The following is a 142,016-nucleotide window of genomic DNA, read 5'->3' on the forward strand; positions in this document are numbered from 1 at the left end:
TGTATAAAACTGTATAATTTTTGTATATAACATAAAGAATGTATATATATGTTTTCCTTTACATATAATTTTCCTTTCCTCACGAATGTGTGTGTATATATATATATATATATATATATATATATATATATATATATATATATATATATATATATATATATATATATATACAGTTTTTATATATTTTTTTGGCTATTATTTTTACAGTGACTATCTAATGTCTTTTTTCGCCTAAGCAAGACTTGCTTCGTGAGGAAAGTTGATGAGCACTACAGACACGAACTGGTACTAGTTGCAAGACAACTAAGTTCTATTTTAAAGGAAATTTGCCTTGCCTTAGGGAAAAGGGTTAGCGGTACCATGGACATCCGGATATGAAACAGTCGGGGGCAACATCGGAGAGCCAAGGTCTCCAGGAAGCTATACAGAGAATCCAAGCATCTCAGTACCATACTGGAAGAATCAGTTCTTCTACAGCAGTGGCCGTGACTTCAAGCTACTTAGGGCATCAAGGCCGCAAACCAACCACCACTTTGAAAACTCACAGTTTTTCTTTGTTTGAATCAGGAACAAAGCAATGCAGAATGGTGATTCTCAAAGGACGAATATCACCAAAGGTAAGTCCCTCAAAATCTCCATTTTATTTTATTTTTCAGCATGCATCACTACTGTCTATACCTCTCATTTTCATAGCTTAACCCAGATAGAACCGTTTCGCCTAGGGAGATCGAGCTCATAGTTCCGGGTAGAAGTACTCTTCGCTCAGGGTATTTTATGTAGCTTAACCCAGGTAGAACCTTTTCGCCTAGGGGGATCCAGCTCATAGTTCTGGGTAGAAGTACTCTTCGCTCAGGTTATTTTACATAGCTTAACCCAGGTAGAACCTTTTCGCCTAGGAGGATCTAGCTTATAGTTCTGGGTAGAAGTACTCTTCGCTCAGGTTGTTTTACGTAGCTTAACCCAGGTAGAACCTTTTCGCCTAGGGGGATCCAGCTCATAGTTCCGGATAGAAATACTCTTCGCTCAGGTTGTTTTACGTAGCTTAACCCAGGTAGAACCTTTTCCCCTAGGGGGATCCAGCTCATAGTTTCCGGGTAGAAGTACTCTTCGCCCAGGATATTTTACGTATCTTAACCCAGGTAGAACCTTTTCGCTTAGGGGGATCCAGCTCATAGTTTCCGGGTAGAAGTACTCTTCGCTCAGGATGTTTTACGTAGCTTAACCCAGGTAGAACTTTTTTGCCTAGGGGGATCCAGCTCATAGTTCCGGGTAGAAGTACTCTTCGCCCAGGATGTTTTTCGTAGCTTAACCCAGGTAGAACCTTTTCGCCCAAGGGGATCCAGCTCATAGTTCCAGGTAGAAGTACTCTTCGCTCAGGTTATTTTTCGTAGCTTAACCCTGGTAGAACCTTTTCGCCTAGGGGGATCCAGCTCATAGTTCCGGGTAGAAGTACTCTTTGCTCAGGTTATTTTACGTATCTTAACCCAGGTAGAACCTTTTCGCCTAGGGGGATCCAGCTCATAGTTCCGGGTAGAAGTACTCTTCGCCCAGGCTCGCTTTTCGGAGCTTAACCTAGGTAGAAACTTTTCGTCCAGGGGATTCATTTTCATTTCAGTAATACAGGGCACCATCCCCTGGTTACATTTCTTTTCCGCAATACAGGGTGTCATCCCCTGGTTACATTTCCATTCCGTAATACAGGGTGCCATCCCCTGGTTACATTTTCTTTCAGTAATACAGGACGCCATCCCATGGCTACATTTTTTTTTAGTAATACAGGGTACCAACCCCTGATTACATTTTCTTTCAGTAATACAGGACGCCATCCCATGGCTATATTCTTTTCAGTAATACAGAGTAATAATCCCTGATTACATTCTTTTTTCGTAATACAGGGTATCAACCCCTGGTTACATTTCCTTACCAGTATCAGGGTACACCAATCCCTGGTCGCTTTTCCAATATAGGATCTCCACTCCTTAGTTTCTTTCATTTTAGACATAGGGTTTCCATTCCCTAGTCTCTATTTTTTTTTTTGGGTACACCATTCCGGACCTTTTATTGCTTTCACTAAAGAAGTAGTTTATAATTTTGTTATAGTAACTCACAAAATTTTCCTAGTGCAAATTGAGGCAGAAAAATTTCGTTTGTTTGTTTGTTTTGGTGTCTGAGTAGGTTTTACCTCGAGGCACAGGGTTCGAGATGGCCAAAAGAAGAAGTCTCGATTTATAATAAAAGAAAAGAAAAATTAGGTGAATCCAAAATACAAAAGTAGTTGAAAAGATGTGGAATGCTCAAGACATGACTGAAGCCACGAGCATTGGAGTCCCGCTTTGATTAGAAGAAGCTATAGAACAATGAACTAGCCCCTACAGCTAGCTAGCATCAAGGTTTAGATCAGAGTCTGCATGAAGAACCAGTCCAGACTCAAGATCAAGTTTCAGAAGACTCATAGATAGGAATCTTGTAACTCATAGCTGATAGGCTTGTTTAGTTTCTTTTTTATAATAGCAGGACCGCGGACCGGAGCCTCGGCGGAACCTCACTCGACTCCTCAACTCATCATTCCACCATTCTCCTGGAACTACACGTGACCTGATTCCCTATAACCCGGGATATGTAGGCTGTCCAAAATCAGGACTCGGTTGCACCCTATCTTTTATTTTTTTTCCTTTTGAATAACGGTTTGGTCAAAAATTAGTCACAGGGTTCACCTAGTCTTTTCCTAAAAACTCTTCATGTTTCCAAGCAAAGAGGGGCAGCTGTGAGCGCCTAATGTTTTACTATATTTGAATTTTTACCACCTTCTACTATGTAAATAATTTTAGAAATTTAGTATATATTTTTCTAGCTTTGTTACATTTTTTTTTACATAGGATAAGAATTAAAAATAATTTAAAAGTTCAAATTATTACTATTAGTATTATTTTTATTTTTTATATTTATTTTAAAATAAAATAAATTAAAATAAAACCAAAAAAATTAAATACTTTTTAAATTTTTGGATGGGAATAAATAATAGAAAAATTAAAAGTATGGAATAAAAAAGTAAAAGTAAAAATAGGTGAAAATTATTATTTTTTTAAAAAGTAAAAGAAAGTAAAAAATTAAATAAATAAAAGTAAAAGAATGTGAAAATTTAAAAAATAAAAAGTAAAAGAAAGTTGAAATTTAAAAATAAAAGTAAAGGTAGCTGAATTTTTCTTTTAAAAAAGTAAAAGAAAGTAGAAATTTATAAAAAGAAAAGTAAGATTAGTGGAAATTAAAAAAAGATAAGATAAGTGGAAATTAAAAAAATAAAAGTAAAATAAGTGGAAAAAAATAAAGGTAAAGGAAAGTGGGGAATTATTTTTTTTTAAAAAGAAGAAAAATGGGAAGTGAGAATTCTTTTTAATTAAAAAATAATAAAATAATAGAATTTTAAAACAAATCTGAAAATATTCAGAATTTTTTTTCTATAAATAGAAGAGAAATGTGAGGAGAAAGAGAAGAAAAAAATAGAGGAGGGAATTGAGAGAATTTTGTGTTCTTCTTCTATGCTAAGAGAATTTCTACTCGTGTCATTCTTTCTTCGTCTCTTCTTTTCGAACTATCTAGCTATTCATCAACCAAAACCCAACAAAAATACTTCATAACATCCCTTTTTATACGCCAAAAAGTGAAGTCAATAGTCGAGGTCGAGGATTCCGTTGGAACTCCGTTCACTAGCTTTGATGTTCTTCTTCGCTTATGCTTGTTCGACGTTCGTTTGAGTTACTGTACTTGTTCTTGGAAACTCATTTAATTGGAAATTTTGCATTAAAGGTTTATTCTTTCCTCTATTCTTTTAATATTATTTCATGTGATTTTATTTATTTGCCTTTAAACTTTATAAATAATAATATAAATTAGTCCTTAAATGCTATATACTTAATCATGTTTCTGGAAATATGGTATTCAAACTTGCTTTAAAGTTGGGAAGATTAGGACCCTAATAAGTTTGGGCTTCAATTATTGGATTGTAGGGTATTGGTATATGACGGTTTATTTATTCAAATATCTAAAATCATACACTTCTTCTACAAGCAATTTCATAATTTATGACCTTACAATAATCTTAAATATATAGGAAGAATAATGAACATTGATAGAGTGCTTTAGGCACGCCTTTAATTAGTTTATCGCGATTATGTATACGTTCGCGTGGCATAATTGTGATTTCCAAAAATCAAACTGATGTGTTAACTATGGCCAAAACAATCTTAATAATAAAATTCTATTAATTGTGTACACGTACGCGTGACAAGAGTTTGGCATAACAAACAAAATGGATTCACACACGTGATTCGTTTCAAAGATAATTTTATATTTTAATAATTAAAAGCGGATAGATTAAACATGAAAATCAATAAATCACTATTTATCCAAAATTAATTCAAGCAAAGTTGTAGTTAATAAAGCGACCGTGCTTGAACCACGGGACTTGGGAAATTCCTTACACCTTCTCCCCGGTCAACAAAATTCCTTACCCAGATTTTATTTTTGCAGACCAATAATAAAAGAGTCAAATCTTCCTTTGAATAAGGATTCAAATAAAATGTGACTTGGAACACCCAAAAAATTAATTCCAAGTGGCGGCTCTGTAAATAAAATAATCCCTACTCAAATTTGTCACTTTAATTGGAAAAACTCTTTAACCCACAACAATTCATACACATATCTTTTGTGGGGTAAAAGGGGGTGTGACACTCTTAGACGAACTTATCTGGCCATAGCTATGCCGGAGAAGATTTGAGGGCCGGATTTTTATTCGTCTCTATTTTTAGTTTTAATACAATGTGTACAGTATTTTGCTTGGCCGTAAAAAGCCATCTCCGACGAACTTTCTTTTCTTCTTTGCTTTTTTAGTCACACACAATGATACAAATACATTATATTCTGTACAAATACACTCAAATATTTTTTTTTCGCATAAATACATTATCTTTTTACTTGTATTTATGTATTTTGAAGGTCTATATTTTCTGAATACAGTCGAATATCACTGTGTTTTGTGATTTTTTATTGTTTGAATACAGTCGGATTAAATACAGTGAATTGAATACAATGTATAATAGTGAATAATGAATATTTGTGAATTGAGTACAATGTATACAGTCGAATTGAATAGAACAGTATACATCCTATTTCTTGATTACCTCATTGTATTTATAAATACAATCGTGCGAATACATGGAATACAACACAATAGCAACAAAATTTATATAGCATTGATTTTGTTGAGTTAAATTAGGAGTGATACACGCTAATTGATCCTCTTTCCGTTATTAAACAACTGGACTCGCCTATTTTTTAGGCAAATTCTGCTACTGTATTCATGAATACAGTAGCGCGAATACAGCGAATACAATCGCATAAATGGACTCCTTTATTATTGTATTCATGAATACAATAGCGCAAATACAATGAATACAATCGCGTAGCAGCGAATTTATATAGAAATAATTTTATTGAGTTTAATTAGGAGTGATACACGCTAATTGATTCTCTTTCCGTTATTAAACAGCTAGACTCCCCCATTTTTTATGCGAATTTCGCTACTGTATTCATGAATACAATAGCGCGAATACAGTCGCACAGTTGGACTCCTCTATTTTTTTAGGCGTAGCGCGATTTCAACAAATAGAGTCGCGTAATAACTAAATAATAGCTATAGTAAATAATTATGTATATAATAGCTATAGGAAGTTAATATCTACTAAACAAAAGTACTTTCTGAAAATTTCTCATAAATATAACAGGGAGATAAGTGTAAAAGAATATTAGGAAATAATTGAGACATGTATTAAAGACAGGAATATATGTATTTTTTAATCAAAAATTGTATAAGGTTCTCGATTTGTTGATCGTTTCTAAAAGGCGAAATACATAAATCATCCATTTAAGTTGTCCTCAACGATAAGCCAAACGCCCTAGCTAAGCCAATGACCAACTAAACACCGCATGTGTCTATTAAGAGTATCAACTAAACACCCACGCATGACTTGGCATATCGCGTGTTGCACACTCATGTAACAGCAAGTTGTCTCAAATTTTAACCCATTTTTAGCGGTAATAAATGGGTGTAATTCCTAATTTTTCCTTAGTCTAATTTTATTCCCAAATTGAGATACCTAATTACCACTTTCTCTTCAACAATCGTAGTCTTTCTTCTTTGTTTCTTCACCGTCTCTCTTTTCACCATTAAAACCAAACCTACAAACACAAAGCATTCATCTTTCTTCTTCCTATCTTCTTCTTCTTCGATTTTTTTCTTCCTGGTGTTTCTTTTCATGAATGCACCATAGCCCCCTATAAACAAAAATTCATATATATCCATTAAATACAAAATCTCCACCTTCAAAATCATTCTATTGCTGTATTGCACCGCTCTTCAATGCCATAAATACTAAAAAGGCAAGAAATTCTAATAACAAGTCAAATTGATGCAACTTCGAAGGTGGAGCAAATTAAATTTTGAAGGAGCCTTTCTGGGCGAGTTCTTGAGGGTAGGTTGGTTTCCTTTCCGAATCGTTGAGCTTTCTTGATTTATTTGCAATCTGATGAATCTATGGTTGTGGGATGGAGATCAGGTGGGTCTATGACAGTGGGGAGTGATAAAATGGTTGTATATGGATAATCAAAACTAGGGAAGCTAATGATTTTAGAGAGAATGAGGGGAGTGTTCGTTTTAGGGGTGGCAAGTGGGTCGGGCCCGGTCCTAAGTAGGCTTCGCGGGCCCGGTCCTAAGTGGGCCGGTCCTATGCGGTCCGGTCCTGGGCTTCGCGGGCTTATTGCTGGAACCGGCTCGGGACCGGAACCACGAACTAACGGGCCCGGGTGAAGTGGGCCGGTCCCGGGCCTAAACGGACCCAACAGATACTTTCTACTTTTTAATTTTTTTTTTTTATAGAAGTTAGAGAAAAAAAATAGTAAGAAAGATATATAAGCTATATTCGATTTATATACTATATATACATCTTAAAATATATATATATACTATATTATATATACATAGTATACATCTTAAAATATACTATATATACATCTTAAGATATATAAGCTATATATATATAGTATATCTTAAGATGTATACTATCGAATATGACTTATAAACTATGTATATATATTATAGTATATATATATAGTATATTATAGTGTATATATATATTTTAAGATATATATTTAAGATATATATATATATATATATATAGTTATATACACACTATACTATATATACATAGTATATTCGATATACTATAGTATATATACATATATATATATATATATATATATATATATAAGCTTATATATATATATACTATACTATACTATATATACATCTTAAGATATATAAGCTATATTCGATTTATATACTATATATACATCTTAAGATATATATATATATATATATATATATATATATATATCTTATATATACACACACTATACTATATATACATAGTATATAAGTCATATTCGATAGTATACATCTTAAGATATATATAATATATATAGTAAGATGTATATATATTATAGTATAGTATAGTATATACTATATATACAACTTAAGATATATAAGCTATATTCGATATATTCGATATACATATATATATAAGCTTATATATATATACTATACTATATATACATCTTAAGATATATATATATATATATATATATATATACACACACACACACACACACACACACTATACTATATATACATAGTATATAAATCATATTCGATAGTATACATCTTAAGATATATATATAATATATATATAGTAAGATGTATAAATATTATAGTATAGTATAGTATATACTATATATACAGCTTAAAATATATAAGCTATATTCGATATATTCGATATACATATATATATAAGCTTATATATATATATACTATACTATACTATATATACATCTTAAGATATATATATATATATATATATATATATATATATATATATATATATACGCACTATACTATATATACATAGTATATAAATCATATTCGATAGTATATATCTTAAGATATATATAATATATATAGTAAGATGTATATATATTATAGTATAGTATAGTATATACTATATATACAGCTTAAAATATATAAGCTATATTCGATATATATATATATATTCGATATATTCGATATACATATATATATAAAAGCTTATATGTATACTATACTATACTATAATATATATACATCTTACTATATATAAGCTATATTCGATTTATATACTATATATACATCTTAAGATATACTATATATACATGTATATCTACTATATATATCTAGTATATCTAGTATACTATGTATATATAGTATATCTTAAGATGTATATATAGTATAGTATATATAGTATATCTTAAGATGTATATATAGTATATCGAATATAGTTTATATATCTTATGAGATATATATATAGTATAGACTATAGTATAGTATAAATATAAGCTTATATATATATGTATACTATACTATATTATACTATATGTATAGCTTAAGATATAAAAGAACAGAAATATTGTAAAGAGATATTCAAATCAATGCGTTATATTTTTATTATAGCATTAAAAATCATGGTAATATCTTTCTTAGTCTTCCTCCCCCGTATGGAATGAGCACAACAAGGTGCTAATACCACCATTGAGAAGAAAAAGAAACTAATCAAGATGTGCCAATATCTACAAATATTCGCAATCATGCTAGAAATAAACTGCCCTGTGTGACGTGAATTAATTATTCTATAAGCAATAATGCGCTTTTGCATTATCCAATGCTCATCAATCCAATGACTGATAACAGTAAGGTAATCATAGTCATTACCACTTCTACCAATATCAGTTGTAATAACAAGACGACAATTTATATGAGTAAATAAATAGCGCAAATATTGTTCATATTCATGTTTATATTTATAAATATCACTCTTTACGGTTGTGCGAGGAAAACCTTTATAAGTAGGATTATAAATTTTTCTAATATAATGCACAAAGTGGGGGTTAGAAGAAAAACTATAGGGTAAGCACATAACAGTGACCATTTTTGCCAATTCTTCCCGATCTTTTTTGGATCATAATATAAAATACCACCGGTAACAGTGTTAATTCCCGGTTGAAATTGATTTGACCCGGTACTAAGGTCAGCCTGACTAGGTACACTTGTCCCCTCAGCCAAAGCTTTCATACGAAAATATCTAGCTTTATCTTGAGGGTGTAGCAATATGTGTCTAGTCAAACTTCCTGTCCCCCCCTCCCCCCGACTTCCAACATATTGAAAAACTAACTCTTTGCCACAAGTTTTACACTTAGCCCTATTTTTTTTCTTAGTTGAGTAAAAAATTGCCAAACAAGAGATGTTTCTGCCCGTTTAGGAGGTTGTCTAGAAAAAGTAGGGGCACTAATAGGAGGGTCAGATGGGGGATCATCTAAATTATTATTAGTTGGGTTAACTTCAGGAGCAGGACTAGTGGGTGTATCATCATCCGGTTGCGTTTCATCAAAATCTATTTCTTCATCATCATTTTCATCAATAGTTGGATTACCATAAAGAGCATTCATATATTCATGGTTTAATTGTTCACCGGGTGCAATATTATGAAAAAATTGACTCTCGGTAAATTGTAATAAACTATTATCGCTATCAAGAATAGGAGGTGTAGGACGGGTAACATGTTTGGGTCGGGGAGCTGGGGGAAGTGGAGGAGGAACATATTGGCCACTAGATTCACCACTCTTCAATTTTTTCTTATTTTTACTAAACATATTTTTTAAGGAATAAGCCATCTTAATTAATCAAGCAAAGTAAATAAAATAAAACAAACAAAATTATAATATTAAAAGTTAAGAGTTGGAACGAGTTTACCGAATTGACGAACAACTTGTTGGAAATTGATTATCGTTGAAGACTTCAATTCACCAACTTCACAATTGTTTCACAAATTGTAACAATAAAGTAAGCAATAGTAGAAGTAAATTAGAGAGAGATTGTGATAGATTGATGATTTTGTAAGAAAAAATGAAATAATGGTGGGGTATTTATAGTTGAAAATAGGAAAAAAGTGTAATTATAAAAAGTTTGGGATTAAAATAAAGTTGAGGGGTTAAATGGCTATTTCATAAATAGCCAACGGCTATTTTTGACAGTCCAACGGTAAAAAAAATAGCCGTTGGGCCCGCTAGGCCCGCTAAGGGACCGGGCCGGTCCCGGACCTGACGGGTCCAATCATAGGACCGGCCCACGAGACCGGACCAGGCCCGCTAAAACCGGACCAAACGGTCCTGGCTCGTTTAGCCGTTTGGCCCGTCTGGCCCGCGGTCCTGGGCCGGTCCCGGGCCTGGATCGACCCACTTGCCAGCCTTAGTTCGTTTTGATAGGAAAATGGTGGCCGAATTGGATGGTTCTGTGTGGTGTATGGGTGATATAGGAAAAAAGTTTTTTTTTTTTTCTTTTCTTTAAGTGTATTTCTTTGTTAATTACAAATTCAGATTTTTTAATTATAAATTACACGTGTCATTGTTTAATTGGTTCATTTGACACGTCATCGGCAAGTGTAACTCACGCATCTAGTCTGCTGCAGTGTCTATTTGATTTACTTAACAGTCACTTGAAGTGTTTAAATAATAAAGGGGTCAATTGAGGTGTCTGGCTCATCGTTGAAGACAACTTAAAGGGGCGTATTATGTATTTCGCCTTTCTAAAATGTACCTTACATTCTCAAGACTAGACTTCGTCAGGTTATCTGAAAAATACATTCTTCATTAGTTGGGATTTATTCTGTGACAACTATTTTGTTATTTACTAACAGTGTAATTCAGCATATTGTCATCAGCACGCAGACATACAATTAAGATATGATCTCTAATACAATCCCCTTATTAACCTATGCAACCCTTTTAGAATATGCTATGATGCTAGCAAGCCTAATTTCCCTTGGCAAATGCTACGAGCCGCCATTCGCATAACCATCTGCTTCTTAAATTAAAGGAACTGACAATTTTCCATAGTATAACAGCTATCAACTTTAATGGAAACTATGGCAAAAGTGCTAGCAAATTGAGCAAATGTGGTTTTCATTCTAAGAAGTTCCAAAATGAGGAGCAGAAGAAAGAAGCTTCACCCGTGTGCTCAATGTATAGTCACCTTAGTAGGCAACAAATTACTGAAAAATCTCAATTTCATGTGATAAACTTCGACGAAGTTGAACCTCAAACAATATTGTATTTTGTCCTAACTGTCAGCTAAAGCCAGCCTCTGTTTATGAGTGTCAGTTGGCAACTTGACATCAGAGGCCAATCCAATAGCTTGAAGAAACCTTACTACATACCAAGTCATGTCAAGTTGCCACCATTCTAAGCCATGCCTAGCCGAATACTCAAATGCGTGGTGGTTGTTGTGCCAACCCTCTCCAAATGCAAGCAACGCCACCCACCTACATTGTATCAAATCAATTATCTCGAGGGAGTCCAAAAAAGGGGGCGAAAATGGATTGAGTTTAACTTTTATACACGAACAATAAAAAATTAACGATGCATACCAGTTGTTCCTTGAAAGGTCACCAGTATTCCACGCCTGCTTTCCCCAAACATGGCATGCTGAATTTACCAGCCAAGTTATGTGGTATACCCACACAATTCTCACCCCCTACATGCCCCAGCAAATTTAGCAAATGAAATTTCAAAATCTCCTAGCACTAGATGCATAATAGCAACGAATTCACACTTGAATAAGCTTGTCCTGTTGTTCGTTTTATCAAAAAAATTAAGGACCCTAACAAGAGATACAACAGCAATTGTCTAACACACAAAATTGGCTCACAACTTGAGTTAGGCGGGTAGAAATATCCAAAACCGTTGGGAGATTTGACACATGATGAAAATACAGTACTCTAACGGGCAGAGGCGGAACTATGTATTATATTGAGGGGTCACCGGACCCCGTAAACTACGACAGAAGTCTTGTATATGTTATGTATATATCTTAAAAATGATTAAATTAAATCGCTTGGCATCCTGAACGCTAAAAGCCTTTAGGGGCAATGATTGAACAAAATATTGTGCCCCGTCGTATTAAAATTCTGGGTCCGCCTCTATTAACGGTCAGTTTTCTTACACAAGATTGGCTCACAACTTGAGTTAGGCTGGCAGACACATAAACATATTGGGATATTTGAAAAGATAATACTTGCTAAACATTGTTATAAATACCAACAAAAAAAAAAATCAAAAATACCTAAATAGAAACAAATTAAACAGCAAACTTCATAAGCCACACCACCTTATGTAAATTTCCTTTTACTCATTTGCACATATGGTATTTCAAGCTTCAGGGTTGTCTATGTGGAAATTAAATCATACTAGTATAAGTTCTATCAACAAAATCATCCTTTTCCCCATTCCAATTGTTTTCCCAAAATGTTGAAAGGGGAAAATGAAAGGTTTCTCCACAAAAGCAGTTGTGCAGAGGAAGAAAAGCTGCACTTACCATGCCCCAAACAATATAAGGAAATCCTCCCATTGCATATAACAGAGCTGCAAGTACGACGGGATGGAAAACGTAAGTGTCACGAACAAACTGATAGAAAGGCTGCTTCTCCAAATCCCCCACATTGTTGGGCTTTCCTGTCTACACATTAAAAAAGACATAATAAACAAACACAATTAATACACAAAAATTTTCTATATTTTGTAGTACTATATATAAAGATACAGTAGAATGAAGCAATTACCCTCTCAACAATAGTGTCAGTATCGAACATCCAACTCATATGACTGAACCAAAATCCTTCAATAGGACTGTGAGGATCTTTATCAGAATCACAAAATTGATGATGATACCTATGAGTACTCACCCAATCAATTGGATTTCCCTACAATCACACATATCAACAAATATAAACCACAGTAAAATTATAAAAGCCAAATACTGTACTAGATAAAATTAACGCACTGATTTTATTTACCTGAAGTGCTTGGACACCACAATAGGCAAAAAAGTATTCTAACCACTTGGGAAGTTTGAAACTTCTGTGAGAGAGGTTTCTGTGAAAAGAAAGAGTAATCCCCAAAAGTCCAGTTACTATATATAAGCCAAATGCAATTCCAACAGCAGCCCAATTGAAGTTAAAGGGTGCAAGTAGACAGAGCAAATGCATAGCCACAACCACAGCAGCTGAGCCCAAATCCACTGAATTCCACTGCCTACCAAAAAGTACATTCCTAGGCCGCTTCACCACTACATCAGAAAACAGAATTCTGTTAAAGCTTGATTCTTTTCCATTTTCTGATACTGTCGTCGATGCTGCATTCACAATTGACATTACTCTTCTGCTAATCCTAACTTTTCCTTCCAAACTATAGCCATTCCACTTGTTAAGTACGCTTGTTTTTGTTGACTTATATGATAGGGTATTTACATTCTTTGTTGGTTGAGCAGGGGAGAAGCTTCTCGCCGGCCTATGAATTGGTTGAGGAAGCGGCGAAAATGGGTAAGGCTTAGACTTGGACGGCGGTGGTGCAAAGAGGGCCATATTTGGGCTTGGCAATTGTTTGGTTGGGGTTTCTTTGGCTTATATAATGGAAATGAGAAACATAGAGTAGAAGGGGGTTTATGGTGGAGATTTAACGTTGTGAAAACACCTCAGTTGCAACATAGAGGCGGAGAGCCAACTTGACAAAGAAGGTGATATTACTGATAAGGCGGTGGGGCTTTTAAGATTTTGGGATAATTGGAAATTTAGTTAGTTAGAGGCCGCAGATACAATAGTAGATTTTTGTGGGGCCACAACTTGACGCCTACGTGGGAAAACGATTGTCTTTCCTTTATTTTTCTTTTTAAGATAACTCGAACAGCTTATGTATACCTCGATCACGGGTATTTGAAAATTTACTTATCAGAAGATTATAATTTTTGTCTAAGCCGAAATTTAATATCTGCTCTCCCATGATTTTTTTGACAGAAAATTTATGGTTGGGGCAGTTGGTGTTAGAGATATTTCTGCTAACTCCATGTTATTTTTTGGTTTATGTGGTTGCGTTTCTATATTTCTCACGCTACGTTATCCAAGTGTCTCTCTACTCCATTTGCACAATAGCAGCAACGGCTGCAACAAGTGCGTCCATGTAGCAAACTAGCAATGCCAGTCCCTTCGCTATATATACATATGTTGGTGTCTTGCTCCAAATTATTTCAACTTATTAAAGAACATTCTTGATCTGTATATGACTCAATGTACTTAAATATATATGACAATTCACAGATAACTGCTTATTGTTATTTCAACCCTGAAGATCTTGAAATTTATCCAATTTGTTTAATACTTCGAGATGAGTCTGATGGTTTATGGGCACAAAATGTTGAAATATTAAGATCAAACTAGATTGTTGACCAGCAACTGACCAACAAAAATATGCAGGGGAAGAAAGAACTGAACAAGATTCATAGGATATTTTCTGCGTGCCTTTCGAAATCTTGTAATTTACTTAAGAGGAAGTATCAATGTATGGTAATTGAATTAGGGAGTTGCAATTTTACTTGCTAAACAGACAACTGTTTCATCTTCTTTAACCTATACTTCTGTATACCATGAAAATAGTTACTATAGCGTCTGCAGTATGTTTTACATTTCTGAAAAGATGACTTGCTTTCATTGAATTAGTTCTCAATACCTTTTTACCTAGACCTACCTGCTTCTGACAAGGGAGAGACCGAAACTTTTCCATAATCTGGAAACAATCTGGTGCCTGATGAAGATTTTGGAACTGCTTTTAATGGTAAATTTCTTGCTTCTTTTGAAGAACTGAGTGTAGGAATTTCCAGATCACATAATAGTACTAAATTAATCAGTAAGTGTGCCTCTTGACAAAATCATCAGATTTCTTCCATTCTTTTTTCTCCCTTTAATTTTCTTGGCAATTTGGGATAAGTTCTCCCTTGGCTCACAGCACTATCTTGCAAGTTTTTTTCTTTTTTTCTCTATTTGTTTGCGTCAGGGGATAGCTGTGTGGAATGCCAATTGACTTACAAAAGTTAAGTACATAAAAAAATTTGTTCTCAGTCCTCTGCATATGCACAAAATGTTTCATGTTCCTTAAACAATCAGAATTAGAACCTACCGTAAAACTGTATTTATAGTACCTCTATTTCACAGGTCCAATGCTGTAACTTTGAAACTTATGTTGGCAGGAGGTTTTATCAGTCAAAGTTTCATCTCAATGCTAGTGTTGATCAGTGAGGATTATCGTTGCAATCTGGACCTTGTACCTGGATGTACTGATCTAAACTTGCCCTTGTTCAATCCACCAGACACTTATGAGGATGGATCTTGTCCACCATATTCAGATTCTGAGGACTAACTTAAAGTATACATGCATCTCAAGCCTTTTGCATTGGATTCACATTTCTTTTAGTTTCCGGTGACACAAGCTGTACCAAGACTGGGCATATAGCAACCAAAGCTCTTGTCTCGTGGTCCTTTTTTTGGGCATATACACCGCTAAAAAAAAGGGGAAAAACCGACTGCCAAAATCGACCGATGTTGGTAGGTAATTGGCAAAAATCGACCGATTCGTGGCGGTTAGAGCCAATCGACCGACTTCGGTCGATATTGTCCGACCGATTTACGTTGGGCAATTAAATTCCACAAATGACCGAAAACTGACTGATTCGTGTTGGACGGTAATCATGTGGTCGGTAGAGCCAACCGACCGATTCGGTCGGTCAATTAAATTCCACAAATGACCAAAAAAGAAAAATATATGTCGCAAAAGCAGACCGACTTGGGAATCAAACCGGGGTCTATAATGTGTAAGGATACTATTCTACCACTAGACTATTGGTGCATTTTGGCATAAGACTTTATTTTATTTTATTTATATTCTTTAATTGCATTTTCGAGCGAAAATAACCAACCGATTTCGGTCGGTTCTATTAAAAAAATAAAATTACCAACCGAAATCGGTTGTTTTTTTAGAATGATCGGTCGTTTTCTTTAATATTAATTATAATTTATTTTAAATGAAAAACCGACCAAAGTTGATCGGTTTCTTGAAAAATAAATTTTGCGGGAAGGAAAAATAGTTTCCCGCATTTTTGCCTAGAAAAAAACTGACAGAAGTTGGTCGGTTTCATAAAATATAAATTTTGACAAATAAAATATTTTGAAAAACCGACCGGCTTCGGTTGGTTATGCGGCCAGTTTTTTGACCAAGCGAAGTTGGTCGGTTGGCCGTGGTTGGTAATGGCCAAATTTCTAGTAGTGATATAGAATTTTAAATATAATGAAACGAATGGGAAAGTTAATAATTTCAATAAGCTTTAAATTTATTTATTTATATATTTTTGAGAATTAGTTGAGGCAATCAGGCAAAGCAAACTAGTTATTCAGGCTGAAGCTTGCAAGTGAGATTTTTCTAGCAGTATTACATTTAAACTATATTCACTAATCGTGCTCGTGCAAAAGACAAAACTGACATGCTTAGCATATTTTTAGATAATCTATCTGTACTCTTTTCAAAGTTACTCATCTACGCTGAACATAGACAATTATATATGACTTTATAAGTAATCTGACTCTGTGTAAATATTTTGACAAGTCAGTGAACATATCACAACAATGGTTAGCCCCTCCAAACCATTACCGGCTCCCGCCCTCCCCAGGGCCCACCCGGCTACGTGGCCAGGTTTTTAGTGGACACATCACAACAATAGTAGGTTATCAAGTTTTTCTTAGGAAAGTAGAAGTAGTTGGGAACTTCTTATGTTGAAATATGGTGAGGTCCAAGTCGGTGATTTTATGTAAAGAAGGAAAGAGAAAAAGCAGATAGAATTGCAAATGTCAAGTGAAAAATGAACGAACTGGAGAGACATTATCAAAATACTCGATTAGGAGGCACTTCTTTGCTTTCCCGTTCAATTCTTACACGTTTTCTCTATATTTTTAGCACCATGCTTTTGCACTTATCTTTCTATATTTTGAGGTTGTTAGGAAATTGGGGCCTAACGGTAGGCCGGTTCAAAACTGATCTGTAATCGTTAATCGAATCGTAAAATTGATTTATTGGCTTATTGTATCGGGTTATCGGGGTAATGGTTGGTAAATGGATCAAGAACAACAACAACAACAACCCAGTGGAATCCCACAAGTGGAGTTTGGGAAGGGTAGTGTATACGCTGACCTTACTCTTACCCTGGAGAGGTAGAGAGGTTGTTTCCGAAAGACCCTCCGCTCCAGAGGGTGGTGAACGGATAAAGATTTTATAATTAACGGCTTAACGGTTTGGGGACGGATTACTCAATTTCCTTATCGAGATAAACTATTAACATGTTAAGAATTTTTATATTTATACGTTTACCTATAGGTATATAAAGTACTATTTGAAACCCTATATCCTTATCCATAGAAATTTATGAGGAGACCAATAAGGGTGGCACACATTAAAAGATATATGAGAGAAGAAACAAAAAAGAATTTTCAGTCCCAAAAATTATCATCTAAATTGATCTCTGTGGCAGAATGAGCTAAAGCTGCTGGAATTTGAATGTTATTCCTGTGAGGAAGTGAGTTTCTAGGCCCTTTGTTTGTACAGTAGGATCCAGGCGGATAACTTGAAAAATTTTGTGTCAGAAATTTTAATATGGCTTCGTATACGTACCCTGTTTCTTTTGTTGCCTATATTATCCGGATTATGTTCTGTTTTCTGTCTCTTCTGTTTGTTTAGTGGCGAGGACAAAATGTTTAATTAGGTATAAGCTTCAAGACAAATGTTCACTATGGTAATTGAATGCAATTCGAAGGTGACACATCCAAAAAATTTCCTTATCTCTAATTCTCTATTATTTTTTTTATTGTCTATTTGATTAGCCGATAAACCGGTCGATAATCGATAATTTGTTATCAATCAGCCCGATGTCTTATTGGTTGGCTAGCGAATTATTACATTTATAAACAAATAACCGATAAGTCAAACCGTTAAACGTAAATATCCGTTCAATCTGCCCGATAAGCACCCCTACCTCACGGCGTTGCACTAATTTTCTTTTCTCTACCTTTTTTTTGGGTAGTGCAACTCTTATTTTCAATGCTCATGCAATGTTTGCTTTATATAAGTTTTTTCTTAGTTTGGTTTATTTTAAACAATAAGTATCTAGTAGTAACAGTTTGTCATTCATTCATACAAGTCTTGCAAATGAAAGATAAACTTGGAAGGTATATTAGCAAAGATTGTGTTGAAAGTACGCAATGGTACGGTCAAACTAAGAATAACTTTGATATTACTACCAATGTTTTCCATTAGATATTGGTATTTAAGAATTGGTTCTGTTCATGGACGGAGAAGACCTGAACCCCATGCTAATAATGTGATCTTCGTGCTTTGTGGACCTCCGCCTTAAGAGTTTTTTTTGGGAACTTATAAGACCTTAAATATCTTACGGGTATATTGTCCCGTCAAGATTTAAATCATTAACAAATGTGTCTATTTCCTTGAAAAGCCCTGATTAGTATACATCCGGAGGCGGATCCACGGTGTAAATCGTGGTTTACGTGAACCCGTGGTCCTCCGACGATATCAAATATATTGTGTACATAATTTGCGAAAAATGACTTATTATCACTTGATGGAATCCATGATCAAAAGAGGCAAAGGGGTTCATTGGTTTTGGCCCCTTATTTCTTGCTAACGTAAGTTCATGGGATCGAATCCCTTCAAAATTACTGCTTTAATTTCTTATTCTTAAGCCTTTCTTTTTCTTTTTTCAACGGTGCATCCATGTTGTCGAAATCCTGGATTCGCCTTTGTATACATCTAGTCTAGTACTAATGCAGCAACAATTTTAATAGTCAAAGGTTTTTCTTTATTTTATACAACATGGGGAGTTAAGATGAAAATTCCTATACACAACAACAACATGGGGAGTTGCTTTTCTTTTTTTGGGGTGGACGGTGGTGGGAAGCTGCATTAATAAAAAGCCTAATTGGAATAAAAGTGCATTAAGACCCTACAAATTGACTAAGACAAAGTTTTCTTTACATTTCAAGATAAAATCCACTCCACGTTTGAGTGGATACGTTTTAATTTAAAGATACGCTTTGATATTTGACACCATTCTCGTGCTTAGGGGAAGAGGTGTGAAATAACTATTAGTGCCATTACTACCATTCACATCAAGCTGCTAACGTTATCAAAACAAAATCAAGAAAAGCATGGAGAGTTGTTGTTGATTTTCTTTTTTGGGTGGGCGGGAAATGTAATCTGCAGTCAAAGAACCTAATTGGAATAGAAGTGCATTACAAATTGACTAAGCCAAAGTTATCTCTACATCTCAAAATAAAATCCACCCCACATTTTAATTTGAAGATACACTTTGATATTTGACACCACCATTCTCGTGCTTAGGGGAGGTGGCGTGAAAAGCACCATAAGTAGTCCCATTAGTACCATTTGCAGCAATATCTTTTGTCCTAGTCTCCACATACTTTCCGGCCATAGAATCAAACAAAATCCCAGCTCCAATTCCAACTGCCAAATCAATAGTGTAATGACCTCTAGTGCTTAGCAACCTCACCACTTGCAATACATTCAAGGTGTCAAATGCTCGAGCCAATTCCCATCTCTGCATCCGTTTCATATCCAGCGAAGCAATCACGGAGGCCGCAACATGTCCTGAATAAAACAAGAAAAACGACACATTCCCTACTGGGAAATCGACCCCCGACCCCAAGAAATCCTACAATTGGAAAATCAGAAAGCGATTTATCAGTGCATTTTATATACTAGTACTAGTATTAAATTGAATCGTAGAATAAAATTATCGCAGCATCTGTAATGTAATTAAATAAATGGTAAGAGAGTGACCACTTGCCAGTTTCAAAGCTGAGTGAAACATATTTAATGTTTTAAAAAATGCCGAACTACCACCAAGCAAATAGTATACTTGTACCGTATTTATTAGACAGCTACATAAGCCCATTAAGGCTAAAACTATATATGAATGACAGTTGGATACGTGACATAATGTGCAGTTGGGCCATATGGTCCCCTTATTATTTACGGAAAATAAGGTAGTATATAAGCAGAGCAACACTTTCAGCATTACTACTTTTGTTTTAAAAAAAAAATTGTTTGAAACATAACGTAATTGCTTCTTTGAGCACAAGACTACACGAAAGTTCAAGACAATCCGTCAAGAAATGCTATTTTAGTCAAGAGTTTAAGTTATAAGTAACATAGCGTAAAACTTTTTTAGACACCCAACTGATACACTAAACCTCCTTAAAACATGAAATTTGTAGTCTTAAAAATAAAATATTCTAAGGTATCTGCTACAACATGTAAATTTGACCAAACACTGTCAGTTAGCATAGTTTACATAGCTTAAATTGATGTTGTATATAACTTAAACATCCTAAGTCAAATGTAGACGGTTTAACTTTTTATCTAAGCGAATAAAGTGGAAAGGATACTTTTCTAAAAAAGCTTAAAAGCAAAAGACATATAAAGCCTGTAAAAAAGGAAAAGCAAAGAAAAAGTACCTCAGGCAATGGCAGCTGTGTAGCATATCCAAGAATGCCTCTGAATGTAAACATGAACAGCGCCGATATTGTCGCTCGCGGCCGCCCTTCTATTAAAAAAGTCCCCAAAATGTACGCCGTTTGCATAGCCACGAACACCTAAACAAACCCAAAGTAGATTTGTCAACCAAAAAAAAAGGTCCACCAAAAATAATCCTACACTATATTAAATCACAAAAGAAAAAATGAATGAATTTTGATTTTATGGTAGAATTCTATCGATAAAAATGCAGACATTGTAGAACCAGTACATAGCAAGAAAAAATAGACATGCACAGATTTAAACAAGTGTTTACCGTGTTTAATCCAGCAAAAAGAGTGTTGAGAGCGGGTTTGGCTGCAAGCAAACGATTAAGAGGAATCGTAACAATGAATCCCAGATCAAACGGTGGAGAAGTAGATGGGACCATACGAAGAGTGTATTCCACTCCCATGAAAAACAACAACGAAGCAGCAAAGACACACGGTATCGGGTGGTACTTCACCACACCGAATACATCCTCCGCCTTCCACTTCATGAAATACGCATTACCTAGCCACCCATTATAACCACCCAAATCCGACGACGATTTCTTCTTCATTTCTGTAATCTTACCGTTCTGTTCAGTTTTCTCCTTGCCGTTATGTTTTCCGTTAATGCTACGTCTATTGCTGAGGGTAGGGGAAGAACCATTACAAGCGTCTCCGTTCATTGCAGCCGTTAGAGATGGCGGAAACGGAGACGGAGAAAAACATAGTGAATGTAGGTGTAGTATTTATATAAATATGGGAATGAAAAGTGACGGATTATCCAAAGATGGGTGTCGTGGAGATTTTGTAGATCTTAGTCTATGTCTATGGCAGAAACCAGAGGAAAGGGGATAGATAGAGTTTTCACAACAAGTGTTGGAAATGCAGGACAATAGGGATACCTACTTGTCGACTAATTATAACGCCAAATAAAGGAAGATGTTAAAGATTCCACACGCGACTCTAAACGCGTAGAATAAGGAACTTTCGCAAAGTGGTGCGCTGTTTCAATAGAATATGGGGGTTGACACCCACGTTAGTACATTATAGAGGAAAGAAAAAACTTTACACGGCATGGCCATCACCCTCACTTGCCTAACTTCCTATTTGGGATCTAAAACTTTTTTAGTATAACCAATTTCTTAGATTCACTCCTACGCCTTTACTTTACTTATTATTATAGATATAGATTATAGATTATTATAACCCTTTAAACACTTTCTGGAAAAGTTGATGAACATTCAAATACATATCTATCTATCTAAACATTAGGAATAATATGATGCTACTCTGTTTTGTTCGCATTATCTGGCTTGTTTTCTATACTATTTAAAACAGACGTTTAATAATTTTAATCGTAAAGTACTTATCAGAAGTCAGAACTACCAATTTGTATTTCTTTACATGTCTCGCTTAATATCAGAAGTCAGAACTACCAATTTGTATTCTTTTAGTGTCTCACTTAATAACTAATGCCTAATTGAAAAAACTGTAGATTTGAAAAATGAAGTAATAAATGACTAGTACAATTAAAAGCAACAAATACGTACTCCTTCCATTTTAATTTGTTTATCTTAATTTGACTTGGTACAAATTAATAAAAAGATAAAGATTTTTGAAATTTTTGGTGTTAATTACGCTATAATATTTGTGTAGCTAAAAAACTTATGAAATTTGTAATTTTAAATAAGTCATAATATTTATGTGACTATAAAATATTCCCGTTAAGAAAATATTGCAACGTGCCAATCATTTTGAAATAGAATATGCCAATTATTTTGAAATATACTAATAAAAAAATAGTGTCAATCTTCTTAAAACACAAACAGTATTTATTCTCAGTACAACAACAAAGGGAGTATTTATTCTCTGTATATAATGTTTTATGGGATATTGGTCCAGCGGGATCCAGCCGCTATTAATACAATATAGAGTACATATTAAATACAGACTAGTACGTTAGTAATTTGCTTCTTCAATTTTTGTCTCCGGTCTATATATAACACACGCTTTTCAGTCCATTTTAAGTGATCGTATTAATTAACAATGAAATTCATCATATTAACCTTAATTTGTTTATTGTAAATATAGCACATTACTTATAGGCTCTTTACTTTAAGGATAACTTTGAAAAGAAGAAATTAATTTTTTCTTGATATCGGAAGAAAAAAAAAATTATGAACCACAAAAAAATAAAAAAATCACTTAAAATAGAGCGAAGAAGTACTATAATACGATGGATGGATGTTATCACAATGTCACTACATTTTGTCGTTGTCCCCATGCATTTGCACTCTTTCTACCTCTCCCATGTGTTGTTTTTCTTCTTTTCATGCACTCTCTTAAAGTGAAAGAGAAATTTTCTCAAATTAGTCGTTTGAGGAATTGATAATTACTAAAAAGAACAAAAAGAAAAATTAAAAGAAAAGGACAAAAAGAATAACAAAAAGTAAGTTGATCTATTATGTAAATGAAGAACTTGCCTCGGTTAAGAAGCCATTTCCTTTTAAATAGTTTAGTTGGTAAATTTTATAAAGAACATGTAAATAAGTGAAATATAGTACTACTTGTATAACTAAAGCAGTTAAAATGATAAGGTTTTTCTGTTTCCTTTTCCAAATTTGAACCTTTTAATTATTTTGAAAAATAAGATTCGCTATACCATTTATATATCGCTACTGTTATGTTTTTCCCTTAATTTAACACTACTATAACTTTTATACAGTACTACCGCTTTTGTACTTAATTTATTACTTCCTTTTACAAAGTTTATTACCTTTAATATCATTCGGAAAAAAGTGCGCCTTTTAACCTGATTTAGTTCCTTGTTGAAATGTCACGCTTGATAATGCCGATAGGTGACTGACTTTCTGGAGCTGTTAATAATTACACTGCCATAGTTTAGTTCTAGAACAGAAAAAACTTACAGGCAAAATTTCTCAGAGGTTGAACTGATTACCTATTCCTTTACCTATGAATATCAACATTTTGGCTTTCCTTGAACCCTTGTATAAATGAATACTGATTTCCGTAGTGTCTCAGCTTCCAACTGGAGACGGCACCAATCTTCTCATCACTGGTGTCAGGTGTATCCTAGATCTGAAAATCTACAGCTCCCTCGAAAATATAGTACAAGAGCACTTGATGGGCATATTAAAAAGTTGCATCAGAGAGGCCCTGTGAACAACTACCTTGATGCTTGATCAAGACCAGTGGCAGCAGAGCTTATGCCAGCGGCAACACCATTTTCATTTGGAGGCGGCGTACCCCATTTACCTTCCGATTCCAGAGGCTCAAGCACATACACTCCGCCATCAGTAAGTCCTACTGCGCACTGGTTTGCTTCAGATGGATGAGCAGCAATGACAAGTGGATACACTCGGGAGCTGTCAAGAAAATCATCAGACAACAAGAGGACAAACATGAGAGAATGTGAAACTAAACCAAGTTTTAGTCTGTTGTCCCTGATATGATTCATACCTTGGGTTAGAAGGCAAATAGGCAGCAGGATTCACTCGACACCTCAGTTTGAGTGCTGCAGCAGTAAAGATACTCACACTTCCATCATCAAAACTTGCATAAATTGACTGGCTATCACACGAGTACGTCGCATCAGTAATTGCAACATTTGGTGAAACCCACTGCAACGAAAGACTGAGAATGAGTTCAACCTCCTTTCTTGAGTTGATCAGATCAGACAAACATACAATGACTAACAGCAATAATTTTGATGATAATTCCAAGTTTGCGTGATTACAGTCTATTTATCTGAAAAAACATAGAACTATCTCCCACCATGCAACAATATAATGTTTGCCCAATAAAATAGGACATAACATTATCGTAACCCACCAAGAGCAAAGCAAAACGTAAACCAGATGTATGCCTTACAAACCTGCTTCACGCATTCAAGCTTTGATGCCTCATATATAGCTATTTGCGTTTCATGAACAACCAACAAGTGCGTCTGATCTTGATGGAACTGAACGCGTGTCTGAGCAAGAGGATTTATTGCTCTACCAGAGGGAATCTGCAAAAACTTGCTGGCTTTCTTCTCCCAGCCATCCATGCTCCAAACACAAAGCTGAAGAGTGTAAAGGTAAGAAACACAGTTAAAAAGAGACATTCATGCCACACTACAGATGTCGCACTCGAATACATTACAGGATGGAAATATTCTGAAGAAACCAAGAGAAACAATTTTGGAAGGAAGCTGCTGTGTTTTAACTTTTCCACCATAGACAGATAATAAGAATGACAAGGTAGAAAGCTTCTTTATTTTTATGAGAAATTCTACACTCTTATCACCTACTGAACTTTCTTAAGCGCCAATCACAAAAGCATCACTCAAGTCCCTAAAGTCCCAACAGTAAAATCTGGGTCCTGCAGAATTTCTAAGTAGAACTCGGGATTTACCTGAGCATCAGCTCCGGATGATACCAGAACATTCAAAACATTAGAGAAGGCCAAGCCAGTTACTCTCTTCTGATGACCTTTAAGTTTGCTTTTCACCTGTAGATTTTATTCACACAGTGAACTAAATTGTCGCATAAAAGCAAAAAGTAATTCATCACATTATGCACACATCACATATCTGTATGATATTTAGTCTTAATTTATTTCAGGACCTCATCAACGCGAACATTGTAGATTTGTATCGAAGAGTCCTCCATTCCGATAGCAATAATGTTATTATCCTGTGGATGAAAGGCAAGAAAAGTTGCTGCAGGTGGAGGGGGCATGAAAGTTGTCATTGTCTGCAAGGCATTAAGTGCACGTTAACCCTAATATTAATCACCGCCAATCACATCGATACACAAGCTATACAACCAAGCCAGGAACATTGGTTTATGAATACCTTAAAGGTCATCATGTTAAACAAGGAAATTTTTCCACCAGATGCTGACATAACATACGAGTCATTCTTGGAAAGTGCAAAGCATGGAACAGCTTCTTCGGGGTTTGTCTCGCTTATATCATTTGTCATCAGAATTCCGCTGGAAGGTTGCCATAATTGAGGCGGGACAGCAGTAGATGCCTGGAGAGATGTATTGCGAAAGGTCTTCAGAAAGAAACATTAACGATCAAGGTAAAGGGGAAAAAAAGATAATTGAATATGGAATATGGGAAGAGAAAAAGAACCTCAAACAAAAAGTCCTAAGTACCTTTCCCGTAACATTCCTCTCATTCCGTGGCCATTTCCAAAGTTTGTGTACAGCATTGTATGCCAAAGCCAGAATTGCACCTCCAGAATTTGTATACATTAATCTAATAATCTGAATAGAGCAAATAAAAAAGTATATCCAGAATACGTCAAGTTAGTTTAGATATCTGAAATATAAACTTGATAGTAGATCAAAGGCGAAAAGCGCAAAAAAGCTCTAATGCTTGTTGGGGTTTTAAGCGCAAAGCGCAAATACAACATGGGTTTTAATGAAAAAAGGCGCAACTGAAGAAAAAGTAAAAATATGTATATGTAGTCCAAGACCAATAATTATAAACATGAATAACAAATATATGGACAAAAAAATTTGAAAAGAAATTACGATAAAGTGAAATATCAATTGTTCAGTGTCGCCTTTTCAGGATTACACTCATTGGCTAGGAAAAGTATGCCTTGGAGTCTTGATGCGACAGTGAAGCGCCCGCAAACCAAGGCGAATCGCTCAACATGTTTTGAGCCTCGCTTTAGGGCTTAAGCGCGCTTTAAGCATGCCTTTGACAACACTGGAGTAGTTATGAAACCTAATTTACAAAACCAGTGTAGTTACCAATTGTTTCTTTCCAGTAAAATAAATTGACCGGACAAAAACTTGTTCGGGAACAACTAGCTAACAGTGAACTCCTAGACACCTCACCCACAAGCAGAAGAAATAAAACAATTAAGCAACAGAAAGGAACCATATGCTTACTCTCACGGAAAGTAGACTATCTGGAAGCCTCGAGGAACGAACTTGAGCAGGTTCACTAATTTCAGTCAGTTTCCAAATTTTGGATTTCTCCAGCTCATCAGAAACCCTGGGCTTGGCATCTTGCAGGCTGCGATTATCTCCATTCTGAAAGGTAGTCTTAGACATAGTCAAGAAAATATTCAAAGAGTTCAAATTGATGAACATACAATATCTTGCACATGGAAACATAAACATAACAAGAGCTGACACCATTTAATTAGAATGAACATAAAATATCTTGCACATGCAAACATTAACAAAATAAGAGCTGATACCATTTAATTTAAAATAAGTAAAGAATGTTATTCAGTGAAAACCCAGCAGCTTTGAAACCGACTCTTTCAACCGCATAAGCTAAGTAGAAAAACCTACCAGCTGAACAACGGCGTTCACTGGCGCAGTTCTATCTGCAATACTCATACTAGTTCCAGCAGTGGAACTAGAAGCACCATATGTGCTGATCATGGGTGCCTGCCAAGAGTTAAAATATAAAATGAAATAATAGTCTTAAACTAATACTGATGCCACCAAACAAATATACCTTCGCAACAGCGCCAGGAGGAACTCTGGAGGGATCAAGAGCACGGCTTTCAATAGCACGGATCAGGCGAACACCATCAGCATTTGCCAGTATTTTAACACCATTCTCACTGGTTGATACAGCCAAAAGTGTCCCTTCTTTACTAAACCGGATGCATGGAGATGCCTAAAGGTGAATTTGCATATTTTTAAAAGTGCTTGACATTTTACACAATAACCTTCAAAGTAGTAATAAGATTTTAACTACATACTGGTAATCCGCCCTCAGCATCTATGCTTGTTAAGAGGTTTGTATTATCCATGTCCCAGAATTTGATTACAAACTCATCACCAGCAGCCAAGAATCTGTTTTTTGTTGTATCAAACTGCACCACCCCGACAGATCTCTTCCCAAGACCAATATAGGTACGTTTAACAGCACCTTCACTTTCATTCCACTCCACAAGGTATGATTCACCATCTTTACTGGTGCCACAAGAAAAGAGCCTACAGTTTTTGGAAAAAGAAAATATACTTAGGCACTTTAACCTATCACCATTACCAAGAGCAAAGGCCACTAACTAGATTCCTACCTTGCTCCATCAGCACTATAAGCCATTGTAGTACATGAGTGGCCTGGAGCATCATAATCAACCCTGGATCCCATGTTGTCATACAACCAAGCCTTGATCTTCCCATCAACCGCAGTTGCAAAAATGAACTAACACAAAAAAGAAGACTTTGATGAGAAAGAAAAAAGATTTGATGAGTAGGATAGATAAAATCGAAGGAACTCTCTCAAAACAAAACTCATTAGGAAAATACACAAAAGTTCCTTGTCCTTCTGTGGACATGCCTAGCAACATAGCGTATCAGATAGTTGAAGCTACACAAAGTTTTATGTCTAAAAAATGTTTTCAAGATATAATTACAAAGATGCCTAAACAGTAAGCAGAAAAACAAGATTAGAATAAAAAACACATCCTAATTCAGCGTTGATTAATGCAAGTTTAAAAATATGCAGTGGCCACAAAGGTAAACAGCGATGCCCAAAAGCGTATCTTAGCAAAAATAGAAACATTTGTTGACATTACATTTTCTCTTGTAATGGTTGTCCACATTTTTTGGGGGGAGGGAGATAAACATGCATAGGATGTTCCCCTATCAATTTCACACTCTTCCGTCGTCCACAAAAAATCTTAAAAATCTTCCATTAAAATGAACTGCAACCAACAATCCATATATATCTCATCATTCTGATTCTATGGATGTACAAATTAGATGGTACCTGAATGTTTTCCTTATAGTGAGGACACACAGAATAGACAGGCGCCTCATGGCCCTCAAAAGTATATTGCTTAGATCCAGTGGCAGCATCCCACACCTGTGTGAACACCAAAGACTCCAAAATGAGACCCTTTGATAATTTAAATTCAGCTTTAGAAGACTGACAACTAACAACAATGTATACCCTGATAGCCTTGTCATCTCCACAAGTTATGATGCATAATTGTTTGTTTGGATGAGAGAAAGCAAGATCATTAACATTGCCAACATGGGCATCAATCTAGAAAGAAAAAAAAGATCAGGTAATAGTTGCTTATAAGATGGTGACAAGATCTCAGACAAATAAAGCTTAATAGAACTGAAACCTTAAGATCAACACAAACCTCAAGGTGGTTTCTCAAATCATCACCACCATGGTAGGAGTATAGATGAACTATGTGCTTAGAATACGCAACACCTGGATCAACATTGAAAATCAAGAAAATAGCATGATTAAATAACAGAAACCACTGACCTTATAAATTTCATTTGTAATATCACATACTAAAACAGAAAATAGTGGTTCAATTCACTTTCACAAAATCTTATGGAGTGGGAAAAACTTGTCATACTCGAATCCTACTTATGCACTTTTTCGACATGTATGTGGCTAGAAATTTCTATTCTAGTCCATGCTATTCTCGTCCATGCTACTAATGTAAACCAAGATGGTTTTGGGTATATAAAAGCATTTCATACAACTATACTTAATTTTACCAAATATGAATCCATCCATAATCTCCTCTTAGCACCTGAAAACCAAATGATATAGTAGAGAGTTTTTTAAAATTTAACAATGAGCTCTCAGTCCATCAAAAATTCTGCAGACTACAATTACTCTCTCCATAGCAGCAGCCCTATCATAATGCCTCCACCCAAGAAAAAATCCTCACTCAAAATGACAGGAAGGATGATTATTACATACCAAGAAGGTTCCCATCAGGACTCCACATCACACGGTTGACTGTAGCAGTATATTCATTCGCTAAAGAAGCCTATAAGTAAGAAAGAGGAAATTAAAATCTACCAAAATTGGAAGGAGGCCCTTAAAAGTTCAATCAAATACTCTGTAAAGATACACTAACCTGAAGATTCATTGAACAATTACTTATCTCCCAAACTTTGAAATTTTTAAATGCAAGCCTCTCCCTGCCACCAACCTCCCATATAGCAATGTCCCCAAGGTTTGTTCCAACTGAAAAGGTAGACAAGCGCAATCTTCAGAAAGATAAAACATCACATGCTTAGAGTGAAAAGCAACATGTATCTAGATAATTCAGTAACATGGAAAGCTGACCAAGAAGAAGGGTTTGTTGCACAGGATGGAAATCCATGCTCTTAACAGCAGACCCTTGGTTCAAGTTCACCACGACAGTCTTGGGTAAGTCATCAGAAGAATACAAATTATGAGCATGGCTCTGACCAGGATATGTGACAGGGAAGATGTTGACGGGGAGATTATTGACCTGCAGACGTCCATTTAGACCAAGAAATGAATACCGGATATCCCATTCTCAAGCACAGTTTGACATTTTAAGATGAGATGATATAAAAAGGAGAAGTAAAGTCTATATCAGGAGTTAATAATTCCCTTACTCCAACAAAAGTATCTCAAGAGCTGCAGAACTACAAACTAACCCAAGAAATAAAATGACACCCCACCCCCCACCCCCCACACCCACAAAGGAGAGAGAAAGAGTGTAAATGGCATATTACATACCTCTTCTGACATCCCAAAGGGTCTTGGCCTCTTCAGCACATGCTCAGAATCTGCAGTTTGGTAGTCCAATGCTGGATTATTAGCAGGAGGAGTCCTAGGATGCTTTAGCATGGATGCTATCGTATTGCACACAGACAAAACAAGTCAACAGATTAGCCAGAGGGAAAAACAGTAGGAAAAGAAGAACCATAAAATTAGATGTTTTTTTCAATCGTTAGAACTGTAAAATTAGATGTTAACACTGATATTGCAATAGGAAACAGATATAAACACTCAAATGACACTCATTAGTAGGAAAACCAAAATTACCGGCATTAACAGGAGGGCTTAAGCCTATTGGTCCTCCTGAAATAGCTTGGTGTGGCATAGAGGGTGGATTAGCCATCCATCCTCCAAGTGAAGCAATAGGTGCTGGTGCTGGCTGGAACGGCTTTCGAGACAAAGAAACAAGAATAGTTTCAAAAAGAAGTTTAAAAATGTTCTAAGTGAGCTTATATTATTTATAAAAAGGGGAAAGAAAGAGAGGAGGTAGTTGTTTTAAGGAACACATACTCCATGGGCGCCAATAGGTGGAAAACCACCTACTTTAGGCATAGCACCAATAATGGGATTAGCAACTGGAGAAGGAGCCCGAGCACCATTTGCTTGCCCACAGGCATGGTCCACAAAGAGAGTTTTTATGTCAGGATTGGGCTTCGGATTCTTGCATAGCTGATGCTGCCAATTTAAACTGCAAAACAATAGAAAGGAATAATAATGATAAACACTTAAACTTGGCCAGAAGAAAAAACAGACTCTTCTGTTGTTGAGAAACACAGTGTAAAAGGATAAGTGTGTTCCTTGCTCACCTCTGGTTTATCAATGTCCGCAGCCTTGAGTTCTTTAAGCTAGGAAACTGAAGCTTGTCTCGGAAAAGAGGATTTGCCTCGATCAACTTTTTTAGCTCAACAAGCATTATAGCCCTAGCAGACTTGGTATCTCCATACTTAGAAAGCTGCTCATTCTCCCTAGCATTAAAAATTTTCCACCATAAATTTTTTATCACGAAATAAGCAATGAAAGATAGACGGGAAGGAAAAGAACATAACCAACTGCTCGCCAACAGATAATTTCCTGTCCCACAGTTAACAATACTAAAGGCAGAGAGATACTAGCATATTAATATAGAAACCTTACAATTATGAGAAAGGTCTTTTTTCTTTTCCCAATTAACCATTTTCTTCTTTATACAACTTTGTCGAGCAAAAGTGCAAGCCCCAAGAAAGTCAGGATATATACAAGTAACAAAATTATTTTGCCAACCCATCCAAATGTTATAAATTCAAACCGCTGAAAGAGCCTCTTGCAAAAATGCAACGCAGAAACAGCCTCTTACAGAAATACAAGGTAAGGCTGCTTACATAAGACCCAATGTGGTCTAGCCCTCTCCCAGACCCGACGCATAGCAAAAGCTTAGTGCACTGGACTGCCCCTTTTTATCCGGACAACACAGAGATCACTTAATAGAATGGACCTAGCAACCTTTCATCTAGAGTAGGACGTAATCAGTACCATATCAAACCTCCCCGCGAAACAAGAAATAAACTAGCTGTGTAATCTTTGATAGTAGTTGCACCGAAGCAATCAGATTATAACTAAATTCTTAAGTATCTCTTTCCAAATTCAAAAAGGCGAAGGGACGACTTTTGGCTTTAATGCAAATAAAAGCGGGGCCGAATAAAGGAAACCAAAGCCAGATCATCAAGATCTCCTAAATCTATGTCGCACAGATTCTTCATATCCCCTTGCAGCAACGTATCAATCCAACACGATTTGGTGCGCGTGTGGGATACGCATTGGATTTGGTCAACTTATCTTGGGTGCTTTGATTGAGACTAGGGCAAAAATGTATCGGATTGATGGCTTTTTGGTTTCTGTTTTTTGGGTTTTTAGATATATGGAAACATGTGTGTGTGCGCATGCGTATATATATATATATATTCACATAGTACTAGAACACTGTGCTATTACATGAGATATCTTACTAGGTATTAATAGGAATTTAATTAAACTAGTTTTAGTTCAATGAATTCAACTATTTATCGAAATATAAACTTATCTATGTTGTACTACACATTTATAGCCGTATCTCGACACCTATACTCCTTTGACCTTTCCACAACCCGAATCTTAAGATAACATTTAGGTGATGATGAATCCGACATCTAGATCTACGCCCGTACCCGTGTAGATCAAAATCCAAGAAGGAAATTGTCCACTTCACAGCAAACCTGCTTACTTATAGCCATTTATATACCAAACATATAAAAAGCAGATTGCCGGGAAAACAGCCATTCTGCATTCATGCTGAATAAACAATTTTGCTCAATTAGTACTTCTCAATTTCTCAACCAAAGAAAACTACACACCAAATCATGAATGCTAGCATCTCTTCACTGTAACAACCACTACCCTCTTAAATTACACCAACATAAAAAAATTATACCTAAAATTCTGCAACGTCAAGAGTAGTGTTATTTCCTTAAACAAATCTTCATTAAATGTGGAAAATACTTTCAGATCTTTCACTAGAATCTCCACAGCCTTTGCTTGATCATTCCTGCAACAACAAAAAGAAATTAAAAAAAATCACCCAAATCAAATCAACAACGAAACGGCTAAAAATCAACATGGAGAATAAGGCGCCATAAGAGCCGGTAGTACCTGTCGAGTGCTTCAAGATACTTCTGTTTTCTGATCTCAAAAAATATTTTCATGGAGTAGCGGTTATCATCTACCTTAGTAAAACCAGATAGATACTTTTCCACATCATCCCACTCTCCATTAGTAACCGAATCCTCAAAGTACCTCATGTTGAAGAAGAAGCCCGACTCCTTCTCCAACCTTTAATCAGAAACAGACAACATAAAACAACCAAAAATCCTTTTAAAAATTAAAATTACTAACAAGGAGAATTATTACCAAAATAAAAACTAGAAACAGAAAGAGCAAAAAGGAGCAGTCTTTACCTGTGAACTGTTTCCTTGAACTTCTCTTCATCTAAGAACTGAAGTATAAGAAACACCAGTTCTCTGCTCAACGAAGTCATCACGTTGACTGATCAAACTAACCTCGTACCTAGATCCACCTTAACAACCGCCATAGGCAAATCAATTTAGGGTTTTCACGACCGATCGAGTCGAATCAAAAAACCAATGAACAAACATGCACCAAACACAATTGGAAAAACACACGCGACAATTAAACAACCACAAAAAATAGAACCAAAATTAATATCAAAGTATACCTTGAATTCAGCAATAAACACGTACAGATCGGGATTTGCAGAAGGAAGCAGACAACGACGAAGAAGAAGAAGGTGAGGTTTTTTTGGGCTTTTGCGGTGGGCCTCCGTCTTTTTCCTTACTTTTTTCCTTACCCTCTTCTTTCTCTTTCTAATCTAATCTAATTTTGTGCTGCTTCTTTCACTCTCGCACTGCTTTTTATTTGAAAATGGAGAAAGTGTAGCGAGAATGTTCCTTACGCGCCTGCATTAGTCGTGAAGTAAACGATAACACAAGAAATTTTGGTCCACCAAACGCGTCGACTTTTGAGTAGTTCTACAGCTCGCCACGTCGCAGTATGAAGGTGTGATAAGACATGAGTTATTATCATTTAAAATAGTTTGAATAAGGTGATAACTAAAGTAACAGATCCATATAGGATTCCATTAATGATAAGTAAGAAAAAGAACAGTTGATGATAAGTGTAGTGACTTATCAGCGGTAAGTTTTGCGTGTTTGAATGGGAAAGGTAGAAGGTATAATAAGGGTACAACGACCAAGGACTATTCTTGAATGTGCTTTAATAATTTGATCTGATTAAATGGTGGTCCCCACTTTCTTCAATTATTAGCTTTACTTGTGCTATAAACACAGAGTATCTAGTTTTTCCGCAAATGAATGTTTTAGCATAAATGTATGATAATTGAATAGTACGATGTTTACGGTTGAAAAGAATCCGTTTATTTTTAACAAAAAGTTTCGAATATAATTTTAAATATGAAAAAATCATAATAAAGAATTTTTTATATATATATTTTTCACGATTTGAAATTCATTTCCTATGAGAGCAAGAAAACTTTCCAATATGAGAGCATGTACAAAATTATTTGCATAAATATAGATATATACATGTGTCTACTCTTTAATTGGCTTACTAACCCCTATAACTTGTTGATTTAATATGAGAAAACAAAATTTAGATTCTCTCGTCAATGATTCTAATTCATTTTCATAAAAACTTTTGTTTATATCTCTAAATGAGTAATTGCACATTTGCACAGTAGTGTATTTTTTTTTTTTTACAAAATCATCAAATTTGGTAATTTTATAAATTTTCAACTTTATCTTTTATTAGAAAGAAAAAGTAAAAATAGAAGGCCTTTAGATTCTTAGATGTTGATAGAATTAGTTCCAACACGCTAAACCAAATACTCCCTCCGATCCACAATAAGTGACCAATTTGCTTTGGGCACACCTATTAAGGAAATATAAATTTCTAGACAAAAATAGGTAGTGTGACTAAATTATCCTTAATTAAATATTGCAGCATAGTTAATGTGAGGAGTAAAAGACTTTTTAGGGATACATACATAAGGGTAATTTTGAAAAAATAAATTGAATTTTTTCTTGATTATATAAATAGACACTTATTTTAGACTAAAATAAAAAACTAAATTGGTCACTTATTGTGGACCGGATGGAGTAATTGGGAATATCAGAAAAGACAATTAATTTTATGATTTGATTTTCCCCAAAAAAAGAAAGTGGAAAACACATGCTCTACTTTTAAATTCGACATACATTCTTTTTGTACAATTTCTCGTTTGCATTTGATTTGAGCGTGGGAAATTAATCGTCTTATATTACAAACTCGCACAAATACAAGATGCGGTCAAAGAAATAATTGATCTTCAAGTCTATCTTCTACTCTAATTAAGAATCATTTTCATAAAGTCTGCATGCTTCGTATTTAAACCTAATAAATTAAGTAAAAAAAAAATTGTCCCACTCAAAATCAATGTACCTATAAGTCAAAGTCAAAAACAAACCCGTGACAAGTTTACTACAATACCATACAGACTGTTGTCACTTAAAATAAAGTAAAATTAGAAAAGGCTAAAGCCGAATCAGTTCGACGTTGAAAATTATTTATTGATGTTATAAATAATATTAAGAGCGAACGTTAATGTATTATGAAATTACAAATTATGGTCAAGTGGCATGGTCCTCAACAAGTGAAAGGGTCTTTCAACAAATGTAAAACTTTCAACGAGTGTCAAAACCTTTTCAACAAATGTCAAGATTTTCAACAAATGGCAAAGCATTTTCAACAAGTGTCAAGACTTTGGACAAGTGGCCAAATACTTTCATGCAAAAGTACCTATAAATAGGCCCAAACACTTGAAGAATAATATGGAGAAAAGTTTATTAATTATCTCCCTTTAAATTCCTCTTGTTTTACTTTATTTTCTATTATTCCATAATATGTTATCAGCACGAGACTCTACCATCTCAGAAAGCTTTTTGAGAAGACTAGGGTATAATTTTTCTCCTATTTTAATTATAACTGATATTATGAAAAAAAAGTTCGTTGCCCTTGAAATTCCGGGCAAGAACTATATGGCATGGGTGTTGGATGTTGAAATCCATTTAGATGCAATGGGTCTTGGAGACGCCATTAAAGATAAAAATAAAGCATCTACCCAAGACTGTGCTAAGGCCTTGATTTTCTTGCGCCATCACCTTGATAAAGGATTGAAAATAGAATATCTCACAGTCAAAGATCAACTTGTTTTGTGGAATGGCTTAAAGAAAAGTTATGACAACTTAAAGTTGGTCACACTTCTACAAGCACGATATGATTGGGCTCATCTAAGGCTCCAAGACTTTAAGTCTGTTTCTGAATACAATTCGGCGATGTTCAGAATTACTTCTAAATTGAAACTTTGTGGAGATAGTGTCATTGACTATGATATACTTGAAAAAATGTTCACAACGTTTCATGCCTCCAATATTGTTACGACCCAATTTCTCCTATAGGTCGTGATGGCGCCCAACGTCGCCGCTAGGTATGCCAACGGTGAACTAACCATGTAATTGTTCTTTTTAATAAATTTTCAAGTAGTTGAATTTCATTTATTAAGAAAATAAGGAGTAGAAAATTTAATAAAATAAAGCGAAAACTAAAAAGTGAGCAAATGCAGTGAAATAAATGCTCCAAAAATCATAAAATCTACTAGCATGTATTTCAAGACCTGGTGTCACAAGTGTATGAGCAACTAGTTGAATATACATAACACTAAACTATTGTCTAAAATAGAGTAGACAGAAAATAAAATACAAAAGAGAGACTTAGGGTGCTGCAGAACGGACTTAGAAAGCAGCTCACCACTAAGCCTCGGGGTATCGAGGGTGCGCGCCGGAATGACTACCAGATTCACCTGCCTCAGATCCTGCACGACTAGTGCAAAAATGTACCGGGGGTACATAAACAACATGTACCCAGTAAGTATCCAGTCTAACCTTGAAGAAGTAGTGACGATGGGTAGGCATCGATACTTACTATAGACTAACAATATAATATATGAATGCTAATTAAGCATAGAAAATGTGAATAATAATATTAACACAATAGCAACAGTGATTAAATAATTCTTTAACTAATATTACATTCCAAAAATTTTCCACTAACACATACTAATTCCAAGTAAATCTCAAGCAATTAAATAATTATAACCTCTCAATTCATGAAAATAATATCAATTGTGTTCAGACTCCAAGCATTAACACGCACGATTTATGTTGAGGTCATACGGCCCAATCCAGAACAATGTGTACACTCCCGAGGGTCGAGCGGCACGAACCACAAATGCATCTATTATACTGCTGAGGTGTTCGGCCCGCTCCACAAGAAGAGGGATTATTTTATAAACATCTGATTTAAAAGCTATTATAAGGCTAACACACAAAGAAGCACAATCTCTATTAACGGGCAAGTGACCCGCCAAAACTCAAGTAAGTGAAATTCGGTCTTTACAAATCCTTTAACAAGTTTCAATATAATTTAGGCACTTTAATTAACAAGTAGGGTACAAACATCACAAGTATTTCATGATTTGGGTCCTAAACTACCCGGACTTAAGCATAATTAGTAGCTACGCACGGACTCTCGTCACATCGTGCGTACGTAGCCCCCACAATTTGAATCAAATATTAATTTAAATTACCTATGGGGTAAATTCCCTCTTACAATGTTAGGCAAGAGACTTACCTCATCTCAAAGCTCACTTTCCGGCCACAAATTTACTCTAAGGACCCAACTTGGTGCCGAACAATCCGAAACTAGTCAAATGCCATATAAAATAATCAATATACGCTCAAAAGTTAATAATTTAGCTATTAGAGTAATTACCCAACCCAATTTGGAAGATTCTTAAAATTTACCCTCGGGCCCACGTGCCTGAATTTCGGAAATTTTCGAAGATAGTTGTTACCCATAAACCTCACGAACTCAAATAAATTTCACCCAATTCCATAATCATTTTCGTGGTTAAATCCCATTTTTATCAAAACCTAGGTTTTTCAACTAAATCCATAATTTTTACAATTTTACATGTTAAAATCTACCCTTAATCTATGTATTTAACTTACATAGGATAGAAATTATTTACCTTCAATAGTTAGGTGAAAACCCCTCTCCAAGAAGCTCCAAAATCGCCCAAGAAATGAAATAAATGAGTAAAAAATGGCCAAATTCCCTACTTAAATGAACCTCACTGCCGAGAGGTTTTCGCACCTGTGATGCCACTGTCGAACCTGCGGCTCCGCTTCTGCGGACAAAATATCGCAGGTAAGGACCAAGCCCAGGTCCGCCTCCTTCACTTCTGCGTACAACAGCTCACTTCTGCGAGCCCACTTCTGCAGCGTCTGCGTCGTACCTACGACCTTCCCCGCTTATGCGATCAATTCCTTCACATTTGCTGTCACGACCCCAAAAACCTAACTTGTCGTGATGGCGACTATCATGGAACTAGGCAAGCCGACTCAATCCAAAACAAACCGATATTCTCATTTCAAAGATAATTTCAAGGCTATTTAGCGTAAAAACCTTCGTAAAGGAGTTCAAATCAAAATAAAAGTACGAAAAAGAAAAGCCCGACATCGGGGTGTCACTAGTCATTAACATCTACTACAATCCGTCTAACAATATCAAGACTAACTCAGCTTGGAAAATAGCTAAATACAACTAAAGGAAGATAATAGGGTGAAGAGCAGGGCTGCGATCGCCAGGCAGCTATCTTGCTATCCCCGAAAAAATCTGCAATCGGAATAATAAATAACCGCTACCGTGTCCAGCTATACATGGATCTGCACACAAAGTGCAGGGAGTAACGTGAGTACGCCAAATCAGTAAGTAACAATCATAAATAAAGACTGAGCAGTAGTGACGAGCAATAAGCATATAGAGTTCATATCATGAAATCTGAGTACCACATGCTTTTAAAATCAGGGTTTGAATCAAAACATCTCGTTTAAACCCAGTTCCAGAAAAATCATTAAAGATATTTTTAACAGTTTTCAAACAAAGGCTCAATGCAAAGTAAGCAAAAAAATGATGAAATCATAAACAGCTCCTCGAGCAAAACATTACTCATATACTGCCCCTCGGGCAAACCTCACAGTCACTCGTATACAGCCCCTCGGGCATACCTCACCATCACTCATGCCTCTCAGTCACTCAGCACTCGGCACTCAGTAGGTACCTGCGCTCACTGGGGGTGTGTACAGACTCCGGAGGGGCTCCTTCAACCCAAGCGCTATAATCTGCACGGATAACTCTGGAGGGGCTCCTTTGAGCACCCTGATGGAAAAATAAACTACTTGATCGGTGATGGATCCGTGGTTAAAGATGATTGAGTAGTTTGGTTTTTATTTTCGTTTATTTATATTAGCTAGTGAATAAACATCATGTAATCATATTTTTTTGCATGAGTAGTAGTTATTAGTATCAATTAGTATCCTAATCAGAGTTGCTCAAAATTGCATTAAAAGGTCATTATTGAATCATTAATTTAACTTTGTTTCTTTTCTCTTTTTCTCTGAAAATACTAATGTTTATTCCTATATTTATTTTGTATGTCAAATCATGGGAAACAAATATGGATACCTCACAAAGCAAAGTTGGATCAAAGTTTAATTGTAAAAATTTTTGTTTAATTGATTCATGTACGACACATACAATATTCAAAGAGAAGAAATATTTCTCTCATTTAAGTATGTGCAAGGCGGATGTTACTACAATTTATGGTTGTAGTAATCTAATTGAAGGCTCTAGAAGAGTTACTATAACTCTGCCTAGGGGAAGAATACTTATCATAGATAATGCAACGTTCTCCTCCAAGTCCAAGAGGAACTTGTTGAGTTTTAAAGATATCCGCCGAAATGGATATCATATTGAGATAATAGATGGGAATAATCTTGAATATCTCATCGTTACCAAGAATATCTCTGGCCAAAAAAGGGTTATTGAGAAGTTCTCATATATATCTTGTAGCCTGTATTGGACAAGAATTAGTGCAATTGAGGCACATTCTATCGTAAACCAGAAGGTTATTGAACCCAATACTTTTGTATTTTGGCATGATCGATTGGGACATCCTGGATCAATTATGATGAGATGAATTATAGAGAACTCAAATGGGCATCCATTAATGAATTTAAAGATTCTATTAAATAATGAATTTTCTTGCACTTCTTGTTATCAAGGTGATTTAATTATTAGACCATCACCAACAAAGGTTGGAATTGAGTCCCCAACATTTTTGGAACGTATATAAGGGGACATTAATGGACTTATTCACCCACCTAGTTTCAATTACAAAAGTTACGGAGCCTATGTAGAAGTTTGGTCGTTTAGATATTTTATCGTCTTAATAGATGCATCTTCTAGATGGTCTCATGTGTACCTATTGTCATCTCGCAACCAGGCATTTGCAAAATTAATGGCATAAATAATTCGACTACAGACACAATTCCTCGATAATCCAATTAAGTCTATTAGACTTAATAATGCTGCTGAGTTTTCATCCCAAGAATTTAATGATTATTATTTATTAACGTCTGCAATTGATAGCAAGACCGTTACTCATGAAAACGAGGTTACCCACTCTGTTTGGGGTCATGCCATTTTGCATGCAACAATGCTAGTTCGTCTCAGACCGATAAGTTATCATAAATATTGCTCAGTACAATTAGTTTTGAGTCATGAACCTAATATATCCCATTTAACAATTTTTGGGTGCACAGTATATGTGCCTATAGCAAAACTATATAGCACCAAGATGGGTCCCCAAAGAAGGTTAGGAATATATGTTGGGTTTGAATCGCCATCTATTATTCCCTACCTCGAAATATTAACGGGAGATTTGTTCACTGCTCGATTTGCAAATTGTCGATTCGATAAGACATTTTCCCCAAAATTAGGGGGAGAAAATGGTGAAACCAAACGAGAAATTTTGTGAAAAAATCCATCATTACCTAATCTTGATCCACATGCCTCTATTTGGTAAAAAGAAGTGCAAAAGATTATCCATTTGCAGAAAATAGCAAATTAAATGCCAGATGCATTTATGGATCTGAAAAGGATAACGAAATCACATATCCTTGTAGAGAATGTTCCAATCCGTATTGATGCCCCTGTTGGACAATCTTCTAGTTTCATAGCTAATGAGTCAAAAATACGCCTAAAGCGTGGCAGACCATTGGGTTCTAAGGATCGAAATCCTAGAAAAGAAAAATAAATGATCAAGGTGACACTATGAATGAGTCTCATAAATAAACTAATGATTTCACCAATCTTGAGATTCATGAGGAAATCAATGAGCCTGAGACTCAAGAAAATAACGAACTATCAATAAATCCAATCGACATTGAGACAAAGTTAAATCGATTGAATATAGTGGTGGATTATATTTTTTCATACAATGTTGCATCTAGTATTATGCAAGATAATGAGGATCTTGAACCTCAATCTGTTGGAGAATGTCGACAAAGATTTGATTGGCCAAAATGGCAAGAAGCAATCCAATCTGAGTTAGATTCACTCGTGAAACGTGAAGCTTTCGGTCATGTAGTCCAAACACCAAATGGTGTAAAGCTTGTTGGCTATAAATGAGTCTTTGTATGTGAGAGAAATGCGGTACAAAGATATAAGGCACGCCTTGTTGCACAAGGATTTTCACAAAGGCCTGATGTCGATTATGAAGAGACATATTCACCTGTTATGGATGCAATAATATTTCGCTATCTCATTAGTTTTGTTGTCCATGAAAAGCTTAGCATGCATTTAATGGATGTGGTTACAACCTACTTTTATGGCACACTTGATAATGAAATATACATGAAAATTCTCGATGGATTTAAAATGCCTGACACACATAACTCAAAATCCCGAAAAATATTTTCAATCAAATTACAAATATTTTTGTATGGTCTAAAGCAATCAGGAAGAATGTGGTATAACCGCCTTAGTGAGTATTTATTAAAGGAATGTTATATAAATGATGTCATTTGTCCACGTATTTTTATAAAGAAAATAACATCGGAGTTTGTTGTACTTGCCGTATATGTTGATGACATAAACCTTATTGGAACTCCTACAGAACTCCAAAAGGCAATTGATTATTTAAAGAATGAATTCGAGATGAAAATCTCAAAAAGACAAAATTATGTCTCAGTTTGCAAATTGAACATTTGGCAAACAGGATTTTTGTTCATCAATCTACTTACATATATAAGGTATTGAAAGGGTTTTACATGGATGGAGCACATCCATTAAGTACTCCGACGGTTGTTCGATCACTTGATATGAATAAACACCCATTTTGACCTCAAGAAAAGAATGAAGAGCTTCTTGGTCCTGAAATACCATATCTTAGTGCAATTGGTGCACTAATGTATCTTGCTAACATTACAAGGTCTGGCATAACTTTTTCAGTTAATGTCTTAGCAAGATATAGCTTTGCTACTACAAGGAGACATTGGAATGGAATCAAACATATATTGCGGTATCTAAAAGGGACTACTGATATAGGCTTATTTTATGGCAATGATTGCAATCCTGACCTTGTTGGTTATGCCGATGCTTGGTATTTATCTGACCCACACAAGGCTCGATCTAAAACAGGCTATGTGTTTACATATGGAGGCACTGCCATACCTTGGCGATCGACTAAGCAATCAATCGTTGCTACTTCATCTAATCATGCAGAGATAATTATTATTCATGAAGCAAGTCAAAAATGTGTGTGGTTGAGGCCTATAATACATCTTATTAGTGAAAATGTGGTTTGAAGTGTGACAAATTACGCACAATTTTGTATGAAGATAATGCAGCATGCATAACCCAATTGAAAGGAGGATTCATAAAAGGAGATAGGACAAAACACATTTCACCAAAGTTATTTTTCACTCATGATCTTCAAAAGAATTGTGATATCAATGTGCAACAGATTCATTCAAGTGATAATATGGTTGATTTGTTCACTAAATCTCTACCGACGTCAATATTCAAGAAGCTAGCGTACAAGATTGGGATGCGAAGGCTCAAATATGTGAATTGATGCTCTCGTCCGGGGGAGTCAATACACGTTGTACTCTTTTTCCCTTATAAGGTTTTGTCTCACTGAATTTTTCTTGCAAGATTTTTAATGAGGCAATCAAAAGGCGTATTATTAAACATGTGAACTCTTTTTCCTTCACTATAATTTTTTTCCACTGGGTTTTTACAGGAATTGTAAATGCGTTCTTGTTAATCTTAATTCCATAGACATATAGGTATTAAGTTAGCTTAAATAGGCGAGCAATGACTTGACAGATTCTTATAAGTAATATCAACCCTGTCAATCAACAATCCAGATAAATTAATTAGCTATTTTAAACTAAGAATGCAACATGATTGTTAGACAACCCGTGACCCTGGAATATTATCTCCTATTAATTGTTATTCGAAACTATTTAAGTATTGTGGTTGATTTCTAGTATTTCATTACTTGATAGTTTTTAAGTAGTAAATAAGAAAATCTTCTATTTTGTAAGAAATCGCTTGAATCGATAAGTTATTTGAGTTTGAATTAGTCAAAAGTTAATCATAAGTCTTCGTGGGAACGATACTTTATTCACTACTCTATTACTTGACGACCACGTATACTTGCGTGAGTGTGTTTGGTTGCAACAAGTTTTTGGCGCAGTTGCCGGGGACCAAAGTTATCGTCTACACAGATCATTCAGCTATCAGATACTTGTTTGAAAAGAAAGATGCCAAGCCGAGGCTGATTCGTTGGGTCCTCCTCTTGCAAGAATTTGAATTAGAGATCCGAGATCGAAAAGGGACAGAAAATCAAATGGTTGATCACTTGTCCAGATTAGAAAGTCGGAACCATGTAGCTGAAGGAGGGTCAATCAAAGAAACATTTCCTGATGAGCAGTTATTAGCAGTCACCTCAGGTGAAACCCCATGGTATGCGAATTATGTGAATTTTATTGCAAGTGAGGTGACACCACTAGAATTAACACCTGATAATAGAAGAAGATTCTTACATGATGTGAGGCTCTACATGTGGGATAAGCCATTCTTATATAGGCAATGCGCAGATCAGTTGGTGCGAAGGTGTGTTCCTGAGGAAGAGATGAATGCAATATTGCATGGCTGTCATGCTTCGCCATATGGAGGTCATCACGGTGGGGATAGAACCGCCCAAAAAGTGCTACAATCAGGTTTCTATTGGCCAAAATTATTTAAGGATGCACATGCCTTTGTTAAAAAGTGTGACAGATACCAAAGAACCGGAACTATCACGAGGAAGCACGAAATGCCTTTGCAAAATATTCTGGCAGTAGAGCTTTTTGATGTTTGGGGGATTGATTTCATGGGACCGTTCCCATATTCTAATGGTCTCAGGTACATCTTGGTGGCGGTCGACTATGTTTCTAAGTGGGTGGAGGCCATTGCTCTTCCTACTAATGACACAAAGGTAGTGGTAAGCTTTGTAAAGAAGCACATCTTCACGCGCTTTGGGACTCCAAGAGTGTTAATAAGCGACGGAGGAACTCACTTTTGTAACAAATTGCTGAATAATGTTCTTACAAAGTATGGAGTTAAGCACAAAGTTTCCACTGCCTATCATCCCCAAACGAGTGGTCAAGTGGAAGTTTCAAATAGAGAGGTAAAGTAGATTCTGGAGAAAATAGTAAGTGGAAATAGAAAAGACTGGGCAGGGAAGCTGGATGATGCATTATGGGCATATCGAACTACATACAAGACTCCCATAGGTACTTCTCCGTACAGGTTCGTTTATGGGAAGGCATGCCACTTGCCCGTCGAGCTTGAACATAAAGCTTATTGGGCGATCAAAAAGCTAAATCTGGATATGGACTCAGATGGTGAGAATAGGTTGTTACAACTCAACGAGCTTGATGAATTTCAATTGCACGCATATGAAAATGCCAAATTATATAAAGAAAAGACGAAGAGGTGGCATGACAAGCACGTTCAACATCGAGAGTTTGAGCCGGGTCAAGAAGTTCTCTTGTTCAATTCAAGGTTGAAGCTATTCCCTGGAAAGCTTAAGTCTCGTTGGGCAGGTCCTTTTGTTGTGGTAAGTGTGAGGCCTCACGGAACGGTGGAACTGCGTGATACGAGCTCAAGTGGTACCTTCTTGGTAAATGGCCAGAGAATAAAACATTATTGGGGTGGTGACATTGCACGTCACAAGACCTCAGTGGACTTGGCAGATGCTTAAACACGTGTTGAGTCGTGCCGCGATGTTAAATTAGGCGCTCGTTGGGAGGCAACCCATATTTTACCGCTTTCGAAGCATAGTTTTTTCTTTTATAGGCCATAATTTTTTCTTTGTAGGTTGAAATGGTGTGTAATGTATATATTGAGTGCTCGGGTAGTCGGGATTGTTTTAAAAAAAAATAGCAAATTGAGCGCCCAGGCCAGCGCCCCACGCTGCCTGGGGCGCACTTTGCAGCAGCTCGGAAGCTTCAACGCCAGCCCCAGCGTGGGGCGCTTGGCTGGCGGTTCAGGTAAGTAAATTTTTTTTTTCGTTTTCTTTGTTTAATTAAAAATACCCTACCCAATTACCCATATACACTCATAACCCAACCCATACCCAATTACCCAAACCCATCTCCCACCTAAATTAAAATAGCTAAAACCCAAAACCCCTCATTTTCTAAAAAAAACCACACGGTTTGCTCTTCTTCTCCCCCTTTCTCTCAAGTTCTCACAATATTCCTTGCTCAATTCCATCTCAATACTCTAAGGTTTGTTCTTCTTCTTATCTTTTTTCTTATATTTTGGAAGTTCTTAGAGTATTTGTAGTCTTCTTTCTCCCCCAATCCTCAAACCCCCTAGGTCTCTTAAACATATTTGGATGTTATTGTGGGTGGAATGATTATACACGAAATTGGTACAAAAATTTGGTTGAGCAGTTGTGTTTGAAGTAGTAAACTATAATTTCCTCTACTTCATGTAAATTTGGGAGGCCCACCTTCTCCCACCATTGTTGAAATAGAAGAGCAAAATTGATGCTCACAAGGTGTTTGCTAAAATGCTTAAGAGAGTAAATTTGAACACCGGTGAAGTCTAAGTAGCCGAGTGTAGTTGTATATGAGTTAGGGCGAAGTGTGGGGTGTTTTGGGGGTATTGTATCTTGTTGTAAACTTTTGTAAGTTGTAGTTAGTATACTAAAATAGTGTAGTAATGTAGACTTTAGCTTTGTTATGCTTGCACCATAGTTAAGTTACGGCCATGTTAGACTAATTGAATTTTATGGCATAGGGAAATCTAAGTACCTATAGACTTGTGATGACACATTGGTGCACATTGAATCAATATTATGATTCGATTATACATAGCCTTAGGTTTTAAGTGTGGGGTCATCTTGCCTCTCACGATAACCTTAGGCAACATCTCTTGATTAATTCTCATCTTTGTGTTTATCATGTGTAGGTTGCTATGGCTCGTGACGATACCGCTAAAGGAAAAGGGGTGGGGAAGTCCTCCACTACTGCTCCCCGTCCAAAGAAACGCAAGCAAGTCGAGAGCTCTTCCCGATAAGCCAAGGGAAAGCAACAGGCTAGCGGGTCTACGAGGCCACCACGGCCTCGAGTAGAACTTGTTCGGGATGACGCCATCAAATGGCATGATACTTTTGTTCCATATGGGAGATATGTGTCTGAAATGTGGATAAATGTGAAGGCTTTAGAATGGAACTTCCCAGATGTACTTGCTACATTGATTGAAAAGAAGATGGATAAGCTCCTCGAATGTCCGGGCCCGACAAATCTCAGCATAGTAAGAGAGTTATATGCCAACTAGAACGAGAAAAATGACGAGTCGTGGGTCAGAGGAAAGGAAAATCCAATGGATAGGGAAGCCTTGTGTCATTTTTTGGGAGTTGATAGTCCTAACCCACGAAGGCTTCGAAATTTCGTCAAAAGTCCAAGCTACCAAGCAATACATCACACACTTTGTGGCATTGATTCTCATGAAAAATGGACGTGAACAAAGGGAAATATTCACCTTGAAATGCTCCGGTTCGACTTCAACAAAACGGCCAAGGTTTGGCAAAACTTTGTGCAAGCTAGATTAATGCCCGTTGAACATAATAGTGAGTGCACTCGAGCTCGAGTGTGCGTGATCTACTTTTTGATGACCGGGCGCCCCATAAATGTGGGTGAGCTCATGCTTGGGGAGATGACCCACACCCGTTTTGGAGAAAGGATCAAAAGGGTTTTTTTGGCAATATCCTGACACAATACATGCTCTCTCGTAGGGTACCAGAGTACCCTGGCTATGATGAGGTAGTAGAGGCACCCACAATATTGTTAGACATCACATCCATGCTAGAGTCCACATCCAAGCTCAACCAAGATGCTAGGAATGAGAGGGACAAAAATTTCAACAGGTATCTTTACAAATCCCTCAATGTTATTATGAGCAAGCTTGGGGTGTCAGATGAGGAGCGCACGCAATTGCGAAATGATCTCTCCAGTTCTTCCAAGGAGATGTTCGGCATAATACCAGGCAGTCCCGTTCATCCGTCTGCGGATGAAAACACTGACAAGGAATCTGATAATGAGGATGCGGATGATGATGAAGTTATGGGACCAATGGCTTTGGTACCCTTAGGAGATGATGATGAGCCCATTGCCGCAGCTGGTTGGCATCCTGATGAGGCAGACTCCGACTAACAGGGAGTTCTTTCTTTCCACCTTATTTTATTTTACAATTTATTAAGCATCGGGGACTATGCATTGTTTAAGTGTGGGGTGGAGGGAATACTCCTTGAATTGTATAAAAAAAAATTAGTGTTATTATTATTTTTTCTTTTATCACCTTTTAGCTTAGTTTAAGACTAACATAGTCTAATTAGCTAGATTACATAAAATAAAATAAAAATATTAACAAAAACTTGGATTTTTCCCGACGATGGATCTGTTGGACAATTTTCTTGAGGGATTAAAGTCCGATTAAAAATACCAAAAAGATTTTCTTTTGTTTTATTTTTGATAGTTAGGTAGTATCCCTTGGTTTTTCTTTGGACGCCGGTTCTTTTCCAAGGGTGTAGCTCGAACCGGGTGTTTTTTTGGGGGGGAGGGGGGTAGGATAAGGGAGAAAACTGAGATTGCTCTGAGGTACCTGTTGACATGTTTGGTATTGGCAAGTTAAGTTAGAGCATGCGCTCTGTCTTCCTGCATATATGATTTGAATTGTAATGCCCAAGTAGATTAAGTAGCCTACTCTTTGACGCCTTTTTCTCAGTTGATTGACTTGTATGCCACTAGTGCATTATTGCTTAAAAATCCTCAACTTGATATGCTTGCTTGACTTGAGAGTCACACAGAACCGTCTGGAGTGAGTCAAGTGCCATGTGTGTGTAAGGATTGCTGATATTCTGTGCTACCCTGTATAGTCTAGAACTTGCCCCATGTGTTAATCAACGCGAAATCATTAAGTTGTGCTAGTCTAGGAGATGACATAGGCGTTTCTTGCTTGACCATAAAGGTGCTTGTTACTGACAAATAAAATTTTTCCATTGCTAGCCCCTTTGAGCCTATAGACCGTTTCCTTGGCAACCACATTACAAGCCGTACTCCTAGTTGTTCTTAATTTGAGCTTGTTGAACCTTTACCTCCTAAGGAACTTAGTCGCTAAAAGAAGTAAGGTGAGAGATTAGGAAGTGGCTTTCGAGTGGAACCATGAAAGGGCCCTTAAGGTGCACTAAAATGGTGAATAAAGGTCACTAGCTTATGAATTTCAATGTATGGAGTGTGTGTTAAATAAAATAAAATAAAAAGAGGAAAATTTTTGCAAGAAAAAGCAAACAAAAGTTCAAATAATGTAGAAATATACACACCTCCTAATCTTTCTCACTTGTGCTAGTGAATCCATAGAGGTGCTTGATGGAAAAGAGGGCTATGTTAGTTATGGTGTATGACAAGTGAATGGGTTGAGAAGATATTGCGCTTGAATTGTGAGTGTAGTATATTAAAGTGCTTAGGAGGGTTAGTCACTATTCCTAAATGTATCCTACCCGTCCTTTAGCCTACATTACAACCTTAAAGTCCTAATTGATCCTAGATTTAGCTAGCTTAGATTAGTAGAGATGTACACTATGGGCAAGCTTATGGTACGACCACGGGATGCACATGAATTCTTTGTGAGAGTGAGTAAATGTTGTTCAATTGTGTGATGTCCTTAATTTATGTTCAATGACATATTTAAATTTGTGGACTACTTTGATATTCACTCTTTTTCTTTTGGTGAGGGCACTTGATCTCATGACGGATTGGTGAAATTGTACACTTTCTTGTGTTGGGTGAGTGCGTGTGTTGAGGATGCTTAGTGGTAACGAGTCGTCTCTTGAGGTAAGGTGGTTGTGGAGAGGTTGCTTGAGTTGGTTGAAAAATATTGAGTATACTTGGGCTATTTAAAAATGGGAAGAATGTGAAATTTGTGTGTTCATGCTTAATTGCCGACATCGATCACGGTCAAAAGGTAGGGTGTTTGATTGAATTAATTGTGAAGTCCTCTTTCATAGTGCTAAGTATGTTTTTGGGGTGCTAATATAGTTCCATTGCTCGAGGACGAACAAGAGTCTAAGTGTGGGGTGTTGATAATTGGTTTAATGTATGCATATTTTTATATATATCGCCTCACATTTTACTCATGTCTCGACGATTTGAGATGTTTAATATGATTGTTTGTGCTAAATTTTAGTATTTCTATGTGTAGGGATCATTCGGATGCAATTTGGGACGAAAGGGCGCGAATTGGAGCAAAATCGGGACAAAATCGCAAAAAGTGAGATTTGAGGGCCACAGCCAGCGTGGGGCGCTGGCTGTGGCGCAATTTACAGTAGCCAAAATATTTGAGCGCCAGGGCCAGCGCCCCACGCTGCCCTGGACGCTCAAGATGGAAAAGTGTCCTTTTTCGACTAGGACTCGATTATTTCGACCCCTAGATGCCCCCAACTCATATAAAAGCCAACCTAAACCTATTTTTGAAGGAAGGACGTGATTTAGAGAGAAGAGGGAGGCGCCAAACACTCGGAAGCAAGGATTTGATCAATTCTTCCATCCCTTTCCTAGTACTCATTAGTTTTATGTTTAAAACATTATTTTTGATGATTGTATGAACATGAGTGGCTAAGAACCCTATTGTTCTAGGGTCATGGGTATACATGAATGTTGATGTTTGAAGTTTAATTTGACGAAGTTGATTTTATCATATTGGGTTGTTTATTTAATTCTATTTTTAATTATTTTGCTGAGCAGCTAACAGTGAAATACTATCTACGAATCTAGAGTTGAACTCGAAAGTGGAAACTCTAGATTGCATATAGAATTAAATAGAGCAAGTTCTTAAACCCGGGCATCGGGGAACAGATTCGCAATTAGGATAGACATATACCTAATTGCCTTGCTCGGTCGCAATACAGAAATTGTAAATGCCTTCTTGTTAATCTTAATTCCATAGACATATAGGTATTAAGTTAGCTTAAATAGGCGAGTAAGGACTCGACAGATTCTTATAAGTAATATCAACCTTGTCAATTAACAATCTAGATAAATTAATTAGTTATTTTAAGCTAAGAATGCAACATGATTGTTAGATAACCCGTGACCCTGGAATATTATCTCCTATTGATTGTTATTCGAAACTATTTAAGTGTTATGGTTGATTTCTAGTATTTCATTACTTGATAGTTTTTAAGTAGTAAATAAGAAAATCATCTATTTTGTAAGAAATCGCTTGAATCGATAAGTTATTTGAGTTTGAATTAGTCAAAAGTTAATCATAAATCTTCGTGGGAACGATACTTTATTCACTACTCTATTACTTGACGATCACGTATACTTGCGTGAGTGTGTTTGGTCGCAATAAGTTTTTAATATTATTTTGTATTTTCATATGTATGTTTGACACTAATTACTTAGCTGAATTGAGTAAACGATAGTCTATTATTGAGAATTATATCCAAATGACATTATGAAGAGTTTAACTCAATAGGTAAGCATTTCCTTCGTATTTGAAATTATTTTTGTCCTTTGGTATTAATGATATCAACTTCAATGAATTCAAGTCGCAATGCACCATGAGGGTAAGACATCGGGATCAAGTCATGATGCTCCATGATGATAAGCGTTGGGTTTGAATCCCAATTCATTATGGCCTAACATGCCTTTATATTGGTAAGATATTGGGTTTGGGTCCCACTATACCATATTGATGATATAATGATGAATAAAGAAAAATAATATATTTTTCATGAAAAGACATGAATATTGCCCCACTTGATTTGCTCCAATTTTGAAGTGAATGTGGTAGCGACGCACAATAAGTCTAAATGAAGACAAGTTGTTGAATAATGAACGTGAGCGTTCCAAAGATTAAAATAATAATAATTATCACTATGATTATAAAAGGAGAATAATAAGGGTTCTCAAAATAATCCTTCAAAATGTGAAGGCAATGTTTACCATCAAATTAATATGAAAAATAATAAAGCACGCCGCTGATTATGATCCATTCCTTGAAGAAAATGTAACTTGTGATAAGCATTAAGAATGCAGACCCATTCCTAAAGGTGAATGTGGCAATATGTGATAAAAGTAATGAATAAAAACATGCAATGCATGATTAGATGAATACCACATAACTCACCTCTAAGGGAGGTTTGAGTGAAATAAAGAGAATAAATATTATTGTGTGGTTACATGAATATGTCATTGGTCGCATACATGTGATACGCCAAAAAAAATATTTTGGTGTGCCTTATAAAAGATTATTAAAGGCAAAACTAAAGCAAGAAATGATTTTGCTTATGATAATTTTGACCATGACAAATTTATTATGATATAATTTTCTCCGTGAAGGAGACATTTATCATATATGGTGTGACAAAAGATCTTGTAGTACAAAGTTGCTAAGAGCTCCGAAAATATTAATTTGTTACTACCCGGATGAATAAAATTATTCACGATATTGATATTGTAAAGTCTCAAAAGAAACTTTTTGAGTTTCAAATGTATAAGTCAAAGTGGTTGGCATATTGAGACGATAAATGAAAGGAATATTGAATATCTTCATATTTCTATAATCATAACGGGTAAATATGAAAGGTTACCCGATTTTCTTTCTATTTGTACTACATAAATATAAGAATGATGATGGAATCATATGTCACAAGTAAACTATAGGTTTACTGAAACAAATATTAGTTGGCATGACCGGTTGACCATCTCGGTTCAATTATGATGCGAAAAATTAATTGAAAATTACATTGGCATATATTAAAGAAATATAGGATTCTTTAAGAATTCTCTTGTGATGCTTATTCTTATGATATACCAGTTAAGGTTGGGATTGAATCCCTTGATTTCTGGAACGAATAAAATGTGATAAATATATGGGCCCAGTCACCTTCCATGTGGACAGTTTACTATTATATGATTTTAATAGATGCATCTATTCTATGGTCACATGTGCATTTATTATCAACTTGCAGTTTGACTTTTGCAAGATTGATTGCTCAAATTATTAGAGCACAGTTCCAGAATATAAATTATAATGATTTATCTTGATAATACTGATTTAAATATAAGTTAGTTTAGCAGAAATTGTATGCCTCCAATTATATCTAAACCATTGGTTATGAGAACAAAACAGCCAAAATAAAATTTGGTATGTGATGTATTATTTAATATACAACAGCACTTTTACACATCTAGCCAAGTTATGATAAGTTCTCCTTATCACAATCGGTTTAGGGTCAGCAACCAAATAATTTCCATCTAGAATCATGAATGTGCTATATGATTTAATTGTTCCACCACAATGCACAAATATGGATCCCCAAATAAGGCTAGGGATATGTGTTGGTGATCCCAACAATAGGGGGAGAAAATGGGCAGCTGAAAAAGTAATGCATGTAATGAATTATTATGAGTACATCTAGATCCTCGTATGAGAAAATATGAACTTGAAGTTCTAGTGATGATTCATTTGCAAAATATTGCCAGGCGTATTTGCTGACCCAAAGCTAAATGTCATATTCAACTGCTAATGCTCCAAATAAAATAAAGTTTATAATGAATAGAGTCTATGGCATGCATAAAGCATAATAGACTAATCGGTTCCAAAGATAAAACTCCTTGAAGAAGGAGATGAGCAAATGTTCAAGATGGTCATAATAAGGAGTCAAGTGCTCTAGAAGAGAACCACGACATAACACTTCATAAGACCTCATGGGAGAGACTCATGTACCTGAAAATAATAAGATAAAGAGATCTCAATAAGTTATGTCTTTATTGGGTAATAATAGAACCGATATAAAATGATCGTCGACGATATTTTTAATATAATGTAGCGCTCAATATTATTAATATTGACTAGGATCTTGAGCTCAAATCTGTCATGAAATTTGGAAAGATAAATGATTGGCCAAATGAAAAATATGCAATAAAAATTAATTTCACCTAAAAATATGAAGTTGGACGGATAGTCTCAACACCTAAAAGTATAAAGCCAATGGAGGTATAAATGTATTCTTGTGCGAAAAAAAAAGCTCATGTCAAGTCGATAGACATAAAGACGACTTGTGTCACAAGAAGATTTGTAAATATCCTGGCATTGATTATATAGAGACATATTCTCATGTGGTGGATGTAGTCATTTCAGGTTTTAATCTGGCAATACATGAAAAACTTGATATGCGTATAATGGAAATCATTGAAGGATTTAAATTGTTCTGAAGCATATTAAGGTTTCCAAGAAATTTATTAAATAAAGCTTCAAAAATTCTTATACGGATTGAAACAATTAGGGAGCATGTGGTATAATCGCCTGAGTGAGTACCTGTTGAAAGAATGGTAAAAAATGATTCCATTTGTCCTTGTGTCTTTATAAAAAGAACTGAATCTAAATTTGTTATAATCGCCGTATATGTTGATGATTTAAATATCATTGGAACTCATGGGGAGGTTCCTAAAGCAGTAGACTGTTTAAACAAAGAATTTGAAATGAAAGATATTGGAAAGACAAAATTTTGTCTTGGTCTACAAATTGAGTATATGAAAGATGGAATTTTTATTCATCAATCAGCATACACTAAAAAGATTTTAAAGCGATTCTATATGGATAAAGCACATCCATTGAGTACTGAGTACTCCGATGATTGTGAGATCACTCGATATAAATAAAGATCCATTCCGACCTTATGAAAATAATGAAGAGCTTCTTGGTCCCGAAGTACCATATCTTAGTGCAATTGGTGCACTAATGTATCTTGCTAACATTACAAAGCCTGGCATAACTTTTTCAGTTAATGTCTTAACAAGATATAACTCTACTTTTACAAGGAGACATTGGAATGAAATCAAATACATAGTGCGGTATCTAAAAGGGACTACTGATATGGGCTTATTTTATGGCAATGATTGCAATTCCGATCTTGTTGGTAATGCCGATGCTGGGTATTTATCTGTCCCACATAAGGCTCGATCTCAAACAGGTTACGTGTTTACATATGGAGGCACTGCCATATCTTGGCGATCGACTAAGCAATCAATCGTGGCTACTTCATCTAATCATGCTGAGATAATTACTATTCATGAAGCAAGTCGAGAATGTGTATGGTTGAGGTCTATAATACACCTTATTCGAGAAAAATGTGGTTTGAAGTGTGACAGACTACCCATAATTTTGTATGAAGACAATGCAGCATGTATAGCCCAATTAAAGGGATGATTCATAAAAGGGGATAGGACAAAGCACATTTCACCAAAGTTATTTTTCACACATGATCTTCAAAAAATGTGAATTTACCAAATCTCTACCGACGTCAACCTTCAAGAAACTAGTGTACAAGATTGGGATGCGAAGGCTCAGGGATGTGAATTAATACTCTCATAAGGGGGAGTTAATACGCGTTGTACTCTTTTTCCCTTACAAGGTTTTGTCCCACTGGATTTTTCTTGCAAGGTTTTTAACGAGGCAACCAAAAAGCGTATTTCTAAACATGTGTACTCTTTTTCCTTCACTAGGATTTTTTTCCCATAGGACTTTTTCCTAATAAGGTTTTAACGAGACACATTATCTATGTGCATCCAAGGGGGAGTGTTATAAGAAAAATCAAATTATTGTGGATGTCTACTCTTCCTCCGTGATCTTCTCAAATGCTTAATGACATTCAATGACATATTTCTATGCTTAATTTCATATTCAATGACATATTTTTCTTCACTTTTCATGCCTATATAAAGGCCTTGTAATAGATAGAAAAATACACACAATTGAAGAAGAAATAAGAATCTCTCCTCTCTTTCTCTCTATATCTCTTAGCTTGTTTTTCCTTGTTCTATATTGTTACTTTGAGCTATATTTTATAACATATTTGACTTTTTCTAAAATTAAGGTACAGTTTATTTTTCCCATTTTACTCGTAACTTGTTTAACAAAAATAGTTTAACTAAATAGTTTTATCCAAGAACATGATATTTCCTCTCATATTATCTCTGCGTGTGCGTATGTGTTTTTAATTGAATTTCTTTATTTAGTAACCTCAATTTTATATATAAACAAATTGAGGGGGCCTATTCCTTTCAAGAGAGAATTTGGAGAATAGAAATGAAGATGAAGCTTTCCAACTATGCATGCTTTTCTATGACATGAATAATGTGCCCGGAGATGAACTGGAAACGTTAGATTCTGGAATCAGCCACTGCTTTTAGTCCAAATTGCGCCAACGTTAACAGTTTACAACATATTTCAACTCTCAGTAGAGTATGTTAAGATCAAATATCGACTCAATTGGTACAGTGAACAATTTCACTTCTTGGTAGGTTGCTAACTTTACTTTAGTTTGCAGTCCACGTCAATTCAATATACTTCTTTGATTTCAATCTGATCTGAAGACCTACAAACACCAATCAGCATATAAACAGTTTTCGCTTCTTGTGTTCAACATATTACACGAGAAATCACAAAGACAAACACAACAAAAACATCCACACCTGCACAACCCAATGAAGATACTTTGAGTTCAAATAAAGTACCTTCCATTCCATATCAACACGCCACAATCAAATAATGCGGGTTCCAGATTCTCTTGGCCTATACCTCTACCTTTTCAATTTCTGGTTTTGGTTCTTTTTCCTCTGACGCAGCAGCATCTGCATTACCTTCTGCTCCTGTCAACATATCATCATCCGTAGCTGGAGGAATCTTGAACATTTCGTCATTTTCCAATGCCTCAAACTTCTCTTTTGATTCTCCTTTCAGTAGCTCAACAACCTCAAGCATTGTCGGTCTCTTCTCAGGTCGATTATGAGCACAAATGAGTGCAATAAGAACCAGTCTTTTAAATTCTTCCTCCACATAGTTTCTGTTCAACCTTGGGTCTGCAAGTTCGCTGAACTTCCCTTCACACGCAAGGGGTAGAGCCCAATCAGTGATTGTGCGTTTCACAGTTGGATTAAGCTTCTCAATTGGTTTCTTGCCACTAGCAAGCTCTAGCAAAAGAATACCAAAGCTGTAGACGTCACAGCTCTCTGATGCCTTCCCTAACATTGCATATTCTGGTGCAAGATAGCCTAGAGTGCCTTTTACTCTTGTGGTTACATGTGTTGCACCATCTGGGATGAACTTAGCAAATCCAAAATCAGCAACTTGGGCTTGGAAATCAGAATCGAGCAGTACATTGCTTGCTTTGATGTCTCTGTGGATGATATGTGGGGTCGCATGGTGGTGTAGATAGCTGTCATACACATTACAGTCAAATAATAAATGAAGAGAAAACATAAGACCCTGTAATATCTGGGGGGGGGGGGGGGGGTTTCAGAAAGAAAGATCAAGGATGTTACAAATACTTACACAATTCCCTCAGCAGATCCAATTGCAATGTTCATTCGTCGCTTCCAATCAAGAAGGCTTTCGGCAGAATGCTGCCCGTGAAGATGAGAAAGTAAGCTCAAATTAGGCATGTAATCATATACAATCAGACGTTCCTGGCCTTCAGCACAGTAACCACGTAAACTTAGCAGATTTTTGTGTCGTACTCGAGCCAGAATTTCAACTTCAACAGCAAATTCCATCTCGGCTTTGTTGCTCCACACTTTTAGCCTTTTGACCGCTATCTGAAAATATGCATCCATCAAGATAAACTCTACGCTCATGCGCAGTAGGTGAAGTTCTACAACTTATTGTAGATACACATCATATGGAAGGACTTAAAACTTCAATGGCACGTGATGTCTTTTCAATTTAAAGATATTTCGCCAGTCTTTCATTCTCCTTTTTATATGTGCATTCATCAGGAAATACGTTAGTTCAAGAAATGAATCTTTTTAAGACACGCAGACACGTGAATGCACACGCACACAAACGGACATATAATTTGCATATTTTCTTAGTCACGGGCTCACGGCCACTGTCAGCTCTCTTCTAAACGTGCCTACACCACTCTGTCCACCTCCCTCCTTTTATATGTGCATTCGCCAGGAAATATGTTAGTCCAAGAAATGAATCTTTTTAAGACACGCAACGCACACAAACAGAAATATAATATGTCCACCTCCATTTTTCAGCAGAAACATTCCATTCCATGGTTTCAGACTTTCAGCAGAAGCATTCCAATCTACGGTTTCAGACTTTTAGCAGAATCATTCTTCTTCTTATTCCTCCTTTTTTTCATTTCTATACCTTGTTTCTTTTTGTTTGGGGGGGGGGGGGGGGGGGTTGTCCACAAGAGGCAGGCGTAGATGCATCCATTGTCCCCAGAGCGATATTAGCATATATGCAGTATTTGTCTCTATACACAGATGACACGAATCCAGCAGAAAATACACATTTTTTCTTCAAGCTTTAGAATGATTGTTTCATTTTAAACTATATTTGTTACAGAAAGAGGAACTTGACTCAGTTTTGAGAATAATTACTGGTTGCTGGAAGATAGACATGAGCTTTAGATGATCTGAATAAATGCAGACAAACAAGAAAACCATGAAATCATATTAGAGAAGTAGTGAGATAGGAAAGAGGAGAAGCAGTGATAGACTTTTGCAGAGAAATCTAAAGAATCAAGAACATTACAATGAGGAATATATGGCAAAGTAGTACACTAACATCCATTCGGAATTGCAAGTTATTATCAAATTGCAGCATGAAAGTCCTGATCTCGAATTATATAAAATTAAAAAAGTCCTGATCCTAAGACAAATGGGTCGAGTATAAGGATTACAGAAAGGAAGAATCAGCAGCAACGACAGTTATCCTGTAAAGCTAAGTTTTAAGAATGATTAGTACCAAATAACGGATTTAATACCATAAAGTAATACAAGCAAGAGAAAATTGGGATTTTTAAATCCGCCTTTCCCCCCCAATAAAGGTAGTGTCCACGCCTTGGCTAATCCATGGGTACCTACTACCTACTACCTCCCACCCAGCTTAGGTATGTGGTAACTCTACCCACCATGGATTATACAAATGGGGAGAATTCACGTAATGTGGCCACTATTAGGATGAGAACCATGGTATTTCACATTTCACACAAACAAACATAACTTCGGCTGAATTCAACATCTAGTTCCAAACTTTCAATTCAGACCAAACTATCAATCAATTAACCACCGCGCAAACCCAGATTAGTTGGATCAGAGAAAAAGGACCTACATTTCAAAGACACAGTTGTATTTTATTATCTCTTTAAGCAACCTTGATACTGGTTTTCCATATCTGATGAGAGATGGCCAGTGAATCAAACAAAGAAGAGATCCTTTTCTTTTCTTGGGTTGAAATATCAATTAAGTGAAAAAGGACATAAAGAAGAGATTCTTCATATAACTTTTCACAATGTAACAAAAAGTCAGCATAATAGCTTACCTGCAGCCTCCAACGAAGACGTGATTTGAATAATCCGATGGAGGCCATGCTCATGTACTCTTAAGCACCAATTATTGAAAATACAAAACTCTGAGTTGGTTTCAAGTGGAAAGATGCTCCTATGCACATAATTCTTTAGTTTAAGTTTCTAAGTGACAAATACTGAACACAGTAAAATCACCATAATGTGTACGAATATTAGATCAAAAATAGTCTAGGAATGTCTCTAAACCCATTTAACCATATCTGAATTTCATTTTCATCATTCGAATACCAGGCCTAATGCATACATGCCGTTTTTTAGCATTGCATTACATGATGGACAAGAAATCCTAATTTCCTTTGCTCCATGTATCGTTTATGATTTGGAAATTGTAAAAGTGGGTCAAATAAACATAAAAGGGGAGAGCGGGACGGGGAGAAGAATAGAGCAAAAGAAATGACCAATTTTTTTTCTTCAAAAGATGAACTTTTGACTACTAATGCCATCTCATTTGAGAATAAACTGTGAAGCAGTGAAGTAACTCGTGTTTTCCTCTTTGCTATTGTTGTGACCTTAATTGTGACTCAAGTAGCAAACATATATTTGAGATAAGAATGGTAACATCATATGGTGTTTGCTGGTGATATCAAATAGATGTTCCTCCATAGTCATAGGTCCTTTACCTTATATTTGGTTTTATGAAGGGGAGAGGGGAATTTATTTAGTAGATTTGCCCAAGTGAAGAATGTAAATTCCTATCTAGTAACTTCCTCCTGTCCATCTGGGATGGGCTAAATAAACTTAAGTTTTTTTTTCTCAAAAAGCTGAGTCCCTTTCCTAAGAGAATACAAGACTCATGGTTATCTCTTCTCTTTAATTTATCCTCTACCCAACAAAACATAGTGCAAGCGTTGACAAAATCAAAATTATTAGTAACTTTGATGATGCTCGTCCATTAAGGCTGAGCTGTACCACATTTCAAAAGTGCTTATTGCTGGATTGGACCTAACTATTCCAAAATTATAGCTTTCTACTGAAACACCATTAAATGTTTTTCTAGACTTAAGCACCCAAGCAACCTCATAAAGAAAATCCGAATTATCTTCAAGATTCATCGCTTTACCAGCTAGGACTTGGAACCTGTTATATCAATAACATCATAATTACAATCACAAACTCACGACAAACTACCTTAGAAAGATTCCTCTGAGATCCCAAAATCCTAGTGAATAACCAGGATCCAACTCTTTGTATGGCAATTAATTGTGGCCTTTAAGTCAATGCTATTATAGGAAAAAACTCAAGTGTACCAATAGTGTTCCAGCAACTCTAAAAAATCTTTCATATAATTGCTCCAATGAGTTAACAAAGAGAAGACATAGACTGTTTTTTTTTCTTTTTAATCAATCAATCAGCAGGTATTCACAATTATAGCAGAGGAAAATTTGATGAGCTAAATTTTTAAAGGGAAAGGAAAACCACATGAATTACCTGAGATCCATCCCAGAGCTGGCCCCAATAAACACTTCCAAATCCACCTTCTCCAAGCTTGTTATCATAGTTAAAATTATTCGTAGCAGAGTGCAACTCCTTTAGAGAAAAAACCCTCCACTTTGGCTGCTTCTTCGCTTGCCCCTTTCTGTATTATTTCAAACATAAAATCAATTCACCAAAAAAGGGGGGAAATAAAAGAGGAAGAAGATTTCAAATAGAAAAGCAATTCACAAATAAAAAGGGAAAAATAATAGAGGTTCCTGCACTTCCATTGGCAGCATCCACTAAATTAACATAATGAGAAGGCTACTGCAAGAATAATTCAAATACAAGTAGTGGCTTTCAGTTCAATTTATTCTTCTCAATAAATGCAACTTTGTGTCTACTTAGAGCATTCTAGTAGAAAAAAATTGTAAAAATAGCTTAAAATAAAACTTAATTAGAACAATACCCGGCGGAATTTAAGAAATTTAGGACAGTAATAAAGGTAATAGCTTTTAACGAATTTAAGCACATACCGATCTGAACCCTTGACGCAGCAAAATATGGATGGAAAAGCCATAGTCTTCGAAAAACCCAAACTCAACTTTCCCTTTCTTAACAGAAACTATCAAATATTAAGCGCGTCGATCAAAATCAATCTTTAAACCCCATAAGCGGTGAAGTACGCTCAGCTATCGCTTTATCTGACTATTTTCTGTGTTTCACTCACAGCTCAAGAAAAATAAAGCCTCTCCATTTTCGTTACAACCAGAAAACTAAACTTCCTTCCAATCGAAGCAATTTCAGAACCGAAAGTTTGAGCTTTAGTTGAGTGCAGATAAGAAGAAGATTCCAAATGGGAATGCTTTTTGCAAATATTAGTACTTCATTTTCCTTTTAGTTGAAATGAAACTGAAAGGAGAGAGAAAGAGAAAGTAAAAAAAGGGAGAATGGGCGAATGTCGTGCAAAATGAGATTATGATGGCAGGGTTAAGTCACTGTTTTACCTTTGGACTATGTTTTTGTTTTGTTTTTCTCATTAGTAGTCACTGTTTTATGCAGCAGTGCGCTCTCTATTTTCAAACTTACCTCGTCGCGGCCCGGGCCCACATAGGGGCTCTCTTGTCCTGGGCCCCTCTTGTCATCGAATTATACACTCCTTTAGGCAGCGTACGACCATATCATCGTACTTTGCCGCAGTGGTTTCTTACACTTTGAAATTCTGTACGTATTTGGACAAACGTATATGAACTTCAAATTTTCGGGCTAGCAAGAATAAGAAAAATAGATTCAAAAAAAATACTTGTAATTTCCAAATAAGTAATTGAACGAACAGCTAAAATGAAGTCCAAGACGATTAAACACCAGATTTATTTTTTCTTTCTCTTTTGTCTACTAGCACTAGGACAAGGAGTTAGATTATATATGGGGTAATTTTATGTCCGATTACTGAAGTTTACTCATTATACTAGTAAAATTATAAAATTATTTTATTATCAGAATAAATTAAATATGCTTTACTCGCTATAATAGTAAAGTCATAAATTATTTTTGCCATATTAAGAAAAATTAAAATACATGTGAATTGCTCAAAGAATAAATGATCGGAAGGCTAAACTACCAACTTTGTTAGATTATGACACGTTACTCACTACATCAATGTTTTTATCACTATGTAAATTATACATCAAATACTAGAAATAAACTTATTGTTAAATTATTATTATTCATGTTTTAAACAAAGGATATTTAAATAACATTTAAATGAAACAAAAAGAAGGAGAGAACGAATTAAACAATTACAGTATACAAGTAGTTCAATTCTATGAAATTCCCAAATCTAACACTTTGGTCTACTGTAATCATTTTTCTAATTTATTCGTTTTACTTAAAATAATTTTATTGTCTTTTCTTTTAAATATTAGAAGGTTAAAAAAATTTACGATGAAACATTATATTTCTGACGGGAAATTCGTAGAGTGACAAATCATGATGTGGCGAGTGTTTGCAATAAATTTGTGCAGAAAAATAAAACTGCAATCACAAATAATTATAAAGAAAATAGATTTTATTGATAAACATTGCGTGTTACAACTCTGTTTATCCCCTGATTCTTTCCTTCGATTTGTTATCTGTAATTCGAGGGTCATAGAGGCGTATTTCTCGAATGTAAGATGATATGCATTTTTTTGATGTATGATGATCAAGAAGCATGTAGCAACACTCCATTTGGATCTTAAATGTTGCTAGAACTTTAAGCAAGACATATTTGGCATGCTGTATACGGTCAAAATCGGGCTTGCCCGATTTCGTATGGTTAATCGAGACAGGGGCAACAGACCGAGGTTCGATCCCAAGTTATATTGGATCGTTACATGAATAGATATTGCCTAGCTCGTGATTCAGGGATCGAGATCGAGACCAACTAAGGTCGAGATCGAGAAGGATAGAGATCTAGCTAGATCGAAGGAAGCCTGTTAAGTCGAATAACAGAAAGCCGAGGAATCCGTGACCGGGCAAGGATTGTGGCGGAGATCTCGGCATATATCAAGACAAGACCGGTTGATTAGCTAATCAGGAGATTTTTTTCGGTATTTAGAATTGTACCATATGTGAAACTCCTCTACTATATAAAGGGGGTTCCAATCAATTTATAATCATCATATTCACGCATATCAAAGCAGTTTATAACATTTGCTTAAGCATTTTTATTCTGTTGTCCAATTCTTGCTTCTCAATAATATACTCAGTTGGTTCGAGGGCGACCTAACTCGAGGGCCAAGGTAGTACGTTACATTAGTTTTTTTTGCTTTACAGTTAATTTCTAACTTTAATTCTCATATTTCTCAGTTTGTACCAAGTAAAATCACATATCCTTAAAACCACTTATAAATTTAATTGTTATCCGATATTAAGGGTAAATAGTTTGGCGCCCACCGTGGGGCTAAGTATAATAGTGATCGCCTGGTGCTAATTTTCATAACACACACTGCTTTACACTTGTTCTTGTAAGCGTTTTTGATTCCAGGATCAGCATGTCGAACTCTCGAACAGTACCCACATATATCAACAACGGTCTTGGTTTTCATGGCGAAAATGACAATGTAGCCGCCCCAGGAAACGAAGTGCTTCCAGTTGACCTCGAGGGAGTACCAGTTGCAGACCCCATCGATGTCAGTTCCCATGTTGCCCTGAATACAAATATAGGCGTCGACCCCGAAAATAGTGTCCGTAGAGACGTTCGATCAGTCGGTCAAAACGCATAGGGTGGCGAAGAAGGCGGAATCAGCCTTCAAATAATATTTGAAATGTTGCAGGCTCAACAAGCTGCAATAGAACAACATCAAAATCAGAACTGCGCATCGAGTAAGGTCGAACCCGAGCCATCACAGGAAGTTGTTCATAGGGCCGAACCAGTGCCGGGGAGGTCAAATGTGAATGAGTCACAAACTGACCCCGCTATCTTGAAAATGTTCGAGAAGCTGACAAAGCGAATTGAATCGGGGGAGAAGAAGATTGAAGCGAATGACAAAAAATGGAAACATATAACTCCCGAGTTGATCAAATTCTGGGAGCACCACCGATTTTGAAAGGTTTCGATTCAAAGAAGTTCGTACAAAAGCCCTTCCCCCCGAGCGCGGCTCCTAAGCCCATTCTGAAGAAATTTCTCATGCTAGAAATTTTCAAGTATAATGGAACTACCGACCACAACGAGCATGTCACTTATTACACATGCACAATAAAGGGGAACGATCTAGAGGACGATGAGATTGAGTCCGTACTGTTGAAGAAATTCGGAGAAACTTTATCAAAGATGGCGATGATATGGTACCATAATTTACCACCTAACTCCATTGATTCTTTTGCCATGCTCGTAGATTCTTTCGTCAAAGCACACAACAGAGCGATAAAGGTTGAGACTAGAAAGTCGAACCTCTTCAAAGTAAAACAGAAAGACAACGGGATGCTCAGAGAGTTCGAATCTTGGTTCCAAATAGAGCGTATGGATCTGCCCCCGGTCGCCGACGATTGGGCCGTTCAGGCTTTCACTCAAGACCTAAACATACGCAGTTCGGTAGCCTCACAACAGTTAAAGCAGAACTTGATAGAATATCCAGCTGTAACCTGGGCCGATGTGCATAATCGGTACCAGTCAAAGATTAGGGTCGAGGATGACCAGTTGGGGCTCTTTCCGGGTTCGTTTATCCAAACAGGACCATCGACAGAGTTAAAAAGGATATTTACCGGGAACCACGGTCAAATAGAGATTGATATCAGCCATACGGTGGAGATCGGAGAAACAACGGGCCTGGACGCAACCCCGTTCGAATTGATAGAAGAAATGATCGAGGACAGATCTCTCAAGGGTCATGAGTAAGAGTGGTTTCGACAGAAATGTCGAAACCAAAGAAGCACCACGACTATCGGAATACAACTCCAACATTGATGCATCAACTATTGTATCGTCCATTGGGCGTATCTGTTACACCCCATGTTTTCGTACGTGAAAGTACGCCATAAGTAAATTGATGAAAGCTCAGAAATGAGATGTTACATCTGTGAGCACCTAAGTTTTGACTATATTTGAATTTTTATCACCTTCTACTATGTAAATATTATCAGAATTTAATATATATTTTTTTAGCTTTGTTACACTTATATATATATATATATATATATATATATATATAGATAGATAGAAAAATTATTAATAATTTAAAAGGTCAATTATTACTATTAGTATTATTATTATTTTTTTTCCTTCATTTTTCAATAAAATGAATTAAAAACCAAAAATAAATAAAAATTAATTATTATTATTTTTTTTTAAAAAAAAACAAATTTCGGATGGGAATTAAAAAATAGGAAAAGTAGAAATATAAAAGTAAAAAGTAAAAGTAAAAGTAGGTATAAATTGTTTAATAAAAAGAGTAAAAGAAAGTGAAAAATTTAATAAATAAAAGTAAAGGAATGTGGAAATTTTAAAAATGAAAAGTAAAATAAAGTTGGAATTAAAAAATAAAAGTAAGGGTGTCTTATGTTTTTTTTTTAAAAGTAAAATAAGTGAAAAATAAAAAAAAAGTAAAAAAGTGGGATTTTAAATATATTAAAAGTAAAAAAAGTGAGAAATTAAAAAATAAAAGTAAAGGAAAGTGGGAAATTATTTTTTTTTAAAAATAAAAAAAATGGGAAGTGGAAATTCTTTTTTAATTAAAAATAAAAAAATAAATAAAAAATAAAAAATTAAAAATTCCGAATTTTTTTTCTATAAATAGAAGAGAAATGTGATGAAAAAGAGAGGGAGAGATAAAGGTAAAAAGAGGGAGGAAGGAATTGAGAAAAAATTATTTTCTTCTTTTGGGATAAGAAAATTTCTACTCGTGTCATTCTTTCTTCGGCTTTATTTCGAAAATTCAGCAGCTTCACCACCCCAAAACCACAAGCCCTTGACCACTTTTGAGCCATCATTCAAAAAAAAAAATCCGAAAATAGCCACTAAATCGTCAGTTTTGCAAGGTCGATTGAGGTTGCAAGTTGAGATTTGCCGCTCGAGTTTTTCGTGGTCCGAAGAGTCCAGTTGAGAGCTATCCGATCATTGAGTGGTTGTACTTTAAATCCACAATCATCAATACAAAGGTTCACTTCTCTTTTTATTTTATTTTTCTCATTAATATTTTGGGTCACTCTGTTTTAATTTAACTTTGAGTATGATATGATCGAGTTCGCATCTGAGTGTGCTAAGATTAATTTGTTCTCATGTTGAATATTTGTTAAGATTAATTTATTGTCCTTTTTAGTAGTTCATATGGTTAATTTTATTGATGAATATGTATTAATTCGTTACTTTTCTTGTTTATTCAATGAAGTAATGGCTTTCCATTTTAGCATGCTTTAGTTTCATTTTGATCTCCTATCTTAGTTACTAAATTGGTCCTGCCTGTATCTATCTATTCCTGCCATAAATTTAGTCTAGTTTCAAATATTGGTTAGCAGTAAAATTATAAGAGATTAGGTTGGGCCATGATTGGTGTAAGACTTTAATTGGACTTCCCTAGCGTATTTATGGGCTAATTGTTGCACATGACCAAAAACAAATAAACATTCACAAGCTAGCCAATTTTTTCCATAATTAATTTACTTCATTTCCTCCATAACAATATACATACCTCATGACCTTACAATAATGTCAAAATTAGTAATTGAATAATATTCGAACACCGTAGCTTGATTTAGGCGCGATTAATAATAAATCATCGTGACTATGGGTACGGTTCATGTGGCATAGTCATGATACGTAAACCCCAATTCAAGTGCGTGTTTCGTGCGACTTGACCATAACTTCAAATAATAATAAAAATAAACATGTTGTAAATCGCGGGTGTGTTTCACGTTGCGCGGTTTGCAGTGTGTGTCAAAACGACAAGTGTGCGACATTGCGACTTGTTCAAATAAATTCCATAAATATTAAAAGGCGGTAAAAGACAAAAATACATAATAGGTTTAAAACATGTAATAAATCAGATAATTACGCCAAGTATTAATTGTTAAGCGACCGTGCTAAAACCATAAAACTCGGGAGTGCCTTACACCTTCTCCCAGGTTAACAGAATTCCTTACCCGATCTTCTGTGTTCACGGACCAAAAATAAGAGTCAAATTTCCTCGATTTGGGATTCTAAAATAAACCGGTGACTTGGGACACCATAAATTATTTCAAGTGGCGGCTCTCAATTAAATAAATAATCTCATTTCGATTAATGTCACTTTAATTGGAAAAACTCCCCTATCCCCTATCCCCTTGAGAAAAAGGAGGTGTGACAGCTCTGGCGACTCTGTTGGGGAATAAGAACCCAGAATCTCTGGTTCAGGGTTCAGAATTCGAGCTTAGAATAGCTGTTATACTTGGCTTTTATTTATTATCTGATTTTTACGTGTTTGAGCCTAATATGCTAAATGTCGCTTTTTACCGCTTTGGTATTGCTTGAACTGTATATAAACTGTTACGAAACCCTCTTCTCTCTGAGTCTTCTAAATCTTTTGGGAAGCGTGCGCTTCGCGTGGCTTCTTTTCTTTTAGAGTCATACCCTAATTTTAGAACGAGGTTCGGACAAGTTGCAAAGCCGGTGAAGCTTATGTATTCCCGGTACGCTGCCCTCCCTCGGCTCGCATTATCTGCTCGGGTAAGCCAGGTCTAGAACAATACACCTAGGATCTAAACCTAGAATAACATAGCCTCATGCCGGATCCCTAGTAGGAACGTTTATTTGCATCACGTGCATTTGACTTTGGGGACTCAACATAGGGGTTAGGTCCATCTAGGACAGGTGTACCCAATATATTGGACCATCTTGATGAATTTTACGTACTATTTGTGCATATATTTGTTTCGGCTTGCATATTGACCGTTTTCTAGAATAGGGAAAGGGAACCAAGAAAAAACAAAGAGTGAGGTAAAAAAAAAAAAAAAAAAAATTACCCAGTTTTGAAAATCCAGGTATTTGAAAAATACTGAAACTCTGGAAAAAAAAGTCATTTTCAAAATAAGTCGTGTTTTCCTATTGCTCCAAAATCTACCAAACTACGCGGGTCTGATTCTCACCGGATATGAGATATGTAGGCAACCTCTATCAGGTCCGACCACATTTTTTTTCAAAACTAACCAAAATAAGAACCTTTTGAAACATGATCATCACCCGGGGTCGTTCTTGTCAAAATAACCTTAAAACATTCTCTTGGAGCGCCGAAAAGCTGTTTTCACAAGAATAGCCACAATGTAAACCCAAATCAGTCTTTTCTCCTATAACCAACCTCAGTTGGCAGAAACAACCCTAAAAACTTTTCTCAAGTGCTGAAAGGGCTGTATTTGCAACAAAAAAAAATGTTACGAAATTTACTGATTTGGATTTTTAAAATTAACCACTTTGTGTTTTTGGAAAATGTGTCGGTTTTGATTTTTGTCCTCAATTTGTGTGCAGAATGAGTACCGTTGAGAATGTACCTTTTCGGGTCGTAGATGAGATTCCATTGGGACTCCACATGTGGTGGAATGACCTGGGGGAGGTCAGCAAGCTTTATGTGACAAAAGCTTTAGGTGGGCTCACCGGGCTTCTGAAAATTAAACCAAGGGTTGATATAATTGAAGCTTTGATACCGTTTTGGGACCCGACGCACAATGTTTTTCACTTCTCTGATTTTGAGTTGACCCCTTTGCTAGAAGAGATGGCAGGTTATGTTGGTCTTGACGGGAATCTCAGGCACCGATATCCAGTAGCACCAAGACCTGTAACTCCTCATAAGTTTTTGGACCTTCTGAGTATTAGCCGGCAGGTTAAAGATGGAAATTTGGCCAAAGAATTTTGCACATTCCACTTCTTATACAGCCGGTATAGGGATCCCCGAGGATTTGAGGCTCCAGAGAATGGTTTGAGTCATCAGGGAAATAAAAACAAATGGGAAGCACGCAGAGGTTTAGCCTTCGTAGTTGCCTTTTTAGGCACTCTGATATGCCCAAGGAATGGCAGACATATAGGGCTAGGACTTGCAGGAATGGCCGACTTTATGGTCAAAAAGGCCAACGGCACTCTTATACCGATGATTCTCGCAGAAATTTATCGAGCTCTAACTGCCTGTCGAGCTGGGACAAAGTTCTTTGAGGGTTGCAACTTGCTTTTGCAAATGTGGCTGGTGGAACATCTTTGCCATCGCCCGATGTACATGAACTACGGTCTGACCGGACTCGATTGCATTGAAGAATACGAAAACCGGGTAAACGGTCATGAGTTACCGGAGGGTACGGAGGCTTAGTTCGCGTATTTGGATTTTTTGGCCGCAAATCAAATTGAGTGGACTTTCAGTTGGCTCACGGTCAACGAGGTTATTTACATGTCTGCCAGAGTGTGCTTTCTTTTATTGATAGGACTTCAGAGTATTCAGCTATATGCTCCACATCGAGTCCTACGCCAATTGGGAAGATACCAAACAGTCCCTTATGATGAAGATTTGAGTCCACAGGTTATTGAACTATGCCCAAAAGCCGCATTCCCAGAAGAAAAGGTTCGCCAGATTTGGCACCAATGTAGGTTTCTGGAGCCACAGACTCAAGTACGGGATTGTTCCTCGGGTGAAGTAGAATCTAACTACACAACCTGGTATGGTAAGAGAGTTCGAGTCGATCAAGAGACAGAATAGCCCGCCAAAAGACCCCATGTCCAACAATTCACTGATGTAGCGCGAGAACAGTGGGTTTGGTTAGCTAAAGAAAAGGAATACCGAACCACCATAAGCAAGCTAGAGGATCAAATCAAAAACCTCAAATTTAACAGTAGTTTGCAGGCTGCCGAGGATGAAGGAGAAAAGAAAAGGTTGGCCCGAGAAAATGAAGCCCTCCGAGCTCAGATTCAGAAAATAAAAATAGTTGCTGAAAACCCGGTAAAAAGCGAAAAAAATGAAAGACTCATAAGCAATCTGAGGCGGAAAGTTCATGATTATGAGTTTGATTTGACAAAGGCCGAGGATGAATTGACAAAAGCTCGGGAAAAATTGGCGAATAATGCAGAAGAACGGGCAAGGTGTGTTAAGCATTTAAAGCAAAAGTATGATAGAGGGGTCGCGATCTTAAGGGAAAAGCTGAATAATCTCGAAAATAAAATGGTCCAATAGACAAAGGATTTCAAAGCTGAAAGAGAGCATTGCTATACATTGATTTCCCGATTGGAAGAAGTCATACAACAATTGCAAGACCAAAACCATACGGCCACACAACTATTGGAGGCCCGGTCTCGGCAAATTAGACGCTTGCTCCAAGAAAAGGGCGTCATTAGAATGAGGATTAAAGAAATCGCTGATTACGTTGCAATGAAATGCCATGAATGCGAAGATATGACCAGGTTCATGTTCTTTACTTCTGTGATGACTTTTGTCCGTCATGTGATGGATGATTTAGAGTACCTTCAAGAAGAGATTGCATCCAGGCCCACGTCGAGACCGACTGATGTACCACGGGGCCCCGGAGTAGTATTAGAGGCTCTTATGTATTCCTGATTTTTTAAAATTATTTTTGGCTTTGAGTCTGTATTTTACCTTTTCGAGTCTATTTTTTTTTTGTTTTGAGTGTGTATATTTAATCATCAGTATTTCCAAAATCTTTGTAATAGAAAAAACCAAAAAGATTTTATTTAATGAAATATTGAAAAAAAACCAAAAACCAAAATTTTCCTTTCTTTTATTCTGCATTTGTTTCCTGAACTACGTAATGATCTGATTCATGCGGCGTCATGATACGTAGGCAATCCCTATCGGATTCGATCGTAGCTATAGACAATCTGAGTGAAAAATAAAGAAAAAGAGAGAAAAAGAAGGAAAATTGAGTGAACAAGAAAGAAAAAAGAGTGAAAAATAAAAGAGCAAAAACAACAATAAGGGAAGGAAAAAGAAATAAGGATTCGAAATTTGAGAAAAGAGATAGTAAAGCCGGGATAAAACATACAGCCGTTGCAAAGACATTTAGAAATATTTAATTGTTTAAGTGCATTGCATCCCCAATATGCGATTCCTTATCTCTTAAATATCTCAAACTAACCAGATTGTTGTGTGTGCAAATATCAAAGGTCCTGTTTAGGTGGTTGGTTTTGTGGTAATCTGGCTTCCCATCCTTACTTCACGAGATCTAAAGGCAGTGTTCCTATGGCCTCTGAAAGTCATCTACCAATTATTGAGCCTGAGGATAGTCCTGTATCGGCTATTTCACAGTCAGAGTCCGCATCCACTGAGGAAAATAGGAGGCTGCGCGTCCGCATGTTAGAAATGTGGGATGCTTGGTCTAATGGCAAAGAACCGCCCAGTATAATCCCCAGATTTCCTGAACTGCTTCCCAGGACGAGTGGAATCTCTAATGTCCCCATCCCAGTAACAAACCCATTCATCCCGTTTGGGTACCCCACTATATCGTCCAATTTCACCGGTATGCCTTCTGAGGTTCAAACCCAGGCACCATTTTTAGGGGTACCTTCTACATTATTCACCGCACCACAATTCTCTACTACGGCACAACCAACAGTTCCCAGGTCATGCTTTGAGCCTTCAGCTTTCACTTTTCAAGTCCCGCAATTTCAGCTAGACAATGCTCATGTTACCCCAAACTCTTACCCTCAGAACTCGCAGTTTGAGTCTCCTATGGAACAGGAAAGAGCTATGAGAAACCCCGAGCAAGAAGAGATAGTTCGGAAGATGAAAAGCCTCGAAAAAGGTCTGAAGAACATGCAAGGCCTGAGTGGCCAAAAGAGTGTCTCCTACTCCGATCTGTGTATGTTTCCTCATGTTCATTTGCCCGTTGGTTTTAAAACGCCAAAATTCGAAAAGTACGACGGGCACAGAGACCCGATCGCTCATTTGAAAAGATAGTGCAATCAGCTGAGAGTGGCAGGTGGAAAAGAAGAACTTTTGATGGCCTATTTCGGGGAGAGCTTGACAGAAATTGCGTTAGAATGGTACATAGATCAGGACATCTCCCATTGGCATATATGGGATGACTTGGCCCGATATTTCGTCAGGCAATTTCAATACAATATTGATATAGCTCCAGATAGGAATTCTCTGACCAATTTCAAGAAGAAAACTGCGAAAAGCTTCTGTGAATATGCTATCAAGTGGCGTGAGCAAGCATCCAGAGTGAAACCGCCTATGGATGAGGCAGAAATGGTCAATGTTTTCTTGCAGGCCCAAGAGGCCGATTACTTTCAGAACATGATATCTGCAATGGGCAAACCTTTTGCAGAGGCCATAAAAATCAGAGAAATGGTAGAAAATGGCTTGAAAACTGGACGAATCATAAGTCAATCTGCTTTGAGAGCCACCTCCCAAGCCATCCAGAACGGCTCGGGAGGTTTAGCAAATCGAAAGAAGAGGGAAGAAGGAGCCATGATGACTTCAGGTTTGAGAGGCCCCCATCGATCCCGCGATCATTCTTACCTTCCTTCCAGAACCCCACAACACTACTACCCCCATCAAGATGCAGCATATGCCGTGGCACCGCCTCCCTATGCGGTGATGAATAACCAACCTTATACACGGCCACAACAACACTACAACCAAAACCGAGCTCCACCTCCCAGAAATAACCATCTTTACCAAGCTCCATATAACCCCCGTCCCCTACAAAACAATTACCAACATAATACACGCCTTCGTGAGCATCCTAGGAGAAACTACTTCACCCCTATTGGTGAGTCCTACTCTAGCTTGTTTCCAAAATTAGTCCAGATGGGTCTATTGCAACTTGTGCCTCCAAACCGGCAAAATCCGGAATCTCCATCATACCGGCCCGGTACTAGGTGTGCCTATCATTCAGGGGCAGAGGGTCATGATACGGAGGATTGTTGGACTCTCAAGAGAGCGTTGAGAATTTGATAGAACAAAAATGAGTGGTGCTGAGGGACGAGGAAGTCCCCAATGTGACTAACAATCCATTACCGACTCACAACAACTGGATGGTCATTGGAATGATTTGTGATGATAAAGAGTTTTATCCAGCTTTGAAAGCTATCATCGCCAATGTCGATTCAGAGGCAAGACCTAAAGCGGCGATGAAAAAAGCCAGAAATGTGAAGATAATCACTCTAACTCCTCAAATTGCAGAAACAAATATTGGGGCAGCACCTGCTAAGGACGCAATTCTCTATGTTCCTAAGGCCCCAAGGAAAGAACAACTCATGTTGAACACTCCCAAAAGATTTGAGCAGAGGAAAGTCACGCTAAATGTGCCAAAGTTGTATGTGCCAAAAGGGACTTATGTGGCACGGGGGCCGGTAATTTCACCAAGGCTGAATGAGCCCGTGGTTATTAGCCGCGCACTACAGAGACCTATGAGAGACCCCACTGCAGTCCCCTGGAATTATAGCAAAATAATGATTACTTACAAGGGGAAAGAGATTATGGGAGAGGTGAACGAAATGAACCAACCTAGGAAGTACCACAACCCAGAAGAGCAAAAAATGTTAAAACTGAGCAAGGATAAACGGTTTTCGCCTAAGAAGCCTGTGAATTCTGAGGAAGCAGAAGAGTTTTTCCGAAAAATGAAAACTTTGGAATATGCAATAATTGACCAGCTCAGGAAGACTCCTTCCCAGGTTTCATTTTTATCTCTTTTTATTAGCTCAAATGAACATCAGAAGGTACTCCTGAAAACATTGAACGAGGCATATGTCCCGGTTGAAACTTCAGTTGAACAACTGAAAAGAATGGTTGAACAATTCTTTGAAGTTAATAGGATTTCCTTCAGCCGTGATGATTTGCCCCAAGAGGGAGCTGCCCATAACAAAGCCCTTCACTTGACTGTCAAATGCGAAGGTTATTATATGAAGAGATTCATGCTAGATGGTGGGTCTGGGGTCGACATTTGCCCTCTCTCTACGCTCCAGAGGATGAAAATTGGAACAGAAAGAATCCGACTAAACAATGTATGTGTGCGCGCTTTTGATGGTGTCAAACGAGACACAATAGGGGAAATTGATTTGATTTTGACCATTGGCCCTGTGGATTTTGAAGTAACTTTCCAGGTTCTGGACATGGATACTTCATATAATTTTCTCCTAGGAAGACCATGGATTCACACTGCAGGAGCTGTGCCCTCCACTCTTCATCAAATGGTCAAATTTGAACATGAAAATCAAGAAATTGTTGTCCACGGGGAGGATGAACAGTCCATTTACAGGTACCCTTCAGTACCATGTCTCGAAGCTAGAGAAGGAAGTGAGCACATTGTCTACCAAGCCTTAGAAATTGTATCGCTGATCAATGCGAAGAAGGGGCCCCGTTCCCTCAACCTTGCTTATCTAATACCTCAGTCATGGTCACTACTGAAATGATTAAACATGGGTACAAGCCCGGAAAGGGGCTCGGGGTATATCTACAAGGCATCACAGAGCCCGTTACGTCAATCGCCAATGAGAAATTCTTCGGCTTAGGTTTCCGAGCTATAGAGACCGATAGAAAATGGGCTGATGAGCGCAAGAAAAATAGGTAGGTCCTGCCTCAACCCGTTTCGCATCTCACCAAGTCATTTATTGATCCCAAATATGTAGAAGAAGAAGAAGTAAAAGATGCCTTCTTGGCTAAAGAGATTGAGGATATTTGTGAAGCCATGAAACGAATGCTGTATGAGTCCCACATGGTCCAGCCGGGGGAAGGAACGAGCACTTCTGAGGTGTTATACATGGGGCCAAATGCCAAGCTTCAGAATTGGAAAGCTACCCCATTCCATATCAGGCGGGAATCCCGGTAGTCCAGTCTTGCCATCTTTTCTACATTACGAGTTATTTCAAGTTCTAATAATGCGGACTTAAATAACATTACATGCTTGCGGACTTCATGCCCAGATCCTAAAACGATGTCTAACTGTGAAATAATGAATCAAGATCTAGAATATGATGAAGATGAGGCTTTTAGGGAAATAAATCGAGAATTGGAACAATTTGAGAATAAGCCTAAGCAAAACTTAAATGAAACCGAGCCAGTTAATTTGGGCAGTCCAGAAGAGGTCCGAGAAACCATGATAAGCATTCACGCCGATGAAAGAACTAGGGATGCATTGATCCAACTTTTGTTTGAATTCAAGGATGTGTTTGCATGGTCCTATGATGATATGCGAGGTTTGAGCGTTGATTTGGTAGTACATAAATTGCCAACTTATCCCAGTTACCCACCCGTACAACAAAAGCAAAGAAAGTTTAAAACGGAAATCAGTGATAAGATCAAAGAAGAAGTCTCCAAACAATTAAAAGCTGGTGTGATTCGGGTGGTCCGATACACCGCGTGGTTGGCTAATATGGTACCAGTGCTGAAGAAAGATGGGAAAACCCGAGTGTATGTTGATTATCGGGATTTGAACAAAGCAAGTCCCAAGGACAACTTTCCACTGCCAAACATTCATATTCTTGTTGACAACTGTGCCAAACATGAGATATAATCTTTCGTGGATTGTTATGCCGGGTATCACTAGGTTCTGATGGATGAGGACGACGCAGAAAAGACGGCTTTCACCATGTCGTGGGGCACTTATTGTTACAGAGTCATGCCATTTGATTTGAAAAATGCCGGGGCAACTTACATGAGAGCAATGACTGCCATCTTCCATGACATGATGCACCGGGAAATTGAGGTGTATGTGGATGATGTGATCATTCAATCCAGAACACAAGAAGGCCATATGCAAGATCTGAGAAAGTTCTTTGAGCGTCTGCGCAGGTATGATTTGAAATTGAATCCAGCCAAATGTGTATTCGGAGTTCCATCTGGGAAACTTCTAGGGTTTATAGTCAGCCGGAGGGGTATTGAGTTAGATCCGACAAAGATAAAGTCTATTCGAGATTTGCCACCTCCGAGAACCAAGAAAGAGGTCATGAGTCTGCTAGGGAGATTGAATTACATCAGCAGGGTTCATTGCTCAGCTTACTACCACATGTGAGCCCATATTTAAGTTGCTGAAGAAAGATGCAGCGATCAAATGGACAGATGAATGTCAAGAGGCTTTTGATAAGATCAAAGAATATCTGTCAAATCCGCCAGTGTTGGCTCCACCCGAGCTAGGAAGACCTTTGTTCTTGTATCTGACAGTCTTGGAAAATTCCTTTGGCTGTGTCCTGGGGCAACATGATGTGACCGGTAAGAGAGAGAAGGCCATATACTACTTGAGCAAGAAGTTTGCCATTTATGAAGCCAAGTATACTTTGTTGGAAAGAACTTGTTGCGCCCTAACTTGGGTCGCCCAGAAGCTCAGACATTATCTTTTGGCCTACACCACACATCTCATAACTAGAATGGATCCTCTGAAGTACATATTCCAGAAACCAATGCCCACGGGAAGGTTAGCAAAATGGAAAATCCTGCTCACTGAGTTCAACATTGTCTATGTCACCCGTACAACGATGAAAGCTCAAGCCTTGGCGGATCATCTAGCTGAGAACCCGGTTGATGATGAATACTAACCCCTAAGTAATTACTTTCCGGACGAGAAAGTAAATTCAGTTGAAGTAATTCCAGAAGACACCAATGCTTGGAAAATGTTCTTTGATGGAGCTACAAATGCAAAAGGTGTCGGGATTGGGGCAATTTTGGTTTCACCCACCGGTCAGCACTATCCGGCCACATCCCGACTTCGATTCTTCTGTACCAACAACACCGCTGAGTATGAAGCCTGCATTATGGGCATGAATATGGCAGTTGATCTGGATGTGGAAGAATTTGTTAATCATGGGAGATTCAGATTTGATCATTCGGCAAGCCCAAGGTGAATGGGAAACTCGAGATATCAAGCTTATCCCATATAGACAACATGTGGAACATCTTAGCAAACGATTCAAGTCCGTCGAGTTCAGGTATATTCCTCGATTCCATAACGAGTTAGCTGATGCATTAGCTACTTTGGCCTCAATGCTGCCGTATCCGGGCAATATCCATATTGACCCGCTGAAAATCCAAATTTGAGAGAGGCATGGTTATTGTCATACAATTGAAATAGAACCAGATGTTCAGCCATGGTATCATGATATCAAAAAGTTTATGAAAATAAAGAAATATCCCGAACAGGCTAGTGGAGACCAAAATAGAACCATTAGAAGGCTTGCCAGCGGTTTCTTCTTGAGCGGAGAAATCTTGTACAAAAGAACTCCAGATCTGAGTCTCTTGAGGTGTGTAGATGCCCTAGAAGCTGAAAAGATCATGAACGAAGTGCATTCGGGAGTATGTGGACCTCACATGAACGGATATGTCCTTGCAAAGAAAATCCTTCGGGCAGGTTATTACTGGATGACCATGGAAAAAGATTGCTTCAGTTTTGTCCGGAAGTGTCATCAGTGTCAGATACACGGTGATCGGATTCATGCACCGCCTTCAGAGTTATATCCTATGTCAGCAACTTGCTCGTTCGTTGCTTGGGGTATGGATGTCATTGGGCCAATCGAGCCAAAAGCTTCAAATGGGCACAGATTCATCTTGGTTGCCATTGATTATTTCACAAAGTAGGTTGAAGCAGTCACTTTCAAAGCCGTCACCAAGAAAGTGGTGGTGGACCTCGTGCATTCCAACATTATTTGTCATTTTGGTATTCCTAAAACTATCATTACAGACAATGCTGCAAATCTGAACAGCCACTTGATGAGGGAGGTATGCGAACAATTTAAGATTATGCATCGTAATTCTACCCCTTATCGGCCCAAAGCTAATGGCGCTGTTGAAGCTGCAAACAAGAATATCAAGAAGATACTCAAAAAAATGATTCAAAGTTCTAGACAGTGGCATGAAAAGATGCCTTTCGCATTATTGGGATATCGCATAACCGTGCGCACATTAGTTGGGGCTACGCCTTATTATTGGTTTATGGCACTAAAGCCATAATACCTGCAGAAGTTGAAATTCCCTCTCTTAGAATCATTGTTGAAGTCGAGATCGAGGATGATGAATGGATTAAGGCCCGATTGGAAACATTAACTATGATTGATGAAAAGCGAATGGCTGCAGTTTGCCACGGGCAGTTGTACTAGCAAAGAATGGCCCGTGCCTATAACAAGAAAGTGCGACCCAGGAAATTCGAAGTGGGGTAACTCGTTCTGAGACGTATTCTCCCGCATCATGAGGAAGCAAAAGGAAAATTTGCTCCAAATTGGAAAGGTCTGTACATTATAACAAAACTGTTGCCGAAAGGAGCGTTGTACTTGGGAGACATTGAAGGAAATGACCCCGAAACAGCTGTCAATGCAGATACGGTCAAGAGGTATTATGCTTGACACTTTTTTGTTTCTTTGATCACCCTCTTTGGAACCTAGAAGTTACTACGGAAAAGGAGAGGAAAAAAAAGAAAAATATAAAAAAAACAAAACAAAAAACAAAGTTTCTTGAACTACGTTTGACTTGATTCCGAAAGAATACGTAGGCAACCTCTCTCTGGGGTTCAGTCACACCAAAACAAAAACCCAAATTACCTTAAAAGTGAAACTGGGGCAGATGTTATAATGGTTTGGCAATGGTTTTGTCTGAAAGGTTCCAAAATTGTAATTCAATCCAAATCCTTTTTACCCAAATCTTTTTCAAGTCCTTTCGATCAATCGGCAAAGAGATTCAAAATGGGAGGATACAGTTACTCGGATCTGATACAACAAAATGAGAGAAATAAAATGAGAGAGTCTTATTGGTGAAAACCTCACGGGCACCATAAGGCGATGGTAAGCAGAGAAATTCGAAAATGAGAGAGTCTTGTTAGTGAAAACTCACAAAGAGCACTATAAGGCGATGATGAGAAGAGAAATGAGAGAGGCCAGCTGGTGAAAACCCGAAAAAGGGCGCCATTGATCGAAAAGAGGATCCTCACAGTCACTGGCATCGACACAGTCCTGGACAAAGTTTCTCAGTCTCAAAGCAAGAGTTGTGATGAATTTCTGAGAGTTGAACGGTTTACACAGATCAGGCATCTAGTCCAAGAGGCATGTCATGTTCATTGAAGTCTGTGTACACTCCAGATAAGTCCTTCTTTCTTTTCCCCGAAAGGGATACCTCTTATCTAAATTCATTTGTCCATTCCATTGTTTGCTTTTCTTTGAATCCTTTTCGGTTTAACTCTGTTCTGAAACTAAGACAAAGAAGGGAAGGGAGGACTGATTTACAGGGTTCTCACTTGATACAAGCCAATACGCAAAATAAAAGGCACCCAATCTCGGCAAGGGCATCAAGTTGACTCCAACTGGCCATGTTGGCCGATGTTTCGAAATCAAAAACTGTTGAAAGAGGAAATTCAAAGTCAAATGCCCACAAGGGCAAAATAAAAGTTGAAAAGGTTAAGTCCCATGTGACTAACCATCATGGCAATGTCCGGAAAAGGCAGAGGTTCTCCGAGGTTAGAAATGCAATCGATATTCAGGAAACAACCAGTTGCAACTGAAAGGACCGAGACCAAGTGACTGAAACAATCAAGGCCCTAAAACCAACCACCGTTTCAAACTAACAAATTGTTCTTTGTTTAAAAAAAAAAAGGGAAACAGGTGCAATCCAAAAGCAACCTTCCAAGAAGTAGGTGCAACCAAAACAAAATTACGCAGAGGCTAGAAACAGTTTTGCAGCAACTACTGCAAAAGGGAAGTCTTCTCCAAACTCTTTCTCGCATTTTACTCATTATCTTAAAAAAATATATGAAATTAAAAAGAAAAAAAAAATTATGGTAGTATAGGGTCTCCAATCCCTAGCTGCGTTTTCCAACATAGGGTCTCCACTCCCTAGTTGATGATTTTTAGACATAGGGTCTCCACTCCTAGTTGATATTTTTAGACATAGGGTCTCCACTCCCTAGTCGCCCTTTCCAACATAGGGTCTCCACTCCCTAGTTGATTTTATTTTAGACATAGAATCTCCACTCTCTAGTCGCTTTTCCAACATAGGGTATCCACTCCCTAGTTGATTGATATTTTAGATATAGGGTCTCCACTCCCTAGTCTCTTTTCCAACATAGGGTCTCCACTCCTTAGTTGATGCTTTTCCAACATAGGGTCTCCACTCCCTAGTTGATTTTATTTTTAGACATAGGGTCTCCACTCCCTAGTCGCCTTTTCCAACATAGGGTCTCCACTCCCTAGTTATTTTTTCTAACATAGGGTCTCCACTCCCTAGTTGCTTTTCCAATATAGGGTATCCACTCCCTAGTTGATTGATATTTTAGACATAAGGTCTCCACTCCCTAGTCTTTTTTCCAACATAGGGTCTCCACTCCCTAGTTGATAATTTTCCAACATAGGGTATCCACTCCCTAGTTGATAATATTTTAGACATAGGGTCTCCATTCCCTAGTCTCTTTTCAAACATAGGGTCTCCACTCCCTAGTTGATGATTTTCCAACATAGGGTCCCCAGTCCCTAGTTGATGATTTTTAGACATAGGGTCTCCACTCCCTAGTTTCTTTTCCAACATAGGATCTCCACTCCCTAGTTGATGTTTTTAGACATAGGGTCTCCATTCCCTAGTCATTTTTGCAACATAGGGTCTCCACTCCCTAGTTGATGTAATTGTAGACATAGGGTCTCCACTCCCTAGTCGTCTTTTCCAACATAGGGTCTCCACTCCCTAGTTGATTTTATTTTCGATATAGGGTCTCCATTACCTAGTCGCTTTTTGCAACATAAGGCCTCCACTCCCTAGTTGATTTGATCTTAAATGCAGGGTGCACCATTCCCCGATATCTTTGCCAATATAGGGTATACCATTCCCTAGCCATATTTTTCCAACATAAGGTACACCAATCCTTAGTTGAGACATCTTTTTGACAATAAAAGAACATAATCCAAAAAAAAAAACAAAAAAAAAAATAACATTTTCAGGGTATACCACTCCCAACCTTTTATTGCTTTCAATAAAGAAGTAGTTTAGAATTTTGTTATAATAACTCACGAAATTTTTCTAGTGCAAACTGGGGCAGAAAAATTTCGTTCGATTGTTTGTTTTGGCGTCTGAGTAGGTTTTACCTCGAGGCACAGGGTTCGAGATGACCAAAAGAAGAAGTCTCAATTCAGAATAAAAGAAAAGAAAAAATAAGTGAATCCAAAATGCAAAAGCAATTGAAAAGATGTGGAATGCTAAGACATGACTGAAGCCACGCGCATTGGAGTCCCGATTTGATTAGAAGAAGCTATAGAACAATGAACTAGAACCTACAGCTAGCGAGCATCAAGGTTTAGATCAGAGTCTTCATGAAGAACCAGTCAAGACTCAAGATCAAGTTTCTGAAGACTCATAGATAGGAATGTTGTAACTCATAATTGATAGGCTTGTTTAGTTTCTTTTTTATTTTGATATAATAGCAGGACCGCGGACCGGAGCCTCGACGGAACCTCACTCGACTCCTCAACTCATCATTCCACCATTCTCCTTGAACTACACGCGACCTGATTCCCCTATAACCTGGGATATATAGGCTGTCCAAAATCAGGACTCGGTTGCACCCTATCTTTTATTTCTTTTCCTTTTGGATAATGGTTTGGTCAAACATTAGTCACGTGACTCACCTAGTCTTTGCCTGAAAACTCTTCATGTTTCCAAGCAAAGAGAGGCAGCTGTGAGTACCTAATTTTTGACTATATTTGAATTTTTATCACCTTCTACTATGTAAATATTTTCAGAATTTAATATATATTTTTTAGCTTTGTTACACTTATATATATATATATATATATATATATATATATATATATATATATATATATATATATATATATATAGAAAAATTATTAATAATTTAAAAGGTCAATTATTACTATTAGTATTATTATTATTATTATTTTTATCTTTATTTTTAAATAAAATGAATTAAAAACTTCATTAAAATAAATAAAATGAATTAAAAGTAGAAATATAAAATTAAAAGTAAAAGTAAAAGTAGGTAGAACTTGTTTAATAAAAAAAGTAAAAGAAAGTGGAAAATTTAATAAATAAAAGTAAAAGAATGTTGAAATTTAAAAAATGAAAAGTAAAATAAAGTTGGAATTAAAAAATAAAAGTAAGGGTATCTTTTTTTTTTTTTTTAAAAAAGAAGAGTAAAAGTAAGTGGGAAATAAAAAAAGAAAAGTAAAATAAGTGGAAAATAAAAAAGAAAAGTAAAAAAGTGGGATTTTAAATTTATTAAAAGTAAAAAAAGTGGAAAATTAAAAAATAAAAGTAAAGGATAGTGGGGAATTATATTTTTAAAAAATAAGAAAAATGGGAAGTGGAAATTCTTTTTAATTAAAAATAAAAAAATAAATAAAAAATAAAAAATAAAAATCTGAAAATTCTGATTTTTTTTCTATAAATAGAAGAAAAATGTGATGAAAAAGAGAGGGAGAGATAAAGGAAAAAAGAGGGAGGAAGGAATTGAGAAAAAGTTATTTTCTTCTTCTGGGATAAGAAAATTTCTACTCGTGTCATTCTTTCTTCGGCTTTATTTCGAAAAATTCAGCAGCTTCACCACCCCAAAACCACCAGCCTTTGACCACTTTTGAGCCATCATTAAAAAAAAAATCCAAAAATAGCCACTAAATCGTCAGTTTTGCAAGGTCGATTAAGGTTGTAAGTTGAGATTTGCCACTCGAGTTTTCAGGGTCCGAAGAGTCCAGTTGAGAGCTATCCGATCATTGAGTGGTTGTACTTTAAATCCACAATCATCAATACAAAGGTTCACTTCTCTTTTTATTTTGTTTTTCTCATTAATGTTTTGGGTCACTCTGTTTTAATTTAACTTTGAGTATGATATGATCGAGTTCGCATCTGAGTGTGCTAAGATTAATTTGTTCTCATGTTGAATATTTGTTAAGATTAATTTATTGTCCTTTTTAGTAGTTTATATGGTTAATTTTATTGATGAATATTTATTAATTCGTTACTTTTCTTGTTTATTCAATGAAGTAATGGCTTTCCATTTTAGCATGCTTTAGTTTCATTTTGATCTCCTATCTTAGTTACTAAATTGGTCCTGCCTGTATCTATCTATTCCTGCCATAAATTTAGTCTAGTTTCAAATATTGGTTAGCAGTAAAATTATAAGAGATTAGGTTGGGCCATGATTGGTGTAAGACTTTAATTGGACTTTCCTAGCGTATTTATGGGCTAATTGTTGCACATGACCAAAAACAAATAAACATTCACAAGCTAGCCAACTTTTTCCATAATTAATTTACTTCATTTCCTCCATAACAATATACATACCTCATGACCTTACAATAATGTCAAAATTAGTAATTGAATAATATTCGAACATCGTAGCTTGATTTAGGCGCGATTAATAATAAATCATCGTGACTATGGGTACGGTTCCTGTGGCATTGTCATGATACGTAAACCCCAATTCAAGTGCGCGTTTCACGCGACTTGACCATAACTTCAAATAATAATAAAAATAAACATGTTGTAAATCGCGGGTGCGTTTCACGTGGCGCGGTTTTCAATGTGTACCAAAACGACAAGTGTGCGACATCGCGACTTGTTCAAATAAATTTCATAAATATTAAAAGGCGGTAAAAGACAAAAATACACAATAGGTTTAAAACATATAATAAATCAGATAATTACGCCAAGTATTAATTATTAAGCGACCGTGCTAATACCACGGAACTCGAAAGTACCTCACACCTTCTCCCAGGTTAACAGAATATCTTACCCGGTCTTCTGTTTTCGCGGACCAAAAATAAGAGTCAAATTTCCTCGATTTGGGATTCTAAAATAAACCGGTGACTTGGGACACCATAAATTATTTCAAGTGGCGACTCTGAATTAAATAAATAATCTCATTTCGATTAGTGTCACTTTAATTGAAAAAACTCCCCTATCCCCTCGGAAAAAAGGAGGTGTGACAACATCCCACATTTTTCGTACGTTAAAGTTTCGTCGTAAGTTAATCGACGTAAGTTCGGGAATGAGGTTATTTTAAGATTATAAGCATTCTATGCTATTTCAAATAAGTAATGAGTAAATTCGTGAAGGTGAGGAGGTAAGCAAATCAAAGAAAATGAACTTTGTCGAAGTTTGACATTTTGGGATAAAATACGGCCCGAACTAAAATACCCGGTATTTATAGACTAGTACCATACAAGGTACCACATTGACATGATAGTAAGGTGTATAAGGTGTGTTAAAAGTGAGTAGTATTTTAAATAAATTGATATAATTCTTAATTATGTGGGTAATTGAATAATTATTGGTTAATGGGGGATTAACAAATTAATTAAAGGATTGAGTGGATAATTATTGGAAAATATTTGGACCCCATAACGTGGCAGCCATATAAAGATCAATTAAGTGACTCATATGTCACATTGCAAGATGGCATACTAAGAGAATCTTGAGGCTTAGTCATTACCTAGGTAGTAGTAACGTGATATCTCAAAAAAGGTTCCCAAGGGAGACATGTCTAATCTCCATAAGCAATGTAAATTGCTTCAGCAAATTCATCCAAGCATTTAAAACATTGCTTCAGCAAATTCATCCAAGCATTTGAATATGAATAGTAGTAACGTGATTTTCTTAATACAAAATGTATTTGGAAAGTGGGTGATACAAAATGCCAAATGCAAAGAACTTTTTATCTTGAATGAATATCAAGAACCCATTTCGTAAGTGGGTTATGCAAATGCAAAGAACTCTTATCTTGAAGGAATACCAAAGTTCATCCGGCAAACGAATTATACAAAATACAAAGCTAAGGACGATAGTCACTCCATATTATAATAACAACAGGATTTTTCGATTCTAAGGGAGTACAGTGTAATCCTTCTCAAGAATATCACATGGATTTTTCCCTATTCTAGGTATGTTAAGGCTATCCCTTCTTTCCTTTTGGCATGATCTATACGACACGAATGAAATGAGCAAATGCACAATTTTCATAAATGACTCTATTCATAGAAATATTAGGGGTGTCTATGTTCTTAATTCCCCATGTGAATTATTATTATATCTTCTGTTCATGGGTCTCAGAAAAATACGTATTTGATAAAATTTATCCGACAAGCATATTATTTTTATGACCTTCCGAGAAAATCTTATTAACGTATTTCTTAAGGCATATTATTTTTATGACATCCCGAGAAAATATTATTAACGTATTTCTTATACATTTCATGAATTTATACATATACATTGACTCATGACCAGATAGCGTTATATACGCGTATATATGTATATTATATGTATATGGAATATGGTAAAATGTTATGGCATTATATACGCACCACCACCTGATCAGCTGGTATACGTTGATGATTTACCCACAGTGGCTGAAATGATATGATGGAATGCCCTCAGAGGCTTGATGATGCTATGAACGCATATACCTATGCATGGTATGATATTTATACGCATATGCATGACATTATAAAAAATAAAATGACTCACAGAGCTATGCAGACATACATGTCGAGTCTTTTACTCTATGTTTCTCTCATGTCTATTATTTATTGATTTTTATTCCTTATATACTCGGTACATTATTTGTATTGACGTCCCTTTTGCCTGGGGACGCTGCGTTTCATGCCCGCATGTCTCGATAGACAGGTCAAGAGTCCTCCAAGTAGGCGATCAGCTCAACAGAAGATATTGGTGCACTCCATTTGCTCAGGAGTTGCTTGTTTAGTCAGTATGATTTAGATGTGTATGGTTTGGTATGGCGGGGCTCTGTCCCGACCTTTATGACAATTATGTGCTCTTAGAGGCTTGTAGACAAATGTCGTGTACGTGAAAGATTGTACAGCCTTATCGTCTTGTGTTTTAAATTTATAAATGATCATGTTGGTCTATTAGGCCCGTATGTCACTTGTACATGATGGAGTAATAAGAAAGATACATTACGTTGGTACTTGGTTGAGTAAGGTACCGGGTGCCCGTCGCGGCCCATCGGTTTGGGTCGTGACAAAAGTGGTATCAGAGCAGTTCCGTCCTAGGGAGTCTACAAGCCGTGTCTAGTAGAGTTTTGTTTATGGGTGTGTCGTGCACCAAACTTATAAGTAGGAGGCTACAGGGCATTTAGTCTCTCACTCTTTCTTCCTACTCTAGATCGTGTGGTAGAGCTCAGTTGTAATAACTCAATTTCTTAAACTCTATCTTATTCATAATACGATGATGCCTACACCCAGAAAGACGGTTGGTAAAAGATATAGTTGTGGAAGAGTTGAGTCAGAGGAACTCGATTTTTGCATCATACTTATGATGGATAAATATGAGGTATTCAGCAAATCATGTGTATACTAAGATATGTAAGCTTCTTGATAAGGATCTCTAAGGCAAGAATGTCAATCCACTGTTACGGTAAAAAGGAATAAGGAGGTAGACACAAGTTTCAGCAAGTAAAAAAAGCAAGGTGAAGAAGGGTACGAGGCACCCAGCTAATGAAGATTATCAGTATTACAGTTCCGGCAGAAAAATATAAGCATTATGAGTTACCCTCAACAGTAACAGAGGTATGTATAATTGGCCACACCCATCTCAGTTATACCTTATTGGGGGCTAACAGGTGTAGATTAAGAAAAGGATGGGATATCAGAATCCGGCTGGGGTTAGAGTAACCCAAAATGGTGAATTGATTGTTTGCGCTAGTTGACATTTCCGAAGGATATTGCAAATGTGCTAATAGGTCTCCTTATGAGACACCCAAATGGCGCACTCTAAAATAGTACAGCTAGATATGAGTGCTACAAAGATAGGCACTGAAAGCCTGAAAAGGATAAATATTATCTTAGTATGGCTCCCGTCCCTAGTAGAGAGATAATGCTAGGCAACTCTAAGAGCCAGTGGATGGAGCAAAGGGGAGCTAAAAGCAAAAGAATATCTTGTTGAAGTTTTCAGAATAAAGTGATAGACAGAAATATTAGCAGGAAATAAGAAGAGAGATAATGAAGCATTAAGAGTAAGATATGATACATGGATGACAACGGTAGAATAAAAGATGACAGTATTACATAATCTATAGTCAAGTGAAGGAAGAGACGAGAGGTGACAGGCCTTAAGATAACAAAAGAGTATAGCCATAAAGTCATATCCTCACTTCGAGATATAAGTTCGTGACTCCAACACAACTACCGGAAGGAAAAGTTAGACCCCAGAATAATAGGAATCAGTATGGACTGGTGAACAAGATAGACTAAACATGAATTAGGGACTGAGTGATTGAATAATAGTCGGCATCATGAGAGTTTCAGATTTTGTTCCGGTGATAAAAGAATGGACAACAGAAGAAGATTCATGAGAAATTCTGAGAATGGTCGTTCAGGAACACGCTTCCCAAAAGCAAGCAATATGAGCAAAGTTAAGCTTAAGGGACTGTATGTGTCAGTCATACTAGGTGTCTTCCTCGTGAGTAAGGAATTTTGTTATCCTTGGTACAGAAGGATTACCGCAAGGCGAGTAAGGGTCATCAATGATGTGAAAGGACACCAAAGATGAAAAGGTAAGACATCTATAGGTAGATCGTCATAGCTCCAACTCTTAGTACTCCCCTAAAGGGAGGAATATGGAGTGATGTGGCATTAAGTCAGAATTAAGTGGTTCTAGTAATTATGGTATGGTAAAGGAAAAATGCGACAAAAATGAAAAAAAGGGATAAGATTGCACTTATTCAAAGCCTACATATAGGCTACGATTCCAGAACATTATGCAAACACGACGTCAAGGAGAGGAAGTAAGGATTCCTACTCGAGATGTTATTGATAAATAAGGAGCCAGTACGAGACGTAAGTTAAGACAAAAGAAATAACCCAAGAAAGATTACGCGGAATATTGATATGAGAGTGGGCCAATGATTAGTTAGTTGTTAATTCAGGAAGAGCCTAGTTATGGCTAGACAAGAGGATACAAACAAATCAATAGATCATGCAAGATAAACAGAGTGAACCCCAACATGGGGAATTTAGTCTCGCAGATATGACATCACGACCTTGAGAAATATTCAGATAAGAGTTGGGGTAGTTAAAGATACCGTATGAGTGTTATGGAAATAAAAGAGAGACCCACTGGGAAAATAATCAAAACTTCAGTTCAGAAGATATCGTACGAGCACATGAGCGTGGAGGAAAGTAACTAAGGATAATTATATATGAGTACGAACATCAAATATTCTATCGGGTATACGATGTAATAAGCTCACAGCTTTACAAGAGTCAAAGGATCCTCCCTAAGTACTACACTGAAAGACTAGCTAAGGAAATGAGGAAGAAGGCTTCAACCTAAGCACAGTAACCTAAAGAGGATATGGTCTTGTAACAACAGTTTCACAACAACATTGTACGTCCTCCATAAGAAAGAGGAACCTACCGTGGCTAGTGAACGGGAAGTAAAATCAAAAGTAATATTCGAAGATCATATGAGTTGTATGAAAATTTCGGCATGCGTAAGAGCTAAGCTAAGCTAGGTATGCACGCAACAAGGGGGAAGAAAAACTAGGAACGGTAATAGCTTACGTTTAAAGAAAACTGAGAAGGAATGAAATGAGTCATTCGATCAATGATCCAGAGTTAGCTACGTTATGAGCGCACTTAAGATTTTGGCGTATTATCCATGCAACATATATGTTAACAACCATACAGCCGTAGAAGACTCCGGTATAAGTTAAAGAAAGAATTAAGCCCAGGTCATAGACCAAATTGTTAAAGGATTATATCATGGATATTCTATAGTGCCCATGAAAGGCTAAACATAATAACTAATACCATGAACTGCAGATCAGGAGATAGCTTAAGCCTACATAAAGGCTGATCAGAAGAAGGAGGAAACTAAAGAGTTACATCAACGAAGTAAATCAGGAATTTGATTACTGGACCTGAAAAATTATAGAAATCGTGATTGAGCACATTACAAGGTCACTCTTAATATCAGAGGTACAAGAGGGATAGTATAACAACCGTATTCCATAACGGCTCTACGAGAAAACAGTTAGAAGAGTACCAACCTCATAAGAAGTCAGTATGAAGCTCCCACCGGATTGTGTATGCGCCAGAGGTACAAGTATTATAATAGAGCTTCAAGTTGTGGATGTGAATCATACCTACATGGAATGGAGGTCATGAAGGAAATAAAACATGTGACGCGAGATTTTAAGGCAAGTAAGGTAAAGGTGAACAACATACGAGATACTCAGGTACAGAAGATTGTGAATAATCTATAACTTCAAGATGAAGGTCTAGAAGCGTTGGGATTCAGTATCCAGGAATGATAGCGGAAAAAGTGACGAGAATGGATAAGTCCTTAGGATTAAGCCCATGAAAAAAAGAGAGTTGATGGTTTCTCTAAGTTATGGGAAGCTCAGTATAGCCTGAATGAACTCAAAGGAGTCTAAGACTAGTAGAATTAGAAGAGATGGAATGCTGCCCTGGTAATAGAATAAGGGTGTAATTGTGATAGATAAAGGATGATGTTTGGGCCTGCGATTGAGTAATGATTTGATGAATTATAAAGGATTAAAATACCCTCATAAGGAGAATCACATTGGGATGATACAAAATACGGTTATGGAAGTATAGTATCGCCCCTAGGTGGATCAATCTAATTACTCCAAATGTCCCCAATGAGACGTGGGCCCTAGCGGCAATGTATTACATAAGAAGTTTCAAGTCTTCAAGTGGTGGATTGTAGATCAACATTGAGGTGAATCACCAATGAACAGATACAATTTACAAACCATGACATGAGATTAGGCCATCATTCTTAAGATGAACGGTAATGAAGAAGCATTAAAGGACTGAGATTTATACCTATAGGATAAGCAACAAAAGTAACCTGGAGTTTGGTAGCATACCTCAATACCGATAAATTGAAGTAAGAGTTACGGTATAGTATAGCCTACCTAGATATAGTAAAGCTAATGACGCCTAGAGGAACAACTTGACATAATTTTATATATGTTCACAAAGTGAGGCCTAGAGATTGACTAAGAGCTGGAGGGAAGAGGAGAGAAGCGTCGCATAGGCGCACATACAAAGATAGAGTCGTACAGACTGCATGATAGGAGGCAGCAACAGTTACGAGAGTAGAAGGATTCCGACTACAAGTCGTGGTATGAGAAAGAGGCTTAAAAGGGGAATGCCCTGGCCTTTGGATTTATTCAAAGAACAATTGTCTAAATGGAAAGGAGAATATTAAAGTATTCACAAGAGTTATGGGTTATGAAAATGATAAGTGCATCAGTAAACATTTGAGGACAAATGCTCCAAAGGGGGGAATGATATTGCACCCCATGTTTTCGTACATGAAAGTACGCCATAAGTAAATTGATGAAAGCTTGGAAATGAGATGTTACATCCCGCATTTTTCGTATGTTAAAGTTTCGTCATAAGTTAATCGACGTAAGTTCGGGAATGAGATTATTTTAAGATTATAAGTATTCTATGCTATTTCAAACAAGTAATGACTAAATTCGTAAAGGTGAGAAGGTAAGCAAATCAAAGAAAATGAATTTCATCGAAGTTTGACATTTTGGGATAAAATACGGCCTGAGCTGAAATACCCGATATTTATGGACTAGTACCATACGAGGTACCACATGGCCATGATAGTAAGGTGTATAAGGTGTGTTAAAAGTGAGTAGTATTTTAAATAAATTGAGATAATTCTTAATTATATGGGTAATTGGATAATTATTGATTAATGGAGGATTAACAAATTAATTAAAGGATTGAGTGGATAATTATTGGATAAGATTTGACCCCCCTGACGTGGCAGCCATATAAAGATCAATTAAGTGACTCATATGTCACATTGCAAGAAGACATACTAAGAGAATCTTGGGGCTTAGTCATTACCTAGGTGGTAGTAACGTGATATCTCAAAAACGGTTCCCAAGGGAGACATGTCTAATCTCCATAAGCAATGTAAATTGCTTCAGCAAATTCATCCAAGCATTTGAAACATTGCTTCAGCAAATTGATCCAAGCATTTGAATATGAATAGTAGTAACGTGATTTTCTTAATAGAAAATTCATTTGGAAAGTGGGTGATACAAAATGCCAAATGCAAAGAACTTTTTATCTTGAATGAATATCAACAACCCAATTTGTAAGTGGGTTATGCAAATGCAAAGAACTCTTATCTTGAAGGAATACCAAAGTTCATTCGGCAAACGAATTATACAGAATACAAAGCCAAGGACGATAGTCACTACATATTATAATAGCAACGAGATTTTTCAATTCTAAGGGAGTACGGTGTAATCCTTCTCAAGAATATCACATTAATTTTTCCATACTCCAGGTATGTTAAGGCTATCCCTTCTTTCCTTTTGGCATGATCTATACGACATGAACGAAATGAGCAAATGCACAATTTTCATAAATGACTCTATTCATAGAAATATTAGGGGTGTCTATGTTCTTGATTCCCCATGTGAATTATTATTATATCTTCTATTCGTGGTTCTCAGAAAAATACGCATTTGATAAAATTTATCCGACAAGCATATTATTTTTATGACCTTCCGAGAAAATCTTATTAACGTATTTCTTAAGGCATATTATTTTTATGACATCCCGAGAAAATATTATTAACGTATTTTTATGCATTTCATGCATTTATACATATACATTGACCCATGACCAGATGGCGTTATATACACGTATATATGTATATTATATGTATATGGAATATGGAAAAAGGTTATGGCGTTATATACACACCACCACCTGATCAGCTGGTATACGTTGATGATTTGCCCACAGTGGCTGAAATGATATGATGAGATGCCCTCAGAGGCTTGATGATGCTATGAACGCATATACCTATGCATGGTATGATATTTATACGCATATGCATGACATTATAAAAAATGAAATGACTCACAGAGCTATGCAGACGTACATGTCAAGTCTTTTACTCTATGTTTCTCTCATGTCTATTATTTACTTATTTTTATTCCTTACATACTCGGTACATTATTTATACTGACGTCCCTTTTGCGTGGGGACACTGCGTTTCATGGCTGCAGGTCTCGATAGATAGGTCGAGAGTCCTCCAAGTAGGCGATCATCTCAACAGAAGATATTGGTGCACTCTATTTGCTCCGGAGTTGCTTGTTTGGTCAGTATGATTTAGATGTATATGGTTTGGTATGACGGGGCTCTGTCCCGACCTTTATGACAATTATCTGCTCTTAGAGGCTTGTAGACAAATGTCGTGTACATGAAAGATTGTACGGCCTTATCGGCCTATGTTTTAAATTTATAAATGATCATGTTGGCCTATTAGGCCCATATGTCACGTGTATATGATGAAGTAATAAGAAAGATACGTTACGTTGGTACTCGGTTGAGTAAGGTACCGGATACCCGTCGCGGCCCATCGGTTTGGGTCGTGATAGTATCAAAGACACCAGGTGGCCCCGACCTCTACAGACTGATCCGGCCCAGAGAAATCCTAATCAAATGTGCAAATATCATGGCACCCATGGTCATAGAACAGAAGATTGCAGACATCTGAGGGAGGAGGTAGCCCATTTGTTCAACGAAGGGCATCTTCGAGAATTCTTAAGCGATCGGGCTAAAAACCACTTCAAGAACAGAGAATAAAATAGAAAGAATGAGCAAGAAGAGCCGCATCACGTGATCCACATGATTGTTGGAGGGGTCTATATTCCTCAGGGGCCCGTATTCAAACGCACCAAAGTGTCGATCACGAGGGAAAATTGGACTCGAGACTATGTACCGGAAGGGACCTTATCTTTCAATGATGAGGATGCAGAAGGGATCTTAGAACCCCACAACGACACACTGGTAATATCTGTCCTTATGAATAAAAATCAAGTTAAACATGTTTTGTTTGATCAAGGTAGCTCGACCAATATTATTCGATCGATGGTCGTAGAATAGCTCGGCCTACAAGATTAAATTGTGCCCGCAACTCGAGTACTTAACGACTTCAACATGGCAAGAGAAACCACGAAAAGTGAAATTACTTTGCCAGTGAACGTGGCTGGGACCATCCAAGAAATAAAGTTCCATGTTATCGATGGTACATGAGGTACAACGCCCTGCTCGGAAGGCCTTAGATCCATAAGATGAAGGCAGTACCCTCAACCTTTCACCAAGTTCTGAAGTTCCCGACATTGGAGGGAGTCAAAACAGTGTACAGGGAGCAACCCGCTACTAAGGAAATGTTTGCAGCCGATGAAGTGATACTAATATCGGCACTCACATCAACGAGGGGATCGAAGGGAAAGTAGGAGGCCAAATAGCAACCACAGACACCGGCCTCATCCCAATTGTAGGAGCAAGGGATCGACGAGGATGACGACTACTGGATCCCTCGATCCTTCATAATTTTTGATGACTCCGACGCCACCAAGTCAACGGTAGAAGAGCTGGAACAAGTCACACTGGCCAAGCATCAGCCCAAACGAAAGGTATACCAAAGCACAGGGCTAACCCCCGAGCTCAGGAAGAAACTAATTCATTTCCTTAAAGCTAACACGAATTGCTTTGCTTGGTCCCACATCGATATAACAAGGATCCCACCAGAAATTACCACCCACAAACTAAGCCTGGACCCTAAATTCCGCCTAGTGAAGCAAAAAAGAAGGCCCTAATCCGAGGTCAAACATGCCTTCATCAAGGACGATGTAACCAAACTTCTCAAAATAGGATCCATTCAGGTTTTACCCCGAATGGTTAGAAAACATAGTGGTAGTCCCTAAGAAGGTAAACAAACTTAGAATGTGTGTAGATTATAAAGATCTGAATAAAGCATGCCCCAAGGATTCTTTTCCTTTTCCTAATATCGATCGTATGATCGATGCCACGGTCGACCACGAGACTCCTAGTTTTCTCGATGCCTACTCCGGGTACAATCAGATACAGATGAACCCGAAGGATCAGGAAAAGACCTCTTTTATCACTAAGTACGGTACCTACTGTTATAATGTAATGCCATTCGGTCTAAGAAATACTGGTGCAACTTATCAACGCCTAGTAAACCGAATGTTCGAAGAACAAATTGGAAAATCAATGGAAGTTTATATTGATGACATGTTAGTTAAGTCCCTACGAGCATAGGACCATTTAAAGCATTTGCAGGAGACTTTTGATATACTGAGGAAGTACAATATGAAGCTCAACCCCGAAAAGTGTGCATTCTGGGTTAGCTCGGGCAAGTTTCTTGGTTTCATGGTGTCCAACTGGGGAATTGAGATCAACCCCGACAAAATCAAAGCTATCGAGGATATCACGGTAGTGGATAATATAAAGGTTGTACAGAGGCTGACAGGGCGGATAGCCACCCTAGGACAATTCATTTCGAGATTCTCATATAGGAGCCACCAATTCTTCTCACTGCTTAAGAAGAAGAGTAATTTTGCATGGACTATGGAATGCCAGCAGACCTTAGAGGAACTAAATCAGTATTTATCAAGCCCACCGCTTCTTCACACCCTAAAAGTGGACGAACAACTTTACCTGTACTTGGTAGTCTCGGAGATAGCGGTAAGCGGAGTCCTGGTCTGAGAAGAACAAGGTACGCAATTCCCTGTCTACTATGTTAGTCGGACTTTAGGTGAGGCCGAAACAAGATATCCACACTTAGAAAAGTTAGCGCTTGCTTTAATAAGTACCTCTAGGAAACTAAAACCATATTTCCAATGTCATCCAATATATGTTGTAACAACTTATCCTCTTCGAAATATTTTGCGCAACCCGAGCTTTCGGGTCGATTAGCCAAATAGGCCGTAGAAATGAGTGGGTACGATATTGAGTATCAACCCCGAACTGCCATCAAGTCTCAAATCTTGGCGGACTTCATGGATAACTTTACGCCGGCCCTATTACCCGAGGTTGAAAAAGAACTACTGATAAAATCAGGTACATCTTCGGGAGTCTGGACCCTCTTTACGGATGGTGCTTCGAATGCGAAGGGGTCCGGACTAGGCATCGTACTAAAATCACCCACAGGTAATGTAGTTAGACAGTCTATCTGAACTACAAAATTGACTAACAATGAGGCCGTGTATGAGTCCACGATTGCAGGTCTCGAACTAGCTAGAAGCTTGGGAGCGGAGGTCATAGAGGCTAAGTGTGATTCCCTCCTCATGGCAAACCAAGTTAACAGGAATTTTGAAGTCCGAGAAGACTGAATGTGGAGGTACTTGGATAAACTACAGGGGACTCTACATCGATTTAAGGAATGGACCTTGCAACATGTAACTCAAGAATAGAACAGCGAGGCCGACGCTCTTGCAGACTTAGGTTCGTCGGTCGAGGACGACAAACTCAACTCGGGGAATGTCTTACAACTCATGAGATCGGTAATCGAAGAAGGTCACGTCGAGGATAAACTCCACAAGTTTAACCTGGGATTGGAGAAACAAGTATATAGAGTACTTAAAGAACGGGAAGCTTCCATCAGATCCAAAGGAGTCGAGAGCTCTACGCACAAAGGCAGCATGATTCACTTTGTCCAAAGACGAAATGCTATTTAGAAGGACGTTCGATGGACCGTTGGCAATATATTTGGGACCGGGAGATAACGACTACATCCTACGGGAAATTCATGAGGACACTTGTGGAAATCATTCTGGTGCTGATTCGCTGGTCCACAAAGTAATTAGAGCAGGGTGTTATTGGATCGACATGGAGAATGATGCAAGGGAGTTCGTTCGAAAATGTGACAAATGCCAAAGGCATGCACCCATATTCATCAACACGTGGAACTACTCTACTCGGTCCTATCCCCATGGCCCTTCATGAAATGGGGAATGGACATCGTTGTCCCTCTCCCGTCGGCCCAAGGTAAGGTTCAGTTTATTTTGTTTATGACTGATTATTTCTCTAATTGGGTTGAAGCACAGACTTTTGAGAAAGTCATAGAAAAGGAAGTCATAGACTTCATTTGGTACCATATCATATGTCGATTCGGGATGCCCTCCGAGATTGTATGTGATAATGGAAAACAATTCATCGGCAGCAAAGTAACTAAATTTCTCAAAGTTTACACGAACAAAAGGATCCTATCAACACCTTATCATCCAACGGGAATGGACAAGACGAATAGACCAACAAAACCATCATCCGAAATATTAAGAAGAGATTGACCAACGCCAAAGAAAAATGGAGAGAAATACTACCTGAGGTTCTATGGGCATACCGCACAACATCGAAATCTAAGTACCGGAGCAACACCGTTATTGTTAGTTTATGGAACAGAAGCTCTGATCCCAGTCGAGGTCAGAGAACCTAGCATCAGGTTTTGATATGAAATAGAGGAGTCAAATAACGAGACCATGAATACGAGCCTAGAATTGTTGGACGAAAGACGCGAAGCCGCTTGTTGATACCTAATTTTGCCCTCATATTTTTAAATAATTATAAATACTTTTATAACATCATTTTGCATCATTATTTAGTTTACAAATCTATGCAAGCATTTTCTATAATTTTTAGAGCTTTAAAATTAATTGTTATTGCATTTAAATTACATAAATATTTAGTAGTTATTCCTTAAAATTATTTGTGATGACTTAATCATCCAAAATTACTATTTTTGTATCCTATATATGTCTCATAATATTTTCAACTCATTTTTATATAATTACATTAGCATTTTAAAGCTATTTGCATAATTTTGCAATAATAGCCTATATTCATATACAAATGCTCCTTATTTATATTATTTGTGTCAAAATAGCATTTTTTATATTTTTATAATGATGAATTCTTATTTTTAATCATTTTAGGGCATAAATAATATTTTTATTTGTTATTTAATTATTTTTTATAAATTATTTTTGATAAATTTGGTGTATTTAAATAGTAGCCCAACCTTTAAACCAAATTGGCCCAATGACCCCAAACTCAACCCGATCAGACCCCTCTAAAATGACCCGCCACAGTCCTTTTTTAAATCCTACCCGTTGAACTCTAAGATCAATGGCCCACGATTAATTCCCCCCCCCCCCCCCCCAATTACTTCCCCGCCTAAACCCTGGAGACTCACTCGTTTATTTACAGTCGCCTCTACTCACTCTCGAACCTTCTCCCTTCTTCTACGAACCCTAGCCGTTGTATCTCTCAACCTCCCTAAATCTGGCTCTAAAATGGAATCAATCACTGATTCGCTTACCTTATTGGTCTCCTCTCACTACTGCTTGTCCATTTGTGGTGTTACCTAGGTGCTTGCCTAAACATGGCAAGCAATACCCTCCGAAATCAAACCAAAGTGGTTCAAATCTTTGATTTTTGAGCATTATTTCGTCTACATACGTTCAATACCATATTATGTGAGTCCGATTTCGTTTGAATTTCTGTGATTTACACTTTCCCTAAAAAAACTATGGTTTTACCAAATTTCTCTCCTAAATTGATTTTGAACTAATTTTGCATGCCTTATTTCCTTATTCTATGATTGATTTATTCTGTTTCCTTGTTTGTTCGTTCAATGTTTACTGCTATATAAACCCCTCCCCATTCCCCCTTTAGGAGGAACCAGAATCGATATACTTTCACTAAAAAATGGAGCTTTGTTTTGTGATTCCCTCATTTCTCTTGTTCTGTACTTCGTTTTTGGCCGGCTGAAAGACCAGGCCATTGAGATTCTATTATTCGAACTTTCTCTTGGTGCGAGTATTGCCTGGAGTTCTCTTGAAGCTCTTGGGAACTTTGACGCATTGAGATTCTAGGTTCTTATGGAATTTTCGTTCTTTGTTGTTGTCCGTTTAACTAGTAAGTCGCTTGACCTTTTGCAATTTCATTTTTTTTATGTGTCTCTGATTTGCATGTGCTATCGCTTCTGAAATCTATTGCTTAATGTGTTTCTGGGCTACTTTTATGCACAACCCTGTTAGCTTTACACTCGTTTTAAATCTCTCTAGCATTTAACTTCTCCTAATGCTACTAGTTCTGAGATTGTCTATGTCTAACTTGGATAATATGAACCCTCCTAAGCTTGTTACTGAAAGCCAAGGCCACCAAGGCTCTTATTACTGACTTCCCTAGTGTGAGCACTGCTCGGGGTCTATTTGAGACCCTTGTGAACTCTGACACACTAGGATTTGGGTCTTTAGTCACTTTCTCTACTACTGAGACCTGAACTATCCCACTCAATTCATTCTTCCTATTGTCTAATGAATATGTAAGCTGGTTGGTTTAAGTAATTCAATGCTTGGCAATATTATTGTGTGATTTGGCTTTGAGCTCTTCTATGGATTCTGGGTTGTGTTATGAATATGGCTTTTTGTTGAAAGTCTGGGTATACTGCTGAAGTCCCAAACAATGTTGGGTATTTTATTTTGACCTGATGGGGGCTTATTGTCATTATTTGTATAACATTTTATATCTTACTCATTATTGGGCCTTTAATAACTTTTGTATAAGCGATTGGGGTGTTAGTAAAAATGGGGAAGGGGTAGATTCTTAATGTTTGTGTAAAAGCGGGTAGACAACATGTCTATAGGACTCACTGATTCATTTGTTATATGTGCCATTCAATTTATATGTGCAATGTAGAAACTATGTCATTAGGATAAACACACACACACACACACACACACACACACACACACACAGAGTCTGTTGGCAAACATGAATTTAAATGCTGCAACTATTCTTACTGCTACGAGTTACTAGAAAACCTGCCTATAGGAACAAATGTTAATGAACTTTCTTTCAATTCATTTAAGCATATCCACTAGAAATCATGCCTATAGGATTTTAACCATTTCATTTGCTACTGTATCGCACTGTTCACATAGAAAACATACCTATAAGTTTAAAATATAACAATAGAATTGGTCCCAATCATCAATTGTTAGAGATCCTACCTATAGGGTATTACTACTTACCTAAAAATGTTAATTTTCCAAACACTGTTTGTTGCTCGTTTATGCTACTGTCAGAAAAGCATGAATAATTCTAGGTTTTTCTCCAATAGATTTCATTGTCACTTAGTGCGTAAATCATCTAGAAAGAGCATCTATAGGAAATCTGCAATCTCAAAATAGCATGCAACAATTGTATAATTATTTGTAGATAAGCAACGCCTAGCCTTTGAAACCGCCTGTATGTTTTAATGCATAGTCACATAGGAATTATGTCTATAGGGCTTAAGGTTCTTAATTCTGAAACATCCTAACATGAAAACATGTTTCGCGTGCGTTAGTTGCTTAAGTGTGAAGGCTAACTTGAGCCCTTATCTGCCCATATTTGAAGTCCAATATATGTTTTGTATGTCGCCTAGTTTTTGACATTTCTGAGTCGCATAAGTAAGGTCTAGAACCACCTAGTAGAGGTCCAATACCTCATGGACCATAGGAATGGGACGGGTAGTGCACGCATAGGGCACGACTTGGAATTGAATTAGAGCGCTCTTAGGTAAACAACTTTAACATAGTAATCGGGTAGCAGGAGATGATAGTCTATGCCCACTGGATTATATGAGTAACACCCAAATCTCAAGGGAGTTACAAAATATTATTTATGTTGCACGGGGTGATCTTTTAGGATAAAAAACTTAGGACCCTCCCCCCTCCCAACTTTTCTTTTCTTTTCTATTAGAATGAAAATAGTTGTACCTCCCTATTCAAGATCTCTTTGTAATAAAATTCTTAGATTTTGTACTCTCTTTGCTTACTTGATCACATAGACTAATTCATATAATTTAAGTTCGGCCGGGACTCACAGTTGTGGACCTCGAGGAGTGCCTAACACCTTCTCTTTTAGGTAACTTGAGCCCTTACCCGATCTTTGGTGGCGTTGACTAGTTAAAACAAAGTTATTTTCAAATAGGTACCCTAACGCACCTTAAAAATCATTAGGTGGCGACTCTCCTCTTTTAATACCTCCTTTAAAAGAGTTGTCACATATCGAAACCCAATTTTGCGAGAAAAGGGGGCGCGAGAGCATGGCGACTCTGCTGGGGATTTACACTTAGGCTCTTACCATATCGAATTTGGCTTATATGGATTAGTCTTTTTTAATATAAACGCGCTTCCCTTTTCTGTTTTATTTGCTACTACATGCACATCCCTCTCCCATTTTTCTTTTATTTGTTTAAATTCGTTGTAATATGCACATCCCTTCCCTGCTCCACCTTCCTTTGCTTAAATTGGTTATAACATGCATATCCCTTTCCTATTTACCTTTATTTGCTCTAAATTGCTCTTCATTTTTTTAAAGATTGCTACATCATGTCTCTCCCGTCCCTACTCCCTTGCTTGGTTTATTACATTCTCGCATATATTTCTCGTACTAACTTCTTCCTTTGTCTTTCTTTTATGTTTTTCATGTTTTACCTTAATACTGTATTTACCATTTTTTACATATTTATCATGCAAATACTTGGCAATGTGTTATTATCTCTGCATAAAGCATGCTCCACATCATACTCCACTCGTGCCAATTATCAATATAGCGGCGCTTGATGAGTGTCCCCGCTCTTCCAAAATTACCCTTTTAAATTGGAAAGGCTTATTTGCGGTAGACTAGTCGATCAACGATGTAGTCAACGATCCCGTGCCTTTCCCTCTCAAGTTGTCCACTTGGGAGTACCAGTCTAGGCCATTATAGAAACCTCACTCCAACATTAAATGTACATGCATCATGTTAAACTTAGTACGGGTTAAAACGTTGCTAACGTGATAGCCCGCTAAGATAAGCCTTATCCAACGTCCGACGGAATTTCCACAATCCCAATGGATACCGTCACGTTATGTGCATTACTTGGAGAAAATAGGCCAATATGTTGATCATTAGTGCGTAAATAGTCGAATCTGGAGGGGGAAAGGGCTAACTCTATTTGTTTGCAGAAAATGAAGTACGAAGTCCCCAGGTTCGACATGGTCCAAAACATCCCACCTTTTCTACTTGATTGGTGGAAGAACCTTTCACCTAGTGACAAGAATCATGTGAAAATGGTCCTTGGTAATTTACCTTCCTTATTGGACATTTGGCCAAATAGGGCATTGATTGAGGTCGTCACTATGTTTTGGGATGAGAAAAGAACTGTCTTCCGCTTCGGTAAAATAGAAATGACTCCTCTCTTATAGGAAATAGGAGGTTTCGCTACGCTGCCATGGGACAGTCCAGGGTTATTAGTGCCAGAGAATCGCACCCCTCGTGGTTTTCTGAAAATGCCGGGTTTCAAGAAAAATGATGAGTAGCTTTGTTTGAAGAAGTCATACATCCCATTTGAATTCCTTTACGAACGTTATGGGCATAACAAGTCATATCGCCTTCATCATGATAAACTTGTCATCACTTCCTTAGGTTGGATGCACAGCCGAATTTTTGTGTTCATTGTCTGTTTTTTGGGATTGCTAATATTTTCGATGAAAGGGGGAAAGAACCACACTCGCTTAGCCATGGTCGCTAGGAATCTAATGGAAGGAATCGAGGGACAAACTTACACTATCATCCCATGATCTTGGCCGAAATGTATCGCGCTTTAGATCGATGCAAGTAGGGGTATAGACACTTCGAGGGCTGTAATCTGTTGCTGCAGGTTTGGTTATTAGAACATTTCTAGAGAGGTGAATATCGCCAAGAGCTTCTGCGACGATCATTTAATGACTACATAGCTTACCATCATCCAAAGAGAATGAAATTTATCCCAGATAGGTTTGCGCAACCTGGAAGTGCTGTGAGCTGGGTGCATTTTTTCAGCAATCTGACTGACGAAAAGGTACATAGGGTGTTTGAATGGTTCCCTAGCAGTGAGTTCATCATCAGATCAAGAGAAAATACTCATCTAGTGTTGATCGGGTTAAGAGGGATCTATCCTTATGCTCCTATAAGGGTAATGAGGCAAGCAGGAAGAAAATAGCTTATACCTCGGGTTTCCATAATGGTCCAATACAAAGCAGATTTTAAAGGGAACATAATTCAGTTCAAGTTGGAGGCACAACATATGTGGGATCAAAAGGTCATTGTGGAGAAAGATACTATCGAGCCAGACATGTATCATGTTGGCCATGTGTACTTCTACACATCATAGTTGATAGATGATATAGCGGGGGATGTCAAGCCAGGAATTAATCTGAAAAATAGGGTTATAGATGACGTTGTTGAAGCACAAGTCAAGTATCGGATGCTGCGCAAGAGGGTTTTCGAGTCTGAAGCTAGGCATTTGGAACAACACAAAGTGGATATGGAAGCAATCAACGAATGGAGGGCAACTGCCGCTAAATCAACAAAAAGATTAGAATATTTGGAGCAAGGGTTGATGGAGCTTGAGGGAAAGATGAAAAAGAGGTTTCAGATTGTCAGAACACGGATGGCAATGAAGGGGGGGCATCTAGCAAAGGCTTACCTGTTGTTGGATATGCGCGACCCGGGGAGTCTGATTGATAGAGTCAAGAGAGCCAAGCACGGGGAAGGTCCTTCTGGGACCAACTAGATTAGGAAATGATGTTCTTTACTTCTTTTTAGCTTAGTTTTAGATTTCGAATGTAGTAAGGCAAATGCCATTAGTAACTTTCTTATTATTGTCGTTTTAGTAAGGATTTGATTCTTTTTCGCATTAATGAAATGACACAATTATTGGCATCAATTTTCTCCAAGTCTATGTGCCGCTTAGGCCTACCTTGGGCACAACAAGGTCCCCCAAATTAGGACGCGATTCTGTTACATGATTTTATAGAGCATGTTCAATATTGCAAGTATTCTTTCAATATCCCTTATTGACTTGGTTACCTTTTGTTTTTCTTTCTTTTGATTATTCCCAGTCCCCAAGGTTGGTTCGTGTATACTGGCATCATCCGTATATCATACTAGATCCAGAGGTCCTCTACCTCCTCCTCCACCAAGTGATCCTAAAGGCAAAAGCAAAGGGAAAGGAAAAATAGACGATTTAAGCGGTAGAAGAAATGACAATGTAGAGAACGTTGAAACTTCGGACGGTCGGAGTACTCCAGCACAGAATGAATTGGTCCTACGTCTGGAACAGAAAATATTGGAGCTACAAGGGGAACTCGAGCAGTTCCGGAACTTGGCAAACCTTTCCATCACCCTAAACGTCCCTGATATCAACCAACAAAATACAAACGCCCAAAACCCGACACCTCCCCAAAACACGCAGAATCAAAACCCACCACCACATCAATACACCATACCTCCTCAGAACCACAACCCTCCACCGGTACCTACTCCTCAGCAACTCCATCACCATCCAACTCAATACCCACAAACAACCATACACCACAACCCTCAGAATGCACCACAACCTACTCTTGATCCACAAAACTCAACCAATGACCACCATTACGCCCAGTTCCCGGAGTCCATCAAAGCAATCCCATATATGTAAAAACTTTACCCCACACCCCATAACAGACCCTATATATACCTAAATCCACCGAGAAGGACCTGCTCATCAAGAACATGGCAGAAGAACTCAAGAAGCTTACTGGCAGAGTTCAAAGTGTTAAAGGTGGCAAAGGCATTGAGGGTTTGAATTATGAGGATTTGTGTATTCAGCTAGATGTAGAACGGTCAGAGGATTACAAACCTCCTAAGTTTGAAATGTTCGACATAATTGGTGATCCAAAGGTGCATTTGAGAACGTATTGTGACAAACTTGTAGGGGTTGGCAAGGATGAACGAATCCATATGAAGCTGTTCATGAGGAGCCTCACCGGAGATGCCTTGTCTTGGCATATCAGTCAGAACCCAAAGAAGTGGGTTAATTGGGTGAGCATGGCGACAGATTTCATGGATCGGTTTAGGTTTAACACAAAAAATGCACCAGACATTTTCTACATTCAGAATCTCAAGAGGAAACCAACGGAAACTTTCCGCGAGTATGCTACTCGGTGGATGTCTGAAGCCGCAAAAGTAAGGCCGACACTTGAAGAAGAACAAATGAATAAGTTCTTCGTCAGAGCTCAGGACCCGCAATACTACGAAAGATTGATGGTTATTGAAAACCATAAATTTTCTGACAACATCAAGTTGGAGAAAAAATAGAAGAAGGGATCAAAAGCGGAATTGTGACAAACTTTGAAGCACTCCAAGCCACAAATAAAGCTTTGCAGTCAGGAGGTATCTCCAAGAAGAAAGAAGTGGGTGTAGTAATGGTAGCCCAAGGTCCAAACTCTCCTCTCACATACCAAACACCTCCAACCACATATCATCCTTCACCTCCCAGATACCAATAACCTGCCGCCACTTACCATACCTATAACACCCAACTAACATACTACAACTCACCACCAGCCCGCCAAAATTACCCAAAACCAAGACCAAATTTCGACCGCAGACCACCCAGGCAATACACTACAATTGCTGAACCCGTAGACCAACTATACGAGAGGCTAAAGGCTGCCGGTTATGTCACTCCCATTCCCATTGTTGCTATGGAAAACTCTTCCCAGTGGATTAACACAAATAAGACATGTGCCTATCACTCAGGCATGAAGGGTCATACTATTGATGAGTGTCGTACTTTGAAGGATAAGAATCAGACATTAATTGACACCAAAGTCATACAGGCAAAGGATGTTGCACCCAATGTCCGTAATAATCCTCTCCCGGATCACCGGGGTGAAGGGGTAAACGTGATAGAGACCGATGAAGAATGGGACTCGGAAGGGTCAATTGGACTCATTCGAGAAGGGAATAATCCTAAAACATCTCCAATCACTCTCACACCTATCGTGGTACAAACTCAGGCACCAATTGAAGTTGAGGTAGTCGCACCAACTCCGTTTGAGGTTAAAGTAACAACACCCTTCACCGTGATGGTAGCACCTACACCGTATTACAAGTCTAATGCTATACCATGAGATTATGTTGAGGAAGCAAGAAGGAAAGGAAAAGCAAAAAATGGAAGAAACAGGTGCAGCGCAAGGCATGACCAGAATCGGTAGGGTCTATACACCCGAGCATTTGGGAGGAACGAGCAAAGAAGCTGTATCTAAACCGCCTATCATAGAGACTGGCTTGGATGACATTTGGAGAAAGGTGCAATCAAGAGAATATTTTGTGGTTGATCATCTGAACAAAACCCCTACTCAAATATCTATTTTATCACTGCTGCAAAACTCCGAGGCACATAGGAATGCCTTGATGAAGGTGTCGAATGAAGCCTATGTACCCAATAACATCACCAGTGGAGAAATGGCCAACATGGTAGGGCAAGTGTTGGAAAGCCACAAGATCACTTTTCATGAAGACGAGTTGCCACCGGAAGGACTAAGTCACAACAGGGCACTGCATATCACAGAGCAGTTTGAGGACAAATTCATTGCCAGAGTCCTGATAGATAGGGGTTCGAGTCTCAACATATGTCCCCTCTGAAAATATTGGGTAAAGGCCTGCACGAGATACGAGCAGGAAGTATGAATGTAAAAGCATTTGATGGGTCTCAAATGGCCACAATTGGGGAGACCAACCTCAGCCTACAGATGAGCCCAACCTGGTTTGATGTTGAGTTTTAAGTGTTGGACATATCTGCTACCTACAACCTATTATTGGGACGACCTTGGATATATGCCGTTGGGGCCGTAGCTTCTACTCTACATCAGGCCGTGAAGTTTGAGTGGAACCATCACGAAGTGATCATCCATGGAGATGTAAGTAATCCCATTTATACCAATCAGACTATTCTGGTTGTCGAGAATAGAAGAAAGTTGGGTGGAGAAACATACCATCGCATCAAGCGCGTCAACGCAATTGAGAAAGACAAATGATGGAGCAGTAAGATAGAAAGCATACTTTCATAGACATAGTATGAACCCGACAAGGGCCTCGGCAAGAATCTCTAGGGGATCACCAAACCGATACAGCTAAAGCGTCATGGCATAACTTTTGGGCTTGAATACACTTGGCAAGAGTGTCAGAATTGGTCGCCACCATGGTGTGGTCCTTATTACCCTCTAGAACAACCAGTACCATATTTACACCAGTTATTTCATCAAGCTGACACGATGTGGGGGTACTAAGAAGATGAAGTTTTAGCTGGCATAAGGAATTTATTTCTGGATGATGAAGACTTGGATTGCAGTGCGATAGTTGAGGAGGAGTAGGAGGAAGGCCTTATTATTCAGACCGTGGAAAAGGGAGTTGTTCTCAAGAACTGGACTGCTGCACCATCAAGGGCCCATCGAGTTCCTGGGTAGCCTGGCAATTAGCATCATTTATTTTTGAAAGCAATTTTATGAGCATCTAAGACATTTTCAGTATTTTGTTTTAAGCATATTTTGTTTTGAAATAATTGCTTGAGTCATCGAGCCGTACTTGATTGACGTTTTCAAGATTTATTTAATGCATTGTTATTTTTAGTATTTATTATTATTATTTACATTTTTCTCTACAGCATTATTATTACATATCCCGATGAACCTATGACTGTGACATGTAATGAGACAACGCAACATAAGGATAGTGATTCAGAGGATCTAGAAGAGGATGTAATACCTGAGAAAATTGTCAGAGAAGTAGAAAATTTTGAAAATAAGCCTAAGTCCAATTTGGATGAGACTGAAACAGTTAATTTGGGAGACTCTGAAACAGTCAAGGAAACGTGTGTAAGCATTCACCTATCACCGTCAGAGAAGAAATTGTACATCCAGTTCTTGAAGGAGTAAAAAGACATCTTTGCATGGTCTTACAATGATATGACTGGTCTGAGCACATCCATAGTAGCTCACAAGTTACCCACTTATCCCATGTGTCCACCAGTGAAACAGAAGCTCAGAAAATTCAAGCCAGATATAAGCTTGAAAATAAAAGAGGAAGTCACCAAGCAAATCAAATCCAAGGTTCTCAGAGTGGTTGAATATCCGACATGGTTGGCTAATATTGTGCCGGTTCCAAAGAAAGATGGGAAGGTCAAAGTATGTGTCGATTATCGGGATCTAAACAGAGCAAGTCCCATAGATGATTTCCCGTTGCCCAATATACACACACTAATCGACAACTGTGCCAAGCATGAACTCCAGTCTTTTGTGGATTGCTTTGCAGGGTATCATCAGATCTGCATGGATGAAGAGGATGCCGAAAAGACAACTTTTATTACACCATGGGGAGTATATTGTTACAAAATGATGTCATTTGGCCTAAAGAATGCCGGAGCCACTTATATAAGGGCCATGACAACTATTTTCCACGACATGATACATAAGGAGATAGAGGTGTACGTGGACGACGTCATCATCAAATCTAAAAAGGGTACAAATCAAATAGCGCCTTTGGAGTCCCTACCAAAAAATTGCTAGGATTCACCGTCAGCTGTCGAGGGATTGAATTGGACCCGTCAAAGGTCAAAGCTATCTAGGACTTGCCACCTCCAAAGAACAAGAAAGATGTGATGAGTTTCTTAGGGCGTCTCAACTACATCAGCCATTTCATAGCACAATCAACTGTGATATGTGAACCGATTTTCAAAATGTTGAAGAAAGATGGTGTAACAAGTTGGACTGAAGGGTGCCAGAAAGCCTTTGACAAGATCAAGGAATATTTATCCAAACCACCTGTCCTGGTCCCACCGAATCCTGGGAGACCTCTGCTACTCTATTTATCTATACTAGATGGGGCTTTCGGCAGTGTCTTGGGACAATACGATGAGACAGGAAGAAAGGAGCAGGCCATATACTATCTGAGTAAGAAGTTCACACACTATGAAGTGCGGTACGCTTTACTGGAGCGCACCTGCTGCGATTTGACATGGATAGCTCAAAAGTTGAGGCACTACTTCTGTGCTTATACCATATATCTCATATCAAGAATGGACCCGTTGAAATACATCTTCCAGAAACCCATGCCTACCGAAAAGTTGGCGATATGGAAAATATTATTGAGTGAGTTCGACATCATCTATGTAACTCAGAAGGCGGTCAAAGGGCAAGCATTGGAGGATCATCTAGCAAAGAATCCTGTAGACGGAGGGTACGAACCACCGAAAACGTACTTTCCCGACAAGGAAGTATCATTTGTGGGAGAAGACATCACTGAAGGATACGATGGTTGGAGGATGTTCTTCGACGGAGCCGCGAACTTCAAAGGAGTAGGTATTGGAGCTGTCTTAGTATCAGAAATCGGCCAACACTATCCGATATCCGCAAAACTCAGGTTTCTATGTACAAACAATATGGTAGAAAATGAGGCTTGCATCTTAGGACTCAGGTTAGCCATCGATATGAACGTTCAGGAATTGCTGGTAATTGGAGATTCAGACCTTTTGGTACATCAGGTTCTAGGAGAATGGGCCACGAAGAACACTAAGATATTACCATATTTGTACTGTATACAAGAGCTGATGAAGAGATTCACAAAAATAGAGTTCAAACATGTTCCGAGAATCCAGAATGAGTTCGCAGATGCATTGGCTACTTTATCTTCCATGATACAACAACCAAACAAGAATTTCATCGATCTTATCCCAGTAAGGATTCATAATCAGCCAGCTTATTGTACTCATGTTGAAGAGGAAATGGATGGAAATCCATGGTTCCACGACATCAAAGAATATTTGTCAAAAGGAGAGTACCCGGAGCACGCAAATCATACTTAGAAACGCACCAAAGATTATCCAACCACTTCTTCCAAAGCGGAGGAATTTTGTATAGAAGGACTCCAGATCTGGGATTATTACAGTGTGTCGATGCCAAGGAAGCATCCAAATTGCTCGAAGAGAAACATGCCGGAACTTGCGGACCGCACATGAATGGCTTTGTCTTAGCTAAGAAGATATTAAGAGCATGATATTTTTGGATGACTATGGAAACAGACTGCATCAGGCATGTCCAAAAGTGTCACCAATGCCAAGTACATGCTGATATGATACGAGTGCCACCCAATGAACGCAATACAACAAGTGTACCTTGGCCTTTCTCTGCTTGGGGGATGGATGTCATCGGTCCAATCGAACCCGCAACTTCAAATGGGCACAGGTTCATTCTAGTGGCCATAGACTATTTCACAAAATGGGTTGAAGCCGCATATTACAAGGTTGTAACTAAGAAGGTCGTCGCAGATTTCGTTAAGGATCGTATTATTTATCGGTTCGGGGTGCCGTTATCAATCATCATCGATAACGCCGCCAACCTTAACAGTGATTTGATGAGATCTATGTGTGAAACCTTCAAGATCAATCATAAGAATTCCACAACATACAGACTGCAAATGAAAGGAGATGTAGAAGCCTCCAATAAGAACATCAAGAAGATATTAAGGAAGATGGTAGATAATTACAAACAATGGCACGAGAAGCTACCATTTGCCCTACTTGGATATCATACCACGATTCACACATCAACTGGGGCAACTCCTTATTTGCTGGTCTACTGTACTGAAGCGGTTATCCCTGCCGAAGTAGAAATCCCTTCTCTGAGAATTATATAAGAAGCCGAGCTCAGCGACGCAGAATGGGTACAGAGTCGATATGAGTAACTGGCCCTCATTGATAGAAAAATAATGAGTGCAGTATGTCACGGTCAACTCTACCAAAATAGAATGGCCAGAGCTTTCAACAAAAGGGTCAGGCATAGACAATTCATACCGGGGCAGTTGGTGCTAAAATGGATCTTCCCATATCAAGATGAAGCCAAAGGGAAATTTTCACCCAATTGGAAAGGGCCCTACATGGTTCATCGAGTACTAACAGAGGGGCACTTATACTTGTAGAAATGGATGGAGAAATTTGGCCAAAACCTATCAACTCAGACGTAGTCAAGGGATACTATGTTTAGGATTATTTACATTTCTTCATCTGATATAACTGAACTACGCTTGACATGATTCTCGTAAGAGGGAATACATAGGCATCCCTGTGGGTTCGGACATATCTTAATAAAATCTTCATTTTGCCATGATCAGAAAACTGGGGAAAAATTTTGAAGAGGACCCTCAAAATTCTAAAGCAAGTTCAGCCGACATCGTCATACACCGAACAACCAAAGTATTGCATTTAAACTGGGGCAGAATTTTGAGAGGAACCCTTAAAATTCTAAAGCAAGGTCACAATGTCTCTAAAATATGTCACAGTCACCAGTTCATCTAAATTATTTGAAATTGCATACTACTACATTTCAAATAACTATATTTATCAAATGCATGCATATTTTTCGAAAACTTTATTTCTATGACAGCCAGATGCTACTCAGGGTAACTCAAACAAGACCTCAAGACAGGAGCAAAGGCAAAATAGAAGACAAAAGCGCAAACCAACCTTCCCCCACAGAACTCACAATTTGTCTTTGGATGCAGGGACAATAAGACAACGATATCCGCAGACACATCAAGTCACTACCTTCAAAACAACAAATTATCTGGCGCAAATATCTCCAGCTAAGAAATACTTTGCTTTCTCACTATCACTCATCATGAGGCTAAGCATTGCCTCTTTGATTGCATAAGGCTAAGCACTGTCTTACCATGCATGAGACTAAGCATTGTCTCCCTAATTGCATGAGGCTAAGCATTACCTCCCTAATTGCATAAGGCTAAGTACTACCTCCCTCTTTGCATGAGGCTAAGCATTGCCTCCCTAATTGCATAAGGCTAAGCATTGCTTTTTACCCACGAGACTAAGCAGTGTCTCTTATTTGCATGAGGCTAAGCATTGCCTCCCTAATTGCATAAGGCTAAGCATTGCCTTTTCCGCATGAGACTAAACATTACCTCCTATTTGCATGAGGCTAAGCATTGCCCCCTTAATTGCATAAGGCTAAGCACTGCCTTTCTTTGCATGAGACTAAACATTGTCTCCTATTTGCATGAGGCTAAGCACTGCCTTCTTAACTGCATAAGGCTAAGCACTGCCTTTCTTTGCATGAGACTAAGCATTGTCTCCTATTTGCATGAGGCTAAGCCCTGCCTCCCTATTTGCATGAGGCTAAGCCATGCCTCCTTAATTGCATAAGGCTAAGCATTGCCTCCATAATTCCATAAGGCTAAGCACTGCCTTTTCCTCTTGATTAAATGTTATCTCCATTACACCATCTAAGACCTAGCATTATCCTCTACTAACCCAGGGCTAAGCATTGCCTTCATCTTACCCAACACTAAGCCTTGTCTTGTCTCATCTTCGCATACGACCAAACATCATATTTTGCATTTCATGGGCTGAAATATCGCCATTTTGTCCAAAGGCGTCATGGTCTGAAGGCATCATCCTCATAGCCGGAAGACACCATTCCATGGTCTGAGGATCTCTTAAAAGTGCACATCATTATTCAAAGGCGTCATGGTTCGGAGGCACCATTCTCATGGCCCGAGGACATCATTTCATGGCCTGCTAATCCCTTATCACATGATTCATGGCCCAGGACGTCATGGTCTAAGGACACCATCCTCACCGTCCAAAGACAACCCTCATGGTCTGAAGGGAATCTACATCATGTTTAAATTCTCGCAATAATCCATATATACTTGCATGCATCGTGTTTTAAGTTTTGCATGTAATCCAGGAAGTAACCATTCTCCTAACGGGAGCAATCTTCGCTCCGGTTTCCGTCAATGTTCACATCATGCAATTATTTCAAACGTAATGAACCACCATCAATTACCCGCCTTTTACTCTATGACAGTTCAGATATTCGCTCTATGATACATCCGTAACATTTCAGACTCACATTCATGATTTCGTATAAACTCATTTGATACTGTCCTACCCAAAAGAACCCTTTCCGAAACATACGACCATTCTTATAACAACTCCATCGGTTTCGTTCACCGTTGGATCTAGAACTACACACGGCATGATTCCCGTAACACCAGGAATATGTAGGCAACTCAGAAACCAAGGTTCGGCCCCCCATTTTTTCCAAATCACATCATCCCTCATTCAATTCGTCCAAAATTGGTCATCATTTTCTTTACCCGACAACTCTTTCATCGTTCTCGGTAAAGAGGGGCAGTTGTTGATATCCAATTTTGCCCTCATACTTTTAAATAAGTATAAATACTTTTAAAACATCATTTTGCATCATTATTTAGTTTAGAAATCTATACAAGCATTTTCTATAATTTGCTATAATTTTTAGAGCTTTAAAATTAATTTTTATTGCATTTAAATTACATAAATATTTAGTAATATTCCTTTAAATTATTTGTGATGACTTAATCATCCAAAGTTACTATTTTTGTATCCTATATATGTCTCATAATATTTTCAATTCATTTTTATATAATTACATTAGCATTTTAAAGTTATTTGCATAATTTTGCAATAATAGCCTATATTCATATACAAATGCTCCTTATTTATATTATTTGTGTCAAAATAACATTTTTTATATTCTTATAATAATGAATTCTTATTTTTAATCATTTTAGTTCTAAAATAATATTTTTATTTACTTATTAATCATTTTTTATAAATTATATTTGATACATTTGGTGCATTTAAATAGTAGCCCAACCTTTAAACCAATTTTTAGACCAAATTGGCCCAATGACCCCAAACTCAACCCGATCAGACCCCTCTAAAATGACCCGCCACAGTCCCTTTTTAAATCCTTCCCGTTGAACTCTAAGATCAATGGCCCGCGATTACCCCCCCCCCCCCCCCACTTTTATGTACTTCCCCCCACCTAAACCCTAGAGATTCACTCGTTTCTTTACAGTCGCCTCTACACTCTCTCGAACCTTCTCCCTTCTTCTACGAACCCTAACCGCTATATCTCTCAACCTCCCCAAATTCGGCTGTAAAATGGAATCAATCACTGATTCACTTATCTTATTGGTCTTCTCTCACTACTGGTTATCCATTTGTTGTGTTACCTAGGTGCTTGCCTAAACATGGCAAGGAATACCTTTCGAAATCGAACCAAAGTGGTTCAAATCTTTGATTTTTGAGCATTATTTCGTCTACATACGTTCAAATGTGAGTCCGATTTCGTTTGAATTTCTGTGATTTACACTTTCCCTAAAAAAACTAAGGTTTTACCAAATTTCTCTCCTAAATTGATTTTGAACTGATTTTGCATGCCTTCTTTCCTTATTCTATGATTGATTTATTCTGTTTCCTTGTTTGTTCGTTCAATATTTACTGCTATATAACCCCCCCCCCCCCATTCCCCTTTTAGGAGGAACCAGAATCGATATACTTTCACTAAAAATTGGAGCTTTGTTTTGTGATTCCCTCATTTCTCTTGTTCTGTACTTCGTTTTTGGCCGGCTGAAAGCCAAGGCCACTGAGATTCTATTATTCGAACTTTCTCTTGGTGCGAGCATTGCCCGTAGTTCTCTTGAAGCTCTTGGGAACTTTGACGCATTGAGATTATGGGTTATTGTAGAATTTTTGTTCTTTGTTGTTGTCCGTTTAATTGGTAATTCGCTTGACCTTTTGCAATTTTATTTTTTTATGTGTCTCTGATATGCATGTGCTCTCGCTTATGAAATCTATGGCTTAATGTGTTTCTGGGCTACTTTTATGCACAACTCTGTTAGCTTTACACTCGTTTTAAATCTCTCTAGCATTTAACTTCTCCTAATGCTGCTAGTTTTGAGATTGTCTATGTCTAACTTGGATAATATGAACCCTCCTAAGCTCGTTTAGCTAGTGTATTGGTGTCTGAATGTTCATGAATATGCTTACTTGCTTTGTCCTGAATCTCTGTAATGAATGCCTCACATCTGTAATAACCTGTGTTAAACCTTCACTGTTAACTATGACTTGTTTCTATGCTATTGTATTACTCAGCATGCTCATTTGATATCATACCCCTTTAATGCTGGCTTTAAATTTTAGAACAGTTATCTCAACTTGTTTTCCTTACCATGTTTGAACTGTTTTGATATTAAGATGAATCCATGTCATAACTTAGACCTTCCCTAGTTAATTAGTCTACTGGTCAATACTTGAATGCCTATGTTTACCATTTGACATTAGTTTATTTTCACTCTGTTCTGAATCTCTGCAGTGATTATCTTGCATATGTAAAGTGTTCTAATCTGTGTTACGATTTTTTCTATCGACTATGACCTTTCTTCCCTGCTAATATGTCCCTCAGCATGTTTTTGGCTCACTTGATCCACCAGTAATTGTCATAATGTGTGTTCCCTTATCATGTCTAAATGTTGTCTTGTTTCCTGATGAGAGTTAACATGTCTGTCTTATGATACTAGGATGTATACTTAGAATAATTTGGACCTTTTAGGTTTCAACTTGTTAGTATTATGCACTTGTGCATGATAATCTTTGTCAATCTTGCAAACTTTTTTCTCCCCTAACTCTTTCAATATGTGACCGTATGTGTTATTTTATTAAGTGTTGAACTTGCTTCTAAGTCCCTGCTGAACTTACTTTTAAGTTTTGTGCCTGTTTGATTAGTTTCTTTGTCCCTCAACCATTGTCTATTCTCCCTCATTTGTTACCTATGCTATCCTGAACCTCTCATTCTTGGCCGGCTGAAAGCCAAGGCCACCAAGGCTCTTATTACTGACCTCCCTAGTGTGAGCACTGCTCGGGGTCCATTTGAGACCCTTGTGAACTCTGACACACTAGGATTTGTGTCTTTAGTCACTTTCTTTACTACTAAGACCTGAACTACCCTACTCAATTCCTTCTTCCTATTGTCTAATGTACATGTAAGCTTGTTGGTTTAAGTAATTAAATGCTTGGCAATATGATTGTGTGATTTGGGTTCGAGCTCTTCTATGGATTCTGGGTTGTGTTGATGAACATGGCTTTTTGTTGAAAGTCTGGGTATGCTGCTGAAGGCCCAGACATTGCCGGGTATTTTATTTGGGCCTGCTGTGGGCCTATTGTCATTATTTGTATAACATCTTATATCTTACTCATTATTAGGCCTGTGTATAAGCAATTGAGGTTAGTTTAAAATGGGGAAGGGGTAGATTCTTAATGTTTGTGTAAAAGGGGGTAGACAACATGCCTATAGGACTCATTGATTCAATTGCTATATGTGCTGTTCAATTTATATGTACACTATAGAAACCATGTCATTATGATAAACACACGCACACACACACATTGTTTGTTGGCAATCACGAATTCAAATGTTGCAATTATTCTTGGTGCTATAGAAACAAATGTCAATAAACTTTCTTTCAATTCATTTCAGCATATACACTAGAAATCATGCCTACAGGATTTTAAATATTTCATTTGCTACTATATCGCACTCTTCACCTAGAAAACATGCCTATAAAGTTAAAATATAACAATAGAATTGGTCCCAATCGTCAATTGTTAGAGATCATGCCTATAGGGTATTACTACTCGCCTAAAAATGTTAATTTTCCAAACGATGTTTGCTGCTCATTTATGCTACTGTCACAAAAGCATGAATAATTCTGTGTTTTTCTCCAATAGATTTCATTGACACTTAGTGCATAAATCACCTAGAAACAACATCTATAGGAAATCCGCAATCTCAAATCAACATGCAATAATCGTATAATTATTTGGAGATAAGCATCGCCTAGCCTTTGAAATCACTTGTATGTTTTAATGCATAGTCACATAGGAATCATGTATATAAGGCTTAAGGTTCTTAATTCTAAAACAGCCTATCATGAAAACCTGTTTTGCGTACGTTTGTTGCTTAAGTGTGGACGCTAACTTGAGCCCTTAACTGCTCATATTTGAAGTCCAATATATGTTTTGTATGTCGCCTAGTTTTTGACATTTCTGAGTCGCCTAAGTAAGGTCTAGAACCACCCTAGTAGAGGTCCAATACCTCTTGGACCAAAGGAATGGGACGGGTAGTGCTCGCATAGGGCACGACTTGGAATTGAATTAGAGCGCTCTTAGGTAAACAACTTTAACACAATAATCGGGTAGCAGGAGATGATAGTCTGTACCCGCTGGATAATATGAGTAACTCCCTATATCAAGGGAGTTATGAAATATTATTTATGTTGCATGGGGTGATCCTATAGGCTAAAAAACTTAGGACCTCCCCCCCCCCCCCCCCTTTCTTTTCTTTTCTATTAGAATGAAAATAGTTGTACCTCACTATTCAAGATCTCTTTGTAATATGATTCTTATATTTTGTACTCTCTTTGCTTACTTGATCACATAAACTAATCCATATAATTTAAGTTCGGTCGGGACCCACAGTTGTGGACCTCGAGGAGTGCCTAACACCTTCTCTTTGAGGTAACTTGAGCCCTTACCCGATCTTTGGTGGCGTTGACTAGTTAAAACAGAGTTATTTGCAAATAGGTGCCCTAACACACCTTAAAAATTGTTAGGTGGCGACTCTCCTCTTTTAATATCTCCTTTAAAAGAGTTGTCACATGTCGAAGCCCGATTTTGCTAGAAAAGGGGGCGCCACACCGCTCTCGTTCGATTGGCTGCCCAAAAATAGCGGATCGAAAGGTACTACAATCGAAGAGCAAATCTTAGACATTTTAACATCGGGGACTTGGTGCTAAGAAAAGTCACCATCTACACTCGAAATCCGAATGAAGGGAAACTGGTCCGAACTGGGAAGGACCATACCAGGTTCTCAAAATCATCGAAAAAGGATCCTACAAGCTCGGTACGATGAAACGTATCGAACCTAAAACGATACTACTACTAAGGTACGACCCCTTACATTTTATTTATATTTTAAACTAACCCTTGCAAGTGTTCAACCAGAAACAACGATGGATTCTTCGACACGAAGCCTTAGGTCTTAAAGCATGCGTTGCACTCTTTTTCCCTTAGACCGGTTTAATCCCAAATGGGTTTTCTGGTGAGGTTTTTAATGAGGCAACCATTGATCGTGATAACTTAGAACAATTCAACAGTATCCAAGGCTCTTTACAATCAACCTCGAATATCGGGGTACATTGCCCTCGAATGTCAACTTTGATGCAAGGACGTTACTACATGGCAGCAGAGTCTCGATAGGAAAAATTTGTAAGGGCCAAACGGTCAAACGAACTGTGCCCGTGTAGTTTGCTCGAGTCCTGGCACAGAACATGTACGCATGTATAATCATTTATAAACAGAAGTATTTTTCTTTACCGATATCTCATGCCTTAGAAAAAATTTTCTACTTTACAATTTCATTCTCTCAATCTAATATATAAACAAGCTTAAGGGTCGGCCATAACTCGGATAATTACCCCTACGCTCGGGGACTGCCGTCAGAGATCATAAGACCTTTTAGGCAACCCTCAATTTTTATAGGCCACAACCACCCCACGCGGAAACTAACTCTTCGGGCAAGCTCGAAGTAAAATGGGAAAATAAGCCCAAGGGGCAAATCCCAAACTAAAGAGGTTACGGCCGAAATAACATGGTTCGGAGACGTCCGAATTCCGTAACAAAATAAGCCTTCGAATTCTTTCATAAACCGGTTAAAAAGGCAACCCTGGAAAAATCATAAAAGGCTTCGATAATATTAAGCCTCGAAAACTCTAATGAGTACAAAATTATTTGAACTCTCGAACAATTCCTTATTTCATGCTAAGGCATTACAAGTTTTGCAAATACAAATGATAAAAAAAACTTTTTCAAGCCGAGAAGGGGAGAAAGCCTAAGGGTTACCTTACTTCGAATTCGAGCAAGCACTCACTCGATCTTAAAGCCTAAGGGCTATACTAGTTTGGTTTCAATCAAATTGTCTAAACCTCGGACCTTAGAATACAACTTCAAATTTTATAAGGCAGAAAGGAAGGAAGTTTTTATATAAATGTCAAAAATCATTTACAAGGGGAGCATGGACCGATCAAATTTCTCTACAAAAGACCGAAACGGTCTTAAAAGAAACACAAAAAATACTAATCCTAAAGGACTTAGTCTTCTCTAGGAGCAACATCGAGGCCTTCTCCGCTTTCAGATCTGCTCATACTCCAGAATCATCATCATCAGGAAAGGCCAACACTCTGGCTTAAGCTTCAAGCTCCTTAGCATTCCCGATCTTGATTGTAAGATCGATGCCACGAGCATGGATCTCCTCGAGAGTCTCCCTTTGAGACTGGAATTTTTCATGCTCGGAAACCTAGTTTTTTCGAGCCTGAGTAGCTTCGGCAACCTCTTTTGCTCGAACCTGAGCAGCTTCAGTGTCGGCCCGGTAGACGGCCACCATTGCATCAGCATTAGCCTTGGCCATTTCAACCTCCGATTTGGCTGCTTAAAGTTCTGTGGTCATCCTTTCTCGATCGGAAGTTGCTGAACCAAACCAAGACTGGAACTTATCAATTTTCTGCGCTTGCACCAAGGCCTTCTCTTTCAAGCTTCGGAGTTGGGTCTCAGTAGAGGCCAGTTGAGCTCGGGCAGCCTCCTTTTCTGAGGCAAGACGGTCCATGTTCTTCTTCCACGCCTCGGCCTCCACTTTCACTGCATTCACTTACTCACAAAACTGTCCGATCACATCGAGCTTTCGCTGGACCTGTGGGACTGAACTGTTAGCCACCACGCCTGAGTCAGTGTCATTAACCTCTAAGATTCTTTTTACTTGCTCAGCCAAATCAGCTTGTTCTTTTTGAGTTGCTTCTAGCTCAGCCCTAAGTCCTTTTGCTTCCCCTTCTCTCTGCTCACTGAGAAGCTTGAAGGCATCTCTCTCCTCAGTAAGCCCTCGGATTTCGGCTTTGTACCGGCTCAGCTCCCCTCGAGATCGGAAGAAAGCCTCGTAATGAAGCACATAAGCCTACAAAAATAGAAAGAAGGAATTATACAAGGGGAGAAAAGTAGAGGTATGAAAATTGACAAAGAAAATATGAACTTACCCGGTTCAGGGTCTGTTGGGCTTCGTTGAAAAGACAAGCCACTTCGTCCATTTGGGCTTGGGGTTCTTCCGTGACCAAACGTCAGAGGTAGCTAGCCACCCCTACGGGGGCAGCAAGAACCTGGGCATCCTCCCGAATCATGATAACGATTGTTCGCTTGCACCTGGGATCGGCACTAGGGGCCGAAAACTGATTGGTCAATTTAAAACTCGAGGAAGCCTCACCCGAACTCTTCTTCGGAACCTCCAAGTCACTCTGATCGATGACACCTTCTACCCCAATAAAATAACCATGGAAAGGATCTTCCTCTGTGTGGGCTCCTTCTCCGTAACAAGTCTCCACGGCTTGAGCGTCGCGTATCATCGACTCGGAAAATAAAGGAAACGAGGGGGAATCCCAGATCTCTATTTCCCCAAGTGGGTCTTTTGTGGCACCGCCTCTGTCTTGGTGAGCCTCTAGCTCAGTTTCTGTACCAGCATCCACCACTTCTTCAACGGTCTCTTTTCCCCGAGATAAAGAATCTTTGGTTCCTCTCGGCTCGGGTACTTGGGCCGACGTCTTCTCCTCGGCCTCATCGAGCCTAGACGAAGCAGTATCAACTCCCACCGGTTCCAAAGTTCTCCGAATCTTGGTGCTAGCTCGTGCACGGGCCACCAGCCCAGAATCATCTTATTTCTCTTCTTCTTCTTCTTCCCTTATCCTTTGGACTGACTCCATAGTCAGTGGGATTGTGTTCCACTTGGGTTTACGGGTTGTTCTCTTCTTGGGTTCTTGACCCTCGGAGTTCAAGGCCATTTTTCTCTTATTCTCCTTCGCCGGTTTTGATATACGTGGTGAAACTTCTTCATCACCGGATGTGGGTCTCATAGTCACATCTTTTCCGAGACTTACAAAAGGAGAATGTAAGTAAACTCATGCTTGGAAAGATGTTTGAACGATAGACAAATCGGTAAGTTAGGAAGAAGGCTTACCATGAGTACGAGCCTCCCACCTACCCTTTGACAAATTGCGCCATGTAAGCTCGGCGTGTATTGACGTCAAAACCAGGCTCCTAACCCAGTTCTCGAGGTGGGGAACCACACCCGGCATCCAAGCAATAACTGCATCGAGAAAATACTAATAAGAAAGGATAAAGAAGTAAAAATAACTAACAGAAGTTAAAGAAGGAATCATACTTACATTTCATATTCCATTTCTCAGGAAATGGCATGCTCTCAGCTAGGATTAGGTATGTGGTCTTCACCCAAACGAACCGACCCATCCAGACCCGATCTTTGTCTTCATCTATACTCGAGAGGAGTGACTTGGTGGCCCGGCGTTAAAGCTTTATCAGCCCACCTTGATAGAGTCAAGGGCTATATAATCTTATGAGGTGGCCAGGGTAAAGGGAAGCTCGTCAATTTTTCTCACGAAGAATGGAGCAGTATCACGATCCTCCAGAAAGAGGGGTGAATTTGGCCGAGGGTCACCTGGTATTTCTTGCAGAAGTCTACGATGACCGGATCGAGGGGACCCAGAGTGAAAAGATAAGTGTAAACACTCAGAAACCCTTCCATGTGGGTGGTAATCACTTATTCTGGTGCCGGTATCACATCCTCCTTTTCTCACAAGTTGCAATCTTTCTTCACTTGGTCAAGGAAGCTTTTGGGTTTCGAGCACATATATCTCGATATCGGCTTGCATCGACCAGGAACCGATGAAGGTTTCTAGACCTTAAAGTCAGAATCCATGACACACTCCCCAAGAATAAGTTCTTCAGGGCGTGGCTCCACCACTGGTTTCTCGCCAGCCGGCCGAGATGAGAAAGCAGCCTTTTTCTGTGGAACAATTTTAGTTGTTTTGGCCATTTAGTTTTTGTGGGCAAAGAAGAATGGAGACTGAAATATTCGGTGTTTTAGGAAGAACGAGCAAAGAAACTCAAAGACCTGAAGATAGGAATGAAAAATATTTGAAAGTAAAAGTTTGAAATAATGAAGAAGGGGGCTATTTATCGGTTTCACAATGATGGTTCAAAACTGGTAGCGGCCGACTGTCGACTGACGCGCATTAAATACTTGGGAAACTGTACCGACAAGACGTTTCAGTCACTTCTGCTGCTTATGTTACGACGATTATGTCATGATCAAAGGCTCAAATCGTTTCTTGTCATTACTCTCCAAATAATGAGGGAACTATTAGTATGCGGTCAAAATCTGGCTTGCCCGATTTCGTATGGTTAATTGAGATCGGGACGGCAGACCGAGGTTCGATTCCAAATTATATTGGATCGTTACATGAATAGATATTGCCTAGCTCATGATTCAGAGATCGAGATCGAGACTAGCTAAGGTCGAGACCGAGAAGGATAGAGATCTAGCGAGATTGAAGGAAACCTGCTAAGTCGAATAATAGAAAGCCGAGGAATCCTTGACCGGGCGAGGATTGTGGCGGAGAGCTCGGCATATACCAAGACAAGACCGGTTGATTAGCCAATTAGGAGATTTCCTTCTGTATTTAGAATTGTACCATATGTGAAACTCTTCTACTATATAAAGGGGGTTCCAGTCATTTTATAATCATCATATTCACGCATATCAAAGCAGTTTATAATATTTTCTTAAGCATTCTTATTCTGTTATCCAGTTCTTGCTTTTCAATAATATACTCAGTTGGTTCGAGGGCGACCTAGCTCGAGGGCCAAGATAGCACGTTACATTGGTTTGCTTGGTTTAAAACTACTTATAAATTTAATTGTTATACGACTTTAAGGGTAAACACATGCCTTTGATCTCTTAATGAATATTCCAAGATTTTAATGGAATTTCGGAGATCGTATATTTGATCTCATTGTGCATATTCCAGGAGTTTATGAAATTTATGAGATGGTCTTTGAAGGAAATATGTAGCCTTATTTATAGGCATGAATTAAGGTTTGTGTGGAGTGGCCACCAAGTAACCTTAACAGACTCCTAATATTTCAAGAGTCGTCTTGAATTTAGGATTTATCTTGATCTGCTAAAATTTCAGTGTCTAGAGCGAGTAACATATCACAACCCATTGCTGAAAATTTGACCTTCGAATATTTTGTAGTATTAAATAAATCAGATATTGTTTATTTACTTTAATGTGACAAAACCTAATTATGTGATTGCTATTATAAAGCTAAATTACTCTAATGTGAAAATAATTATAATTATTATTAGTATAGTAAGTAAAATTTAGTGTTCATACGCAAACTTAATCCATAATACGTGTGAATAGGAAATTTCTGAATGAGAAATATAGGAAAACATTATAGCCTTAAAAAGGAAGTCTAATGGTCCTTATGGAAATGAATTCCCTAGAAATATTAATTGGAAAGAAGCCCTTGTGTGTTGGCAACCTAATATATGACTAGCGTCTAATCTAAGGGTCTCAAACGGGTCGGGCTGGCCCGGTTCCTGACTGGCCCTGTTCGGTTTTAGACCTGACCAGACCAGTGGTAAAGGGGTCGGGCAAGGTTGGGTTAGGACGGGAATCGGCCTGTGCCGGAGAAAATTTCAATATCGGTTAATCAGACCGGTCCAACCCGGTAAGGTCTTGTCACTCGTGGATAGGTTAACCGGGCTGGCCCGGTTAACCTATTTAACGGCTAATTCATATATGTTTTTTCGTAGTGTCAGAACCCAAACTCCCTCCGTATAACGTCGTGACGGCACCTAGTCTCTACGACTAGGTAAGCCTAATAAATTGCGAAAAATAACAAAGCGAAAATAAAACTTGGCAACTAATAGCAATTGATAACTGAATAACTAGTAACAATGCCGATCAGCAAGTACAATAACCAATACTCTATAAATACCCGTCTTCCCAAAACCCGAAACATCATAAGTCACAAGCTACTTAAAGGAAAATAGTATCTCTATACACAAGAGTATAATAAAAGAAATACAGGAAGTGTTTGACACGGGCAAGAATAGAGGGGGACTCCGAGGTCTTTGGACGTAGCAGATATACCTTAAAGTCTCCAACACAGTCTCGACTCACTGGTAATGCGGCTGATAATGAACACCTGAATCTGCATACAAAATATGTGTAGAAGAGTAGCATGAGTATACCACAATTGATACCAGTAAGTGCCAAGCCTAACTCCGATAGAGTAGTGACGAGGTCAGGTCCGGGCCATACTGGGATATAATAACAAGACAAATGATATAATGAAATGAAGTAAAATGGAGAATTTAACCGAAGGAATTCACAGAGAAATAACAACACACAAACAAACAATGTGATAATCACAGGGGTGCTCCCTAGATACCGTCTCGTAGTCCCAAAAGTAAATACTCAACAGGGGATCTCCCGAGATACCATCTCATAGTCTCAAAAGTAAATATTGCAGGAGATCTCCCGAGGTACCGCCTCGTAGTCTCAAAAGTAAATGTGCAGGAAAAACTCCGGAGGAACCCCCTCGTAGTCTCAAAAGTAAATATGTAGGGAGAACTCCCGAGGAATTGCCTCGTAGTATCAAATGTAAACACACAGCTCAACCGATAAATACCATAGTTAACAACAAGAATTCTACAGTTAAGACTGATAAAGAATAATGAAAAATAGGAAATCAACAAGGCATGCTTCACAGAGTTCAAATAAGCAGTTAAAGCACGTAGACATGCGATATTAGACTAAACTGAAAAACTACGCATATTGGAATAGCTCAATTAAGAATAAAAATAGACTAATACTCATTTAAGCGGTATAACTCAAATTAAAGGAAAAATAGGTTGCTACTCAGTAAAATAAATCTGGTTTTCAACAAATAGCCCGTGTACGTACTCGTCACCTCACGTACATGGCGCTCACAAATCACAACAGTACCAAATCCTAAGGGGATTCCCCCCTCCCCCCAAGGTTAGGTAAGCCACTTACCTCGAACCAAGCTCAATCAATCGGTAATAATGCCTTTTTCACAAATATCTGACTCTGAATGGCCCAAATCTAGCAAAAACTAATTACATACCATAAATACAACTATAATAGACTAATCTAATTAATGAAATCAAGACTTTAACAAAATTTTGAAATCCGTCTTACAAAGTCGACCCGGGCCCACGTCTCGGAATCGGGTAAAATTCATAAAATCTGAAACCCCATTCACTCACGAGTCGAACCATACCAAATTTATCAAAATCTGACCTCAAATGACCACTCAAAATCCAAAATCAAACTCTTCAAATCCCTAGCCTCAAACTCCCAAATTTCATCTTAAATACACACTAACTAGGTAAAAACATAAATGGGGAAGCAAGATTATTGATCAAAAATAAGCACAAGGGACTTACCTCACGAAATCCCTCGAAAATGCTCTCAAGAAATCGCCAAACCCAGCTCAAAATGATGCAAATGGCCAAAAATCTTGAAGTCTCGCTTAAGTAGGTTCTGCCCAGGCATTTTCGCACATGCGGAGCCTGGGCTCGCACCTGCGCATCCGCTTGTGAGGAAAAATGAGCGCTTCTGCGCAAACCACTTACTCCTCTCTGCCTCCGCACCTGCGATGAAGGGGTCGCCCTGCGAGTGCACGCCTGCAGAATCTTGTCCGCTTTTGCGGTCCCTCTTCGTTCCTGCGGTTCTTCTAGCGCATTTGTGGACATCGTAGATGCGGCATTTTTCACGCACCTGTTACCCCTGAACAAACCTCCCAACTTCGCTTCTGCGATAAACCTTGTGCACGTGCGATCCCGCACCTGCGGTCTCCCCACCGCAGGTGCGAAAATACCAGAAACCAGAAGCTTCAGCCATTTGCCTAAGTCCAAATTCAATCCGTTAAGCATCCGAAACACACCCGATGCCCCCCGGGACCTCTACCAAATATACCAACAAGTCCTAAAACACTATAAAAACTTAGTCGTCCCCTCAAAACACATAAAACAACAACAAAAACACGAATCACCCTCCAATCCAAATTTAATGAACTTGAAACTTTAAATTTCTACAACCGATACCGAAACCTATCAAACCACGTCTGATTGATCTCAAATTTTGCACACAAGTCATATTCAATATTATGGACCTACTCTAATTTCCGGAATTGGAATCCGACCCCGATATCAAAAAGTCCACTATCGGTCAAAATCTCCAAATATTCAGCTTTCGCCAATTCAAGCCTAAATCAGCTACATACATCAAATTTACAGTCCGTACACGCTCCAAAGTCCAAAATTACCCAATGGAGCTAACGGAACCGACGAAACTCCATTATAGAGTCATTTTTACACAGTTCCAACTACGGTCAAAATCCTAAGACTTAAGCTTATGTTTTAGGGACTACGTGTCCCAAGACACTCCGAAACCAAAACAAGACCTCCCGACAAATCACATAATCAGAAACAGATACGGGAAAAGCAAAAAATAGGGGATCGGGGCTATTACTCTCAAAATGACTGGCCAGGTCGTTACACATAGTCTTGACCATTGGCAATAGTCACATTCCATTTTGACCGTTGCCCAAAGGCTAATATGCAAGAATAGCCCTTTAGGGGCTTTTTTTTTTCAAAAATAACACTTTTATTAGTTACTAATTTATCCCTTTGAAAAGCTATAAATAGACTCCCCCCTCTTATTCATTTCTTCACTTATTTCTCAATTCTTAAAACCAAATTCTCAATTGTCATTCTCTCATTCTTCACCTAAATTGCTAACAACTATTTGGCTCTCATTGTTTTTGGGAATTCTATTTATGGTATTATTTGAAGTTTGAATTTTGAACAATTAAAGTTTATTCGTGGTAACGTCAGAGTTGCGAAATGCAATTTCAAGACTTCAAAAATCATCAAGTGTTCAATTTATTGCAGAATTCGATGCACTCATTCCAACTCTTTCTCTTAATTAATATTTTATTTTCATATTTAATTTTTATTAGTAGGTAAATTTTCACAATATGTTTAATGCTGCAAAACGAGTTTGTAATAAGGTTGCTAATCGGGGTAATCAGAAAAATAAAAAAAGAGGTGTTACTTCAACTTATGGTGGTAATTTAAATGACTTTACACATGTTTCTGAAACATCAGCTGATAATAATATAGATGATGAACAGTTACAAAAATTTTATGGTATAGAAGATAATGAATTAGAAATTAAAGATGAAACACCACCTACACCTAGTAGTGTTGGAGTTGGTAGCAAGGGTGGTGGTCATGGCACTAGTAGTAGACCACCTGTGGCCCCGACTACTACTCATCGGAGAAGGAGAAGTAAAGTTTGGAAATATTTTTGAGGAAATAGAGAATACTGATAGAGTTAGATGCAAAATTTGTAAAGATTATTTTAAACATAAGACTAGAGGAAGTTTTGGGGGGACTAGGATACTTTGTAGACATCTGAGAATTACTCATCCTATAGAATGAGAGTCTAATTTAGATGAAAATCAAGGAACTCTAAACCCTAGTACTGGAGGACTTATAAAATATGATAAAATGAAGGATCGTGAGGAGTTAGCAGAAATGATTGCTTTGGGTTGTCTACCTTTTTATTTTGCTTCTTCATCACATCTTATTATGTATATTCAAAGGATTTATAATCCTTTATTTAAAGGTATCCCTAAAAGTACTTGTAGATCTGATATCTTTAGAATTCATGGACAATATCACACATACATACATTATTTGTTTGACAATCTTCCTTGTAGAGTTTCTCTAACTTCTGATATTGGCCATGTTGTTAATGAAAAATATTATTTGACAATTACATGTCATTGGATAAATGATAATTATTATATGCAAAAAACGTATTATTGTTTTTAAATATGATGAAGATCAAAGTCATACTGTTATTTTTATAAGTACTACTATTTGCGAAGTTGTTGCATTTTATAATATTAATAAAAAACTATTGTGCATGTCTTTTGATAATGCTTCTAACAATAATGCCGTTATTTTAATATTAAGACTGCATTTTCAACCACCACTTGACGAAATTTTTCATGTTAGGTGTGCATGACATGTTCATAATTTAATTATTAAAAGTGACCTTGATTTATTTTTGACTGAGATTACTCATGTTAGAAGAGCAGTTGGTGTTATTCAAGAAAATAATAGATAATCTAGAATTAGAAAATTTAAGACTAAGTATACCGAACATAACCTTAACTCCATATTCATGCCAGACGAAATTGCTACTAGATGGAATTATACATACTTATTTTTAAGATGTTGCTATAAATATAGATTGCATATAATTGAAGTTGTTAATGCGTATTGTACTGATCCAAACCGTATGTTAACAACTAATACTTGGGAGACCATTAATGATATTGTTAAATTTTATACAACTACTGTTGAGTTTTCTGGAGCTTATTACCCTACTGTTACTATGGCTTTAGTACATATAGCTGAAATTTCTTTCCTACTCTCTAATTTCAAGAAGAAATAAAAATATAAGGATACTGTTGAAAAAATGCAAGGAAAATTCAAAAAATATTTCTTTCCAATTCCTCCTATTTACTTAATTGGTGCTATTTTAAATCCTCCTATTAAGATGTCTAATTATCACTAATTAATCAATAATTTATATACTTATATGGAGATTGGACCAATTGAAATCCCAGATATATACTGTTATATGAACAAATTAAATGATTATTTATAGCAATTATGTAATTATTATGCAAATATAATTAATGTTGCTGCTAATAATGTAGGCAATGTGATAGTAGGCTATATTCATGCAATTTAGACACTACTTACACTCTAATTTAGCTGCACTTTATTGATATTTGAATGCTAAAAGATAACAAAATGCTCTAATTAAGAATTTGATGCTTTGAAGGAGCTACTCCGAGCTAGGAGGGAGCTAACGAGTGTTTTGGAGTCAACATGGAATGTGAAAGGGCAATCGAAGGTTAGCCCGATCGAAAAGGAGCGAGAAAAGCAAGTGAAATGACCCCTCCAGGTGCGCGGCCGTGGAGTAGGCTGCGAACTGGTCCGCGAAGTTGCGAACTCAAGGCAGTGAGGCAGTCCAAATCCGCGGTCGAATCCGCGGCCGAGGACGGGCGGACGAAAGCCAAACACGCAGGGTTAATTATGTAATTTCCTAGGTGACTGACCTAAACCTATATGAAACCTAAACTCGCCCAGAAGTGAGAGATAGCTGTTTTTAGAAGATTTTAGAGGAAAGAACGAGGGGGAGAAGACGGATAAATTCCTAAGAGTTTTCATCTTCTTCTTGATACTTCTATTTGTTGATTATGAATTATTTTAGTGATTTGTTTTCCATTAGCATGAGTAGCTAAATCTGTTATCTAGGGTTGATGAAACCAATTGTTGGATGAAGTCTTGACTCTATTTTGTTATAATTGACCCGTGTTTGTTCTATGATTGTTCAATTATGTATTGTATTGTGGTTAATTGAAAGGGCCCTCGATTAATCGTGTCTATTCACCTTGTGTTGCTTGAGAAAGAACACTTGATTAGATTATTGTTGAACAACACCACTTTGGGGGAAGTTAAGAGATTAATTACTTAAATTTAAAAGTGGGGTTAGAAATAACGAAGCTTTGGTGGGATGATTCTGAGTTGCATAAATTGTTAACTAGAGTAGTTCGAGAGAATGCTTCTAGTAAATTATCGTAATTGATAGAAAGATAATTACGATAGCCCGGAACTCATAATCCTCATAGCATATTACGGCGAGATTATAGCTAAAGAGTTGAGAATTAATCCGGCAATTGGGGAAATCATAGCCCTAGATCCTTTTACACTTGAATTCAATTTAATCTTGATTATTGCTAATTTTATTGTCATTTTTCCTTGGCTAAATAAATTCCACTGATTATTCATAAAACTATTGCATCTAGAAGTTGTCTGAGCTTATCATTAGCATTATTTAAGGTTGTAGTAAATAGGTTAGTTCCCTGTGGAATTTGACTCCGGACTTGAACCGGGTTATATTTACAGGGACCGCTTAGTCCTTCTTACAAGGCATAGTTGGGCGTGATCAAATTTTGGTGCCGTTACCGGTGAACTAACGATGTTATTTATTACAACTTAGAAGAATTGCTAGGATTCTTAGAGGGCTGGTGAACTTTTTGAAGGACTTTCAGACCCCGAGAAAGCATTTAGGGCATTAAATCGAGCCAACAAGAAGAACAAACAGTTACAACAAAAACACACACCCGAAATTAAAATGGACAACGTGGACGATGTCAACGAAAATAATCGGAATAATCGGGTTAACTCAAACAATGGAGCGGTGGCACCTCTTGTGCCAGAAGCTGCTCTATATAACTTAGCCACTGCCATTGTTGTACCTCAGATACAAGCGGAGACATTCCAGATCACCAACAACATGCTGCATCTATTGCAAAATAAGGGATTGTTCTCCGGGTCATACTTTGAAGACCCACAACAACATCTGAAGAACTTCCTATCAATATGTGTGACCCAAAGACAGCCAAATGTGACTCCTGAAGCCATCAAGCTATTACTGTTTCCATTCTCTATGACTGGAGAGGCTCAAACTTGGCTGAATTCACTCCCAATAAACTCCATTGCCACTTGGGAAGAATTAATCAAATAGTTCTTAAACAAGTTTTATCCTCCCAACAAGACTGCAAGGCAGATTGATGAGATATTGCAGTTCAAGCAAAATCCAACTGAGTCCTTGCAAGAAACCTGGGAGAGGTTCAAGGGTATTCTAGTGAAGTGTCCACACCATGGCATTCCAGATAAGATGCTGGGACAAAGATTCTACGTGGGTTTAGCAGATAGTTTGAAGGCTAATGTAGATGCTTCAGCTGGGGGTGCATTTTTTAGCAAGACATTCACAGAGTAAAAGATTCTTCTTGACAAGATGGCTCAAAATTCAGGCTGGATGGCTAGAGGTACGACACTTACACCAATAGTACATTCTGTTGCTCTTGACCAAAACAATTCCCATGCAGAGAACATAGCCACTCTCATGACTCAGATGAGCATACTGACAAAGAAAATTGATGAGATGGGTACAAAGCAAGTGCACATTGTTGATACAACGAATGGAGGATTGTGCACTCCTTGCATAAACCAGTCATATGTGTGCTCGTGGAGTGGAGAGAATGACAATCAGGGCTTCAGAGAAGACATGAATTATGTCAATAATTTTGGAGGTCAGAGGCAAGGTGGGCAACAATGGGGACCAGCACCAAACCAGTAGTACAGACCCAACCTGCCACAACACAACCCTAATTCTGGAGGCGCACGACCACAAGCTCAAGTTGTGCCTTTTCAAAGGCAGCAGGGCTATAATCAGCAGCACCAGCAACAGTTGGCCTACCAACCACCTCATCAACAACAGGACAACAATATGGTAGAAGTCAGGGGTATGCTACAATAACTCATTGGAACAAATGGTAAGATGCAAGAAAAGTTAGAAGCACATGATTCAGCAATCAAAGGCATTGAAACTCAACTGGGACAATTGTCTATGGCCTTGAACAATCGCCCCCAAGGAACATTGCCTGCAGATACAAATATTAACCTAGAGGAACAGAACCCAAATCAGCTAATGGCAGTGAGTCTCAAGAATAGAAGAGATTTAGACAAAGAGCAAGAAGTTGCTCAATTTAGGAGAGAGACTACGCCAACTACTCCAGTTACATTAGAGGCAGATGAGTCAGCAGAGCTCACCGAGGTTGTAACTGAACAACCACATGTTGACAAGGGTAAGGAGAAGGACGGTGAACAAGTTTCAGAACAGGTGGCGCCTCTTGTGCCAGAAGCTTCCAACAAAGAAAAGACATCAAGTAATGGATAGAGATTGATTCCTGCACCATTCCCTCAGAGATTGGCAAAACAAAAGAAAGATGATCAATACAGGAAATTCATGGAAATGCTTCGACAGATTCAATTGAATATTCAACTCATGGATGCTTTGAGGAAAATGCCAGGGTATGCAAATATGATGAAGGACCTGATGTCGCGGAAATTTGACTTCCAGGACCTGTCCACTATAACTCTGACACAGACCTGCAGCACGGTAATGACAAGACCTATGGCCCAAAAGGTGTCTGATCCAGGTAGCTTCACTATCACATGCACTATTGGGAGTTATGTTGTTGCTAAAGCATTGTATGACTTGGGAGCCAGCATAAACTTAATGCCCTTGGCAATCGACACGAAACTGGGCATTGGCAGAGCTAGACCGACCTCAATGTTGCTGCAACTGGCTGATCGCACAGTCAAAAGACCGACAGGAATTCTTGATGATGTGCTTGTGCAAGTGAGGAAATTTGTATTTCCTACAAACTTTGTTATTCTTGATTGTCGGGTGGATAAAGAGATACCCATCATTCTGGGAAGGCCATTCTTAGCCACTGGGAGAGCATTAATTAATAGTGAGACTGGAGAGTTGAAAAAGAGGTTGAACAATGAAGAAATAATATTCAACGTTCAACAATCCATGAGGAGACCTAGTGAATTTGCAAACTGCTCACTAGTGGAGGCCGTAGATGTGATACTGCAAGAAGATGATGAGACCCTTAATATCAAGGATCCACTAGAAGCCTACTTGATGAATTTGGAAGAGATGGATGATGAAGGGTTGGCAGAGTGGGTCATGGCTCTTGAAGGTCAAGGAATGTGGAAAAGGGAACCTTAGTTCGGGCCCCTACGCTTAAAAGAGAGAGAAACACCACCTGCAAAACCATCAATAGAGGAGCCACCACAGCTAGACCTGAAACCGCTTCCAGCCCACCTCAAGTACGCTTTCTTGGGGCCTAATTCTAATTTGCCTGTTATTATATCATCTGGTTTGCTAGCTGTGCAGGTAGAGCAACTATTGAAGGTATTGCGAGAATGTAAGACTGTCATTGGTTGGACCATGGCAGACATAAAGGGTATCAGCCCAGCCTTTTGCATGCACAAGATTCTTCTAAAAGAGGGGCACAAACCTTTCAGGGAACATCAATGACGTCTGAACCTAAATATGAAGGAAGTGATCAAGTGGCTGGATGCGGGTATCATCTTCCCCGTCTCTGATAGCCACTAGGTCAGTCCTATCCAATGTGTGCCAAAAAAGGAGGAATGACGGTTGTACAAAATGAGAATAACGAGTTGATCTCGACTCGTACAATCACAGGGTGGTAGATTTGCATGGATGATCAGAAACTAAACATAGCCACTCAAAAGGACCATTTCCCATTGCCTTTCATTGACCAAATGTTGGACAGGTTAGCTAGGCGGTCCCACTTCTATTTCTCGGATGGATATTCGGGGTATAACCAGATCTCAATAGCCCCGGAAGACAGAGAGAAAACATCCTTTACTTGTCCATATGGCATCTTTACCTTTCGGAGAATGCCCTTTGGACTTTGCAAAGCACCGGCTACATTCCAGCGGTGCATGTTAGCCATTTTCACTGACATGGTGGAGGATATTATGGAGGTGTTTATGGATGATTTCTCCGTGGTGTGGTATTCATTCGAAGATTGTCTTCAAAATTTAAGAAGAGTGCTCAAAAGATGTGTGGAGACAAATTTGGTGCTGAATTGGGAAAAGTGCCATTTTATGATACAAGAAGGAATAGTTTTAGGGCATCAAGTGTCCAGTAAGGGAATTGAGGTTGACCATGCTAAAGTTGATGTGATTGAGAAATTGCCACTGCCCATTTCGGTCAAGGCAGTGAGAACTTTCCTTGGGCACGCCGGGTTCTACAGGCGATTCATAAAAGATTTTTCCAAAATTGCTAACCCTTTATGTAAACTTCTTGAAAAGGACCAGCCCTTTGTGTTTTCTAATGATTGCAGGTTGGCATTTGAGGAGCTGAAGAAGAGACTGATAACTGCACCCATCATTGTTGCACCCAACTAGGAGCAACCATTCGAGCTCATGTGCGACGCCAGTAATTATGCTATAGGAGCAGTCTTGGGGCAGCGAAAAGACAAGATGATGCACCCGATTTACTATGCAAGCAGGACGCTCAGCGGTGCACAGCTCAATTACACTGTAGCGGAAAAGGAAATGCTGGTTGTAGTGTTTGCCTTCGACAAATTCAGGTCGTACTTAATTGGTTCAAAAGTTATTATTTATACTGACCATGCAGCAATTAGGTACTTGATAGCAAAGAAGGAGTCAAAGCCACGTTTGATTCGCTGGGTTCTTTTGCTACAAGAATTCGATCTGGAAATTTGTGACAGAAAGGGGACAGACAATCAAGTGGCAGACCACCTCTCAAGATTGGAAGGAGCTGAAAAGAGAATGGAGGTTGAAGACATAACAGAGACATTCCCGGATGAACAGTTACTTGCTGTGATAATGGAGGAGACGCCCTGGTATGCTGATATTGCTAACTATTTAGCAAGCGGTATTGTACCTTATGAACTTTCCTCAATTCAAAAGAAAAAGTTCTTTCGCGACTGTCAAGCCTTTTATTGGGACGAACCTCTATTGTTTAAAATATGTGTAGATAACATGATCCGGAGGTGTATCCCCGAGAAATATCAACCTTCTGTTTTGCAGGCTTGCCATGCTTCACCATATGGTGGACACTTTGGAGGAATTCGGACAACAGCAAAAGTGTTGGAATCGGGATTGTATTGGCCTACTCTATTCAAGGATGCCCATGCTTGGGTCAAAAGTTGCGATGAATGCCAAAGGACAGGCAATATATCTCGCCGTCACGAGATGTCGATGACAATAATTCAAGAGGTGGAGATTTTTGACATGTGGGGGATCGACTTTATGGGGCCGTTCGTCAGCTCGGTAACAAATATATATTGGTAGTGGTTGACTATGTCTCCAAGTGGGTCGAAGCAGTGGATCTCCCAACCAATGATGCAAAAGGGGTAACAAGTTTCCTAAAGAAAAACATCTCCACACATTTTGGCACCCCGAGAGCTATAATTAGTGATGGTGGAACCCATTTTTGCAATAGAGCATTCGCACGTCTATCGGAAAAGTATGGAGTTCACCACAAAGTAGCCACACCGTACCACCCACAGACGAGCGGGCAAGTTGAAGTGTCCAATAGAGAAATTAAAAGTGTCCTGACAAAGACAGTGAATGCAAAAAAGATCGATTGGGCGAAGAAGCTGGATGATGCATTATGGGCATACCGCACAGCATTCAAAACTCCAATTGGTATGTCATTGTATAAGTTGGTTTTTGGAAAGGCATGCCACCTTTCGGTAGAGCTCGAACATAAAGCACTTTGGGCAATGCGGCAGCTGAATCTGGATATAGAGACCGCAAGCACCAGCAGAGTAACTAAGTTACATGAGCTCGAGGAATTCAGGTTCCATGTTTTGAAAATGCCAGATTATACAAAGAAAAGATGAAAATAATCCATGATAAGCACATCTTAGATCGGAACTTCAAGCCTGGAGATCAAGTGTTGTTATACAATTCGATATTGAGGTTGTTTTCGGGTAAGTTGAAGTCCAGATGGTCAGGACCCCTCATAGTGGTGCAAGTGTTCCCAAGCGGAGCTGTGGAGATTGAATCCAAAGATGGGACAAACAAGTTCACGGTAAATAGGCAAAGGTTGAAACATTACCTTGGAATGGTCGAAGAGAAAGGGGATAGAGTGGTGATAACTTTGGAAGAGCCCCAGTACGCGAACGAGGAGTGATAATGAAAACCTGTGTCATGCCGCGACGTTAAATCAGGCACTTCCTGGGAGGAAACCCATGGTTTGTTGCAAATCGTCGTGTCGCGATGTTAACTTAGGCGCTTTTTGGGAGGCAACCCATTATTTTTCTTAATTTGTTTGTTGTAATTGATTTTGAATGACTTTGACTGACCAACTAGTGTGCAGGGCAAAGATCACGCACATCAGAAGGATTCAGGGGTCGAAATTAACCCAAGACTGGGAAAATTTTTTTTATGGCAAACACAAAAATTGGTTGGAGACGGAGATCCACGGCCGCGGATTGGACCGCGGATTTAGGCATGTGTTCTGCCCCCCGTCTGCGGCCGCGGATTGGATCGCGGATTTTGGGACCCCCTCTACCCAGAATCCGTGGCCGCGGATTAGACCGAGGATTGGGGCGCGGAAGCTCAGGCTTGTCCAGGTAAGTTTTTTTATTTTAATCCCCCACCCCCTTCTTTTACTTAACCCAAACCCTCACTTCCCCCACTTCTTTTCTTCCCTTCCTAACTCTAAGAACCCAAACCCCTCATTCCCCCCCCCCCCTTCTCTTCTTCCCTCCCTAACCTCAAGAACCCAAACCCCTCACTCCCCCCCCCCCCACCACTTCTCTTCTTCCCTCCCTAACCTCAAGAACTCAAACCCTTCCTTTCCCCCATATTTTCCTTTTAACACAAGACTATTCTCCTTCCTTCTCTTCTCCACTCAACCGATCTCTAACCTCCGTTCTTCTCAAGATGTCCAAGTAAGTACATGCTTTTATTCCTCTTTCTTAGTATTATTTTTTTTAATTTTATTTTCCTTTTCTGTATAGGGTAGTAAAATCATAGGTACTTTTGTTTGGGATTTAGATTGTGGTTTATATGTGGTATATGGAGGCTATTTGAATTGATTGATTTGGAGGAAGCCATTATTGGGTTTGGTTGGGTCTTTGGGTGACTTGGGGGTACATATGCACACTACTTATTTTTTGATTTGCCTTAATAAGTGTTGAAGATAAATTATGACCAATTGTGCGAGTGAAGTCTGAGTAACCGCCATTGGAACACATATTCCTCTATCCACTGATAGTAGTATTTATTGTGTAGGTAAAATGCAACCCTCAAGGAAGAGACGCGCTACCGGGGCCTCATCAAGTGGTCATGGAGGCTCATCTCGGGGACGGGCACATACCAGTACAACTCAGTTTGATCGTACTAGGTTTGTCTCCAGAGCTGCCCAAGACCGTTTCAGCTTGAAGACCACTAAAAACCTATACCGGAAAGGGGTATTGACAGGGCGTCCCTCCAGGATGAATGCCCTAATATGTATCGGGAGTTGATCAGGCGTAGATTGGACAGCTTTTTCGAAGAGCCGGAGGAGGGTAACTTGATGCTTGTTCGGGAGTTCTATGCCAACTGCCCCGAACATGAGGATAGAATATGCACTGTGCAACACACGAGGGTGGATACCTCGTTAGAAGCCATCAGGAGAGTACATCGATTGCCTGAATTCAATGGGGAGGAAGATTTCTATGATACTTACAGGAGATAACCCATCACATGGAACAAGTTTTTCAAAACTATTTGTGCACCAGACAAAGAGGTAGTGTGGGTTGTGCCGGGATAGAAGCTACACTCTTCCTCACTCACTTTTGAAGGAAAATGTTGGTTGTACATCATCAACAGTCGCTTACTGCCGTCCCACAACACCACAGAGGTAAATGGTCCGAGAGCAGCCTTGATATGGTGCTTCGTGAATGGCCACGACTTCGATGTGGCCAAGGTTCTTCATTCTGAGATGTTCGCCAGTTCAACACAGAAGAGGTATGGGTTCTTTTTCCCCTCTCTGATCACTAGATTGTGCCGGGCAGCAAGGGTGCCTGAGAACCCAAATGCGGATGGCATGGTAAAGAAAGAATCAAAGTTTCGGGCAGACAAAATGACCATCGGGGAAGACCCGGTGGCACCAGGAGTAGCTCATAGTGATGATTCTAATACGTCGGAAGAGGGTGATGAAGGGCAGAAGGAGGTTGAACCTGCTTCACCCCCATAGGAACAAGCTGCAGTGGCTGAAGGACCATCCCAGGTCAGACGGAGCACGCAAATGACAGCCCTAGAACAAGACATGGCAGGACTGCGCACTTCCGTCACAGAATTGGGGACCATAGTTGATGCTTTGGCAACCCAAAATGCGAAGTCAGAAAAGAAAAACATGGGATGGTTGCGTGCACTGGGGAGAGCATGTCATCTCGACCATGGCACTGTCTCCGATCAAGACTGATCCACCAGGGAAGTTCCTTTACCTCACATTACTTTACTTTGTATGACATAGGGACATGCCATCTTTTTAAGTGTGGGGTGGGGGATACTTTGTTGTATGTAGATAGTTTCGTAGTTTATTTGTATAAATCAATTTCGACTTGGCCCAACGATAGATATCATTCAACGGGTTTCTTGAGTGACTAAAGTCAAAAGAAAAAAGACAGATTTTCTTTTGTAGTAGTGTATCAATTCCCCCTTGGTTTTTCTTCAAACCACGGTTCTTTTCCAAGGGTTTTGTTTGAACCAGGTGTAGTTAGCTTTTTATTTTTTTTAGTTAGGAACTTATGGGCTATGGGCAGAATTAAAATAAGAAGCCTTGTTTGATTTCATAATGCCTTGAATATAGCGGTTACTTTAGTGTGACGCTTAGGCTTATTTGTTGACTCTTGTAAGAAGGCCTTAAAATGTATGTTCTTAATTTGGCTAAAATACCCTGATCTGAGTGTTTGATGATCTAATCTAGAATGAGTCATGTTCCATGTGTGTGAGTGGCTTGTTATATTCTGTGCACGACATTTAACGCCCAGAACTTGCCCTGTGTGTCTGCAAAGCGAAATGGTAGTCTTGGTTAGTCTGGGAAGTGATATAGGCATTTCTTTGTTGAACCATATATATACATACTCCACCCACCTATTTTCTATGTACCATAGTTAAACTCATTGAGCATGTAATCCTGTTTCCTTGGCAACCACATTACAAGCCCTATCCCTTGTTTGAATTGACCATCTTTTTGAATCCTTTACCTCTCGTTAGTACTAGAAATACTATGAATTTACAAAGGATAAAGTGTGGGGTAGTTGATGGAGCTTTTGAGTGGAACTAGGATATAAGGAGAAAGGTAAATCTTGTTGGAAAAGGCCACTTGGAAAAAAAAAGAAAAAAAAAAGAGAAGAACATTATTAATAGTGTATCAAGTTGATTGGTAATAAATCTTTGGTGGCTTTTAAAGTGATTGTGCTCAAAGAAGAAGTGTGGGGTGGTATATGTGGTGTTAAAAAAAATGAAAATATTGGTTTAACTTAGGTGTGGACTTGATTGTAAAATAAATGTATTAAAGTGCTTAGGGAGGTATAGTCACTATTATATATCCAAATATATCCTACCCAACCTACAGCCTACATTACATCCAAATAAAGTCCTACTTGATCCTAGACTGAGTGAGCTCAATTAGTAGAGTCGTACACTATGGGCAAGCCTATAGTGCGTTTCCTGTGGCACAAGAATGTTATTTCTGAGGGTGAGTGAATTATGTTCCTTTTAAAGTTCCTCAGTGTGTGTGAATTTTACTAATTGTGAAATGAGTCTCTTTTATTGTGAGCAGGCACTTGATTCATGAAGGAGAGGTAAGTCTAGACCTTTGATATAGAGTAAGTAAGCCAGTTAGGAACATTGCGTGGCTAGAGGGAGTCAACTCTTGAGGTGTAGATGTTGCACTAATTTACTCAATTTATGTGAAATATTCTTGGTGTGACGAGTAGGGAAGTCGCTCAGTGAAGCCTCTTAGAGTGTGGTTTGATTGCTCGGGGACAAGCAATGGTTTAACTGTGGGGTGTTGATAGTAGTCTATATTCATGCAATTTAGACACTACTTACACTCTAATTTAGTGGCACTTTATTGATATTTGAATGCTAAAAGATAACAAAATGCTCTAATTAAGAATTTGATACTTTGAAGGAGCTACTCTGAGCTAGGAGGGAGCTAACGAGTGTTTTAGAGTCAACATGGAATGTGAAAGGGCAATCGAAGGTTAGCCCGGTTGAAAAGGAGCGAGAAAAGCAAGAGAAATGACCCCTCTAGGTGCGCGGTCGCAGAGTGGGCCGCGAACTCAAGGCAGTGAGGCAGTCCACATCCGCGGCCGGATCCGCGGTTGAATCCGCATCCGTGGACGGGCGGACGAAAGCCAAACACGTAGGGTTAATTATGTAATTTTCTAGGCGACTAACCTAAACCTATATGAAACCTAAACTCGTCCAGAAGTGAGAGATAGCTGTTTTTAGAAGATTTTAGAGGCAAGAACGAGGGGGAGAAGACGGATAAATTCTTAAGAGTTTTCATCTTCTTCTTGATACTTCTATTTGTTAATTATGAATTATTTTAGTGATTTGTTTTTCATTAGCATGAGTAGCTAAATCTGTTATCTAGGGTTGATGGAACCAATTGTTGGATGAAGTCCTGACTCTATTTTGTTATAATTGAGCCGTGTTTGTTCTATGATTGTTCAATTATGTATTGTATTGTGGTTAATTGAAAGGGCCCTCGATTAATCGTGTCTATTCACCTTGTGTTGCTTGAGAAAGAATACTTGATTAGATTATTGTTGAACAACACCACTTTGGGGGAAGTTAAGAGATTAATTACTTGAATTTAAAAGTGGAGTTAGAAATAACGAAGCTTTGGTGGGATGATTCTGAGTTGCATAAATTGTTAACTAGAGTAGTTCGATATAATGCTTCTAGTAAATTATCGTCATTGATAGAAAGGTAATTACAGTAGCCCGGAACTCATAATCCTCATAGCGTATTATGGCGAGATTATAGCTAAAGAGTTGAGAATTAATCCGGCAATTGGGGAAATCAATAGCCCTAGATCCTTTTACCCTTGAATTTAATTTTAGTCTTAATTATTGCTAATTTTATTGTCATTTTTCCTTGGCTAAATAAATTCCACTGATTATTCATAAAACTATTGCATCTGGAAGTTGTCTGAGCTTATCATTAGCATTATTTAAGGTTGTAGTAAATAGGTTAGTTCCGTGTGGGATTCGACTCCGGACTTGAACCGGGTTATATTTGCAGCGACCGCTTAATCCTTCTTACAAGGCATAGTTGGGCGTGATCACAATATTAATCCCACTTTTCATTGTACTACTTCTACTACATCTGCTACTGTGGATGATGATGATGGCTTTGATGGTTTTAATATTTGGTCTACATTTTCTTCTACTCAAACCAGTAGCAGGAATATTGATAAACTTTAATTCTACTTGCAAAAGCAAACAGAGTCTCACAGAAAGGAATTTTCACCGTTGGCATGGTGGTATGAAAATAAAAAGAAATTTCCTGTTCTTTCCGCAATGGCTCGGGACGTGCTAAATGTGCCAATTTCAACTGTTGCATCAGAGAGCGCATTCAGTCAAGCAAGACAACAATTAGGAGATATTTGTTACTCATTGGGAAGCAATGCTTTGGAAGTTTTAGTATGTTCAGAGATTGGATTAGATTGGAACAAAGAAATCAAGGACATGAAGATGTTGATAAACCAGAGGACGAGGAACTTGGAGATATATTAACACATGGTAACCCATCGAAATGCAATGCTCTAGAAGATGGACAATAAGTTCATATTGATTATGAAGAACTTACTAGGTCAATGCAAAGCCTTTGAAGTTTGAAGATTATATTTAATAATTTCAATTTCAATTTACTCTCTTTTCTTTAATTTAGTTGTTGTAAAATATAAACTTTAATTTGCAAGTTTGAATTAAAAAATAACTTGCAAATTATAAGTTAATTTTTTTTGTCTTCATTGTATTATCTTAAATTCTTAATGAAATATTCAAATATAAGGTTTGAACTTTTGTCAAATATTAGGCTTTTAAAGCCTTTGGAATTTATTCAAATATTTTTTTTATAAGATTATTTTTATGTTTTACATCTTTACTTTATCTTGTTATAAATTACGATAGTTATACAAAATACACATACAAAAAAAATAGCCCGGCCCATTAGGCCCGGAACCGTTCCGGTTTAGTTTTCCACCGGCGAGGCCCGGAACCGGTAAGACCGGTATTTTAAAACCGGTAACCGGACCGGTACCGAGATCGGCCGGTCTCCTTTTCCTCTAGCCCGGCCCAACCCGTCCCCTTGACAACCTTAATCTAATCTATGCAACCACTGTTAACTAGTACTAATAAATATATTTAAAGGAAAAGATTTCTTGTTACAGCAAACGACCAGTATATTATTAACAGGAGAATGGTAAAGTCTAAAATTTAGTTACAAGAAACCATAATGTAGAATTATTGGTTTGATATTTTCACTACTAACTTGACAAGAATATCATCGATTTGTTCCGCCTAAAAAAGGCACGGGACCTATGGTGTGCTTGGATTTTAGTTTGATAAAAAAATAAATCTCTGTGTTCTTAATTATATGAGAATATCTATATTATTATTATTATAAAAGCACGAATGTTGGAACACTAAATGTTCCACTACAAAAATATCCTCAAAATATTGGCCGACTTTTATACCCTTCACAATCGAATTATTTCTTTTAAAAAAAATTAGAATATGGGATAAAACAGTAACATCTAGTGCCTAAAATATAGGAGTTTGAAACCAACTGTTTACCCTCAAATGCGGATAAAAATTAAATTTGTAAGTAATTTTAAAGATACGTGAATTTATTTGATACAAAACGATAGATTAAGTCAAATTGAACAAAAAAAGATAAAACAGATTCAAACCGTACGAGGAGGATAGTTCCAGACGTAGTAAAATATTTACCCTCGATCTAGGCTCACTATGGCAAGTACTGATGAACAAGAGAAAGAGCTAATAACAGAAAAAATAATAATATATTACTTTGGAATGTGTGTTACCATGTGTTTAATGAATTATTAGACCTCTTTTTATATAGTAGGGGAATCCTACTCTAGGTACAACTCTATAAAAGGTAAAAATTCTCTGATTAAGTAATTGCCGGTTCTTCATCGATACGTGCCGAGATCCGCGCCGTGATCTTCGGCCGGTCCAGGGTATAATGGCCCTCCATTGGTCGTGCTTGATTGCCCGACAATGTTCTTCGAAGTCGTTCAAGACTAAGACCGATTCTGAACCGTGACTCTATGAGACTTTTGTCTCGATTTCAGTCCCTTGTCATCATGTCTCGATCTTGGCTTATTTTGTCTGAGACCGGGGTGTACCATGAGCCCGATTTTACCCGTATACAGATAGTCCCCTCATTTTTCATAGAGTAAATGACAAGAAATGACATGAGCTCCCGATTCTTACTTGACACATCGCGACAGAAATGACAAAACATCTGAAACGTCTTGTCAGTCATGTCATAATGGCATTAAATGCATGTCAGCCCCCGGTCGGCCATCCGTGAAACGTTGCTGAACTCCTATAAATACCCCATCTTCTATCCATTTTTCACTTTACACCAAATCTTCTACTTTCGTACCTTCACGATTTCAATATTCTCTAGCGTTTGTACCCCCATTACCCAAGGTTCTTCACTACTTTGCAAAAACTTTTACTCATCTCCTACTCAAGCCAACAAGTCTGATCTTTCAACTTTCACTCTTTCTCCATCTTTTCCAAGCTTTTTATTCCATAACAATGGCAAAAACCTCAAAATCTGTTCCTCAAAAGGATGCTCCTTCTTCCCCCACGACCGACCACTGGGGTCGAGGAGACCGTCCCCGATACAGTTGTTGATGAACCGGCGGAAGATCCCCACTTGAAGATGTTCATCCCCGGTGGTTTTTCAGTCACCGACGAATTTAAGGTTGAGAAGCCTTCTTCTGTACATGGTCGGTGTGAGGAGGCCTCGAGATATATCTACTCAATTACCGAATAGTTCCTTCTCACGATCCGAAAAGACTGCAACTGGGCCGACAAAGACATAGTGGTCCCCGATCCCCGAAGAGGCCATTACCACCCATGTCAAGGGATATCTAAGTGTTCACACTTATCCCTTTACATTGGGCCCGGTAGACCCGGTGATCTTAGACTTCTACAGGAGGTATAGTATGTGCCTTGGCCAAATTCATCCATCACTGTGGAAGATCGTGATCCTCCTCTGATTTTTTGTGAACAAAATCGATGGGTGTTCGTTCACCATCGATCATCTACTCCGCTTATACAGTCCCCGAATCTTCTGGGAGGGGGGGAGGACTGATAAAGCTAGTACGCCGGGCCAACAAAGCCCCATTCTCGAGCATCGATGAGGACCAGGATCGGGGTTGGCAA

The 142,016-nt window shown here is 38.0% G+C and overlaps 7 protein-coding genes and 1 non-coding gene across 10 annotated transcripts; 3 read left to right on the top strand and 5 right to left on the bottom strand.

Annotated features, from left to right (window-relative positions):
- Positions 1-10,983: 10,983 nt before the first annotated feature.
- Positions 10,984-13,730, bottom strand: LOC104106571 (palmitoyl-monogalactosyldiacylglycerol delta-7 desaturase, chloroplastic). The gene is made up of 5 exons (XM_009615142.4): positions 12,990-13,730; positions 12,756-12,896; positions 12,512-12,652; positions 11,565-11,671; positions 10,984-11,459 (listed from the first exon to the last, which is right to left on the bottom strand). Exons 1-5 carry the CDS (start codon positions 13,554-13,556, stop codon positions 11,258-11,260), a joined length of 1,158 nt encoding a protein of 385 aa, XP_009613437.1. The 5' UTR covers positions 13,557-13,730; the 3' UTR covers positions 10,984-11,257.
- A 5,488-nt stretch (positions 13,731-19,218) lies between these two features.
- Positions 19,219-21,505, bottom strand: LOC104106570 (phosphatidylcholine:diacylglycerol cholinephosphotransferase 1-like). Its single transcript, XM_009615141.4, has 3 exons — positions 20,894-21,505; positions 20,559-20,696; positions 19,219-19,753 (listed from the first exon to the last, which is right to left on the bottom strand). Exons 1-3 carry the CDS (start codon positions 21,287-21,289, stop codon positions 19,373-19,375), a joined length of 915 nt encoding a protein of 304 aa, XP_009613436.1. The 5' UTR covers positions 21,290-21,505; the 3' UTR covers positions 19,219-19,372.
- A 1,926-nt stretch (positions 21,506-23,431) lies between these two features.
- LOC104106569 (topless-related protein 4) lies at positions 23,432-33,582 on the bottom strand. Of its 2 annotated transcripts, none has more exons than XM_009615140.4 (26): positions 33,409-33,582; positions 33,131-33,249; positions 32,826-33,005; positions 32,608-32,721; positions 30,971-31,129; positions 30,675-30,852; positions 30,432-30,552; positions 30,123-30,238; positions 29,700-29,868; positions 29,488-29,597; positions 29,328-29,397; positions 28,747-28,820; positions 28,548-28,643; positions 28,365-28,460; positions 27,670-27,797; positions 27,349-27,583; positions 27,099-27,263; positions 26,930-27,028; positions 26,519-26,662; positions 25,772-25,882; positions 25,465-25,644; positions 25,235-25,363; positions 25,023-25,118; positions 24,502-24,690; positions 24,087-24,247; positions 23,432-23,992 (listed from the first exon to the last, which is right to left on the bottom strand). In XM_009615140.4, the coding sequence occupies exons 2-26, from the start codon at positions 33,208-33,210 to the stop codon at positions 23,794-23,796; spliced, it is 3,399 nt and encodes a 1,132-aa protein (XP_009613435.1). In that variant the 5' UTR covers positions 33,211-33,249; positions 33,409-33,582; the 3' UTR covers positions 23,432-23,793. The 2 variants fall into 2 exon arrangements, with proteins under 2 accessions (XP_009613435.1, XP_009613434.1); XM_009615139.4 differs by having other exon boundaries at positions 26,519-26,674.
- A 22,029-nt stretch (positions 33,583-55,611) lies between these two features.
- On the bottom strand, positions 55,612-61,062 carry LOC104101795 (PTI1-like tyrosine-protein kinase At3g15890). 2 transcript variants are annotated; one of them, XM_009609315.4, is made up of 4 exons: positions 60,612-61,062; positions 60,091-60,238; positions 56,610-56,872; positions 55,612-56,493 (listed from the first exon to the last, which is right to left on the bottom strand). In XM_009609315.4, the coding sequence occupies exons 1-4, from the start codon at positions 60,653-60,655 to the stop codon at positions 55,851-55,853; spliced, it is 1,098 nt and encodes a 365-aa protein (XP_009607610.1). In that variant the 5' UTR covers positions 60,656-61,062; the 3' UTR covers positions 55,612-55,850. The 2 variants fall into 2 exon arrangements, with proteins under 2 accessions (XP_009607610.1, XP_009607618.1); XM_009609323.3 differs by lacking the exon at positions 60,612-61,062 and adding an exon at positions 58,617-58,735 and having other exon boundaries at positions 60,091-60,228.
- A 41,848-nt stretch (positions 61,063-102,910) lies between these two features.
- Positions 102,911-103,495, top strand: LOC138908503 (uncharacterized). Its single transcript, XM_070199175.1, has one exon. The coding sequence runs from the start codon at positions 102,911-102,913 to the stop codon at positions 103,493-103,495; it is 585 nt and encodes a 194-aa protein (XP_070055276.1).
- Positions 103,496-107,255: 3,760 nt separating this feature from the next.
- On the top strand, positions 107,256-108,041 carry LOC138908504 (uncharacterized). The gene has a single exon (XM_070199176.1). The coding sequence runs from the start codon at positions 107,256-107,258 to the stop codon at positions 108,039-108,041; it is 786 nt and encodes a 261-aa protein (XP_070055277.1).
- A 20,681-nt stretch (positions 108,042-128,722) lies between these two features.
- LOC117281294 (small nucleolar RNA R71) lies at positions 128,723-128,829 on the bottom strand. The gene has a single exon (XR_004511901.1). It is a non-coding gene; the product is annotated as a small nucleolar RNA R71 (small nucleolar RNA).
- Positions 128,830-129,970: 1,141 nt separating this feature from the next.
- LOC138908505 (uncharacterized) lies at positions 129,971-130,744 on the top strand. Its single transcript, XM_070199177.1, has one exon. The coding sequence runs from the start codon at positions 129,971-129,973 to the stop codon at positions 130,742-130,744; it is 774 nt and encodes a 257-aa protein (XP_070055278.1).
- Positions 130,745-142,016: the final 11,272 nt, after the last annotated feature.

Source organism: Nicotiana tomentosiformis, chromosome 3 (genome assembly GCF_000390325.3).
Source record: "Nicotiana tomentosiformis chromosome 3, ASM39032v3, whole genome shotgun sequence".
In the NCBI taxonomy this organism is placed as follows: Eukaryota; Viridiplantae; Streptophyta; class Magnoliopsida; order Solanales; family Solanaceae; genus Nicotiana; species Nicotiana tomentosiformis.

Coding starts and splice junctions, on each gene's coding strand:
- LOC104106569 (XM_009615139.4), bottom strand. CDS start 33,210: ATGACTTCGTTGAGCAGAGAACTGGTGTTTCTTATACTTCAGTTCTTA. Junction 32,722..32,825: donor TATCTTGAAGCACTCGACAG/GTACTACCGGCT, acceptor TTGTTGTTGCAG/GAATGATCAAGCAAAGGCTG. Junction 30,553..30,674: donor CACCTATTGGCGCCCATGGA/GTATGTGTTCCT, acceptor TTGTCTCGAAAG/CCGTTCCAGCCAGCACCAGC.
- LOC104106571 (XM_009615142.4), bottom strand. CDS start 13,556: ATGGCCCTCTTTGCACCACCGCCGTCCAAGTCTAAGCCTTACCCATTT. Junction 12,897..12,989: donor GTGGTGTCCAAGCACTTCAG/GTAAATAAAATC, acceptor GTGTGATTGTAG/GGAAATCCAATTGATTGGGT. Junction 11,672..12,511: donor CTTATATTGTTTGGGGCATG/GTAAGTGCAGCT, acceptor TGGGGCATGTAG/GGGGTGAGAATTGTGTGGGT.
- LOC138908505 (XM_070199177.1), top strand. CDS start 129,971: ATGGAAATGCTTCGACAGATTCAATTGAATATTCAACTCATGGATGCT.
- LOC104106570 (XM_009615141.4), bottom strand. CDS start 21,289: ATGAACGGAGACGCTTGTAATGGTTCTTCCCCTACCCTCAGCAATAGA. Junction 20,697..20,893: donor TTTTTGCTGGATTAAACACG/GTAAACACTTGT, acceptor GGGTTTGTTTAG/GTGTTCGTGGCTATGCAAAC. Junction 19,754..20,558: donor CACAGCTGCCATTGCCTGAG/GTACTTTTTCTT, acceptor TTCCAATTGTAG/GATTTCTTGGGGTCGGGGGT.
- LOC138908504 (XM_070199176.1), top strand. CDS start 107,256: ATGGACCCGTTGAAATACATCTTCCAGAAACCCATGCCTACCGAAAAG.
- LOC104101795 (XM_009609315.4), bottom strand. CDS start 60,655: ATGGCTTTTCCATCCATATTTTGCTGCGTCAAGGGTTCAGATCG. Junction 56,873..60,090: donor AGCTCTGGGATGGATCTCAG/GTAATTCATGTG, acceptor GCATATTTTCAG/ATAGCGGTCAAAAGGCTAAA. Junction 56,494..56,609: donor GGATCTGCTGAGGGAATTGT/GTAAGTATTTGT, acceptor TGTGTATGACAG/CTATCTACACCACCATGCGA.
- LOC138908503 (XM_070199175.1), top strand. CDS start 102,911: ATGGCAGAAGAACTCAAGAAGCTTACTGGCAGAGTTCAAAGTGTTAAA.